Consider the following 144,179-nt stretch of genomic DNA (forward strand, 5'->3'; position numbering starts at 1 on the left):
CCTCTTTCATTGGTAAGTTGCTGAAGCAGTGTTTGCAAAATATTTGGGTTACATGTGGCGAAGCGCGAAATGTCACTCAGGGTGAAGCCCAGGCTGGCAATGGTTTGCTGCTTCAGAGATCTTTTTGGGTACAGTCCCTTGCCATGACATCTGCAAACGAAAACCAGAGTTGTCTGAGGTCACGTCACCAGAGGTGAACCTGAGCGTTACCTTATGAAAGGGGGCAGCTTCTTTTTATTTATTTTTTGAGGTTCTCCTTGGGACTAGTTCTGGTGGCATTGCGTTGAAGTCTTCTCAGAGGAGCGGTGCTGGATGTGGGAGCTGACTCGGGCAGCACTGGTGAAGCTGGGTGTGCAGAGCTGTGCTGACAGAGAATGGGAAAGGTTTTGAGAGTTTGCTTGAAAGTGTTTTTCACATTTGGCAGCTGAACAAACCAAACAGACACAAACGATCATTTTCTTGAACGCTATAGCTGGTCCATCTACCAGAGCCTGTTAGAAACGAGAACAAGCCCATTGTCCCGAATGTTTCTCCTGTCCTAAGCCTGGAGAACTGATACCATTTATTTCCCGTATCATTTCTTGACCAAACCATACTCTGCACAAGATCTTATCATTTCCTCATACAATAATAACCAAATCTTTTCAATTATATTACATTCCTCTATCAGCACAACCGACATCCTGTTTGCCTTCCGTGCTTTAGCTGCACATGGAGTTGAAAGCTTCGGGAATATTTTCTACAATCTCCTAAATCTCCAGTATAATTTGCTAGCCGCAGCCCCTGTCAGATTTTGCAGCACCTCCCATCTGGATCGGGGGATAAATTGCTTCAGGAAACGTTGCCCAACGCGGTTATACGTCATATAGTCAAACCTTGATTATTTGCATCCTGTTGCAGAAAGCAAAGCTTTTCCTATGCTGGGAGCTCGATATGTCCCCTGAGGTTTGCCTGGAGCTGCAGGAGCTCAGGTGTTGCAAGAATTTCACTTCTGCAAAGCACAGGCACAGCAGGGGACTAAAAATCAGCATTTTGGGGTGAGATCTGCGCCTTGTGCAAAGGACGTTTTGGAGGTTGTTGAGGTCACTAGTGGGGCTTCATGGCAGTTTCAGCTCTTGCCTCAGTGATGTATTTTGACTCAATTAAGTTAGCAAGGGTACAAATATCACCCTAATGTCACATTGCTTCTCAAGTGCATTAGCAGGACGTACTGTAGGGTAGTGTGTGAAGGAAAAGGCTGTGGCCACCATTTTTTGGGACAGCGACATGGCTCTTCCACCCGGCATTGCTACTCACTCTGTTCCCACCGGTGCCGCAGAGCTGTCACGCTGCCTTTTAGCATTTAAAAAAATAAATAACTCTTTCCATGCTGGATAGCACAACTACAGCTGAATCACAAAACCTGAAGTTTCTTCATGCATTAACAGGAAAGAAAACCACAAGTTTTTGCTTCTGACATTCTAACTCCAAGTTGCAGGGTAATGAGCGCTGTCTCCTCCCCCTTCTGATCCACTTTTCTTTTAATTTTCTTAAAGATGAATGTCTTATAATCCTAAAGACTATCAAAACCACATTTTAATAAAACTACATGAAGTATTGCCCATGCTTTGGGCTGCTTGATGCACTTGGACCATGTGTTCTGCGCGACACAAACCAGCCTTTCATGTTGATGACAGAAAACTCAACATGTAGCTCATTTCTCCTTCAGGTACTGATCCCAGGGGACAGGTATCATAGCGTTTATGGGCTCAGTGCAAAAACTGCACTGAAAATAAAAGGTGTCCTCATGGCAAAATGGAAATGGATCACGTTCTTCTTGGGGTTGGAGTGTCTTTGCATCTGTGCCAAGCTGAAGTTTTTGCAGCGTTCCTATGGGGCAGAGGACTAAGGTAGCATGTTGTTTATATATATATATATATATTTACTGCTGCCTTCAGGACGTTTGATGTAAAGGAGGAAAAAAATCCTAACAAAGTAACAATTACATAGAGTGCTTAAGCCTAGAGATGTGTTCAGGGTAGCTGTTGCAAATAAAACCAATTGCTCCATGTGCTCTTTGCAGCAGTCTTAGAGAGCTGTTGGTGCCTTCCTTGATAGTGATCTTTATGTGCTTAGCTGTGAACACTCATTTCCCATCTCTTGTTGCGGCTTTTCTGGCTTAGATCAATTATTCTTGTTCATACACTGTATTTTCCAAAGTCTTTTTCCCCCAGCTGTTCTCTTCTGTCTTCTTTTGAGTTTATTCTCATCACTTTTCCCATCCCCGAGCAGAGGCGATGGTTGAGTTTGAGAGCCAGCAGCACCGAGCGGGAGTAACCCTGGAGTACTCACATTACTGCATCCCTGCAAGAGGTTGGCTTGATCTCAAGCAACTTCATCCCACTGACTCATTCAGTCGGCTCCATCTTGCTCCTGGGTTCTTCACACCCAAGTACAGCCCCTGCTGCCAGTTCCCCTTTCACACTCAGTTTCTCCTTTCGAAGTGCAATCCTTTGCTCTTCATCGTGGAATTTGATGATTTCCATTTCAGCCCATTTCACTGGTTTTCCAAGAATATTTGGAATTTAATCTGGGCTGGTGAATCTCTTGCAAGCCTTCTAACTGTGATACAATCTCAGCCTTTGCAAGTTCGCTCTTTGTTTCTTTATTCAAACCCTGAGCACAAATACTACCTAAAATGGATTCATGGGTCTACCCCAAAGGCCTGACTCTGAACTGACAAAATTGAGCAGGATGTTTTAATTAGTTTCACATTCGTGTTAAAGGGGTCTTGTCTCCACCATATTTGCCCGTGTTAGCTTAGCCAAACGTCACGCAGAGTCGCAATAAGATTCCCAGGGAAATAAATCTACAAAACTTTGTTTCTGCTCCACGCTCGCTGGTGTCCTGCTATGAACATTATCTAGCTTAGGAATGCCATATTTTTCCACCTCTCTTGTTAAAAACAGTGGTCTTTTAACCCAGACCTTTTATTCGCAATGTTGATTTTGTACTTCTCAGTGTGCCCCTTTTTTGAGCAATAGCACTGTTTTTATTTTATTCAATGCAGGGCTATCGCCTCTGCTTCACATAGCAAACGAATCCCTTTGCTTTTGTTAGGGGAGAGAGAGATGAAAAGCTTCAGCAAAACAGGAAGCAATGACAAGATGTGGGTTTATTGGATTATTAGCCCTGGGGCATGAAGTTTGCATGATATGGTATTTTTAAAGTAGTAACATCCAAAGGTCACTGAAAATGTCAGGCCTGTGATGCATGTTAGACTGATTTCTTGAAGTTCAAGTGCTGGATCACATGGTTTATTGAAAGCTATATGTTAAATTTTCTACATTAATTATTTTGGCCTGAATTATAGGCATTTGGTGGAGAGTTTGTTCTTGTTATGCAAAATTTATTGTGCAATTTTCTTTGGTAATTGAGGACCCCACTGTCAACTTTGATGCAGAGAGATATGCTGCAGAGCTGGATGGTAAAGGCTTCAATTTCTATTTTCTGGGGTAGAAATCTCTACCTGAGCAAGAACTCCTAAAATATGAACTGCATCTGAGGTATTGTGCAACTTATACAGGATCAGAGCTTAGGCAAAGAGCAGTTCAGAGTCAGACTCTGAACGAAGGGATTTAATTGTCTGGTCCACAGATGTAGCAATTAGATGAGTTCTCCTCCTTATTCTACTTGTGCTTGTATTCCCCCCTAAAATAGGAATATACTCCCAGAAATACCTAACATATATGAATTCTACTCATTTTGGGCTAGGGATTTCTTGAATAAACCACAAAACCAAAGGACTCTCAATTTCTGTTTCCATTTCCTAATTACACTTTATTATATAAATATGATTAAAGTTGATAACAATGGAACACAATGTACCAAGCATTCAGGGAAAAAATGAGATTGGAAAAAAAACAAGCTTCAACCTTTAGTAGAATTTGGACTTTTTCTCTTTTAAATAAAACCATCTGTATTTATATTTTAAAAGTTTGCCAGGGCCAAATGTTGACAAACTGTACTATTTCCTAATCTGTAACCTGGATTGTGACCCCTTCATGTAGCCAGGCATGTCCTTAGCCTTCCTATACAAAATATGGTGTAAGAAGCCAGAGAAGGAAATTATTTGCCAAAAATATTTAAGAAAAAGAAATAGAAAGAAAAATGATGTATGCTATCGAGATTGGAGCTTTAGAATAAAAAAATTAGTCATTCATCCTTGTTGCAATCAGGTAGGCTCAGCTAAAATAAAAACCAGATAGACTAAGAAACTGTTCTCATCTGACTGTTTTTTTTTTTTTTTAATTACTTCAAGCACAAACTTTAGATTGGAGATTTCCTTAAGGCTACAGTGTGCTTGGATCCTTGGCTTGGTTCATATCTACATCCTGATTCTGTTTTGACTTAAGGTATGTTTATACACATACAGAAACCGAAAAATGTGTTCTTAATGCCAGTTAACTGATTCATATTAATTAAAGCTAATGAAACTAAGGTTGAATTAAAGGAAGGAAAAATAGCATAGGTTCTCACTCAATTCAGCTATTTAAATTCAACCCCAACCTAAAAACCAAATCACCTCTTGGTCGTTACTCATAACTGAGGAATCTGGGGTGCCCACGCAGGGGGTTTCAATCAACTGAGAAGCAGTAATTTGTCCCACAGTCCTGAGGAGCTCATTTCTGTGGGATCTTGTGAAGAATGAGCTGTCACAAGAAGCACGGGCCCGTGAGAGGCTCTTCAACATGTCCATCGGTTTGGACCTCTGACTTCAAACCTGTCTAAAGCTGTGGGTTTCCAAGGGCTGAATATAGTATGGGAATTATTCACTGCTTCCCATGCTTGTATGTTCCTCCCTTAGCATATAAGGACCTTTGATCTGAAGCAGTCCATATGTTCTTATGTTCTTGTAGCCTTTTCACCTCTGTTTTAACCTGTGCTGGCTCATTGGGGTTGACCAAACTGAAATAAAAACCGTCTTTTTCTTTTCTGAGTAGACATAACATCAGGAATCCTTGTTCAAACAAAATCCTTTTAAAGTGACTGCAATTAAACTGAGAAAGGACGTGGGATCTGGTCTTTATTTTTAAGTTCTTGCCTCTACAATGATTCAGATTGGCTCAGTTAAAAAAAAAAATGAAATCCCTCCTCCTCTTGCCATAAATCAGTGTGTTCTGGCTTTTGTCCCCGGGAAGAGACTGTCTGTTCTGTTGCCAGCGTTATTCCCAGTTTTTTGTCATAGTTAAAGGACTTGATTACCTTCAGGGACAGGCTGTTGCCTTGTGGCCCTTCTAACAATTTTCAGAAGTTTGAGATGACCTTCAGGTTGTGAACCGTCTCCTTCCCACCTCTTCTCTAACCCAACCATTCTCCAGCTTGGGCTGAGCTGCTGAAGGATTTGTGTTTTGAAAGTGTTTGGATTTTCTCTCTGCAGTTTACTTAAATGTAGGTTTGATGGGACATTTGGAGCAGAAGACGGGGCAATACCACGGCCTGTGCAGCATGTGCAGCTTCCCACCTTCCAGTCCTCTCTCCCTTTTTTAAGCCATATTCCTATCCATGTTCATCTTACCCTTCCCTCAGCCTCCATCCCTCCCCAGCATTTAATGTCTGGACTCAAGATTTTATTTTATTTTGTTTTGTTTTATTTTATTTTATTTATGGGCCTTCTTTTGCTAAGGATACAACAGGCGATATTTTCCCCCGGAAACTCACTGCGTTAGGACACCAGGGATGATTCGTTCAAAGTGCACCTCAGGCAGTGTAATTGCTATCAAGATAATGCATATTAGAATATGCAAATTGTGGGCTTGCTATTGCCAAAACCTGGAAGCCACATATATAAGGTTACAGGCTATTCTTCTTCTGTGAAAACGGTGTTCCTTTTCTTTGGCTTTTTGTTTTCCCGTTGAATGTCATATATCTGAAGGCTTTAGAAAGAATCCAGAGGAGTTACACGGTTTCAGAGGCCAGTGCAATAAAGTAAGTAAAGAAGAACTGTGGCTTTGATAGAGGGACAACAGGAGTATGGGCATAACAAAGCGGAATCAGTGCCTCTGTATAAATCACCATAGCTCCCATGAAATCCATATAGCCACTCTGGCAAACGTAGAAGTTGGGAAGCTCATGCAGAAAAATGCTGAAGCAACTAAATTCATCTCCAGACCAGGCTTGGAGTTCTATAAAATCTGGTTGTCAAAGTTTCTCAGTTTTAATCCGTGGCTTTATCAACAAGCTACCCACTAACGCTGTGTTTCAGGAATGCACGTAAATGCCTGTTTAAATGCAGTGATAGTCAAAACAACATGAAAAATTATTTTAAGTTCCACTAAAATCACACAGAATATTTGAGGTTGGACGGGATCTCTACTCAGAGTAAGGTCAGTGAGAGCAGATTGCTCAGGAGCAACTTTTGCTTAGGTGCCTATTTTATTTACATTTTTTTTTTCTGAATCAGGAAGTTGCATATTCTTGACTTCTGAATAGCCTGAGTCCACCGATAAAGGGCTCAATTAAAGTTTTAGTCTAACTCTGACCCCTAGGAATAGCGACCAGTGGTGATGCTTCTATATAATGTAACGTCTAGTTGGAGTAAGACTCAGCAGGAGCTGATGATGCTGTGTCTGTACAAAACTAAGCAATGAGAGGTGGCCACTCAGTGATCATTGTCAAATACTGGAACGCAGTCTCAGAAAGGCTGTGAAATCCCCATTTTTGAAGATTTTCAAAGCTTGGCTGGACAAGGCCATGGGCAATCTGATATAATTTAAATATAGCACTGTTTTTAGCAGGGTGTTGGTCCCTTTGAACACACATCGCTCCATGATGCTGCATTTCTTGCAGCCAGTGCTTGGAGGTGCTTACCAGCACATGGTTTCACACCTCCTCAGTCTAAGATCTGGATGGATGACAGAAGTTTGATTTTTTTTTTGTTTGTCTGGTTTTGTTTTGTTTTTTGCAAGGTCGTCTTTGCTTTTTAAAATATTCTTCTTGCATTTGCTCTGCCCTGCTCTCTCTGAAGGAAGGCAGCCTGGCTGGCAGCTGGCGGGTGGGGACGGAGAGGGTTGAAGAAGTGGAACAAAACCTCCAGATTATTGTCTGGACTGGCTCAAAGTGCCATCAGGTGTGAGCCTTGGATAGAGATTTGTGGAGTTTGACGCCTTGCCCAGACAGAGCTTGAGTTCAATCACTTAAAGGCATGTCCGGCTAGACACAGCCATTGTGTCGGATCTGGAACAGGAATATCCTGCGCGCTTTCAATAAGAGGCACAGAAGTGTTTGGTTTTACAGGTCACTACATTTATTTCTGGCCCCTGCCTATGACAAATAGCTCTGTCTACTGCACTCAGCTCTTGCAAAGCTGTTTGTCAATGACTGTAGGCATTCAGTTCTACCTGAGATGATTTTTGCCTTTTGGCCCGGGTGGTTCAACCCTCGGGTTGGAAAGACACTCTTTGTAAGCTTGGCATAAGCGGTATTTAATTGAGTCTGCCCTCTCCCTCCTTAGACAAAGCCTGCGGTGAAGACTGCATATCTTAGCAATGGCATCGAGAGGTTTTATTTGGAGACAGATTGAGATTTAGAGTGTTACTTTCGACTTTTATAAACGAAGCTGTTTTCTGTTTGCACCGTTATTTATGCTGTGATAATATTGCATCAGTAAAATATACTGCTTTGGCAGTATCAGCTCATGATCCCACCTGCGTAGGACTGTGACCAAAGCTCCTCCATCACAGATACTCTGTGACCTGAGCTGTCGCTGCAGTGTCTGTCCCGTCATTACAGCAACAGCCAACGTTGGGGCCACAGGGAGCAGACAGCCCAGGGAAACTCCCGGAATGGTGACCGCAAAAATATGCGTATTGTTTTAATTGTGCCAAATCACAGACTGGCCCATCAGTGCCATCCTGCCTTCTCCGGAGATCACGGCTATCACCCCAATATATATGTCCCCTCATATTGCATTTTCAGCAACCCATCTGGGGGGGTTTGTGGCCTCCTGCCTGCTGCAGCGCTGCCTTCAGCAGGAGGGTGGGTAGGTAGAAAAGTATGGCCGTTATTAAAGGCCTGGAGAGGCCAGAACGATCCTACCTCAGGCTTGGCAAGACTTGCCATTGCAGCACATTCCTTCGCCGTTGTAACTCCGGGTTGGGGCTGTACAGCCAGACGGTACTGGCAAGGCAACAGAAGTTGCGTTTGTGTTTTTTGGTGGGGTAATAAAGATTAATACCACTAACTGTAAACTCAGGATGGGGGAATTTCAGGAGAGCAAGAATGTCCTGAGTCTGAATTGTGCCAGAAATTAATATCTCAGTTCTTGCAAGAAATACAGTGTTGTCTTTCCAGTATAGCCAGGGTCTAATTGCTGCCTCTCATCTGAAAAGAATAATATCTCTCAGGTGGCATATCCGATCAGACTTGGATGGTTTTGCTTTTCGATACAGGTGTCTTGACTCTGTTGCTGAATTCACAGGGTGGAAGGAGTCCAAGGCTGAAGGGAGCATCATTCCTCAGCAACGCGTACCAGATGTTAGAGAAATCAAAAGAAATGAAAGTCGGTGTTCCCTGGGACAACGGTATCAAGGTATTTCCTGGGCTTTAGTTTCGTTGCTGGAAAGCTTACGTGTGTTCTGTGTTTTGGTTATTGATGGACTTTCACTGCAGCTTGAGGGGAACAGGTGGACGGTTTGCACAGTAGTTGGCTCTGATTAATTAAAATGAGGGGCTGACCGCATTAAAACCAGAAAGCATGAGTTCGGTCAGAAGGACGAGCAGTAGGAGAAGAAGGATGGTTAAAGCCGAGTCCTGTTTGCTGCGTGTCAATCACCAACCTGTCAATCACGGCCATGTCTGTGCAGGCTTCGACAGTCGACTGCAGTAGGACACTGCAGTAGCTCTGCCTCACAGCTCCTCTTCACCAGCTCCACAAGGGCTCACATAATGGCATCATTGCTTTAGTTTTCTAAAGCCGTCATGCTTTCCGCTATCCTTCTAAAAATCATGTTTCTGCTGATCTTCAACTGGTTGTCTTTTTTTTTTTTTTTGGTGGGCTCCTCGGAAAAGCTCAGAGTTGCAAGGTACTCCTCTTCCCAGCAGCCCTTCAAACTAACCAAAATTGTTTGGGAGAATCTATGTCAGAAATTGGTTTGGACTGGGCAAGTATGCTCTGACTACCCTTAGGTATAACTGTTTTAAGTGCATCTGAACCAGTATAGTCCTGAATACAGCATCCTACCCAGGATACAGAGGAGAAATGTATTCACTATGAGTTAAGAACATAAATATGTGCTATTGAATTCTCTATTGCGATTCAGTTACCATAAACAGTAATTAAAATAGTTACTGGGCTATCCACTGGCATGAGGAACGTTACATACTGTTATGTTTTCCACAGGCAAAGAGCCAAGCTCGGGCCGAAGTCAGTCTTTTATTTCATGCAAAGGGAATCACAAACATGAGACTTTCCTTCGAAGCCCTGCAATGAGCTCCCCTGAGGCATTTCTCACCCAGAATCGAGATGTCCCCTGCTCCCGGTGCTGTGCAGCCTGCAGACAAGTGACAGACCCTGCAGTCCTTGGGACACATCATTGCATTCCCAGCAAAGCCGTAACTTCTGTTTACTTAAACTTTTCTCCTCTGTGACCTGTGCAGAGCTCTTCTCCTGCAAATGTCCCCCTATCCAGCCTGACTTGGACTTGCTGAAGTGATCTCAGGTGATTTGCGTTGAGAAAGAAGGAGGAAAAAGGTAAGCAAGCTTTGCGAGACCCCTTTGGGAGAAGAGAGCTGAAGTCATTAGTTCTCCTGCCTCTACTCTGAATTTTCTGAGCCTGCCGTTTCCACCTTTAAGTATAACAAGAGCAGTACTATCTCCCAAATGAATGGTTTAAAAAGTAATGCATTGTAAAAAATCTAATCACTTTTATGTTCTTGCTAGCTGGTGTTTTCTCCCAGAGGAACTATTAGTTTCCCTTCTTTCATGCCTTTCTTTTAAAGCCAAGGAAGATCCTTTGCAAATTACAAAAACGCCACAAAACAAAACAAAATCAAACCAGCAAGTGTCAGCTAATTTGCTCCCAGAACCTGGAGCTACACCCATGTGCGAGAGGTCCCAAAGTACCTGAAAGGTCATGAGAAGTGATGCCAGTGGGAGCCTCTTGCTCCCCTTTTTCTCCAGCAGGTTTGCTCCCCTGTGTTCGCTGCAGATGAAGGGTCCACGGACAGTCCCTGTGCCTCAGCCATGGGGGTTATTTAGCTTTGAAGGGTGAAGATGAGCTGGACTGAAAAGACTTTACTCTCATTGGGGCACCTGAAAAATATTTTGGATCTCGAGCTGTTTCAAAATCTGGATGTGAAGCGCTGAAATACCTCACACCTTTTGGCTACGTTTCCTCCCCTGAGCAGATAAAATGCTTGTAGAAGTGATGGACAGTCCTGAAAGCAGCAAAATCCAGCCTTGAGAGGCTTCAGGGACCTTGTAGGGAAACGGAGAGGTATGGACAGTGGTGCCAGCAGAGCAAAGGGCTCAAGACCAAAATCCCTGTTCTAGCTTTTACTCTCTGCAGCTCCTAGCGATGTATCTGTTGGTAAACACATCTAAAAGATTTATATGTAAAGGTGCTGCAGTGAGTAGATCTCGTATAAATAGATTAGATAGAGGAGGTTTGCTTAAAATCAACTGTCAGGCTCTGAAGGTTAATATTTTCCATCCTGAACAACTGTCTGAACATTCAGCTTATATAAATCTCAGCTCTATATTCAACGCTGTTCCAGCTGATGCCACGGCAGTGTGGTTATTCATTTCATCGGATTTCTAGAGGGAAGCTTGATTAAAAAAAAATAGGCAAAAGTACAAAAGGAAAAAAAAAAAAAAGAAAAAAGTAGAAGATGCAGCCAACACATCAGTGATAAAGCGGAGCAGAAGAGACAGCCAGAGCCTTGGACTGCGGCGCGGGACATTGTGTGCTGGAATCAGGAGTTGCTCGAGAGATCAATATTTGTTGCCCTGCCGGTCCAAATGCCAAAGCACTGTGTCACCAAGGGGGAGAAAACCATCGTGTAAATCTGTGCAGAATGAGTGATACGGTGTGATGTGCAGACAGCAGGGGATAATGTAACACGTCTGTAAAAGAAGATATATAGACCCTATACTTGGCTGTTTGGTGGCTGGATTTTTTTTTTTCCCCCTGACTCTGCCTTCTATCTGTGCTCCTGTGTTTTTCTTCCATGTTTCACCCTCACTTTATTCTAGTATTTCCTGAGCCTTGCAAGCACAACTCGTTATCATTCTGGGTCATCACGCCGGCTTCTTTCTAGGGACTGGCTGAGGCAACCTTTTGCACCAAGCAAGGGATCACAGGACTGTTTTTCTCTACCCAGGTTTTTCCACTGCTGTGGGAAGAAGTCACTGGGAAACAGCTTTGCTTTCTGCCATGCGTAGCTGGAGGCAGATGAAAGCTGGGAAGTCTTCCTCTGTATCCAGACAGAGAAGCCCATCTGTGCAGCTGAACAAGGGATGAAGGTATAATAGCATCTGGTCCTCTTCCCCTTGTCCAGGGGAGACCTTGGTCACCAGTCTGTGGGTCTTGGCTTCACACACTTGAGCTGTCACACCTACACACAACCTGCTTACTCAGGGGTTGCAAAGGACTTACTACCCATTTACAAATTCCAAATTTCTGCTCTACTTATTGGATTGCTCATTAATCCTAAATGTCATCTGGACTGCCCAGTGTCCGGCTTAATCTGGAGATGCTCAGCAGAATTTATTTAACATTTCACATGTTCATAACAGGTCAGGCTTCAGCAGCATTTGGGTTGTCTAACTCAATCATGGGTATTTATTTTTGGCCACAGGATTAGCTTACTCACAAAGTTTTTATGCTGTCTGGTGGAGGCTTCTGTGTTACTCTTTGGCTTGTGAACTTGACTTTGGTGTGATGACTAGATGACAGAAAGGGTTTCTGTTTGCTTGGAAGATGCTACCAGATGATGGTAATGGGACCATAAACTCATTGCTGGGATAACATCGGGCTGCAGGCTACAAATTAGCTGTCAAAGTAAGGAAATGCTCATACTCAACCAAAACCAGACTTCACTCACAGTCTTCTGGGGAAAAGAGGCAAACAGAAGGTAACCGCTGCAAAGAAACACGCAGTGGGACAGTCCCAGGAAGAGCAGACGAAGGTGTCAGCAGTTTGCTTTGGTGCACTGAAATCTAGGGCACATCAGCTTTTCCTAGCCACGAATGCTGAGCCTTAGCAAAACCCTGAAATTAATTTTTAAAAGTGCATTTGGTGTCCAGCCAAGGAGCTTTTCCTTGCTAAAACTTTTCCACTATAACTGGCAGAACTGTAACTGCGCATGAAAGATTGCACAACGCTGTCTCCCAGGGCGCCAAACAACAGGGAAAAGGCGAAGAGCATCCCAGATAGATTACAACCAGCACTTAGATGAAACAGTTTCATAACTGTATATGTATATATACCTGCCATGAACCTCTCCATGCTCGGGGTGTAAGGACTGTGATTCACTTCTTAATCTTTCAAGAATTACCAGACAAATATCAAGAAGTCCAGCTACAAGAGATATCAGCAGAAAAAGGCGAGACTTTGGTTTGTTTTAAAAATTGCTCTTATATTGTATTCCTTCTGTGGGTAAGAGAATCTTTCCTGCATTTCTCACTGTAGCCTTTTCTTGACAAATCATTGCAGGCTAACAAAGCTCCTGTATATTTGTGCTGGTTGTGTGTAGTTGTCTGGTTTGTGGTGCAGAGAAATTTAGAGGAGATAAAGCTCTGGCCCCATGTAATTTGGAAGGATCATGACTCTCACTTCCTTGGCACAATATTAAAATCTAAATAAATATTTCTATTTGGTTTTAGAAAGTAATTTAATGATCTAATTTTGATAATGCTTTCCCATACTCACAAAATTCAGGTAGATAGCCCAATTCTTGGTATCTCTTCCATGTCCTCCCCATCTGGTTTTTATCTGTTCACAGAAAGACAATAGCAGTCTTTTGGGAGAGGAAGAGAGAGAAACGAATACCAACAGGATAATTATAGTGGGGGTATGGAGGTCAGAAGAACATCTTAAAGTAATAAGGAAAATGGAGAGATGCATTAGCTGAGTCAATGAAATCTTTGTGGGAGAGGATGAATTCTCTTTTATGTTGTTGAATGACATTTTCCCCCAAAGTTTAAACCAGTGTTGCTTTCTACTGTAACTCACTTTCTGTGGCAGGTTCGTATTGTCTTTCAGATTATGTAGTTTTCACTGTTGAATTTATAGAAAATAGAATGGGTTTTTTAATGCTTAGACTTTTTTCAAGTAAAGGGAAATAAGACAATGGAGTTTTATACAAAAGCTTGCAGAAATATACAGCTGAAGGGCATTTGATTTAAAGTTCAGCCATGTAGTGGTCTCCATAAGTTACCTATAATAAATTTTAAACTCATCCTTGATTATATACTTTTTATAATGCATTTCATGCCTCATTTCCAGGTAGGTTGTGTAAGGGTTATAAATCTGAAACTGGGTCCTTCTTTTACATATGTATGTTGTGTTGATCATGTTTTCACATGACTAAAGGGCAAGGCGAAGCCTATCTAACCTACAAGGTGTCCTTTCCAAAACAATCTTACCTACAGAAACAGAGAGGGGAGAGAACAATGTCGCTTTTTACCGGTTAATAGATGTGAAAATATCTACAGGGTAGCCAACAATAACCTAGCAGAAATCATGAGCTGTTGGAAAGAAAAATACCTTTATACTGGGCTTTGAATAAATGCTGTGGCTTGGAGACAAGTGCAGATATTGCCCAAAAGTTCTGGTTGATACTTTGCCTTTGATGGGTCCCATAGGATGGTGCCATCACCATCCCTGCATCTTGCTGTACCACCCAAAAGTCTTACACATGTCAAAGCCAGAAACAGCAAGCAAAACACTGTGTTTATTTACACGTATTTTTGAATAAGCACAACCTTATTTATATTTATTTCCAGAAGCCTCAAGAGCTTGCAAGGTCTGACTAAGGCTGCTAGGACAGGGTCACTTCTTGGCATGTTCATGACCACGGGACATGCAGAAGGAATCTGCCCAGGATATCACTTCACAGCTTGATGTAACCACAAGGCCACTGTACATTTCACATGCGCTATTGCACCTGACTCACACAGGATGTGGCTTTTTTTTGCCAGCTTGCCCTTGACTGTGGAAATTTGGGCTATTAATCTCTCAAAGGGAGTAAGCGTCTCCGTGGGGTGCTGCAAGGATGGTGGATGTACCCACAGCACAAGGAAATGAGTGGCTGAACCAGAGGGAGGAAGGGATGATGCCCTGATCATCTGAGAAGTGTTACAGCCTGGCAGCAGAATAATTTGTCTCCTGTCTTTCATGCAAAAGGAGAGACAGGCATATTGCTGAGACCTGCTGGGATAATTAATCCCCTGATGGGTCCATCAGTCCTTCAGAAGAGGGTGGCTGGGAGGGACACTGCCTAGACTGCAGCAAAATTTTACCTGATGTGGTCAGTGAGGCAGGAAATGTGCCCAGCATGGGAAAGTACCTAATTTAGCCCAGGGGCTGCTCTTGTTTTCCAAGCTGAGAGTGTGCTTGGAGGCAGAAGCAGTGGAGGGGCGTTGTAAATAAGTTGGCGGATGTATCAAATGCCCAACGCACCTTGAAGCCCGTATCCCTGGTCCATGGCAGTGATGCTCCCCGCTCCCGCCTTGCTGCAGAGCCCTGCGGGCAGGGGTAGGAACAGCCAGTTTTCAGGGAGCTGTTTCAGGGACAGAGATTTACACTGTGTTTGACAAGAGGAAAGTCCATTTCGGCAGCTCCTGTTGGCAGCCGGTGTGCTGCAGGGAGGCAGCGCCCGTTCCTCTGCTTGTTTCCCAGTCCCACATGCTCTGGTTTGGCCCTGGGGACCCGGTGTCCAGGAAAGCAGATAACAGCCCCTGTTCAAGGACAGAATATCTTGTTAAAATATTTTTTCTAATAAAACAGCAGGGACTTGTCTAAGGCTGTTGCCTGCCCGTTCATGAAGCAGAACTAAGAACAAATTCCTCGTGTGCAGCACATTTCTGTTTATGACCTGAAAAGCAGCACACAGATCATCTTAAGGAGCTTCTTTAGACAGAACTGATTTGTCTTGCACCCACCCTCCAACCCCAGAAACAGTCTGTTTTCTGTTTTTTATTTCTTTAAACCTGGCCTTTCTGAAGTGCTCTTTATAGCAGCCAAAATGCTGCCTGCCCGTCCTTTCACTACCTTGCATCGATCCCGTCAGACTCACTGCAATTAGGACCAGTTATTGTCTCCTACCATCCTCGTGTTGCTTTAGGGCTGCCAGCAAAAAAGAGAAATGTGGCTGGCTTCCCCCAAAGCCGGGTTTTAGACCTTCACATCTCCACGTTGCAAGGAACTAAGCACTTAGTTGTTCTCTTTCTGCTTTTTGTTTTCCTGTGGCATGTTGCATCTTTGTGCGTGAGAGTTTGGGCTGTTGCACCAAAGGGTTATTTGCTGTTGGAGTGCCTGGAAGAGATGCTGTGGGGACCCTTCTGCCACTCAGCTATCAAAAAGCAAAAAAAAGAGGGAATTTAAGATGATTTCTGAACTCCTAAGAAAACGAATCTTTAGGAAAACCAGGCTGTGGCTCACATTGATTATTGACCTCATTGCTGACTCCTCCTGGCGTCGTCTCTCTGCAGTTCCTCGCTGTTGTCCCCATCAATGGCTTCGTCAGACCCCAGCACCTCTGCTCTCCTTTGATCTCTTGTCTCTCTTCGTTAGCCTGAGCATGGGATTTGTCAAAACCTTTCCCTCTAAAGGTTGTCAAAACCGGTGAAAGTGCTTTTGACACAGCTTGAAAACGAAAGGTTCTTTGTTTTCATTTCTGTGTTTTTCAACAAAGGTCCAACCTTTTCCACAGCGGGAAGAAATGTTTCCAGTTCATTTCCTTAACAGCTGTAGTATCTTGTATGTTCTCCTTTCCTTCAAATCCTCTCTTAATACCATCTCTGGAAATCTTCTCATGTTCTCCCCAGGAAGTGTTACGTATCTTATCTGTCATGTTCATTTTCTTGTATTTTTTGCCTAATCTAGCTTAAGCTGTAAATACTTCAGGGTGAAGAAATGAGCTACATTTTGGCAGTTTTTCTTTGATATCATTGCCTTAATGTGGGTTAGATCACCAAGAATAAAAGCAGCAGGCTATACTTTCTGCTCAATGCAGGATCACATTTAAAGAAGCTGTGGCTTCTAATATTTTGCATTTTAAAGAAGAGGTGGCTTATGGACAGAAGAATCTGGTGTTCTTCAGCCCTCTGCTATGCAACTGCCCATCAATGTCAGACGTTTTCCTGGTGTTATTCCTTTGTAATAAATAATGGTCATCTCCCCAGTCAGCTAGAACCAACTAAATGCCCGAACGTATTGAGACTCCTGTGGTTTGTCCCTCATCCAAGAAGCCTCTCCAGAGCACCTGAGTGAGTTGAAAATGCAAGTGCGGTGTTGAATTGGCAGTATCTGGACAAGGATGAGATCTTCATAACAGATCTACGTCTTTTCCTGCCGATTTCACTGAACCTGTCACAGCTTGCTGGCCAAAAGCAGGGGCTCTACAATGCAGCTGTTATGACTGTAGCCTCTGAGGTGTGCAAAGGAAACGGTAAAAATATGCATGCAAAATGTATGCAAGTAGAAGCAAATCGAGGATTATGGAAATAGGCAGGTATTTATAAAATAATGGTATTTGCAGTGTCTATTTCCCTGCAGAGATGGAGTTTTTATTATAGTTTTGTCATGGTAACAGTTACTCTGGGCGTGTTTATCAAGGTCCAAGGGTTGACATGATCTGAAACATTTAGAATTTGTGAAACATTTTTAATCTGTTCCGTTAGCTATACTTACAGAAAAACCGTTACTCAAGTCCAGCAGTAAGGGAAGCAAAGGTGGTGTTGATGTCTAGTCCAGCTGAGATAAATTTGAATTTGTTTCTTTCATCGGTGTTCCAAGGAAAAGTGGCAGAAATGACAGACGTGAAGATGGTCTTGCCTATTATGTGATGAAAGTCCTATTTCTTTCTTAAAATGTCACTAATGTTTCAAGACTGCCTTTCCACGGGACGCCAGCAATATTTGGTTATTTCCAACTGGAGGAATATATAAAATAACAGAGAATTGTTACACTTGATAGTTCCTCATGGCTGGTGGTCTGGCAGCTGCCCAGATGATACATACGAACACTTAGAGGAAAGCATCTTGGAGAGTTTTAAAAGCCTTTCTTAGAAATGGATATATGTGTGATTCAGTTCACTTCTTTTCCTCAGCCATGACAAATAAATGTTACCAGTGTCAGGAAGAATAGTCCTGGTGCAGGGCAATGGCAGCTTGTTCAAAGAGGGATTGAAACCTGGAAGCAAAACACTGTCAGCCCTGCCCTTGGAAAAGGAGGAATGTTCTCAGGGAGGGATGTGACATAAAAAGAAAACCCAGAGTGTTTCCTGCCCTCATGCCAAGTTGGTTTTTTTCCTCTTTTCCTCTTCTGGAGGAAAATCAACCCCTTTCCTTGGGGAGAGCCCCATGAAGATGCAATAGACCCCTCGGTCATACCAGAGGAGATTCTGTAGCCTTTGCTTTGTATATGGGAGTCTTGCCCGGCATCGGGGTAATTAATGACTGATATAATTAATCTCATGTTTGAATTTTTTTTAAAAAGCCAATGCAGACTCTAAGTAGTGATTGCCTGAGTCACCGCAGAAGGAAAGAGGTACATTGTGGTGTCTGCTGCAAGACGTATTTCTCTGGAAACAGTGACTAATCCAGCTTTTTCAGCGGAGGATTTGATGTACATCCAGGCTGCATGCATGAATCAGTGCTGAGAATCAACAAACTGCAACTATTTATTTTTTTACTCCCAGAGCTCTCTGTTTTAGCTTCTGGACTGGAAGGACCTGATTTTTTACCTCTTGTGTCCTTTGCATAACTGCAACTGCTGAGAAAGGACCAGAGGGGATGACACCATCGGTCTTCTGCTGCCAGCACGGGGTTCTCCTTTACATATCACCACCTGAAGAGCTGGCAGGTGTCACCTGAACTCACTTTTCAGTCTGATGCAGCATTTGCTCATCTGATGCGATCGGTCTGTAAAACATCGTTAGCGCCAAATCGCAAGTGAGTATTGCAAGTGAGCATTCTGTAAGTATAGCTAACTGAGCACTGTACACATTGACCTTCAGATGACCTACAAGACCTACCGCTAATCACACCCCAATACTTTGCATATGGAAATGATGTTACAATTAAAAGAAATCACCCTTTATGTCAGTAATCCCAACAGTGGATTTGAAAGGAATCATAAGGCTGTAGCGACAAGGACAAAGTGTAAATCATGCAGTAGCAATCCCACCTTGTAAGCAACTACAGGGGCAGTTGTATTTAATAGACCTAACCTTGCTTCAACAGCCTACCCAGCTGGAAGAATATGAGTATTAGGCAGAAAGATAAAAATGTCAGGAGGAGAGTTGGGTCAGATCTGGTATCTGTCCTTTCAACACCAGATTTCCACAGGGGACAAATGGAGGAGACCGAAGCGATGGGCTGCAGGAGGATGGCCACAATTAGGAGTTGCTTTTGAAAGACACTTGCTAACAAAGCCAGAGGTTTTCACAGTTACTGATGTCAATTTAAGTTTCTTCATGTTTCCCTAAATTCTATTTTTCAGTGTGGTCCAAAAGACTATCAAGGACTGTGGCTTAATTTTCCAGTGGTTTGTCAGTATAAAAAAGACGCCATTTCCACACAGCCTGTTGTTCCCAGTGTAAATATGTTTTTAGGCACAGAGCAATATAATCCTACAGATTCGCAGAGAAGCTGCAAAGCCTTCTGGCAGTGTCTAAGGCAACATAAATGCTCCGTTTCCATCGCTTCTATTTATGGAAAACCAAAGCCCGTTTATCTCTCGGATTCCCATGAGATTTTTCTATAGCTTAGTCAAGAACCATGAATTACTGCTGGGTAGGAGTTATTTCAGGGAAGCTGCAGAGGATGGCAGAGGTGGTGCCTCAGCAAACAGCCATAGTGTCTCTAGCCTGGCTTCCAAAAGGGACCATAGTGATGCCCTCTTGTGTTCCCTAAGCAATTCTGACTTATCTAGTTGCAGAAATGAGACTTTCATTTAAAACTCCGTTGATTGAAAGTGATCTTAGATTTCATATCCCTGATCTCTGGCTCCTAAAGCATGGCACCCATAGACCCCTAAACCTGCTGCCTCTGGGAACTGACGGGCAGTTGCTAAAGGGAATTCCAGCCCAAGGCGGGGAAGAATTATGTGTGTCTCCCGTGTGGGGGGAGCAGACCCGAATGGGGATGTACAGGGACACAGGACAGTGAGAAGACACAAAAACCTTCACAACCACGGTAGGTCCTTGGGTCTCCCTCAGTCCCGGCAGGGACACGCACGGCTTTTTTTCCCACAGACATTCTGTCATTGCGAAGTTTTTATTGAGAAATTCCAGACCAAAAAAAATTTTTTTTTAAAAAAAGGAACATTTGAGTTCTCCTGGCTGGACCAAGAGAAATTCCTTGTGGTTTAAATGGGTAGACTTCAGCTATGTGCTGGCAGAAGGCCCAGTTCGAGAAGCGATGGGGGATGCATCGATTGCACCGAGACCTTTCGGAGCCTCCTGCAAGGGCTGCCTGGGTGTCCTCCCAAACGCTCGTGCCACGGCTCGAGGGTGCACCGTGCAACACCACAGTCACGACTTCAGACCCTCGTGTTATGCCACACACACCATGCTGAGGGCTTTACATCAGCCGGCTGATGCTGCTGCTGTTGTGAGATTTGCCCATCACGAATGACACCTTGGCAACCACCGAGGTGCTGTTTCGTTTATGTTTACAGTGTAATAAACACACTTCTCTTTATTTCTGCCGTTAGCACCTAATCTCGGTTTGCAGGAAGCCTCGCGTTTCTGAAGAACTTGGGCAAAAGTAGAGGGCGAAGTGCAGTTATTTCTGGTTTTCTTTAAAAAAAAAGCCCTGAGAGACAGATTATTTATTTATCTTTCTGGATTTCTAGAAGATGACATGAAAGAACATGTAAATCACTCTTGCAATATCATCCCAGGAAGACTAAAGGAAGTAAAGAAGCCAGAAAATAAGTATACAAAATTCTTCCCATAATATTATTTTAAAAATAATTATTTGGAGAAAAATAAGCTTCTAGATAAAATACTCTGGGTTTTGATGAGAATATCACACTTGAAAAATTAAGAATAGTAGGCAAATCTCTTCCTTGTAGAGTTCTAAAAAGCAGAGAATAAAATGAAGTTCCTGATCTATTTCTTATGGAAGATTTTAGCCCACTCAGTATCCGAACAGATGTTCTAAATTAAGTGATATGACTTTGAAAGTCTGGTAATTTTTGCTGGGAGTTTACTAGTTCCTAGGTTTTCAGTCAAGAGGAGCTGTCTTGTCTCCCTGGAGTCCCTCGAATTGGGCTGTAATTTTACAAGAAAGGGCTTTAGCTGCGGAATTTTTCTGCTCCATCAGATGATTTCACATTATACCAGGGTAACAGTGGCTGCATTGTGGAGGTCTTGGTTTTTCTTTCCTGTTGTTGTGCAGGCTGGCCTTACTGCAGATTTAACATCTTAAAGAAATCACACTGCCAGCCTCCTTTTTTTTTTTTCTAGATTTTATTTTTTAATTTTTAAAAGCTGATCTTTTCTCAATCCAGTAGTTCAGGGAGTTGTTACCATTTTAGGAAATCTGAAGTCCTTATGACGATTGTTTTGTTAAATGTGGCCTCAGTTAATAAAAAGAGTGAAATTATTTGAGCCAATTGATTCTTTCTGTAGCACCATGAAGCTCATAGGAGATTCTCTGAGAGCAAAGGTGTGCTGGTAATAGGTTGGCTGGTATTTGGCTGGCCAGATAATGTGTAGTTGCTTATGTAGAGATATGGATCATTCTCTAAGCAAATTATCTATGTAAATAGGATATCTATTGCATCCTTGAAGGCCTTGCCATTTTGCATACGTTTGTAACTGGAAGCAGATAAATCGAAGTCTACCTTTTGCATCTGTCATGAAGAGAAGTAGAAATCATCTCCCTAAGTAAAATTACTGATGTCATTATAGTAACAACCAATGTCATTCTAATGTCCCATTTGCTCGAGTTTTTCACTGGATCGGGGATTTTGTCTTCCAGCTTTCCCTTACACGGTATTTCTCAGATTCATTAAGCTGCTCCCATGTGTTACAGGAGAATAACTGAGGTTTGAAATCTTATCTCGGGCAGTTGGTTTGGACATGGTCCTTCTTTGGTGACCCTCGCTGTGACTGTCGTTGCTGGTGTCACCCCCTTATGAGGTGAAGAGCAACGAGTGCCAGATTAATCAGCCCTTACTGTAATGAAAACCAAAGCCAGTTTGTTTCAGGAAAAAAAAAAAAAAAAGAAAGAGTAGAAGTTGCTGGCCTGGTAAGGAAAGTACTGGAAGAGAGTCGTTTGTGCCAATGTTGGCTCCAGAAAGATGAAGTAGACAGAAAGAGAAGCGTGTTTGGGTTTGGATTCCCTGCACTGAGGCAGAAAACCAAGACTTGCATGCTGTGATAAAATCCCCATGCAAATCATAAATGTGCACAAATCCATTTTGACGTGAAGCGCTGCCAGTTTTGGTCTAAATAGCTGCGAGGAGGTTTTTGCTGTTGCTCTGAGCGGTGGTAACAGTCTGTTCTGGTGCCTCAACCCAAGAAATCCTGGCAGTAAAAATGCTTCCTCCAATAACACCTTCAAGCCTGGCATTGCTTAATGGGCTGTGAGATCACATGGAAGCAGCTGCTTCTCACCATTACAGGGGACACGTTACTCCTCTTAGTCAGTTTTAACACATGGAAACCACAAAATAAGAAGGCGGCCAATCAGGGCTGAAATACGACATTTCCACCTCCACATGCAGGAAACAATAACAGTTCCGTGGTGCTGGCACAAAAGGGACTGGACTCAGCTTTATCGTATTGGGAAAGTAATAAACACCCGTATTTAGGAGAGCTGTAGGTCACTTTGCTCTTCCTGCATACCCACCGTGGTCCTCCTGTTCCTGTCTCCTGCCATCCCACAGAGGAGGTTAAATAACATGAAGGTTTTACTGTGTTGCATGGTGGTAGTGGCTAGAAGATTGCTGAGACCTGGGTTTGTCCATAGTACACTAAGAAGAGGCAGTCTGTGCTCCAAAAAACTCCTTAACCCAAAGAAGCACCTGTAGTAAGTAGTGGTTCCTGGTAAAGAAATATCCAGGTTAGAAGATACCCCTGCTGGGAACTCCATCCCATGTCACAAGGTGGAGATACACCAGCCAGAGGACATGGACCAACCAAGGAGGGCACATCCCCTGTGCATCATGCAAGGCGTGAAGCTGCAGTGAGACCATCTCCAACTGTCCTCCCTGTCAGCTGGAGCAGAACAACCCTTAGACCTGCCCTAGGACATGCTCAACAGCCACACAGGACAAAATTCCAGAATAAGGGAAGGGTGGTGGTCTGCTAGGTAATCTTCAAGCACAGTTTAGACAATGGAAGGTTTTCAGGGAGTTGTTTTGGGTTTTTTTTCTGCACCTGAAGGAAGAAGTGCTACCTACAGAGCAAGGTCAGCTTTTTGGTTGCTATTTCAAATTTTCATTTTTCATATTCATATCTGAAAAAATAAAGGACAAGTACAGAGCTAAGTTTTTACTCTGGCATTCAAGCTAGCAGGGATGTAAGAGCTCAGATTTGAGCTTTCCATTTCATTGCTAAAAGGAAATATTCAATGCAAGCTATGCCACTGGCATAATACTGACGTGTTACGCTGGACCTTTTCAGAAGGGACCTCACCTAGTGGGAATGCTCACTCCTTTCCAACTCTCCTTCTTCTTTTTGTCATCCCTGGAAGAAACTCCTGAATAAATCCGATCATATGTTTTTATTCCTGGAAGACAGAATTCATGGAGAAACATCTTCCTTTGCTCCTGGAAGGACTGTGGCAGAGAACACGAATTATGGTGTATCCTGAGGCTGACAAGAGAATGTCAGAAGTGGGCACCCCTCTGGAGACAGAAATCACCAGTTTCCTTCTTCCTTCTGCTGAAGCCAGAGATATCATGTGTGATGTGACCCTGGTTTTGTTGTTCAACGGGGCCTGTTAACAGCGATTCAGATATCAGGAAAGGTAAGAAATTCCTTCTCCTTACTGTTTGTTTTTCAGGTTGCAAGTGAGTGTGTGAGTGTTCTGCCTAGCTTTATGGGCAACTTGTTTCCTAGAAGTGTTGAAATGGATGATCTAGAGCTTGGCTTTTGCCTCCTGCAGCTGGGAGGGACAGGAATTTTGATATTCCGTTCATATTTGCTGGAACTCACACCCCTCTTCTGAATCAGTGCCTCCAGGTCAGGAGGTCCAGGTCGTTTTACCAGTCATGGCTAAAGGAATAAAAACCCTTCACAAATGCAGAAATCTGACTTTGGAAGTGGAGGACTTTGGAGAGATTCAGCCTGCCCTAAAGATCTGACCTGCAACATACCATTGGATGAATATGTTCTTTTCATATTCTGTGCTTCAGCTCAAAATTGGTCATTCGTAATTTATGGGTCTTTGTAAATATCGGGAAAGAATGAGTGAGATTAAAGGGACTCAGATTGTTTTAAAGTAGCCTTTCAGTAAAACAGGTCAAGAAGCAGATGCAGCAATTCCATCAGCCGTGTTCATTGTCCACAATATGTTTGGAAATCTAACAAGAAAAAAAGAGAGTCCACAGTGTTTTTTGGGCGGGTCATTTCTCTGTTGTTGTTTCTAAACACAGTGTTCTGGAGCCGAACACTTCCAGCCGGTCTTTCTTGTTTGTATCATTACAGTAACAGTTAGTACAAACAGAAGACCACTGGTGTCTTTGCAACTGGGAGCATGAAAGTTGATTTTTAACTTCACAAAGTGTTAGTCATGATCTTCTAAGAGCTTAGACTGTCCGTTGCTTTTTCGTAGTAAAATGACTAGAGATTTGGTCTTGCAATTCACAGTGGTGTTCTCTCCCTCTTGCCTCTCTGCCAAATCCTTGTTACCTGAGTTTTGGAATGGCCAAAGACCTGATGGAACCTGCAGGAATAGTCTTGCCTGACATTCCTTTAATGAAAGGAGCAATGGCAATGTTGATCTCCCTTGGTTGCATCTAAGTACAGTTTAATTCTCTGCGCTTCAGGTCTTGTCTTCAGCCCAGCAAGTGTCATCTGCAGCATCCTCCTGCCCAAATCAGCTTCTGATCTTGCTGGAAAACTTCTTTGTTTCACAGCTTTTTGATGGCAGGTTTTACAACAGGATGTCTGTGTCAGTAGCAACCTTTTGGGAATGTTGCTTGAAGTACCCTGAAAAGTATCACTGAGTGGCAAGGTGCAGATAATAGTATTCTTCACTGCTCACTTGGATGAACTGGGTGAACTGGGAGTTGGCTTTGGCTAGGTGATTTACTCTCCTTTCCACCACTTCACCCATATTTGCCGTTCTTGGACTGTACCTGATGGCAGGCATGTCATAGATGGTTAAAACCAGCATATGTCATGTCTTGATTATGGTTTGATGTGGGATTATTTTATGTCTATCCATCCAAAACCCATTTCTTTGGGACACCAAAACCATAACATTGCTTAATTTTTATGGAATAATATGCTCTTGGCTTCTTGCCCATAATGCAGCAAGTAAAAGTAAAAAAAGGCATGCACTTAGCTTGCACTTTCTCTTCATGCTGACTCTCCCTTCTGCTTTATTTCAAGTTTAGAAGCTTTCTCTTTCTTCTGTCATTTGGAAGAAGACCCCATTTGAGTCTTTGCTCAAATGAGCACTCACATACTTTCTACGAAGCTTTTGTTGGCAGAGGGACAAACCCCACACCTCTGCCTTTCCCATGGTGGGTTTTATCATGATACCGCAAAGCCTGGCTGGTGGGACATGCAGGTTTCTTCAGGCAAAATGGCCTCAATTTCCTGATTTTATAGGAGAAGACCCTGATTATTCAGATACTGGGAATATCAGCAAATAGATTCATTAAAGATGTCAAGGATCAGAGGTGTAAGAATGACACAAATGGATTATGGCTACAAGGGTGATCAGGTACGAGATAATGATTTACAGCAGTTTTATGGCTGGATAGTATCTTTTACTATTACAAACCTACACTTTTCAATCAGTAGATTCCCATTCGCTTTTTCTGTGGTGATCTGTCCAAAAAGGCCCAGGGCAAGAGGTATTTTCTGAACCAGAACCGCTAAGGAGGTACCAACGCTTGACAATAATTTGGATGTGCTCCATGTTTTAACCAATCTAACAAACCCATAAATCTGTTACCACGTAGATGTATGGTTTCTCTCCTCTGTTTTGTTCTCCTGATTAGGAGCTCCATGCTGTGTTTTCGCAGGCTTAGAAGGGCGTAGGAGCAGGCAGTTGATATGGGGAGAGGATGCTAATTGCCAGCTTAAAGTCCTCCCTGATCCAAATCTGTTCCATTGGCACTGTATTTTGTCAAATTAGTGCAGTGGGAAAAGTAGAATCATAGAATGTCCTGGGTTGGAAGGGACTGACAAGGATCATCGAGTCCAACTCCTGTCCCTGAATATGACAACCCCAAAATTCATACCATGTGTCTGAAGGTGTTGTCTAGTCGCTTCTGGAATACTGTATAAGAAGTAACACCAAATGGAAAGCAGGTAAGACAGCCCCATTGGTTATCTGCCCAAATATTACAAACAAAAAAAAGGTACTTCAGCCATATGTTTCTTTTCAGAGAGGAGGAGGACATCAGGAAGTCTCTTAGTCCTTGCTAGGTTGCCAAATGATGGAAAGTTGAAAGACTGCCAGAGAGAACTGAGATGAAAAGCGTTAGCATTTGTTTTTTGGGGGAATAAAACTACCTATCCTGTGGAAAAAAGAAAAAAAGAAAAAAAAAGAAAAAAAAAAAGAAAAAAAAAAGAAAAAAGCCCTGTAGCTCAGTGATACATCTGTCTCTGAAACATATTTGAGTTCTTAAAATAGTCCCTTATTCAGTTTATGATGATTTTTTTCTGAGTTCTTTCAAGTGCTTTTTTTCTGAAGCTCCGTTAGATAGTATGAGACAATTCACACTGGTGTTAGAAACCACCAAAGGAGCCCAGACTGAGAAGCAAGAGGACAAAACTCAAAGGGGCTTTTCTAACCACTCTGAAGATCTTATTTTTTTTGAAAAGAAATACATTCTTAATCAATCTGGAAAATGACACAAAAAAATCACAACAACATGTACTTACAAGAATGCACTTCGAAGAACAGGTTGTTCTTTCAAGCTAAAGTATTTTCACTGCAAAATATTTTGAAGTGGAGCTTTCCTGCAGGATTATTTGTCCAGCCTGTGTACTTTAAGAGCACTGCAGAGGGTTTCAGGTGTTACCTCCCTGCCTCACAGGGTCTTGGGGTGATGAGCTGAATCCCATAAGCAGATGATTTGATTTAAGCACTTAGGGCTGAAGCTACAAAAGAAAATGGTTGCTTGATTGTGGCTTAGCTCAGCATTTCTCAGTCCAAAGTATAGATCCTTAATCTCCTCCTGTTTGGCTGCTGCCTACTCAGAAAGCCCCTGAAAGTCTACAGTGAGGATGCTGAGGCATCAGGATGTCCCCTTCTGAGACCCTGCCTGCTGGTGTCTCTTGAAAAACCAACTGCCACTGCCCTCAAGAAAGGTGGAAGCAGAAATACGAATGTCCATCTCTCCTCATCCCCATCCTTGGATGATGGGCACTCCTCCATGAAGCATTTAGGTCCTCCTCCATTTGGTGTCTCTTCTCCAGAGGTATCTGGTTGTGAGGAGAGGGTGTTCTCAAGGTTTTTTGTAGTCATCAAGCTCAGTCATAGAAAATTTACTGTGTGCTGACCCAGAAAACGACCATCTGCATGACTGCACTGCCTGGCCAATGTGGATACAAGGGCTATCACCCAGGATCCAGCACACAGCATCAGATGTTGAAGTAATTCTTGGCTCAGGGATGACAGAGATGTCTCATACCTCACAGGTGAGTCCTCCAACAACATAGCTCAGTGAATGTGCAGGCGAAGGCTGCGATAAGGCTGAGGAGCCTTCCTCGGGGCATTTATCCAACCATGGAGGTTGTCACAGTGAGACAGGGACCCAGCAACCGGAGCACCTAATTACCCTTGAGAGCTGTGTCTGAAGGAATACTTCTTTTGTCGGCATTTTGCCTTGGCCAGTAGCTCCCTGCTTCCCTGCCCAGCTGTTTTGGAGCCTGGGCCAGGGTGTATTGCTGTCTGCACAGACTGGAAAAGGAACCTTGGCAGCACTGGTCTGCTTTGCACCATAGGATGTCCCGGCTACCTCGGCCCGTCAGGGGATTTAACCTTGCCTGATTTGCCTGCAGTTATGTGCGAGGCACCTCTGGTCTTCAGCCTGGTTCTCAGCACACCAGAGGAGCTCAGCTCGCTATTAATTCATGAGTAAATTATTCTTGCCAACTTTTCATTGTCACAGAAATCCATAAAGAGAGGACTTGCTGTTTTTCTCCCTGTTCCTTTATCCTGCTAGTTTTTTAGGTGCAGTAAAAAGGGCTGCTGTAGTTACCTTCCTCTTGCTGACGAGCTGTGAAGGAACAAACCTCACAAAGCACAGTAGGCTTAACAAGAAAAACTATGTCAGGAGACTAGGTGACGAGCTCATAGCATCTAAGAGAACAACAACAATTCCAAGCAACTACATGACTAATTTGCCTTATGTCATTAAATATGTCTTATCTTGGCGGGGAGAACGGGATTCACATTACTCCAGTGTGTTTTCCTGTTAGCTTGCGCTAATGAAAACAGAAAGCAAAGCAAAGAGCAAGGCCAGTAAGAGAGGAGACACAAGGTGTCCCTTGCAAACCAGATCTCACTCAGTCAAGGCAATAAATCACAGTGGCGTGTTCAAGGGACACTGAGGAACATGGCAACTCACTGGGGCTCTCCACACTTTGTGGGAGCAGAGGTTGAGGTTATTTGTGCGTGATAAGAAGGAAAAGCATGACCTAAATACCAGTGGGCAGTCTTTACTGACAGGTAGGTGACATTCCTCTGCAAGCTTCACTGGGCTGGATGCCCATGAGCTGACTTTTCTTGAACATCTGCATTTATTTTTAAAGTCTTATTAATCCACTCTCTGTGGATCATGTTGAGCAATTTGCCCCCATGATGCCAAAGGAGAGAAGGAAAGAGGGTGGCGTTTAACCTTCTCCCTCTCTTATTCTCAGAGGGGAGATAAGAAGGTCTGGAGGCCTCAGTGCAGCAGGGCTGGATCCTGTCCTTGGAGCCAACAGAAGGATGTTGTCACCAGGTTTCTTAGTATTGCTGAAAGCTCTAAGGTTGGTGAGGACGTGATACTCGGAGAAGACTTACAGTAAGGGTGCTGGAGGCCAAACTGTGAGGTCTCTGCAGCAATGCTTGAAGAACTAACCTTCCATAGAGAAAAGAAAATGTGGATATTTCCTTAGTGGGCTGAAGTCCTCTGCATCAGTGAAAAGAGACACTTGTATTGCTATTTTTGTCTCACTGGCTTGAGCTTTTCTTCCCAGGCTTCCCTGAGGGACATCATTCACTGCTGTGAAGTCCTAAGATGCTAGCAGGATACGTGACCTTAACATTAATGTGGTTTATTGATGTCAGTACTCATGGAAGAGCTGTGGGAAGTCCTTAAACCTCTGGCAGGGTGTATTGGGGAAAGACATTTTGTATCTACCCTTCCTTACCCCACTGTTAGCGGGGTGGGAGCCTGGGCACCGAGCTGGGTGAACATCTGCTCCGATGCAGGAAGGCAGTTCCCATAAGCAGCAAACCAGCATCTGTCAGGCACTTCAGCTACAGCTCGTAATACTTTTTCTCCCTTTCTTCTCTGCCTTTTATCCTTTGATGACTTACCAGGCCGCTCAGACCAGAGGAGATCCCTGGGTCTTCAGAGCAGGCAGTTATCACCATCTTGCGCAGTAGCACAATATCGGAAGAGAGAAATACTTCCCTGAGTTCTGGGGAGAAGTGCAATAACAATTCTCAGAAGGTTTATTTAAACATGGCTGTTTATTTTTGCTGGAGATTGAGTTACCTTCCCTTATAGGAGTAGTGTTTTTGGAATCCTCCTCATTTTGCCTATAATAAATCAGTCGTCTGAAGAAAAGGAGTGGGGCTCTTGGTCATTTTTCTCTGCTTTTCCTCCATCAGCAAGTGAAGGAAATGTCCTAAAAAGAATCATTTATAACAAACTTGCTTTTGACATTGTTGGCAAGTCCTTGGCATGTCGGCTAGATAAATTACCGCCCTATCTCTGGGCAGTCAGAGCACAAAGTCGCAGCTCTTTTGCTTCTAATTGTAGGCTGGCAGGACATCTACTATCAGGCAACACAGAGAATAAAGAACACAAGAATAAAGGCTCACAGCTGGATCTTAGCGAGGGTGGCAGGGGTGGAGGGAGGGGACCCCAGGTCCTGTTATGACTTCAAGCCATACTTTGTCCCAGTGGTTGCCAACAACCACACGGACAACATTTTCTCACTGGCGTTGTGGCTTCTTGCAAATTGTGGGCTTCGTTTCTCAGTATGGGCAAACAACAATGCGAAGTTGCACCCAGAGCTCTTTAATTCTCTGCGAGGGGATGGCGTTTGGGCTGAAGCACAGCAAAGGGACCTCAGGGAAGAGCAGACTGATGGTGAAGGCTAAGACTTCAAAGAAGTTCTGAAATGGCTCTGACTCTTCTCATCCCCATTTTTGAGTGGCTTTTCATTGAGATTTGCTGCTGTGGGCTAAATTGCTTGGAAGCGTTCGGCTGATAGAACAGCTGGAACTAGTAATCTCCAGCATCTAACAGGCTCTATTACGATGATATTTTTCCCCATGAAGCTCTGAAAAGATGGATAACTATTTTTTACCTAATCTTGAATGTATACAGCCAGATAAACTGAGATACATAAGTAGGCCAGTATCAGATAGTGCATCAGCATGTGGGCAAAGGAAGACTGAAAAAACAGAGTGAAAACCTGGCTGCAACAAAGTCAATGGAACTATCATTTTAAGTGCAATTTCCTAGGAAAATTAGTTTTACAGTACCCATCTCTCAGCCCTGCTCACTTTTTTAAGGATTAAGACAGAATAGTGCTGGGAAATGAAATATAGCTACAAAAAAATATCTGCAAGACGGCAGAAATGGAGATGTTTTTCAGGGAAGAAAGACACCTTCCCAGCACTGACCACCATTAATGTGGTAGAAATACCTTTATCTGGGAACCTGGCAGGCCACTCTTTGATGTACTTCAGCTAAAAAATGGTGAGTGTTCAGTTCTTTCTGCTGAGTAGTTTTGTTTCAGCTGCCTCTGTTTGAGCCCTCAATATTATTAGACTTTTCTGTGTATCTTGGCATAAAGGCATTGAGCTTCAAGTAGCATTTACCCATGAGAGTAGTGCATATTGCCCTTTTTCTGTAGTATTTAGGTACATTTTGAAGGTAGCCATACTGCAAAGCTGACCAAATACTCAAGAAAATACAAAAAGTTATGGTTATGTTAGGGAAGGTTTTCGTTGTTTTCAGTTTCCATCTCTCCTTAGTGGGGTTTAGGATTTACAAGAATTTAGGGGTGCATGGTTCAGCTAAAGCATTTCCCCAGATTAGGTTATGTTCATTCTTCGGTCTCCTTTAAAAATATTATAAGAAATGCCATCAGACCATGAAACTCTGAATGTTAAATTAGAGTCTTACACAAATAATCCAGGTTTGGGAGATCTTGTAAAGCTAAGTGGATCCTTTGGCATCAACTAGTTTTATTATGGATGGAGCCACAGCAGAACCACATTAGAAATGGATATTGTTACAACACTTTCAGTATCAACAATGCTACTTGGAAAGGAATAATGTATTCCAGATGGCTATTAAGAATGTCTGTCCTTTTTAGAAGGGATTTTTCTTTTTATTTAGTTGATTTATTCTGATAAAATTTGGGATAATTTAGAATTCTGTCAAATAGTAAACATGAAGATAAGGTTATTCACAGAACAGGCAGGCTGAAAGGTTACTTCCATTTAATTCGATTAGATAGGTTTTCATACTGGTTTTATTTCTTTTATCTCAAGTATTGTAGCTAATTTTTCTTCATGAAAGAGAAGGTAGAGTGCAGTTATTACAGAAGTCAAAACTGCTGGGGTATGTCCAGGGCTTTTGCACATCACTGGCAAGTAATGGGACAGCAGTTACCTGTGTAAGTAGGTGGGTGCAATAACAGCCACTGATGTAAGAGATGAGATTTTGTGCTTGAATAAGACAAACATCTCAAATTGTGATATGTATCACAGTAACATTTCTCACCAGACCTGTATGTAAGTTGCGCACTGCACTGGACCTCAACTGTTTGAAATGAAACCAAACAGATACTCTAAATATGGCTTTGCTTTTCTGCTGAATGCATTTGAGGGAAGTCTGGGTGCTGTTAGGTCAAGCTAAAAGTACTGCAGGCTCACAGGGGCTTGGTTTCTACAGGCTCCAAATCACCTTGTCTCCGTAGGCTCCTTCTTGGTCCTGGTGCTCTGATAACAGCAGTGGTCTGTACAACACTGATGAGGACACAATCAGAATTTCCTTTCCATCACTGATGTCCTTCTGTACCAAGTTATCCTGCTCACAAGGAACAGTGGGCAACACAAGGCTGATGCCACCCCTGGATAGTGCAGGTAAAATATTACCTGAGCAGTCTTGCACAGGACGTTTTTTTAATCCCACTCTGGCTTTCTGGTTTGGCAAGGACTTCAACGCATGATTTCATGCCTGTCCCCAGGCATGACAGTGTGAACAAAGGCTCTTGTGATGTGCCTCAGCTTTTTATTGTCTCTTCTTCTCAAGACTTGCTCTATCTGGGCTCTCTCCCAGCTTCTCCTTAGGCCATAGCTTAGGTCTTTTGAATCAGGTATTCACAGGCCCCCAGGGGCACTGGGGAGCATGAGGATGGGGACAGCAGTGGGATGCAGGCAGGCTGAATCCGGATGGTGCTTCTGCTGAGCAAAGTCCGCGGTGACCTCCGTTGGCAGAGCCCAATGCTCACCGCTGCGCTCTGCAGATCCCTCTCCACCGTTCCCAGCAGCATCCACCCATCTCTTCAGCTGCCAGACTTCCCTCTCAAGACTTTATTTTGCTTTTGTGTGTTTGTCCAGCAGGCACTAGTTGAGCTGCTCGCTGAAAGGCTTTTGAAGATGTTCCCCAGAGCTGGAGGCTGCTGAGCATCAAGTGGTGGAAGTGCTTGAGGAGGTTTGTTAGTCCTGAATGACCAGATTTTTGTTCCGTGTTTGAAACAGATCTGCAGCTAACAAAATATTATGCCCAGGATAACTACCTGAGCCACCTCTCCAAGCCAAAGAGTCATAATAGGGTTCCAGAAATGCCAATATTAAATCCAGAGACATCAACATCAGTGAAGTAGGACTAAATTATCTCCAGCTGGCTCTTGTTCTTGCTTGAGGCACAGAAATAAGTAGCTCCCTTGAAAAGAAGAAAAGATGAAGGCTGTGTTAATGAGGACCATAACAAAGCTTGCACCTCAGGTCACGGTCTTTTTCCAGTCCTATCGAGTTCAGTCAATGACAATATCTCAGCTCCCATCACTTTTCAGCCGCTCCCATCACTTTTCAGCCACTCCCATCACTTTTCTGCCACTCCAGCAAAGCCAAGTTTCCTCTGCAGTGAGGAGGACAGCCGGTCCCACCGCTGGGCCATTGGAGACGTGAGCTGCTCCTGCTTCCAGGGGTGGCTTGGTGTAGGTGACAAACAGAGATCCCTTGAAGCCTACGTTGTTCTTGATTCAATTAGCTGGTTTGAACTCTTAATTATACATTAAGCACAATGAGAACTTGCTACGAAGTGCTTCTGTCCTCACTGATCAGCATCATTGAGTGCAAGTCTTGAAATGTGTAAAGAAAATAATGGGTAAACACTAGTCATTGGTCTATACTAAATGCATTTTAGAATAGCAAAACATGAGCAAATTAAAAATCAGCCTTAGCCTGGATATTCAGAAACATGCACCGTATCTTTCTGGTCAGCTCTTACAACAAAAGGGGTCTTATTAAAAACAAGGATTTCAGACATGAACTATTTACTGCTGTGCCATGTAAGTTCTGCTCTCATATATATCATCCTGATGCCACTATTATTTTTAATTAACATCTGTAGCTTCTCTAGAAAGCCCTACTTACCATATGAATCTATGCATTTAAGTAACCACATTGAAAATGCCTGTATTTACTGATACATCACGTATGGTTAGAGACCTTTTCCCTTGTTTTTGAAGGCTTCTTGAGCACAAAAGTCCACCAGGTGCAACGTTTCGGCAGAAGAGATGTGTGAGAAGCTTTACTTTTGAATGATGACATGAGGAAAGCTAGGAAAAGCTTCCTAGCTATACAGAGGGATGCAGAAAGTTGTAGCTGTTTATAAAAGTGTTGCATTTGTGCAGCACTTCAGCGTGTACTGTTGAGCAAAGTGGGGATGGGCATCATGAGGCATGGAAAACACAAATTCTGTTGGCTGGGATCATGGTGTGAGTAATTATCCCTATGAGAAGGAAGCAGGTGGATTAATTACTGGGCTGCATCTGCAATAAGCAATGAAAGGAAAACATCTGTTTCACATCACCCATTTCTTCTTTTCCAGGATACTCCTCCGGTTTCTTTCTCTGACATTGCAACCTGGAGAGAAGTCATTTCTGTAATGAGACTGTGCAAACATCATGTGTTCCTCTGGGGCCAGGAGTGGAGATGGCCAGGAGCAACAGGACACAGTAAGTAACATCTGGAAACATGTCCTGACTTTTTTGTTTTATTTTCTATTAGATTCTGCCTTGTTCCAATCCCAAGCGAATCTGTTTCCAGTAACTCAAGAATAGTCCTATTAGAGGTGCAGAAAATAAATACAAGAGCCAGCTCTGCTAAGTGACTCATAATATCTCTGCTGCCATCTTGAGTAAGAGGAAAGTCTGAGCATTGGATCAGCCTTTTCCTGTTTGATCAAGTTGCTTAAAGTGGATTTTGTTCAATTAGTCAAGCCAAACTGATATCTGGGGTGCGATGTGCTGCAAAGTGTCTGTTTGCACCAGCAAAGGTTACCGTGTTCAGCAGTGCTTCAGGGTATCCCTGCTGAAGATCCATTTGCTAGAGAAAACTAATAGCAAATGAAATGTAAGTGCTGTACTTAGGATGCTTTTTTGTGCCTGCCTCATGCATTATTACGAGCGCGATTTTCTTTATGCTCTGGATGGATTGAATCGGGTTGGATTCTATTCAAAATCATGTTAAATCCAGAATAACACTGCTTTAGGTGAGCTGGTTTCAACACTGCTGGTGCAGATCTATGTGCTGATAGTTAAGAGAATGGTTTTTCCCCCTAATTTCTCATTGGTGTAAGTCAGTCAGCAGTCTCAATCTAGTTGTCTATAGATCATCACAATGTGTAGGGATCTGACTGCTAACAGAACATAGACATAAAAACAATTTTTGAAGGTGTGGACTTCATTATTTAATATATCCAACTTGTGGTATTGGCTGAGTAAACATCGCTTTCTCTGAAATTCCTTTATGATTACTGCTGTTGTCTGGGATTATTTTTCAAGCAGGGGTCAGGCTAAATTTCTGTAGAAAAGAAGAAACACACTTGAGCAGAAGTGTGGGGTTTAGTAATGCATATCAGAGTGTCATCTATGGTGCATAAAGCAAATGCTGATTGGTTTCTTAACGTCTTGAATTAAACTCATCTATCAGTTATGCCAGTATACAGCTGGAATCACTCAGTTTGGTGAAGAAATATGTTCACTTCAGTATGACAAAAAATAATGAATTACACTTTTTCCTTAAATTAAAGTACAATTAAATTGTTGCTTGATATGAAGAGCTTAAGCAATATTAGAATGCTTTTTGCCTAATCTCTGTTTTACAGATTAAAATACAAATATTTCCCATGCAGTAAGAACTTATTAAAGCAGGTTGTTGCCTAGGGAAATATGTCTTTTGGATGTGATTCTATGAACTCCCCAGAGGGCAGAAGTAATTAGTGCTGTGTATTCTTCTAAGGAGAAAAATGGTTCCCAAAACTACTAGCATATACAGAGTATCGCAACTATGGAGTGTAAATTGCTTACTGATCTCAGGCTGGTTGTTCGTGGAGGGTAATGTAAGTTAGAAAGTCCTAACTGGAAGCAAGCAGGGGTGCTGGAGATGTCCTGGAGAAAGATGAGGTGACCTGTTTTATAAAATTGGGAAAACAGAGTCCTAGATCGATAGCTATTTCATAAGTACCTTCTATACGCATCGGTGAAATTCTGGCCAAAATGGACTGACTTCAGTTCATGGTGATGGTGTTTCACTTCGAGTTCACGGACAGTTTCTTGGCTTGTAAGATGTTGCTAAATAATTTTCAGTAATTGCCACAGTCTCTCTTCTTTTGCTTGAAGGAACTCAGTGTTGTGGAGCAGCTCTTTGGTGCCTTTTTAAATTAAACCAATCAGGTGCACGATTAAACTCTCTCCAGCAATGTGAGATCCAGATTCAGGTGCATCTCACGATGCAGCAGCGTGAGCCGGTGGGAATGATGAGCATCTGGGACTGAGCAGATCTGGCTACTGGTTTCACTCTTCAGTTTTCCCTCCCGCCTCTTGTTTACTTCATTTACTATAAGCAGGGACTGTTTATTGCTGCATTTCTGAGCAGCACCTGGTCTAGAAGCATCCATCCCCTAAGAGCTGCTGGAATATCAATAAGAGCAATAAGAAGCTTTTCTCCTGTGCTAATATTTCATTGGAGTTTTCATGCAGAATTTTGGCCTGGAGTAAAGTATAATTGGCAGGCAGGTTTTAACTGGGGAGGCCACACTGACCTATTTCAGCAAGGGACCACAGAATAACAAACCTGTGTTATGCTCTAAACGTAACTGAAATCAGAAATGAAGCTTGAGTTCGAGAGCTCCTCCAGGATTCAAGGCCGGTTTCTCCCTTCATCCCCTGAAATATCGAGGGAAAAAACAAACAAACAAACAGGAGGACAGAGATGAGGTTATTCCACATAGCGGGGGAAAAATAGTTGTAGTACTGGGAGTCTGAGTGCATTACCTGGTTTTGCACTTTAGCCGTGCCCCCCCAAATCATCCTGTTAGTACAGATGCTGCCCCTCCTTCTCCCTGTGCATGGGGCCCTGAAAGTTATAATATCATTATTAGAGCTAGTAAAGACATTCCATTTGTCTTTCATTACATTTTCCTCTGTTAAATTTTTCCTTCACTCTTATAGACATTATATACATTATATATGCAATACAGATACGCATAGTACACACACGCACATGTGTATAAGCTAGCAGCTAATTCTCAAAATGTCGCGAAACCTAATGCTCTAACATGGTATATGTTCTCTCCTTTCTCTTTCAAAATATGTCATAAATTCCACTGCATTTTTTTTTCTTTCCTTTTGCCCCCTGATTTACAACACGTAAACCAGCAATGCTGCTTCTGCGAGACTAGTGGGATCTTCCCCCCTGGGATGACTGCTGCACAAGCAGAACTGCCAATAACTGAAGTGTAACAATCGTGACTGGCATGGTAAGCAAACACCGAGCTTTCTAGGAGATTTTCATTAAAATAAGTGAATGCATGATCAAACCTGAGGAGTGGAGAAAGGAGAAAGCAGAAAAATTGTTTGGTTGGTTTTTTTTTTTCCTGCTCTTCAGTGTTAACAGCATGGAGCACAGCATTGACAGAGACATTTTCCAAAACGTTGGCGTGGAAAAAATTAAAGTTCATTTTGCTAAAATGAATAAAGGTCATTTTGATAAAATGAAGATTTTTGTGTCACTTTCCAGCTAGTGTATCCCTTTAGATTGGATTTAGCTTAGCTGCTAATACTTTTTGAATCCGTATAGTCTTACAGAACTAAGTGGATCAGATCGTGATCTGCAAAACCCTCACAATTTCAGTGGTATTCCCTAATAAAAGGATTTGTTCAGTGTGACCACTGGTCATGTAAATTGGTATATGGCATAAAAATGCATATCAGATTTGTCCCTGAAACTGTGCATTTGGGTTCAGAAAACTTGCTAAAAACTCCACTTTGAGGGCATTTTGTCACTGTGGCTACTCATGAATAAAAAAAAAAAAAAAAACGAAAAAAGAAAAAAGAGGACTCTGTCATTTGTTCATTAACTCTGATTTCTGAATGATTCATTTGCTGTCATGTACTCTTGAAGATATGAAGTCGGTCTAATTAAAGACAGATGTGCAAAATATAGCCTATATGATGGATATAAGGAAAACATACTTTTCCATGAGAGTGGCAAAGCCCGCAGCCACGAATACCTCTCCAGTTTGGTAACCTCAAAAATTCATCCTCAAATATTATTCATCTCAGTGGCCTGCAAGGATTTATCAGGGGTTAGAGCTTCCTGAGAACATCTGTGAAACTAGGAGGTTTGTATATATGTGTATTTTTCAGTCAGTAAACAGACGCTTTCTTTTACTATACCCACAGATTTAAGAGAGCAGCAATTATGAGTAAGGCAGTCCGGAAGAGACTGAAGTGTTCAAAAATGGATATTATGGGGAAAATATAGCTTGATGTTTACAATAACTTCTCCAATTTAAAGTCATAAAAAGCATCTTTCCAACATGTCAATATGTCTACTTACCGATCTTTTATTTTTAAAAATAGCTTCTCATTTTGGATGAGGAAGGAAGAATATACCCACCTATAGATGAATTCAGTAGACCCGAAACTCCAGGAGTTGAGTAAAAGGCATCTAAAATTTGCTGATTTTGATGAACAACCACTTCTTTGTTTATGGACATTGTTGAATCACTGTTATGTCAGATTCCTTCACGGTCACTAAGGTGTTTTTAAAAGATATGGCTATTAGAAATAAGAAAAAAGGAAAAGTCTCCATGGGATGCGGGACTGATACTGGAGTGTGCTAAAGACTAGAAGTGTACAAATGGGCATCCCAACCAACACCAGCTATTAACGTCACTCAGAGATTTGGTTTGTGAAGGAACTGCAGGATAAGCTACTGAACGACAGCGCTGGATTAAATAGTTGCTGATGACACTAATTTTCTATATTTCCATGACTAGCCGAGATGAATGACTTATAGAGACTACTTCTGGATGTGCAGCTGTGGAGCAGAGAGAGGCAGTGGTTCCTCAGAACTACTGGATTTCCTCATTACCTGTTTTAAAAACAGATACAGTAGGGGCTGCTCCTGTGCTTCAGTTCTGTAGACTAAACTGTATTTTCCTATTGATTTTCTGATTTTTCTTTTTAGCTTATCCCTTTGATATCATCTGTTAAGACTCATAGATATTGTCCCCAAAGCCTCATTAATTTTGATATAATAGCCATTTTAGATAATCCGTCATTAAAAAAAAAAAAAAATCAATATTTCTTTAGGGTTGTGCCTGTTTCAGCTTTCCAGTCCCTTGAACAAGTGGAAGGTTTTCTCCAGAGCACTCTACACATGTTGGTTGAAGTTCTTTCCTTCTCACCCTGACACTGAGCCTCAACAAGGTCTTTAAACGTGTGCAAGAGCTAAAAGATCAGATGTGCAAATATATAATGGATTATAGCAGCCAAAGTAGACTTGACCTGTGCTCTGTGGTGGTTGTTTTTATTATTATTATTTTATTTTATTTTATTTTTATTTTTAAAATTGAAGCGTTATGTCTTCTATCCTTTCTGAGCTTTTTATATTTGCACTTGGTTTGCTTAGCAGACAACACTAAAAAGAGTAATTTGGAGGAATTCTACATTTGTCCTGAGCTATTAAATTACCTGAAAAATGGCAAAGCTAAAAAATCTAGGGGACAAGAACAGAAACCAAAACTACCCAATGAAATGCTGCATGATTTCTTTGGTAGGAGCTTTGCTTTCAGCTCCTCTGTTTGCTATAACACAGAAGACAAGTCAGATGATCACAGTCAAAGGTCAGCTCATTTTTGGTACTTCCCTGGACCTGAGCCAAAATCTGTTGATATTTATCTCATGTACTGAAAATATAGTGTGAACATACAGAGGGGAACGGAATTCCATCACAGAAATTTTAGAATACAAAAAAAAAGTCAAGGAAAAAGGTAAGTGCTTTTAGACCCACAACTAAGAATTTGTAAGATACAAGCCAAAATCTAACTCCTGGGTTAGTTTTTGGAAATCTGGGAGATTATATTTTAAGATATATGAATATGACTTCGGTAGAAGAATAGCTTAAAAAGGGTGCTTTATGTGATAGAAAAGGGCTTATAAAATAATAAGGGCATCCTCTAAAATAGAAAGAACAACAGCAACATAGAACACTCATCGTGCTTTCAGTGCAAAGGGAGAATTTGCACTCCTAACCTCCCGCATTGGAGCTGGGTCCTGAATAGCGTTTCTGTTTTCTCTTCAGCTGAGCTAAAGACACATCTTCAGAAGTGTCAACGCTGCAACCGAAAAAGCTCGAAGCGGCAGGAACGTCGTTTGTGGGGGAGATTGGAGTCAGAGCAAATATTCTCTTCAAGGTTGGTTGCTCCTGACTAATGACGTGTCGTTTGCACTAAGAAAAGCCAAAAAGACTTGCCCACAGGCAGCGCAGCTCCAGATGAGTCCCATGCCTACTCCAAGGAGCAGCCGGTGAGGTAACGCTGCTCCTCTCTCCAGGCTGGACTATTTGCTTTAGTCAGAGGTCGACGTCACCCTCGGCCAAGGAATCCAACCTAATTCTTGATGGCTCTGTGTGTCATTTTCTCTGTTGGCAGGGAGAATTCATCCTATGTGACTTCACCTTTTAAAAAAACTGCACATTGAGTGTAAGTCACCTACACTCCCTATGTGCTTTGTTTAGAGAGATTGGCATCGCTATGCAACTCATCCCTGGTCCCTTGGAGACCTGGGATGAATCACCCTCTGGACATAGGATGAGGGGAAACAGCCACAAGTTGCGCCAGGGGAGGTTTAGATTGGATATTAGGAAAAATTTCTTCATGGAAAGGGTTGTCAGGCACTGGAACAGGCTGCCAGGGAAGTGGTTGAGTCACCATCCCTGGAGGTGTTTAAAAGACATGGAGATGTGGTGCTTAGGGACGTGGTTTAGTGGTGGACTTGGCAGTGCTGGGTGCATGGTTGAACTCAATTATCTTAAAGGTATTTTCCAACCTAAACTATTCCGTGATTCTACGACGTGCCAATTTTTCTTTAGTGGATGCAGAGATACCGACGTTTCCAATCCAGATATGAAGCCTAAGTCTGGATGGTGAAAATTAGGAGAACCGAGTTGCTCCATGCGGCAGACGATGATCTTGAGCAGCTGGTCTGTTGTAAACCCGTATTTCCCTGACTCGCGTAACTTTGGAGTAGTGTGTGGGGAACCTCTCATCCCAAGGGTAATGAAGCAGGTGAATGAGGGAAGGACTGGAAGGTCGGATACTTCTCCTTTGGCTTTTTGCATATATTTTGGTTCTCTGGATAGCAGGCTCTCATGTCTGTTATCTGCTTTCTGTTCAGTGTTGAATATGTCAACAGTTTGAAGGAGTTTGGGCTCGATTGGTCTAAGAGCAGAGCTCAGCCAAAACTTTTGCTATTATTTGAGTCTGGATTTTCCCATGTAAGCCCAGCCTAAGAAAGACTCATGTGGAAAGGCAGTGGATGTTGTCTTCGTAAGAATTAAGTGGGAACAGAGCACTCCCTGCCATCGCAAAAAGTCTCACCTGTGAGGCACTAAAATAAGTTCATCGAAAGAAGTTGCATGTTAATTTTGGTGAGCAAGCTGGAGTTTCACAAATGTGTTAATGCTTTCATGAGTTGATGGTGTCAGATATGATTTATTCTAAAACTCTTGTTTTTCAGTCAAAATGTTCTGTTCCTCCAAATTTGTTGGGTTTGCTACTTAGGACATGAATTTCCTCTTACTTATAGAAGGTAAAATAAAGCTGGTTCTGACTTTTGGAGTCTCAGCCATGTGTACTGAGCAGAAAGCAAGTTGCCAAGGATCTCAAATTTAAGTCAGAAGCTGGTACCATGACTGAGGTTTGCAAACAGAAATAAGAACAAAAATGTTTTGTTTCTGTCCTTTTGGTACTTTAAATTTTGTTTGTTATTAAATATTTTAATTTCCCTCCCTTCTTCCGTGAATATCAAAATTCAGTTACAAATGAGAAATCATTTTGAAGCCAATGAATATTCTTTTCCTCAAAAAGTATTTAGTGAAGTTTGTTCCCTCTTTATTCATCATTATTTCAAATGCTGATCAGCTGATTTCTTTCAAGAAAGGAAAGAAACAAGAAGTCCTCTGAAATATTCCCGAGGAATACCCACTGACAGAGGTATTTGTTGTTGTGAGGAAAAATGTGCCATTTCAAAAATATTGCAGGCATTTCCTCCTTATGAGAACCTGCTCCTGCTTATGGAAAACAGAGAAGAGAAATTCCAACTGGTGCATGCAGGCATCAGGTGTTTGCTACGAAGTGTTTGCCAGCAAAGGACAGGTTTGCAAAGGGCATCGGACTCCAGGAGATCCCATGTAGGCTGGGAAATGAGGTTTTGCTCAGATTTTACTCAGGTGTCCAAAAAATGGGATTTATTTCTGAAACACCAGTAGCCTGTGGCTACATGAAGTCCAGTTTTTATTCCCAGTGGGAGCTCCTGTTTCTCAACAGATCTGAAATTCAGGCTGTTTCATTTTTAGAAACCTAAATGAGCACTTAGCACTTCTGAAATTCTGTCCTTGGCCAAACGCATGGTAACAAAGAACTGAAGTTATATGGACTCAGAAAGAACAAGCCATGAGGTTAACCTTTGGTCATCAGAAGAGTGTAAAACACCTTAGATTTATTCCCCAAATCCAATTCAGGTTTCATCTGCGCTGAACAGTCAGTATATCAGTGAAATAACTGGGAATTTAATGAGTTAACCAACCTGAAGTAATTGCTGGCAGTTGGGTATTTGTGTGATTTGTGCTTGACAATTTGTAAGGACCACAATCTATCATTCAAACCTGGCAGAAAAAGTTTTCTGGTGGTGGTGTGTTTATTTTATTTTGTTTTCTTTTGTTTTCTTTTCTTTTATTTTGGTTTTGTTTTGTTTTATTTTATTTTATTTTTAACCATCCTGAAGAAATTTTCTCAGCATAGTGATTGGCACTTGCTTAACTTTCTCTTTTCCCTAAAGCACTGTCATGAAAGATTGAATCCGATTGATCTAAAAGCAAAATGAGTAAATCTTAAATGAATGTGTTTGGCAGCAGTAAAGCAAAATCAGTTTGGTGGAGGGAAACGTGGTGAAAGTCCTGATCTTTTGTTTTTCTCCTTTCCCTCCTCCATCATATAAATGCTGGGTGATGTTATCCCATGTCCATAACATCATGTCCATCATGGGGACCTGAGGAAGGCTGTATGGTTAATGCAATGTTTCCTGTAATGTCAAGAGAGATTTTTCAGGCTAACTGTATCACAGATAGCATTCAGTGATGTATACCACAAGAAATTGCACCCAGGAAAGGAGACGACTGATTTAATAGACATCTGGTCTAGATAAATTTGTCATGTCTGCTGTTGTAATTATATGCTAATGACGTGATTTCACACTACTTATAATCTCAGAAGCGTACTGTTTCTAATTATACATCACCCCCCAAAAAAGGCCTTAATGGCTTCTGTCGTTCAAATACTGGTTTTATTCAGATTGCCTCTCTCTAAGTAGGTAATTTTATGGCTACTGTTGCTGCTGGTACCCAAGAACCACCTGAACACTGGTGGATTTATGCTGAGTCCTGCAAGAGCAGGAAAGAATATAATTATTGCTGCATTTCAGATGGAGAAAATCTTCGAAACAGTGGTAGGACTTTTAAATATGCTCCTAAGAATAAAAGAAGAAAACTTCTGTGCCAAAAATACAGTTAGTGGCTTAAGTCTGCCTCGGCATTTTGCATAGCAGCAAGTCTTTTGTCAGGTTTTAGTGTCTCGGAGACCTCTCCTCATATGCAGCATATACTTACTTTCCTTTAAAAACCAGCCTCCAGAGATGGATGTGCAGCTGCCACAGCTGGAAACATCTCCCACCACTTACCTAGCCAAAGAAATGTTGTTTCTGATGGCTTGCTCATAGTACTTTGTGTTCTCTCTTAATTAATCAGAGTTCTTATCTTTTCTGCACTTCATCTTGTCTAACAGGCATTACCCAAAACATCTGAACTTTATTTCTAGGAATAAGTGTGTTGTCTTATTGGGACCATGTGTTCATCAGAGTTTGCCCTATGTCATCTCTGCAGTACATATGAGAAACTGTATCGATTCATTCCCAGAGGACTATCTTTGAGCATTCATTAATATTTATATTAAACATAAACTTTTTTTTTTCCTCCCTTCTCCCCTTCCCCCTGCACCAGCTATATCCAGCCTCGCTGAGTCAAAAAAAAGGAATAAATGGAAAACATATTAAAAATAAGCTTTTGTCCACTTGGAGGAGGATTGACATCAATTTGCAAACTAGGAAATCTGTGTTATACCCTCCAGTTTTACCTTTGGTTATCTGTGTATCTCATTTACCTGTGCGGGTGAGTCAATGCCTGAGCACCCAAGGAATGGATGCTCCCAGTCTTGTCCCCTCACTGGAAAACCAGCAAGGTGTTTTGCAAAAACCCCAGTTATCTCCATATGCAATGCATTGTGGTCAACTCACCTATGCAAGCATCAGTCCAGCAGCCCAGAGGGAATGTTCTTATGTAGAAGCTCTTCCCCCATTGTAAGACTGTTTGCTAAGAGTTGTGTGTGGGGGGTAGCAACCCCAAGGGGGAATATTTGCTGCTGTTGCCAGTGGGGTTTTTGTTCCCCCCTCACAGCCCCAGCAGCAGAGTGGGTGTCTGTGCTGAGCCCATGCTCCCCACACACATTCCTCCTCCTCGGGGTGTTTTTTTGCTTTTCCGATCCATTCTGGTGAAAGCTTTTCAAATCCACAGGTTTACCTAATGTGGTTAATATCTTTGAAGCATGCTGGATTTACCTTTACGTGTGGTCACCACTTGGACCAGAGCTGCCCCATCTTTTCTCTGCACTGAGAGAAGGTTAGAAATGGGTGGTGAAGAAAAATCAGAGCCTGGCTTGGGTCCCACCACGTCTCCTCTCACCCCAGCAGCTCAGAGTTTCTCCCAGAGCCTCGTCTATTCAATGTAGTAGCATTTGTTTGACCTTCTTATCACTGGCATGTTGCAGGAAGGGCCAGAGCACCTGTACACAGCCTGCGGACACACACAGATGTAGATAAAATAGCTCCTTGAGAGCTGCCATGCCTGTGCCCCATGAGAAGCTCAAGTCCTGGGAAGAGTGTCTCAGCAGAGAGCTATCGATCAGCCCCGTGAATCTCTGTGTTCAAATCTTTCTTTACTGATGCCCTGCTCTGTGAAGGTTTTGAGATTCCTCCTGTCTCCAAACTGCCCCTTGTGTGATCGTCGTGTGTTCCCAACAGAGACCAACCAAGACGGATGCATGTCCTGTGGATACCCTGGGAGATGCCAGCAAGATGAGCAAAGGGTCCGAAGGCTCATTGTTCTTCAGGGTGATGCCAAAGCACCGAGATCCAAACACTAGCCCTCTCCCACCTGCCACCAGCCTGTTTCCTACATCTGAGGTAGCTTTCCAAGTGCATGTTTGTGTGTCTAACACTTGCTTGAGGTCAAATGGAGAGAGATCTCTCCCTAGCCCCGCAACTGGCCCACTGTATCAGATTAAATCATTGTAAAATAATGAAGAAACCAGCTAGAGATTTTCTGGTTCTTGACTGGGAGAGGTGTCTGCTTCCTTGCACTAATGAACGGTGCTGAGTAGATGTGGGGGCACCTCAAAGTGAGATACATTTCTCCCGATGTTAATGAAACTCAGCCCCAGCCTTGAATAGATCACAGTCAAGTTGCAGCTATGACTCAGAAAGTGATGTAAGGAAGCAGGGAAAAAGAAGAAACTGTTCAGCCCTCAGCAAAGTTTTGGTAATCTTGAGGACTGCTTTTGTCCTGGAGAGGTTTGGAACAGGGCACTGACATCTGTTTGAAATAACTAGAAATGTCGTGTAGTATCACTCCAACACCACCTTCCATAACAAGTCAGTCCTGATTATCAATATGGATGTGATGTTGAAATCTGGCCCCAAACTATTAAATTTGCTCTATAACCTTTTCTCTTTCCCAATAACCTTTTCTCATTCCCAATAACCTTTTCTCTTTCCCAGAATGAAAATTGTCCAAGCGCATCCTCAGAGCCCTTCTTTCTTTGGAAATAAGCCTTAACCCTCACGTCAGATGGAAAAATCTAGAACACTGAGGGATCTCTAAACTCAACGATATCAGGGCAGGAGCCCAAATTTCTTCTCTTTGAACTACAACTACCCAAAAGCATGGTGAATACAAATATGACTATTTTGAAGGTAAGAAGCCATAAAACCCCCCCTGGAATTGTAGACGTATGAGAACTCTTAGCTGTGATAGTAGCAGAGTGCTGAGAATCAGGCAGATTTGTGCCCACAGCTCAGTTAAAAAAATGTGCCAGATTAATAGGCATAATCAAGACTGACACTGGGTAAGAGGCAAGCACAACTAATCAGGTGCTAACTTAGCTGATGCTGGCATTACCGAAAGCCTGGGGCCATAGTCCAAGGATAAAAACATAACATCTTATCTAACCAAGGAGTCATTTGTGCACCACTAGTTGCAACATGGTCTTAAAAAAGGAAAGAAGGGGGGGAAAAAAAGGTATCTATGGCACATGAAATTATTTTATACCCCAGAAATGATAAGAAAATAAAGCTAAGGGTTCCTGCACCCAATCTTTGTAGGGGAAAAGCCTGTCTAGAGTTAACCCATTGCAATGTCTGCTGGAAGTCCTCAGGACTTTAAAAAAAAAAAAAAAAGTAAAATGGGGATGAAATCAAAATGAATATATCTAAGACATTTCAAAACTCAGTTTTGGCGTATTTCTTGCTATTTGGAGTTTGCTCGGATACATGGGGCCACCCTGTTCTTCGGTTCAGTGAGAGTTCAGGCAGTCTGGCAGTCCTCTTCTTTTGGCCAAGGCTCCTCTTCTGGCAAAACATCTCCCTATTTCTCAAGACTCTTCTTTTCCTCCCAGATTCAACAGGATGTTGAACTGGGTCTCACAGAGCAGCTCATGGAAAGGAAAGGCCCTCTGACACAAACAAACGTCACTGGAGAGGGAACGGTAATGTCAGGGAAGCCGTCTGGAAGGTTAAACCAGGAATAAACCAAGCACTTTGAGCTGTATCACTTTGTATGGCTGTATTTTATTTCCATTCTTCTGCAGTACAGCTCATGAGTCTTACCAAGGAAAGAACTTCTGTGCGAAATTCAGTAAATTAAAAAACAAACCACAGTCCTGTGGGGAAAACTGGAATTGTGCTTCCATAGTATGGGCCTTTCCCAGAAAAGCCGGGCTTGGGTCAGCGTGAAATGCAACACCGCACATCTGCAAGGGAGTCTAACCGGTTCTTTTCACCCTTTTCCATTTTCATCACTTGCTGTTGCTTAAAACCTTCTGCCCTAACAACTCACAACCACAAATGAGCTCTTTCTCAATGGGGGCTTTGGGAGATTAGGGCTGTCTGGAGTCCCGAGGGAGAAGACACGGGTGACAGGGGTGGTGGATGCTGGGTGGGAGAAGTCACCTCCCCTCTGCTACAGGGCAAGGTGAAACCATGCGCACAGCTGTAATGAAGTCTCATGTTTCCCTTCCAGTAGTGTAATTGTTGTGCAGGACTGTTGATATCTCATGGCAATGCCTCAGGTTGTCAGCACCTGATGGTCTTCAGACAGTGGTGATACTGACTCATTGTCTTGACCATTTTTAAGCGACACCATTTGGCCTTTTCCCAAGGGCTGGTAGCTGAGCAAGGTGACATCAGCACGGGTGTTATTTGACGTGACCACCGCTTTGCCCTGGAAGAGCAGTGCATGTGTGTGAACACCCCTCCGCAGCCCTTTTCAAAACGTTTGTGCAGGAACGGCCATAAACCGGGCTATATTGACCCAAAGATGCAATCCAAGTCATTCGGGTCTAGGCCTTATCTACATCACATTATCAGGACCAAGAGAGCACAGATGCACCCCGGGAAGGGAGGGGACTGCGTGCGCGGGAGGGAACGGCCCCATCCCTCCTCTCCTGGCACAGGGAGGGGACTGCGGGCAGAGCTGGGTAATGATTTGTCATCGCGAGGGCTGGGGTGTCTCTCTTTGCAGAGGAAACCTTGGCCGTGATTGACAGCAGGGCTGTTCTTTGCCGCTTCCCTCGCTGTTGACAAGTAATAATGAAGCTTTGTCAGTCCATCATGGACATGGATATGCCAGATTACGTCGACTCCTTGGACTCCTCTTATACCATGCTGGAATTTGACAACCTTCGGGTGCTCCCCAACAACGCTGGTGAGATTTCTGTTTGCTTCCTCTTGAATAACGTCTGCTACCTTTGTTCTAAAGCTGAACACCTGGGAAAGGCAGGCAGGAGGTGTGGGGCAAAGGGTGGAAGGGGTAATATTTAAGCAGCTGACCTGTCAACTGGTGTTGAACCTGCAGTTGTGTTTGGGCTGAAATGGAACCCCTTCACTTGTCGGTCCTATTTTGAGTTGTTCCTTTCCTTGGTGGGCTGAGTGTCACGTCCTGAAGAGCCCATGAGGTATTGCAGATGTTGGTGGAGCTCTTGATGGAATACCATAGGTTTGTCCCCCTGTATGACTTATGTGAGGAGTTATTACTAAGATTTCTTCCTTATAATGTGTGTCTCATTCGCTTATATGACTTAAGTTCATATTTAATCCTTGGAAAAAAAATGCTATCTCAAACGACGTTTGTCTATTACTCAGAAAATACACCATGCGCTAAATTTCACTTGTTCCTAGGTACTTAAATTGAGAAGCAATATCCAAATTGTTACTAGCTCTCTATTTTTTTCGGGCTACCAAGATGGTCTAAAAGCCTTAACAGCACACAAAGAACTTGACTGCGAGGCGTGTGTTTTTATGTGCAGAGACTTCCGCTTTGTTCGCAGAATTAAAGCGTATTGCATGATATTTAGATTTTGAATAGTCAAAAGTACCCGGGCATAAAGCAAACAGTATTATGTGAAATTAACTGTTCACTCTGTGAAAAATAAAGGATATTTTTGTCATATAGCATGAAACCAATCACGTAACCGAATGAGATTCCAACGTTAGCAATGTTTTTGGAGAGTTTTGGCAGGATTTTGTTTAAATTGTTAAGAAGCTCAGTGAAATTAAGATGAGATTTTCAGGATCTCACATTTGTTCTTTGGCTGTCTCATCAAAAGAAACCAGAGTTTCAGCAGGGCTATCACCTACAATTTAAAATGATTAGAGTTATTATTGTGAGACATGGGAGGATGTCAGGAGACAATTAAAGTTAAAAGACCCAAAGAAATCTGAATTTCAAGTTGACTTCAATAAAAGCTCTGCTTGTTCCTAAATATAAGATTTTCAATATATTTTTTTTTGCCAGCTCTAGATAGACTAGATATTATTCTTGTGGAAGGGTTTCCATCTGCCATCCTACTCCAGAAATGTTATTTAACACAGATGTTTTTCTTTGTCACTTGCTGCTGAACAACAAGCTATTTTTTACTTTTTAGAGTGGTACAAATTTCCTCAAAATTCAAAATAATTTTGCAAATTAACTGCCAAAACCTGTTTGGGACTCTGTTGTATCATGTAGTAGAACTGACAGGTTGAGTTTTTTCTGAAGTTTATCTAGATCGGTATTGTGTTATTTATCTAGCCGTTAATAAGTAACCAGTTCTCGCAGGAACTAGCTGTTTTGAAATTAGCTTGTTTGTCTTGGGTAAGTGTCCTCTTCTACAGTCTGTAAAAATAACTTCAAAAAAGACCTGAAATGTCCATGTATGGAAATATATTGTTAACCAGCTGAGTTCAGTTCCCATAAGTAATGCAAAATAACAGTTCACGCAGGTACTCTGTAGTTTCAGAAATATTTTTAAAGTTGTTAGAGTTGAGAAAAAGTATAGTTTTAGGTATTTTTTAAAAGGGACTGAATTGTTTTAAGATGTATATTTCCCATTATGCAAGATTATTCCATATTATTTCCCCTACTAAATCTAATGGCAGTTTTGCCCTCTATATAAACACAAACAAGAAAAGGTGCAGTATTTATTTTAATGGACTCAGGACTGTTTCTTACATTCTAAACAATTTTAAAATTGAAAATGAGAATATTTTAAAAGAAGATGATGCTTACTTAAAACCATTTCCTTTTTTGTAATATTATTTAATCAACATTTCGAGTTGATTAATGATGTGAAGCACTTCCGGTGCTAAGCTTTCTGCTTCAGGAAGCTGCTATTGTTTTGAGGTTTGCCTAGGTATATATTTTGGATTTTCCACCTTTAAGTAGCCCATAGTTTGACAAATATTTCAAGACTAATTCAAAATAAAGAATAGAGTCCATTATGGGAGTGGAGGAGGAGTATAAAAAAAATGGTCTGTTTTAAATAGAAAGAATAGCAAAAGGAAATGAACAAAAATCAATGCTAATCCTGTATTTCCTTTATAAAATGTGTTGTAACTGCAGAAAATTTTCCATTTTGTACAAACTTGTTTCCTTTACTTTGGCTGGCATTACAAGCCATATTCTCACTTGGGTTTTATGTGCTGCTAATGCCCATTTCCTCACGCTCTTGTCTGAGTTGTCATTTTGCTTAAAATATGAAGCATTATTGAAATATTGCACTAATTCTTTAGTCGAGTGTCAGCAAACGCTTTCTCCCATGGTGGTGCTCGCTTTCCCATCTCAGCGCTCAAACACCACGCTGGTTCCTGGGACTTTGACACAACATTGATGAAAAAAATATTGCCAGCCCTGCTGCGGTTTGACCCAACTCAGATCATGAAAAAGCCGTCAAAGATATTTTGACAGACCTTGACCACCCCTCAAGCTGCACGCGTGCTTGCGAGGAGCTCTGGCCTCTCTGGTCGGCCTCTCCATCATTGCTTCTGCATGATTTGGAAGCACTAAATCAAAGTTATGTTTTATAGCTCAAAAACTCCCCCTCTATTTGCTGATGTAGAAAGCGGCTGACCTGCACGTGACCAGGGCTTCAGTGCCAGCCCCTCTCCAGCCCTAGGTTTGTGTGCACAGGTTTCGCAATGCTGGCTTTGGCCACCAAGTTTGACCGCGTGTGCGTGCCCTAAAGCCGTATTTATGATCTCTTTACCTTCCAGTCCAGCACACGTAATTCGGGGATTTGTTAGGTGCAAATTATGTGCGCTGAGACTGGCTTGGATTTCTGGGTAGACAAGAGCAAAAGCCATTCTAGAAAGTATTGGAAGGTAATTCTTCTATACGATGTGCATCCAGAAGAGATAGGAACTGCCTTGAAGAGTTTGGTAACCAGTAAAACAATGGAAAGGAAAATCAGCAGAGAAATCTACAGGGGTCAGGTATCATACCAAGCTTTAGCTCTTAGTGGAAGCCAGGTATCATTCCCCAACAGCATCCCCACTGAGAGCACCTTCAATGCCATTTCTTATCACCGTAAAACTTGTCATCTTCGTTTCACCCCTGATTAGGCAACAACTGACACAGAGAGGCAGTAGATAACACAAATTTGTATTTGTTTCAGTTGTGCGCTTGGTTGACTCCAAGGCTGGTGAAGCCACTGGGACACTCTCATCGGCATTTAGTAGGCTGCAGTTCCCGATCTGCATGCTGCTCATGCATAACTCACAAAAGATGGTTGAAACTGCAGATTTTTCTGCCAGTCAACATCTGGGACAGTCCTAGTGAGGAGTCTGGCCAAAACCACAGGTCTTCAGTTCAGCCTGGAACCCACACAAGGTGGGTTTCGGTCTCTTCTTGGAGAATGTCACCAGTTTCATCTCTCCAGGAGAAATTTCAGACACCGGGGCATGAATTAGGGACCATTCTGTTATACCACGGTGATAAGCGTCTGTACACAGATATGCATCTCTGAGCATCTCTCTCCAGGGTGGTGAGGACAGTTGCGAGCTTGTTTCAGTTGTTGTGAGCCAGCCGGACTCCGACCAGGTCCATCCCAGCAGCCTTCAAGCCCATCTTGGTGTGGCGCTGAGCTCCAGGTACCAAACCCTCCAGAGAGGTAAAAAATGATAAATGAAGCTCTGAGCAGATTATCGTCTTGTATCTGACAGGGCTGAATTACATGGTCTGCAGTTTTCAGCTGATTTCACAGGCAGGCAACAGTGCTGGCAGGGATCTTGGTTTCCTCTGCCTTTCCTAGCAGTGACCAGGCCAGGAAAAACCCAGACATTCCCCAAATACTGGCTAGGTTTGAAAGCCATGTCGAAACAGTCGTCTTCTGATGCACGCGATATCGCTTGTGCCTTTGCTCTTCTCTGAGCTAGTTCTCATTTGGAGCTCATCATTAGTTGGTGACAGGATTTTGTAAGTAAAATGTATCATTATGATCAACATGTGCATACAGACTCAGGGCTTTTCTTGATTTTTTTGAAATTTCTGTTCACTTTCAATAAGCTGAAAAGGACGTGTAACTGCCTCACAGGGACTGAAATTTTAGCTAAGTATCTGCCCTAACATAGAGCCACTCAGCTCAGCTGTAGCCCATGGGCTTGTCTGTGTTTTCATGGGCACAACTGAGGCCAAAATTTGGTTTTGTACCTTCCATGGGGACCTTACATGCTCAGTGCTGGTGGTCCTTCCTCCGGTTATCATTGGTTTAAGGCCAGATTATTAATTTCTTCCTTAAATCAGCAAGCAGCTCCTCACATGTCCTACTCACATAAGGGGGAAAAAAGTCTTCTCTGGTGAGTAAATGTTTTCGAGCATCAGGAATGGTTTGCAATCTGGACCCAGCTGAAGGACGAAGGCTCCATTGGAGACCCAAACCATATGACCTTTACTTTATTCTTCTGAAGTCAGTAGAGAAAGCATGAGAGAAGAGAAGAGAAGATTAGCCTTCTTATCTCTGTTTTTCTTGTGCAGTTTACAAATGAAATTCATGACACTCAGCACATTTGTTTATGGTAATATGTTCCTTCAAAAGAATAGATGGAGCAAGAGATGCATGAATGTTTAGCGGTACAGTTCCCCTTGAAAGTATTTTCTAGTACAGCTCATTTAATACGGAGTTATCAAGCAAAATAAAATCAAGAATCTATGTAAAAAAACCCTAAAGATCAATGCAAATTACCATTAAGCACGTCAAACGCAGACGATGTTCCCAAAGGCCCCAGGTGCCACTTACTGACAAATATCAGGGCTGGGAGCATCTTAAATGGATTTTGGGAACAGGTAAAACTCAGTTCCTGTCATTATGACCTAAGAATGATTTTGACACTGTCATTCTTATTTGTGACGTTGCTCCAATCTCACTACAACCTACTTATTTATTCATCCGTTTGTTAGAAGGTGAAATACAGATCAAAAGGGGCTTTCTTGAAGGAGTGAAAGGAAGTCTGACCTTTGCATTTGTGAAGTCTTAGCTAAAAATGTCTAAACCTTAGCTAAAAAACTTCCCATTTTTTAAAAAACTAAAGCTTTATTAGCTTTTTCTTTGGCTTTTGATTAAAATTTTCATTGCATAGCAAATATTTTCACTATAAATTTTCGATGTGTATTCATACACAAAAATAGCCCACTCTATATATACATGTTGTGCGTGGATTACCCAAAGCTATTTTTACACATTATGTGTTAGAAAACTTTCTCTGGACTATCCAGATCAGATGCCAATTCCTCCCCTTTGAGTAATTTTCTCTAAGATTTGTTGTTGCTCAATACAACAGCAGCTGAGCTTTTCTCATCACCGCCCGTCTCCTCTGCAAGGCGGGATGTGTCTTGTCCCAGAGACTTTGCCGAGGTCACTGTAGCACAAGATCAGCTGCTCTGGAGCAACAAACATGCTCCCAGAGGTGTGATAAATACATAAAATCATCCTGCAGCGAGTGCCCAGGTCAGGACAGACTCCACAAACATTCCTTCTCTCGTCAAGATGTAAACACTGTCATCTGCATCTTCTCAAATGTCTCTTTTTTTTTTTTTTTTTTTTTTTTGGCTTTTTTTTTTTCTTCCCCGAGTTGTGCCTCAAATTAGGAGGATTAAGAGGGAAGCGAGTCTGGTGGTTAAGGCCAAGGGAGGAGTTTAAAGAGAAGTTTTCAGCAGTGTATACATGGGCCAGGCAGGGGCAGAGCTATTCCTGCCCCAAATGAGTGGGTGCAAACAGAGGACATGACAGAGGGCATTCATATGACCTAACTTTAGGTCCCTAATTTAGAAGGTCCATCTTCCTGCACTCCTCTTGCTTTCCAGTGGGAAGCAATGACCCTCCTCAGAGGGCAATTCAGAGCAGAAACAGGACTTAGGAGAACTAAAGTGACCCTGGTGTGAGCTGCTGTCTCTGTCCTCCAGCTGCAGAGGAGCATCCAAGAACAGCCTTTCATCTCCAACACCTCTTCATGTACATTAAATAGTCCAACCTTCCTGCCTCTGCTGTCTCTTCATTGCTTTCTACTTTTTCAAGTTAATGATGTTTTTTCCACTGTCTTCTGTGGGCACCAGCTTTGCACCATGTTCTCCAGATGTCTAACGGGGAGGTGGTTCCCCATGCTTCAAAAGCATGTATCTCACATCCAGGTAAGGTTTCTCTGCATCTGCCAAGGAAAGTAGTGATAATAGTTAAATTCTTGTGAGCTCGTTGGGTTGTGCAGCTTGAAATCTCTCTGTTCACTGAAGCAAAGCAACAGAGTTAATCTCAGCTGAGGTTGGGAGGAACATGACCATCAATCTGGAAGCTTTACTAACAACACATGCTACATGCGCACACGTGTGTGTGGGGAGGGGGCCGGGTCAGTGTGTGCTTTGCTTAAAAAAAGCAACTTGCTGATTCTGCTTTTTATCACAGAGGGGTCTAATGGTCCCTGTTCTCTGCCCGCAGAGGCCATCGCAGCGGAATCAGCAAACACCAACCTGCTCAGCAGCGGCATCAGCTCCCTCTGCTCCATCTGCGGGGACCGGGCGACCGGCAAACACTACGGGGCATCCAGCTGCGATGGCTGCAAAGGCTTCTTCAGGAGGAGCGTCCGCAAGAACCATATCTATTCCTGCAGGTACCTGCCCCTTCTGCATTAAATAAATACAATTTATTGACACTGTAAATAATTTGGGCTGGGGGTCAGGTTGTAAAATGGGGCCCCCATCCCAAATGCTGAATTACCATGAGGTGAATGCGAAGGAGTAAGCTAAGTCCTATCTCATCTTGGACTCTGACACCTTTTGTGACACCGAGCAATCCATTTCGTGAGTTCACCATCACTGCTTTCCCCACAGTGTAAATCAAGGGGAATTTACAGACCAGAGGTTTGACTGGGGTGTATAATATATAAATACAGCTTCTGGGTGTGGAGCAACACCGTAACCTGATCACAGCCCAGCAAGGGAAAGCCAAGGAGGCAAAGGACCAAAACTCCAGAGATTTCATCTCAAATGCGGTGTTTCTAGATTTTCCCGGTAAAAAGCAATGAGCATCCAAGAACCTGCCACCTCCAAAGCATCCACCTCCCCCACAGTGTGTCCGTTTTTGTTTTGAAATCATTAAGCTATGTATGCTGACATATAAGTAATGATTTTACAATCATTCTGAGAATCCAGTGTGGACCAGTGATCATTCATGTCCACTTCGGCACACAGGTATACATTGAGAGAATTTTTTTTTTTTTACCAGGAGGAGGCTATAAATTATTCAGCAGCTATCTTGGTTGATCTTAGAAAAATGGTGTTTATTTTAGCACAGGAGGAAGGGGAAAAAAATTCTGAATATGCTCAAGCCCTTAATCTCTAATCAAAACCTGGAAGTTTTCTTTCTGTTCCAGAGCTCTTCCTCCTTTAAGAGCATTCTAAATTTTTGCAATGCGAGTCACCCTGTTTGTTCAAAATGATCCTGGAGTCCTTATCACTCCAGGACACACCAACCACGAAAGACACCCAGGGTGACAATAGTGTCCACCCACATGGTGCCCACCCCAGGAACTGTGGGATTCCTGCAGGAGCAGGGAACAGCTACTATTGTTTTGTCTGAAATTTTGGCTCTCAGTCTCCTGGGACTGGAATTGTTGCCCCTCCCCAGGAATCCATGAATCTCTGTGATATTTGGCAGCTCAGAGAAGATCCACAGAATTGAAGCCAAGCAAATGGCAAACGCTCGCTTGTCTGCAAATCCTTATTTGGTGAGCCGCACTGTATTTAGCCCAGCTCAGAGCTCTGTTGTTTATCACAGACGTGAATTCCTTGGAAAGTCTTCGGGTTCTTTGGACCTTTGGCTTTTTGCCAGCCTAGAAAAGTGCCTCAGCTTTTACCACTTGATGATGGCCTCAGAGTAACCTCCTCCATCTCCTCTCTGTGTGACAGATTCCTGTTCTATCACTTCACCCACAATGGCAAGAGCTGCCAAGTCTACATGGGCCACCCCTAGAACAGCACATAGGTTCCTAAATCCCCCTTTGAAATGAAGAGGAATTAGGAAGCCACGTGCCTCAGAACTAGGCTGCAGACACAAAAGGGCTTGTGGTCCATAGTGTCATTATTCTATGCAAAGCAGAGCCCCTGTTAACAAGCCGGATCAAACAAGCTCCAGTGACGAACACCCAACGAGTGTTTGAAAGTGGGAGATGGAGTTCCCACACTGCCAGGCACCAGCACAACTTGAGTCACAGTCATGGTTTCACAGCCAAAACCATCACAGTCCTCCCAGGGTGGGTGGTCTGAAATGCCTGCGCTCCCAGCTGGCAGGAACGGCGGTGGGGAAGAGGAGGAACTGGGCCAAGCCAACGTTGATTCAATCCATTTCTTGCAAACCTTTGGCTCTTCTCAGGGTTCAAATCAGTGAGGTCTGGGACTGCATTTGGGGCTGCTCAGGGTGAGTGGGATGCTGATGCCAGGCTGGTTGCTCCAAGTTTTGTTTCTTATCTCCTCCCAGGTTCAGCCGACAGTGTGTGATAGACAAAGACAAGAGGAACCAGTGCAGGTACTGCAGGCTGAAGAAGTGCTTCAGAGCTGGCATGAAGAAAGAAGGTAGGTGCAAAGAGACATTTCCAAACTGCCTGCTGCTGTCTCTGGCCCTACTCCCACCACAAAGTGTGGTAGAGAGCAGCAGCCCTGGTCCGGGGAGATGATGCTCATGTGTTGCAGTGAGAGATTTCTTGTTGTTGAAGCTGAAATCCCCGTTTCCTATCTTATCAGATGTGAACAACAATTAGAGCCTTGTGACAATATTCACCCATCCTGGGAGGCTGGTCTCATTAGAGTATTTTTATACTGGGAAATGGATGGACTTCTTCAGGGTTTATTCAGCTTCTGATTGTTTCACAACAGAAATTCTCTTGCTACCCACCTGCTAGTGTGACTCCTAATCCCAGCTGTGACAATCTCAGCGAGGACCTGCCACTGTCAATCCCATAAATGCCAACAGCTGACTACCGCACAGTAGCATTTGGTGATTGACCTGGCTGATGCTCGTGTAGCTTGGTGCAACCCTTAGGACAAGGTACAACCTGAACATGATATCTTACGGTGCAAGAGCTGCTCCTCCATGGCACATTCAATGTTGGCCGATGCCTTTTGTTGTCCTTCACATTGGCTGTGTTAAGAGGGAGGTGGAGCATTGTAGAGTTTTTCGGTACCAGTGACCATTGGGAAATACCCTTCCAATGCACTGAAGGAAAGTGCCTAATGCTAAGCAAGAGAAAAAACACTTCTGTTAACCTCAGCCTTAATGCCCTACAGCCAGCTTCCATGGGAAATTTTGGGACCTCTTGCAGCATTTCTGATCTCTGATCATTCAGTCTTTGTGTAGTGCGAGAGCTTGGATTATACTGTTTTACTTACTCCAAGCTTTCTGGGCAGAGACTTTGTACGTCAAGTGCTCAGCAAAGTGGGGGCTCCGCCCACACCAGATGGTACATCCCGCCGATGTGCAGGTGATGGTTTCAGCGCTCTTCACCCTTCATTGGTACTGGTTTCCAACTCACCGACAGCTAATGGGTGAGGGAGCTAGGAAGGAACTTGAGAGTTTCTTTCCATGCCACCGAGTTTAGCGTCCCTCACCCACAGGGTGAAATCACAGTCCTGCTGAAACCCAGGGGAAATTTGTCACTCCTTTCTGGTAATTCATCAGATTTCACTGGTGATGAAAAAATCTTTCCAACCTTCCGACCGCATGTTTTCCTGGAGAACAAGGGTGTCTTGCAATTTGGCATTGGTCAGGGATGTAGCAAAACTGCCCGTTGGTTTGACTTAGGAAAAATGGAGTAAATACAGCAGAAGGAAAAAAAATAGCCCTCCGAGTGATAAAGACCAAATCAAAGCATATCTGGTCAGCTCTAGATGGGGATGCAGCCAATTGCCGATGCAGCAAGCTCCACAGCTTGGAAAGGCTGAGATCTGGTTATCAGCTCCATTCTTTGAGCCGAAGCATGATTTTTATTGGATTTATGGTAGAAGTTATAAAACCGTGGCTCATGCCTTCATTATTGATTGCAGCTTAATGGAAGATGACTCATTTCAAGTTCCACATAGTCACATTCTTTGAAACTTTTTTATGAGTGCACAGTCAGGTTGCGTGCTCACAAACTGCTCATGTGTTTGGTAAGGAAGATTTTAAAGCACCTTGAGCAACCGCTCTGCAGAAATTAGCTTAACTGACCAGGGCTGTATCCAAAGCATGTGTGCAGAACTGCAAAATAAATTTTCTTGCACAATTGTGTGCACAAAAAGAACACAGTTATTTGCTTTAGGGTGGTTCTAGATTAATATTAAACAGTATTGCGAAGCATGAGGGAAAAAGAGAAACTGTGCCTTGGGACAGAGCAATATGAGGATGATACAAAGGCTTGTGTATAATTTTTTGGTGGTGTGCACCGACTCATGTTGGGAGACCACAGCTGGGACATCCACACTCAATGTGTCCCATTGTCCCAGCACTGGCACGCAAGAGTGTGACACTCTTTCTCTGGCACACCACTTTTCAGGCAGCCCATATAACAGCAATCAGACTTTCCAGGGTGTGGTGATAGCATTGTTTATTCACGGGAAGGGAAGAAGCTGGAAACGATCCTTTTCCCAGCCTGTCTGTGACAATACACCTGGGTAGGGGTTGGCAGGGTTGTGTCACCCTTGCACCCTCCCCAGTGACCATGTCCCACCAACCCACTGCTTGCTGAGTGTGTGCGCAATATGGGATACTTGCTGTTCCCCAGCAAAACTAACTGATAAACTGGAATTTTGGATCCACAGTGATTTTTTTTTTTTTTCTTCTCCCTTCCTCTGTTGTAAGACGTGACGTGACACATTTGGGTCTTTTTTCCTTTCCTTTTTCCCCTGTTGGGAACAATTCTAGTGCATAAAAGATTGAGTGTGGCTATATTATCTGGCCTGGTCGAAGTGAAATTTCTGCCTAAAAAAAAAGCCATCCGATGCAAACACCCGAGCTAGCTTTAAACTGGCTGTCTATAGGGGCAGTGGTGTAGGTGCAGGGCTGAGGGTCTCAGCACGGGCTGTTCCTGGGACCACAGCGCAGTCAGGCTATAGGTTCACTATAGGTGTGGGGCAGCTGGGCAGAAGATGTTGAGAAAAGCATCAGTAGCATCCTCTAGATTGCATAATCTGAATTTGATCCTGCTTTTGGAAAGGACCAGGACTGTCCCACACATGAGCCCTGCACCTCAAGGCTTGTACATTCAGACGGGATCCAGGTTCCATCGACACCAGCGAGAGCAAAAAGGGCCAAAACTTGAGTCTTGTGGGAAGTCCAGTCCCCAGATTTCCCAGAAATTAGCTCATTTAGAAACGCTCCTATCCAAATTACATTTTTTGTATTAATAATTCACTTTAATAACTACAGGTAAACAATCATCAAAGCTGGGACTAGAGGAGAGGGAAAGGCTTGCTTGAACACAAACCCCTTCTTGTCTCCTGACACGCCACTGTGATCAGGAGTTAAGATTTTGACAGGAGATTCACTCCTTTATTCTTGTTTTGTGGTTCAGGCTTGGACTGTACCACAGCGTTCTGGGAGTTTTCTGGCTGTTCCCTCTGATTTTCTCTCTTTGCACAGGACAAGGTTTGATTTCTACCATGTCGCGCAATGCTACCAGGCAGGTTTTTGGTCACTACAGCATCAGTGAATGAGGAGTGCACCAGATACTTAAACATCCAAAGAAAACAGCAGGATACTAATTTTAGCATCTGACTGAGATCATATTCAACCTTGGATAAAGTAGCAGGGTGTGATTTTTCAAGTGAGCCGGGTCATCTGCTCACATGGAGTTGAGTGTCTGAAAACTTGGAAGCCTTTTGAAATGCGGGCTCTGCAATATCAGGAATCAGTTTGCTGGTGGAAAAAAAAAAAAAAAAAAAAAAAAAAGAAGGGTTAATATTTAACCTCTCATCCCCTTTAGAGTAATTTATGAATGTACATGAACTCCTTTAGTTTTACACAGAAGTGAAAGGAATTATTGTATCACTTATGGCCACAACACAGTGGGAAGATTTGAGGCTATTTTTTTATTTATTTTTGTTAAAACTGCCCTACAAACCTGTCCAATTTATTGGTGTTTCACAGGACCTCTATCTTGTTTCATACCTTTTGTTTGCACATCTCTTCTGCCAGCTTTTAGAAGGCTGAGACTGAAGTTTATTGCAAAGATGGATGGAAAAGGTAAAGGATTTTCTCCACTTTGTGATAGTCATGAATCAAACCTGTGAAATGATTAAATGTTCATGTACCATTGGGATTTATTTGCGAATAAAAAAAAAATACCACACCTACAAAATCAGACGTAGCTTGGGGAAAAAAAATACTTGTGCATATAAATAAATCAGGCAGCAGAAGGGGAAAATCCCTTGGTGGAGACAGAAACTGTGAGCACTGGTGAATGCTGGTACCACGCTGGGGCACTCGCTTCTCCCTCCTCCTCCTCTCCCCTTATGCCATTTATTAATACATTTCCAACTCCGTATGCGTGAAATGAGGATTTTTTTCATGGAATAATAATGGAAACGGTAACTTTCATGTAGGCAGGGCTTTACCCTTTGCGCTTACTGTGGAAAGTTACTGGTTTGCTGCCGTCCCCTTCCAATCAATGCCTGTGCCTGTATTTATTGGACTCCCCGGAGGTTCCTCATCACGGGCCCTGTACCTACGTGGCAAGGCAGCAAGGACAAAATGTTTGGGAAACACAGGTTTGTTGCAATCCCACAAACACACCGCTGTTTGCTCAAGAGCCGCAGCGCGTGCTCCACGACCTGCCCGCCCGCCAGCATCCTCGATGCGCTTATGGCAAAAGGGTCCAGGCTTGCTCTGAATAACAAAACAAAATGGGCGAGCAAAGCTTTTGCGAGGCGTGTCCTGGAAACAGTAGCCCCTGGGAGGTGGTGGGATCCGGCACTGGGATTTTAGTCCTTCCTGCGAGTTTCATTGACTGCAAAGCCAAGATCACGCCTGAGCCCGAGCACTCCCGATGCCTCACCACGAGTGACCTATCCCTTCCCTTTTACAAGCACGATAAATACAGCAATATAATTACCACACAGTAATAGATTGATTTTTGTGGCAGGTAAAACATTAACTCCCTTTGGTACCTAATTCCATCACATCTTGGGTACTTTCAGCGATAACACCCAAATCACCTTGAGAAAGTCAGTCTGTACCATCCACTTACACTTGAAGATTGAGCTTATCAGAGCATGAGGGAAGCACTGAAATATGTGCCATAAAACGACCCAGGGGGAAAAACAAGCCGAGGCTTCTTAAAGGAGTCTGTCATTGATGAACAGGATCAGGTCTGCCTGGGTTTGTAGGACTTACATAAAAAAAGATGTGAAAATCAGTTGGAAAGGTAAAATTTGTACCTTTTCTTGTAAGTGGGCTAAAAGAGCCCTGTCACCCCCAGAGCTCTGATAAGAAACCAGGCATAGAAGGTCAGGGGGGCACTTTCCAAGAACGTCAGAGATGACATGGATGTGGGCAGGCTTGCTTCTGCTCAATGCTGTTGCTCATCTTCCTGGTGTACCAAAGAAAGCCGTGAAAGGTTATTCTGCTCTGAAGATCAATCATGGATTGTGGTTCCAGTGACCACCTGCACCTTCAGACTGGTGGGGATCCCCTGCTGACCAGCCTTTTCTATCACCTCTCCCATGCATAGGGTAATGTATGTTGCTAAGGTAGGTCAGCAGAGCTTCCCAAGGGCTGTAGTTATTTTTTCTCTAAATTGATGTCTAATTGCCTCTATGTAGTATCCATAGCCTGAAAAGTCCCCAGTAATATGTATATGTGTTGCATCTTTTACAAATTGTCGCATCCACCCAGCCCCTCGCAGCCGTTCAGGCGAGGTTGGCTCTGAGACGTAAAATGGCTTTGGGGGCTGGATCCCAGCAGATCCCCCCAAACACCCTCAGCTCAGCACTGAGTGGGTCCTGACCAACAGCAAGGCTGAGCCCCAAATCCTGGAAAATAAATACTGCGCTCCTGCCGATAACGAGAGTTATTGATTTTTATCACTGTTGCTTGTTTTCTGCCCTTTCACTTTGTTGGCCTCTCATCAGAGGCCAGTTAGGAAAACAGAGCAGTGGTTGGACCTGAGCAGGCAAAAAAAACCCGACAACCCACCTTCCCACCTGGTGTGAAGAATAGTGCCCACATCTCCTCCTTTGCATGAATTCAGGTAAACGGGTCCCATGCAAAGGGGGATGCTTGCTCTAAAGCAACGCCCAGCAGTGAGGCCAAGTCTCGAAAGAGTGATGGTGAAATTATTTTGCTGACTCTTCCAAAAGAAAGTTGCTGGAAAAGTCTTCTCCGGTGGCCACTTTTGAGACAAAACTTCACTGTTTCAAATCCGAGGGGTTAAAGCACAGAGCGAGTTGCTCTTTGACAGCTATGTCTGAGTCATTCCCCCCAAAATAAAACCAAAAGTAGCCTGGAATTGCCGTATGAAGGAGGAGGGATGTGTTGCATTATCACCACATGCTAAATCTTCCTGCTCCCTCTGCTTTAAGGCCCTGACAATTGTTCTTTCCGAGCTGGACGTAGCCAAGACGTATGAGCTGTCTGGAAAATGCTGAGTCTGCATTCAGGCTCCTTCCTCCAGCCCCATGCGGGTTGGTTTGCTGCTGGACAGAAGCGATAGGGCTTGGGGGAGAAACACTGAAAAAGAGGTTGGACTAAGTCTATATTCTTCTTTCTTTCTCTGCTGCTGCTTTACTTGATGGTTGCAGCGGAGGTGAGTCAGTTCTTGGAGCCTGTGTTGCAAAGATAAGCTGCCAAAATGCAATAAATCACTTATGTTCAACATGCAGAGTTGACGGAACATGGGGCTAGAAGTGGCTTGCGCCTTCGGGAAAAGCATGGTTTAAACGGTGGAATGGACCTCAAAAAATCAGCTTTTGGTTTGTTGTTTGTTGTTTGTTTGTTTGTTTGTTTCCTAATCCACCGTGGCATGGCCATACCTTTCTGTTTGCAAACAGCCCAGGGCTGGTCTTCACTCTGTTGCGGTTGCTGTAGTGTGTCCAAGGTGCGTCGTGTCACTGTTATTAACAGTTTGAGACGCTCTGAGCTGACTTGCTGCAGCGATTTGCACAAAGTGCCAGCAGAGCTGCAGACAAACCCCGGCTTGGTCTGTCCCCTCAGCTGTGCGCTGGCATTGCCACTGGGGTTACGGGCTCGTCGAAATCCGCAGTGTGATGGGCAAGGCTGAGACTAGGGTTTTAAGGTGAAATCAGTGAATTTAAGCTGCTTTTCTTTGGAGCTTGCTTAATGAGGTGGCTCTTGCTGCTCCCTGTGGGTGGTGGTGATGTCCCCTGGGGACCACCGGCTGCGACGTCTCAGGGGCCGGGGACACTTCAGAGTTGCTTTGAGGTGGGATCAGAGGATGGTTTTTCCAGCGCTGCCATAAGACGAGACGCAACCTGAAGAGCATCCTGCTGGACCAGGACCTCAGGAGTCCTCGGTGTGGACGTGGCAAAAAGGGTATTGGAGGCCAGGATTCCAGCAGTATGAAGTGAAAAGGAGTGACAACAAATCCCCAAACTTCCTTTGAGCTGCATCAAACCCAGTGGGACCAGCTAACATCGCACGGGGGTGGTTCTGACTGCTAAATGGTCTTATCTTGCTCTGTTGCTCTTGTCCTCGTTCTTCTCCCTCTCCGGTGGCCTTTTTCCCTCCCCAAGGGCCTGTTTAATCTTATTTCAGCATCCAACAGGAGTGGAGGGTCTTGCAGGCACTAAAGCCCCATCCGCTCCTGTTTGGGGACCACAAGTAACATCAGCCGTGGGCTGTGTGGGAAGTTTCTCGCTAACACAACCACCGCTCGCTCTCGTTTCAGCTGTGCAGAACGAGCGCGACAGGATCAGCATCCGCAGGAGCAGCTACGAGGACAACGGCTCGCTCTCCATCAACGTGCTCACCCAGGCCGAGGCCATGGCACAGCAGGTACGAAACGTGGGGACAGCCCTCCAGACGAGTACGTGGCCTTCAGGTCTTCCCTACGGGCTTGGGAACTTGGCTAAACCAACCAGGGCTGGATCTTTTTCTGCCCTTGGATGGCCCTTGCGCAAAGAAATAGGGAAGAAAATGCATTAGAGATATCCAAAAGCAGACCTGAAAGAAAAAAAAAATAAAATCTGAAATACCAAGGGCTGGGGGATGTTGCAGACCCTGGGTCCCCTCTGCCCCCAGCCAAAATTGTTGCTGCACCCCTAAAAACCCATTCCACTGAATACAGAAGTTTATCCCTCTTGGCTGCACACTCTGGCCTGCTCAGAGCATAATGTTCCTGTTATGGTCAATTCTATCTTTTCTTGCAACTTGTTTACCAGGGCAACAGTTTTAGGGGAGAAAAATACAGCAAACAAAATTGCTGGGCTTCAACTAACACTGACTGCTTTCTTATTTCATGTTCCACAATGAATTTCACCCTGCGCATCCTTTGAATTCTTATGCAAATATCCTTTCTCCACTGAAACGTACGGTCCAGATGTTGCATTTGACATGCAGCAATGCGTCCGCTTCCTTTTCAAAAATTATTATGCTTTAACCCTCTCCCCTCTGCTCAGCTCTCTAGGGATTGAAATGATATTTTGTGTGCCGGACAGCAACTGGAGGGAGAAAGGCCAGATGCATTTCATGCGTTTGGCGGGCTTAAATGATTGGTGGGAAGCAGAGACCCAGTGCTGCTGGCTGCTGCTAGGAATGGGAATATTAATCAGATTTTTTGTCCTGAGCCAGACTGGAGAGAGGGCAGGAGGCGGAGGAGGGAGGGGTGTGTGTTGGGACCGAGCACCACCTCGTGGAGGCTTCGCCGTGGGTCGGACAGTGGAGACACAACAGCAAACATCTCAGCGGCTTGTTGAGATCTCCCCATGTTATCAACAAATTGTTGTTATCAAGGGTGCCGAAACAGCACAGATCTGGTCCCAACACAACGCGGACTGTTTCTTTTTCAGTATTCATCACTGAGTCCGGTGCACAGCGCGGACATTGCTATGAAGAAGGTTGCAACCATCAACGATGTGTGTGAATCCATGAAGCAGCAGCTGCTGGTGCTGGTTGAATGGGCAAAATACATCCCGGCATTTTGTGAGCTCCCACTCGACGATCAGGTAAAATGCAAATGCCTCTTCCCTGAAAACCCGCCGCCTTCCATAGGAATTTCCAGCTGCACCTCCAGCAGGAGAATCTGATGTTAACATATAGGTCACTCTATGCAGAGCAATAAGCTATCAGGAGAGAAGGAATAATAAAGGACAAGGGATGAATTAAAAAGAAGTCAAGTAGCCAGAATCCCCCAGAATATAACAGAATTGGTTACTCCAGTCTGCACGAGGACCCACTCAAAAAAGTTTGGTTTTCCCTTTATTGATACCTGATAGTTGAATATAAAAGCCATTTATTTCCTAAGAACTCAAATTACTCAGGCTTCTCTTTGCTTTTTCAGTTGAAAACACCTTTTTACTTAGTTAGCCATGAATGTAGCACTTCTGAAAAGTGAAGATATATTAATAATTTATAGCTCTTAATAGTGCTTTATCTGTAGACTTGATATATCTAAGCAGATACCAAATTTGGCTTAATCTAACAGCAACAGCTCACCGTTCTGTTCTCTGCTTTTCAAACATGATATTATTTCTTTCCTCTGTGCCATCGCCAGGTTGCCTTGCTCAGAGCCCACGCAGGGGAACACCTGCTCCTCGGGGTAGCCAAGCGGTCGATACCATACACCGATTTTCTGTTATTAGGTAAAGCACTGAAATACACTCCTGCTTTTATCATTTGCAGGCTCGAGTCATTGCCAAGTATCCTGCCTGCCTGAAATCCTCTCTGCACTCCTGGGCAGGGTCTGTACGTGTGGCTTGAGACTAAGTGCTGCAAAAGTCTCTGGAGAAGCGTAAAAAAGGAGCAAGCAGATTCAGTGGGACTTTTACAACTGTTCCCTTATTGCTTTGAAATTGTGGATGAGAAACACCCAATATTCAAATGGCATCTCAAATGGCGTTGCTTTGTTTTAGTAACTGAAATTGCCAGGACACAAATCATGAGGTGTTTGGGTGTCGATGCCTAAAAATTTAGCGCAAAGATCTATTAAAAAGCATAGTGCCAATAGGTATTTCCTTTTCATGTAGCTCTTTGTGATCAAAATCACAGGTGGGATTATTCTTGGAAAAATGAGAATACTGACCTTGAAAGCCACACTTGACAGAAAAGAGGGAGGGAGAACTTTATTTTTGGTGGGTTTATTTTAAAACAAAGACGCAACACCACTTGCAAACAGACGCTAGGTACAACAGAGGGTAAACCAGAGCAGAACGTGGAGCAGGCTCTGTGCACAGTGTGGGTGCACTTCAGATAATTAAGGACCAAACAATGAGATCCATGGCTTGCATCTCAATTGTGAATCTGAGTATGAAGCTGCACACTGGAAATCTGCTGCACGTGGGCATGGGGACTATTTGGCAACGTGCCTTGGGGTGACTTCAGGACGAGACCCTGTCCACAGAGCTACAGCAAAAATCTGACAGTGAATTTCTCTTGTCTCCCCAGGGAACGACTTCATCATCCCCATGCACTGCCCGGAGCTGGAAATCGCTCGTGTGGCCACCAGAATCTTGGACGAGTTGGTGAAGCCCTTGCGGGACATCCAGATCGATGACAATGAGTACGCTTGCCTTAAAGCCATCATCTTCTTCGATCCAGGTAAGCTTCCTTCCTGATTGCCAAGCAAGGGGCTTGAAAAGGAGTTGAGGGCTCCCCAATAACCAGGAAAACCCCTCAGCAGCACCTCAGCATTTCACCCTGCCTCTGCTGTAGTGAGTAATGCAGCAGGGACATGTTAGAAGTGATCTGCTCCTGAATACTTTCCTATTTAGCAAGTGTTAATTCCAGCCAGACTGATATGCGAGACTCTGCAGACTCTAGAGGAGTTTTGCTGCTTCTGTAGCTTGGCCTCATCAAAAACCCATCAGTCTGAAATGAGGGAGATGACTATTAAGGACATATATACCTATAGTGAATTATGCATAAGCAAAATGAGTCAACTGAGCAGCAGTTTAGAGCATCCATCAGAGTTCGGAAAGCAGCATTAAAAACCGCAGAGAACTGGACCTTTCAGAGTACCCAGAAATATCAAGGATGTTTGTTAATGCATCGTGCTGGCAGCCAGTACTGACCGAGGGCAGGGCTGATCCGCATGGGATGGAGAACCGGGAAACACACAGAGGCAAACAAAAGCTTGTTTGGAACCTTGTATTATTGTATGCTTGTATTCTCATTCCACAAACATGGGTGTTTCTGTGTCAGCCCAGTTTTCCCCCAAACACTCCTGTTTCTACACACAAAAAACCTCCTCTTGGTATAAAACTCAAGTCCCTTTAGTGTGTGTTGCCCTGTAGCTTGCAGAAGAGATGGGAGAACAATCCCAAATCCAGAACAATGCCCTTTTGTCTTTGGCATCTATTAGCACGGAGAAGTTAGAGCATCTTCTGTCACTTATTTTTTGCTGTGTTCACTGATTTGAAACCGAGATACAGGAGTTTTACAAACATCACGAACTTTGGCTCATAAGGAGCCTGCTGTAAACCAGAGCAAGGGTGTTGTTACCAAATTGAGTTTGACAAATTACCTTCCTGGCTGATCAGTATCTCAGTGAAGCTTTAAATCATCGAGACAGTGAGGTGCTGTGATTTCATCTAAAATGAAAAACTGTGAAGCTCTACAGAAGTGAAACTCATTAATGCTAACAAGTAGTCATGTCCATAGAGTTACATGCTGACGTACAATAATTTCCTTTAAATACAATAATTTACTTCAAAATATCTAATCTTTTGGTATGATAATATCTAAAATGTGGTGCTCGTGGATTCTTTGTAGACAGTGGAGGAAATGGTCCAGTGAGCCAGAAATCTCAGTTTTAGATAGCAGGAGAGGCAGGAGCAGAAAGCTTTAGATCCCGGCACTTCACCCTGCCCAGAACGCACATTTACTTGCTTAAGCAAAACCGGACCAGGGGTCTGTGAAAAACGGGTCGAACACAGGTCAGGGGCAGGTAATCAAGACAAGAATTCGATGCTGCAGCGGGTGTAATTACAACGTATAGACACTAAACCTGCATGGATTTAGAGGCAGTAGTTGGGACTCAAAGTTTTCAGGGGAAAATTCCAGGCCATTCCCTTGGAAGGACAAATACGCTTCAACTTCTAAATCCTTCCTCTTTACTAATGATAATAGCCAGACATATCCATCTGAAGCAAGTTGTTATTTTCTTACTTTTTCCCCTCAAATTCCCCTTTCCCATATGAGATATAACATAGTGGCAACCCAGTGCTAAGCTGTCAGATAAACTTGGAGACTCTGAGAGATAATTGCCAGAGGATCTCTAGCATCTTTTTCCCTCTACAGAGGGTAACACTTTGTGGTTACACGGGCCAGGAATTAACTTCATTTTTCCCCTCCCAGACTGCAAAGGCCTGAGCGAGCCCGGGAAGGTGAAGAACATGCGTTTCCAGGTCCAGGTCAACCTGGAGGACTACATCAACGATCGGCAGTACGACTCCCGAGGCCGGTTCAGCGACATCCTCCTCCTGCTGCCCCCGCTGCAGAGCATCACCTGGCAGATGATAGAGCAGGTCCAGTTCGTGAAGCTCTTCGGTGTGGCCAGGATCGACAGCTTGCTGCAGGAGATGCTGCTGGGAGGTAGGAACCCTGCTGAGAAAAGACAGCAAAGTTATTTTACTTCAAAGCCGTTACATGGTTTTATGTCTGGGTTTGTGTTCTTCTCTGGAGGATGTATGGTAGAGAGAACTTGGTCTTGGGAGGAGGGGTGTGAAGGTTGAGGTTGAACTGCAGCTTGAACATGGGTCCTTCTCACTCCAGTCCAATGCCGAAGACATTTATTTCCAGACTATCTCTGAAAATTGGCTATTAGGAAAAAATTATTCGTTGAAAGGGTTGTCAGGCATTGGAACAGGCTGCCCAGGGCAGTGGTGGAGTCACCATCCCCGAAGGTGTTTAAAAGGCATTTAGATGAGGTTCTTAGGGACATGGTTTAGTGCTAGAGTTAGGTTAGGTTATGGTTGGACTCGATGATCCTGAGGGTCTCTTCCAACTGAAATGATTCTTATGATTCTATGATTCTAAAATCTGATCCAGGGACAGATTTATAGAAAGGGGTACACGCTATGGTGCTTCACACCAGTGGATCACTCGAATTTTATGCAACCTACCAAACTGATGCAGTTTTCAAGAAGCCAACACGTTTTTTTGTTAGCAACATGCAAAAGTTATAACAATATGAGAAACCCTGATAAGAGCACTGATTGGGACACACACAGATGAAGAGTGCAGTTAGTGATTAGCTGAAAGCCCAGCCATCCCAGGAGGTTGTCCCTAAGTGGTGAGAAGGCTGAGAGCAAAGAGGACTCCTGGAGCAGGAGGGAAGAAAAGATGAGCAAGACATTAACCCCCCACCCACAGGGGTCTCCCACATTCTCTGAAAAAAAGAGACTTGTCCCAGAGCATCTGGCTTCTCGGTAACTATGTAAAGAATGGTGTCTTTTCCCCTTTCACTGCAGGAACCACCATTGATCTCCAGTACCAGTCAGGACCTCCCAACCTCAACCTGGAACCGCTGCCAGGACACGTCCTCCCAGGCAACATGAGCTCTGTGATTCACACTGCTCCAGACCGTATGTGTCCATTTCTTATGCTATTAGTGTCAGCATCATGAAGGGACTGGACAGGGGAAGCAGTTAAGGAAAAGACCTTTACATTTATTGATAAATACATTTATTTATAAACTTTACATTTATTTATAAACTTTACATTTATTTATAAATATTTATATTACACTTGAATCAGAGTTCACAGCCCCTTGCCATGCTGACTTCCTTTACTATGCTGTCTAGAAACGTGCTTCCAAAAAAGCAGCTGCGATTTTCATACAATAGCATGATCCAGAGGGATTTAGAGATGCTACTAAACATCACAAGATCCAAAAAAAGAGAAAGGAAATCAAGATTGGTGACGGTGTGTTTCTATGAACACAGGCAGCGCTGGGAAATACCACAAAGCAGCACACACAGTTATTAGTGGCAAGAGTTTCCCTATGTAAAGCATCTCGGTTGCTGTCAACCAGAACACAATACGAGCTGAAAAAAGTAGAACGTGAGTTGCAATTTAACAGCCACTGCCATGTAATTGCCATGTCTTGTACAAAGTGTTGCTTTGCCAGTTACAGTCATCTACCTCTTGTAGCACATTTTGCTATTTCTCAGCCATATAAATGTTGGCATCATGTATTTTTTTTTTTTAACCACCTTGCACTAAGGGATATTAGAGAGATGCTGTGTTCCCTAAATGCAGAGCAGTGGGCAGCGGGTTGATCTCTTCCCTGGTGAGGAGAGAAAAGATTGAAAAACAGTTCGGGGCATTTCCCAAGTGCAAAATCTTGAGAAAAGTTTGTATGTACCTATCAGCCCACCTTGAGCCCTATCAGGAGGAAAAATATGCCTGAACATGCCTGAATTTGGGATGGATCCGCCTGCCCCATCCCCTAAGCTCCTGCTCCTTGGTTCAAAGGATGGTTTGCTGCTTTTATTTGGGCACTGCTGCACTGAGCAGTGCCCAAGTCCATTTTAATTCAGTTACTTTTCTCTCCCACAGCATCTCCTGAAACATCCCTCCCGTCTCCTTCGACAAGCACGGGCAGCGACGACTATAAACTCGGCTCTAGCGCAGGGCCCAGCGCTGTCACGCAGCTCTTGCCTCCCACAGTGATAACCAAGCAGGAGATTTTATAGGGCGAGGTGGGAGGAGAAGCTGGGAGCAACGCAGGAGCCGCGCTGGGAGTGAAACGGGCAAAACACAACAACCCCCTGCCCGTAAACACGTCCGTCGGTCACACTCTGTCCCGTCCATGAGTCCAGCACCAGGTACCCGCCTGCAGCAGGACCTTCAGCACGCGTCTTCCCACCACTCGTTTCACAAGCGATTGGGGTCGATGCTCTTTTCAGTAGGACCAAGACTGTAAGTTACGTGGAGCAGGGTGTCCGATTGCATTTGTCATCACCTAACTCGGTGTGGTCATGACCCTTTCAAAGCGTTCAGCCACTGTCTTCATAAATCCAAATGCCTTAAGCAGCTCCTGGTAATCGCTAATGAGTACAACGTGTCTCGAGTTGTCAGTATGAAAAGGTCTAGTCCTATTAAAAGTTTAATTACACTCCCGTGTTAAGCTTTAGGAAGAATATCTTCATAACCCTTAGCAGCCCAGCGCTTTCTTATTCCACACAGATCGCCCAGCTAACATTTAATGCTGGTCAGCTTTTATTTGTGATCAGGAATGCAAACATTTGGTTATTTTATATAATTTCCAGTATGTCTAGAGTCCAGCTGTGAGTCATTTGATGCATCCCCTACTTTGTGCGCACGTCTAACGCAGCTCCAAGACGGCAGTGAGGATTTCTGCATCAGACGGGGGCTGCTGGGTCTGGCAAAATGCACGATTGGAGGGTGCTTGAAAGGCGGGTGATTTACCAAATCACCACTTTGTATCACCTGCAAACATATTTGGAAGAAGAAAGAGTCATAACCGAAATGCCAAAAAAAACCCCAACCCTTCTCCCAGCACACAGATATACATTAAACTACAGCAAAATTCTCTTTGTAATGTTTGCAACCTAAACTTCAAAGCTTTAAAGTATAAAAACAGGGAGAGGCAGGTCACCTGTGAGGTACGTATTTTAAAAATGTTTATATTTAAAACAGAAGGTGCTTCTGCACTTAACGTAAAACTTAATCAGCAGTAGTTGACCAACTATTAACCGTGTTGCAGCTATTTAAAATGATGCCAATAGATGACTATACAGCCTCAAACTTCCTTAAAGCACGGTCACTGCGTTTCTTGTGGATAAATTGCACCTCGTTAGAAAGCAGACTGCTGGAATTCTACAGAACAAGTCCAACAATCTCCAGCAAAAGCTCTTGAGGGGTTACAGGGTCTCCGGACAATGACGGACAATTCTTAGTTGTACCACACTGCACAAATCTCTCAACTCACGTGCATCCCCGGTCACGGCAAAAATAAGAAGATGCTCCCAGCTCTGGCTTTGTGAGGGCGAATTCACGAATGCTCGTGAGGCACTTGGAGATCCTCAGATGCAGGAGGCTACAGGAACACAATTTTACTGATTGAAAGAGAAGTTGAGAGCATCCAAACCTTCATCAAAAAGGGAACACTTCGTACTCAGGTTACCTTTCACTCGTCCGGGAGGTATTTTTAGAGTTGCTGCTCCAAACCACAAAAGAGATGTGAAAAACTACTGTAGACAGGGTTGAATTTCACCCAGGATTGCAAGGTTTTATTTTTCTACTCTCTGTGATGAATTTGATCTGACATTATATGCTGATAACTGAGATTTCCAACAGCTCTATCTGGAAACCAGGCTCCACTGCGAGCATTCCTGCTGCACGCCAGACGCCGCTGTACTTACCTGACATTGCTTCCAGTTCCTCCAGCACATAGGTTACATTGCTTTTCTAGAAATTAAATGTACATTTCTACTCATTAATGGTAAGAAAATAAAACTAAGGAGGGAAATAAATTCCATATTCTCATATTTCATATGGATAGTTTGCCTTTTTTTTAATTCAAACCCAAGTTTTCAAGTTTCTCTATTGATTTCTCCAAATACCTTAGGGATTTATTTTTCATAAAAAAGAATCACCCATGGCTGCAAATCCCAGCTTTCAGTTGAGACTGATGTAACCTAAGGTATTAACTGATAGAATAAAACAAAATTGCACAGGAACAAGTAGATACCAGACTTGGCCTTCAGTGAGTCTGGTGAAGGTTACAGCAACAATAATGTGTCTGTATTTAGGGCCAGAACAGAGTCACAGCAAAAATCTCTTTCTTATTCCCTCTGGAAAATCAAACCAATATTCTTATGCAAACATGCCTTGGAAGTGACTATTTTATTAGATTTTTGCTTTATTGGAATCACGATTTTGTTAACAAAAGAGGTTCAAAGACATAACATAAAAACATTTTAGGTGCCTAGCAAGATGCCACCTGCCTTGTCAGAAAAACACGAATCGTGCATCTCAGGTAACAGAATCTTACCTGTTTCTCTGTAAGTTATCCATTTTCTTGCCAATTATAACATTTGGCTTAATTAACATTGAGTCTAGGTCTTATTTTAACTTTATCCTGCAATACAGCACTAGGAGAAACTGCAGAAATATTTCAGAGGTGCAGAATTATCAGAGCAGGTAGCAGAGCTTAAAACCCTTAGTAAGCAGAGAAGCATCTTTAATTTGGAGCAGTATCAGTTGTTACCTGATACACATGTACATATAAAATTAGAAGGCAAAGGATGCAAAACCATTACCCTGAAGTTGCTGCAACCTAAATATATGCAAATACACATGTATATGTGCAAAATATGTGACATACAGAGCAGAAGTTAATCAACTAAGACTTCAATTCATTACTTTATTATTATTATTTTTTTTACATTAAAAAAAATTACAATGTAACAAGGGTTTGAAAAGCCAAGTAAACCTGATTTCACACACGGGCACACTTGCTAAGTCACAGGGTTCAACCGCTTGAAGTGATATTTTCTGATTTTCACCAGGATATTTTATTAAACGATATACACACTAAGAGCCTCATGACAAAGCCAGACGCATTTTTTTTCCCAATCTTTAAGATGTGCAACCGAATACGCAAAGATTCTTGCGGAACTTCCACCTTTCCCCTCAGTTACATGAGATGTAGTTTTGTTCATTTTACTTCAATTTCACTGGACGTGTCTGCCTAGAAATTGTCCAGTGTTACACATCATCTCCCCCAAGCAAAGTGAACAGTTTTTGCACAGTTTTGTTCGCAGGGCCACAGATAATAAACAGATCCCTTAGTAATTTCACCCACCCAATGGTACAAAACCTGATGAAGCTGGAATCAAGATGCCACAAATGGTTACAAAGAAATGGAGAAGCAGCTCACCGAAAAAAGAAAATTTAGCTTCTCTAGTATGTAAACTTTATAATGTGGGATTCTTCAGCGGGTTGAACTGCTTGAGGTGGGACAGAGCATCAGTGCTACTGGCAAAGCAAAAGCAAGAACAGCACAATTTTAAGGCAAGTCCCAAACCAGGGAGCTATTGACTTTCTAGGCACGATTTCAAGCTATGCATCAAGGCTCCTGCTTTATCCTGTATATTGTCGGTAATTTATAGAACAGATTAACAATATAAAAAATAGTCTGAATGTAATTTTTAAAGAATCCACTTTTAGCTGAATTTCATTACTTGCAACTTGTATTTCATTATCTGCAGGTTTATAAACACTTCTTAGCACTACTGTTGTTTGTTAGGCCCACATAAAGCAGTTCTAGATCTATATTGCTCTCATTTCCTGTAAGCGGTTTTGGTTGGAAAATGGTTAAATTCAAAATAACTCCTTCTGTTGCAGATCCTTCTGCATGTAAGATCTGTTGTACTTGAGGAAAAGGCAACCTCCCCCCTTCCTCCGATGTCTTTGTTTGCTAAGTTAACAGCTTTCCTTCTACAAAAAGTCTGTACAATAAAAAAGGGGCAGAGCAAGACCTTACAGAGACAACTGTTTTCAGTCAATAACTCCAACCTGCAGTACATTCATTTATTCTCACACAAGAGGATAGTCACTGGTTCCACTTACCCTGCACAGAAGATTAGATACAATCCTCCAACAGCTACACTTCGGTTCCTCCAGAATCAATGCATTAAAAACTGGAGATGAAGAAATTTGCCACATCTGGTAGTTAAAAAGAGTTGTTCACCAAAGATTTAGAACTTACCTAAATGCCATATAAGATTAATACCGCCAAACATGAGACATGCTTCTGTGAGCCTGGGAAGACATTAGGCAGGGGTGTACCAGTGCCTGTGGTGTGTGATGCTGCTGTGTGCACCAGTCCTTTGAATCACTTGCATATGAGGAATGTGTGCCTGGAGCGGGACACAAGAGTACAGCTCTGTTTATTAGGACAAGCTGAAATAGAAATTAAACCTGACCAAACCACTATTCCCTGAAAACCGGATTTCGAAAGTCAGGTCTCATTTGAGATCGACTTTCACCATAATGCTCCTCCTTATGATTGACAACTGCACCTAAGTATATATTTTTTATAAAAACACACAGGTAATTCCCCAAACATTTATCAAATAAAAAGGGTTTAACAAAAATGGATAATTCATCTTGTAAAATAAATTACAGTAGCATGACATTTGGCTTCTTTAGTGTGACCACGTGCTTCTCCTTTGTTATCTTGCTGTTAAGACCATTACAGATCCAGTTCGGGTCTCAAAGTTAATGAGATGTCTGTGACGATAAATGTATAAAACTCTGCTTGCTACAAGCAAATGTCTGATATCAGTTTCACCTGGTCACAGATTATACGTAGACAGGCTTCTCTGGCCCCAAATAAATATTATATAGTATTCTTGCAAGTTCCAGCATAATTAAGACTCAAACAGAAAACTCAGGCCCTCCTTTCTTTGCTCTCAGTAGAAGCTGCCTGATTCGGAATCCCGCAAAAGGATTGATCCACAGGAGCGAAGGCTGACCCCCAAAAACAGATTTCATTCCTTCCCAGCGGAGTCTTCGCTCCCACGTTGGCTTTTCACTCTTCAGTCTTTCAATCTCCTGTATATAAACAGACACGCAGTGCCGCACTGTTAAGTCCAAAGTTCAGTAAATTCTAATAGCAGCTATCAGAACTGGTGAGTATTTTACATTCTTTTAATGTATAGCTAGTGAGCTGATTAGTTTCTTACTGTTATTTATTTAGTACAGAAGCAATAAGAATGGCTGATTTAGCCCTGTGGGTACAGGGCACAAGCCTTAGAACATAAAATGCGTACAAGAAGGCTGGTCACCTCTACCTCTTCCCCCCTCAAACCAAAAGACAAAATAACCAGAAAAGCTCATGTTAAGGCAATAAACCTACACTAGAAGTTGTTTACTCAGTTAATGAAATGAGAGAATAAGGCTTCCGCGAAGTCGCTGGTACTGTAATTACTGAGGGAAGGCTTGTTCTCCCAGATGCATTATTTTGACGATTATTTTTTGTACTTCCCGCTCATGAAGGCTGGATATTTACCAACTGTTTTTCACAGTTTCTCTTCAGTACAGAAGTACACTTTTAAATAGCCTCACGTGAAAAAATTCTGAGCAGCCACAAGACTCAAATTCCTTGTTTCCAGTCAATTGTTCAACACAACACATGCGCTCAAGGCTTAACGTGACAGATCTAAGGGTAAGGGAGCCAAACGTCCAAACTATGGGTATATTCTTATGTAGGGTATCAAAGTAAAGTACGAACAGGTGACACAAAATAGCTAGTTTAAGTGTAAATCTGAGAAAAGCAGCAACTTCTCAGGAAACATATCAGTTTGTGGGAGTTGAGAAGTGCAAGTCCAAACTGAAGTCAGAAGCTGAGCAAACTCTGTAATTGAACACCTAATTATAAAATTTATACCAGAAAAGCAAATAATGCAAAAACTTGTGTTAGAAAGCAAAACTCAAGCAAGTATTTCAGTCCTTACAACTGTAGAAAAGAAGAACAATGAGCTATTATTTCAGATTTGGGGTTTTCTCCAAAATAAAAGCCTCCCCTCATGTAACTAAAACAACATCTAATCACATCTTCCTAGAATAATTGTTACAGCATAGAAAAGTAGAGGTCCTTACCGTTTCATCATTGCATATTGAGTGGATTTGGGTGCCAAACATGACTGCAGTGAAAGTGAGAAACAGAAAACCCTCAAGGCACAAGAAGATCATCAGGATCACAGTTACAGGTGGGGAGAAGTCACTGCATTCTGTAAAAATAACATGTTTGGTTATTAAAAAAAGAAAATCTATAGAGCATGTTCATACTGAGACATCTCTTCAACAAACATCAATAAAAACTAAAAAATATCTGACACTTGAAACAACATTTCACAATTATAACCAACTTCTAATTTCTAGCACCGCAGTAGCTTTACTTGCTGCCCAAGGAAATAAAGAATTTTAAGGAGGTAACACTTTTGGCTTCCTGTAAAGCACATGGTACTGCATCACTGCAATCCTGCCTCAGTATTTCAAGGATATCAAATAAATGTTTGCTCATAAGCTGATTTAAGTACTTGGAACTGCTCATATATAAAGATGAGCGCAGCTTGAAGTTTCATGCACGGCAAACACTGTAAAAACCACCACCATTGTCAGCTCTGACTTGCTAGTTGATCTTGATCCAGATGTTCCATTTCGCTGCGATTGCTTTTTTTTTTTTTTTAATTCACCACACAAAGCAATCAGGTTCTGACTTACAGTCCCATCTCTGGAGATCCTCTGATCAACTGACTAACTCAATTATAGTTAAACAAAGAAGAAATGGGATACTATATGGGAAGAAGAATGTGTCAAGCAAAAAAAAAGAAAAAAAGGAATAAGATTCCATCCATTTGACAGAATATTCAGCAAAAAACAGTCCCATGGATTCCCCTGTTGCTTCAAGTACCAGGAAGAACATCTGATCAACCATCTTCTGTCAAAAGCACAAGATCAGAATGAGTTCTGACAGACTGGAACATCAAGAAATGCCAAGTCAGAGCCCTAAACAAACAACTGGAACAGTTTGGGAAATTCCTTTTCGACAGGAGCCCCACAGCTTCAAGTAATATAGTGCTGAGGTGGCTGAGGACCAGCTGTTTCCTCCCTATTTACAGAGGTGGTCAATTTTTCCTATTTGGAAAAGGAGTGAGAATGCCCCGGAGAGCCACAGCTCTTACAGTGAAAGGCTAAAGGAAAGAGGGGAATAAAAAAAAAAAAAAAAAGAGGTGGCTAAACAGGTGGGAATCATTTTCAGGACCTCACTTTAAAAAGATCAAAGTCCTGTAATATTTCTTACACGGGACTGAAATAGGTGCAACACAACGACTTTCCCTTAGTATCTACTAGATTGTGAGAGTATTTGCTTACCAGTCCACTGCCCTCGGACACAGGAGAAGAACTGGAACCCACACAATATGAGCGCATGAGCTGAGATTAGGGCTATATACATCTGGAAATAAAAGAGCGTGTTTACTTTTGACTGCTGCCAGGTAGTACACCAGGCATTCCTTTCAGCCAACCTCCACCACTGCACAGCAAACATACTTTCTTATTGCAATTTTTAATTCAATACAATGATACAAAAACAAATTCTACTTAAGTTCGAATCTAAAAATGTGGGCACCAATGAAAGTTTAAGGATTAGATCCCTAAATCACAGTACTATTTCACTAATTGTTACTACGTAAACCACAGCAAAATTAAGACAGTTTAAATAACAGCACTTTACAAGATTAAAATGATAAGGAATATCTTCCTGCTTGGAGAATATCTTGCATAGAAGGAAAAAAAACCACCCAAACAATGCAAACCAATTTTTCCCTTAAGCCATTACTCACTACTAGGCACAACTAAAATTGTTATAATTAAGGTAGATTCACACTGAGATGAAGCTGCTGTTGATTTTCACTTACCGTAAACAGAACAAAAAATCTCTGATTTTTCTCCCCCACACAATTATTCACCCAGGGGCAGTGGTGATCCATCTTTCGAATACATCGTTTGCAAATACTGAAGGAGAGGAAAAGAGACTTTTGTTGAGCAACACTTTGCATTTGAATGTACAAACAAATGTATCCAGCGGTCACAAGATGATGTGCTGAAATCTTTCTTGACAAACTGCAAAGAGTGATTTTATTTGCATTTCTTTAAAGAAACTATTTGCTCACTTACAATTCAGCTTTTGGTTGTTACAAAACTGTCTAGATAAGATATTCTTCACATCAGAAAACCAGTATTAATATGATTATCACTCCATATCCAAACACACAATCAAGAAAATCCAGTAACTTGTTTTACACATTTGTGGTACTGAATGAGCAAAGCTTCAGTTCTTTCTAGATTTGGTATTAAAAAAACCCCTTCCCTTCTGAAGAAGTTTTTTTAGACAAAGTAATTATTCAAAGTTTACAGACTTTCATGTTGTAAATTTATTTTGTGAATCAGAAAAAAAAATTCATATATTTAAGAGAGAAATTGTCCCACTTGAGGTTTCAACTGGCCACACAATTATAACATACGCAATCAAAATCTCAACTAAAGAACAGCCAATGTCACACCTCACATCTTCAACATAAAACAAAAATACTGAAACTATGAGCAGCACACATTCTGTGCATACTCGTTAATGAGTACTTAACACCACTGCTCTTTGTTAGTTCTGCAACTAATTGCTTAGTTTCTGCCCAGCTTTGAGTCAAGGTTTTTCCAGAAAAGTCAAATATTTCAATAACTCCATTTTACATCTGCTGGGCTATACAGCACCAAAAGGCTCATTTCTCTTATATCCAGGTTCATCTGCAGCCAAACAAACAGTTATGCAAGAGAAACCTAACAGTTGCAACATGTGGTGAAGTTCTTCCGTAAATCAATTGCTTAAGTAATGCCATACGTCATTTTCCAAGCTTTGTACTTAACACAGCCATGCAGTGTTCCTCATTTTCCTGCAGAACATTCAAAATATTAAGCATTTTCATTTCAGCAGCTAGAAAGCCAAATAAGCCTAAAAAACCCAGGCACTATTATTCAAAATCCTTTATTTTTAAGGCATGCTTATATCTGTATGGTCTCTCTGAGTGCTGCAGTGACAAGCCATAAGCAAAGCCAGATGACTGTCACGAGAGTGAAGAAAGGGGGGTGTGTGTAGGAGGAAAAAAATCAATGCTCCACGGCATTAAATATTTTTAAGTCATTGCACATGCACAATTACACAGTAATTCAGCAAGAGGCAGCACATACTCTTGTGCAGGTTATGTGAAAGAATCCCAAATCCCTCACTGCTCCTCTGAAGCTCCCTTTGCCCTGAGCTATCACATCCCAGCCCTGACACTCCCACTGCTTCTTGTTTTACGGACATTAAAGACGATTCATCCTCTGCTGCAAATTATTTTTTTACATAGTGCCAATTGCACATGAAAATCCCAAAACCATAACTAAACACCACAATCATCCTCTAGTGCAGAAGAGACAAGTATCATTCAAGAGGAGATATTCTAAAGGCTCCCCAAAAGATTTTCATTTCACAGCCCACTGCCTGTAAGTTCAGCCTCTTATTTATTTCCCCGAGCTCTGTGGGAGTCTCTTATTTATTTTCCGAGCTCTTACTTATTTCACGAGCTCCAGTCACCATAACCACGCAAGCTTCCTAATGTAACGCAGGATATACACTGTCACTCCAAAATGAATATTAATGTAAAGTACTGAGTAAAATCCTATCCAGACTCCATCAAGGCAAACACTGGAGGATGTGAGGTGGGCAGGACACACTTTTGCTCATTCAGTATTTCTCACGAGCCCACGCAGAGCTCTCAAAGACATCAGATGTCTGGAACCCTGCCTCCATTCCTAATCTCACACCACGATTCAGCAAACGCTTCCAGCCAACAAACTCACAGCAATGCTGGAAACAGTGGGTTTGCCTTTTTCCTACCCCCGTCGCTTGTGTTTTTATTCCTTCCCCTGTCCAAGCACAGATGTTCATGCAGCAAAAGTCTGGGATGTCACCCCATGAGCTGCAACCTGGGTCATTTCACCGTGCACGAACACTCACGCCTACACAAAAGGAACAATATAGTACTGAGAACAAGCAGCTGTGGATACGGGAAGGTCTTCTCCAGCTTGGCACTGCTGCTGAATGCACTCAGGCAACCGCAGGTGCAATGCCAAGTTTTGAATGCCGAAGACAAAATCCAGAGAGATACAGCTCATGGCTTAAGAGAAAATGGTCTGGATAACAGGAATTCACGGGAAGACTGATGCAAATATCTCAGTGACTTGATTCTGAAGAACGGTTCCCAACGCACAGACATAGGCACCCAGAAAAGGCTACAAACTGATAGCTGTGCTCCTTCAATGAAAATGAAATAGCATCCACTCAGGATAAACCTCTTCCTTATGCTGAAAATGTTAACTGCTTAGTAAAACTCAATATATTTCACTGAGGCTAGATATTTAGCTGTAAATAAAGGTTTCTTGTTCTTTCTCCCACCACTAATGTGTACTATGAAACTATTTTTCTTCCTCAAAAGAACTTCTGCTGCAGTGTTGCACAACAATTTTCATAACTACATCATAAGAGCCTCTTCTGTTAATAATTTACTACTCAAAACATGCACTGTGGCTTTGAGTATAACTATTTCCCAACAGGAACCCACTTCAATTTCCATTTTCAAGTCTCTTCTATCAGCAAATTGCCATTTTGCCTACTTGGGACCAGACCATCCCTTTTAATGTCCTTGGAATGGGTTTGCAAGCCAATAAAATGTTGGCAGTGTAATCAAACCAACCCTTTTTCTATTCAGTACACTCCTGCCCTGCTAAATCTATAGCAAGGCATCAGATTCTGGTAGCTAGTCTATACGGTGTGCATTCAACATTCAAAAAAAATGCAGTAAATCCTTTGTTTTACTTAAGAAAAGACAATAGCAACTACTAGTAGCGTGTATTATATGAGTAACAGAAACAAAGGCAATTAAACTAGACATCCAACTACTGAGAAAAACCTGACAGCAGGCTTACAAAAGGACAGCACATACCTTTTCAGGCTCTGGCTTTCTCTTTCAGATGTTCTATGAAGCCAGCTACGCCCTGTGCAAGCACTAAAACACATCCTTTGTCCTTACATGGAACATCTCACAGTGTATTTTACCACAGCATAGTAAAGTAAAACGATTCACAGGATATGCAAAGCTGGGTCCCTGAACCAGTGGTCAGTGAAAACAAACCGTCTGAAAGTATTGCAGATTTCCTTTGTTGTAGACACTACCTGTTCTTGCTCTGCTTTAACAATCAATGCCACTCAAATTTTTGCTACGAACAACGTATTCTAAGTCCCTACTTAGCTTATTTTTATTCTTCTACAAAGAAATAATAATTTTTCAATCGACACTGCCTTATCTGGGATCACAGGCTACTGGAACATCCAAGATAATACGGTGGCTGCTGAGGACGAGGGCCCAAGGGACTCCGCAGGGCACAGCACTCCAGCTTCGTTACTCATCTGCAGAGTTCAACATAAGACGTCTTCATTTAGAGGTACTTCCAAATTAGTAAATCCTATTGGGACCAAAGATGCAGGAAACACTTTACAAAGATACCTGCAAAGTCTCCACAGGGCCCAGCCTGAACTCAAGATGAGAAAATTAGCAAGATCCAGCCTATGCTCAGCAGAGGCTCTCGGATGTCCCTTTAGCACATCCCATGAACACAGCGCGAGGATGTCTCAACAGACCACACAGAATTGGTTTGAATCCCCAGAGATTAACACCTTATGTTCTGTGCTCCTTCCACATGAGCTGTGCTCATGTAACACTCGATTAGAGCTAATAAAGCCAGCCAGAACCAAACTCATCGCACATGAAAGCAGGCCTGGTATCTGCATTCCTGCAAAAGCCGACCTGCAACACAGATGGTCTGAAGACAATTCTATATTCGACTATTTATACATGAAACCTTTTCTTTTCACACTCCAGATACAAAAACCCACTCGCATCTGAGAGATGAACAAGATTTCAGTGCCAAGGCAGAGGATTTATAATGGAAACAGCTTCTCAGCCATAACTTTCACACACATAAGTGACATACACTGAGACATTTAATTTAGAAACCACAAATTTACAGAATAATTTGAGAGGCCTGACAAGACTTCATTCTGTTCTTTTGACGGGCACCAACTCCAAGACTTAAATTTAATACTCCACGCAATCTAATACACATCACTGCTCACACCTAGAGACAGCCACCAGGAACATTTACATATTTATGTAAGCCTTACTTACGCAGGCATATCTATTTTCAACTCACACAATAAACATTACAAATGCATATCCAGAGTGCCTGAAAACTCAAAAGACTGAGAATTAATGAAAAATGGATAAATTTACTGTCTCTTCCATAGCATGTTAAAGTTCAAATCATCATCACTTCTGTCCTTATTGAAATGAATCTTCCATGAGCATTTAACCGACTATGCATCCAACTTTGGGAAAATAATCTGTCAATTCACATATAACTTCAAATGATGCACTATGAAGACAAGACGACACAAATTAAAGTGTTTGTTTAAAACTAATCTGTATTTTCTTAATTTAAGATTGTGGGAGTCATTTCCTAAACCAGCTTCTATCAGAAATTTCCTTGCGATTCTTCTCTTCGCCTGCATTATCGACAGTACGGCACAATAATTAGAACGATACAGAGGAAAAAAAAATTCATGGATCAGTAAGTATTTAAGACACCACAGTATGAATATTTTTAAAAACTCTCGTGCCTCTTGCTTCTTCCCCATCATCCACATACATTTTTGGCCACAATATATTATATTTATAAAATACTCTGCAATGTATGAATTTAAGAGCTTACTGGATACCAAAAGAAATTTGGGGGAAAAAAAAAACCCAACACACATAAATATCAGACTTAATATATGCATAACTGCTTTAAAGAAAACTACAGCGTACCTGCAATGGTGTGCACGTTCAGGTTTGATACTACAGCACTTTGGACATTTGTAGATCACCTCTCCTGGTTTCAGTTGCAAATTATCCATGTATTCTTTAGTGGCATTTCCTTTGGGTACAGCCCCCTGAAATCATTTCAGTTAAAGAAGAAAAAGCTTCTTAAATGGTATGAGAGCATTTAAAAATACATTTTACAGACTTCATTCCAGTAATCTCAGGATAATTGCTGAAATAAGTTCACTTACTCCAAGCTAGTCTACCATAAACCAGAATCACTTCCAAACGAATAAATTACCTCTGCTCGACCTCAAATTCAGTTTCATTTCAGCAAGACTCATCTATGGCCAAGTATTAGCATAACTCTGATAGAATACGCTGTCACCAGCATACAAAAAATGAAGAGAAAGACACGTCTTTACACCTGCACCATGTACACAAGTTTTTGAAGCAACAGTCATTCTTTTTTCCTTTATACTTAACCTTTTAGCTTGGATACTGTCACCATGAACCATTGCTGGCTTCTTTATTCTACATCTAGTAACCTCTGCTGCCTTCTGCTACTGTCAAAGTTTGTGTAGCTACATGGTAAACAGCTGAAGGAACTGATCCAGATGAAAAATAACCCATCGGGAAAATAAATTATTTTATAGCGACTAGTTCTTGGAGCTGTTCACCATAGTCGCACTAGCAGCTGTTTCACCACAATTGAGGAAGATGATGAACAGACAGGAACAGCAGGCAGGATCCTCACGAGATCGGAATCCAACTTTGGAATAGTCAGAAGAAAATAATGGGAAGTACCACTGTCACTTTGCTTATTTTTAGAGCTAAAGGCTTAACCATGACAAGAAGTGATGGTGAAATAAACCAGGATGTGAAATTAAAGTGGCCTTTCTGTACCAGCTCACCAGGCCAGCACTCCCTTCACCCAGGGACAGCCTTCTCCAGGCTGGTTTAATTCATCCGCAACTTTCTATCATTATTTCTCATTCAAAAAAAGCCCACTGGCAACATCGTCACTTTACACAGACACCTTAAGGAAGATTTTAGGACAGAATTAGAAACCAGCAGGCACTTCAGATTCATTTGCAAAACACCTCTGTACTGAGGCAGAAAGTTTTTGTTGCCTATGGCCTGGAATAAGAACCTGGTGTTTGTCTTGCCCGAGACACAGCCCAAGTTCTGCCCCAGATGAACTCATTGGCCAAGTGGTGCTTCACCCTTGGGCCAGCCTGTCTTTAGCATTTTACTGATAAAAACGTGCTCTATTGCAAAAACATCCTTCACAGTCTCAGATAGTCACCAATTCCTTTCAATGACAAATCTATTTTTATAGTTATAAGAGTAAATACAATTCACATATGTTTTGAGGCAGTTTAGTCCTTTTTCCCTTCAGTCTTAGTTTCCATCACACACAAAAGACACACAGTTTTACCAGGACATATTTTTAAGCAATCTAGCCTTAAAGGACTAACTTTCTTAGTTGTCACAGTCTGTCGAAGTCATAACATTTCACCACTGGGTGGGGCTCAGAAGTAAATCAAACACTCAGACAACCATTAACTACAACACTCTGCTGGTTTTTTTGAACACACCCAGAACTTCTACATACACTGTTACTGTCTCAAAAATCTGGAGAAAAATAAATGTTTTTCCCCTCAGCCCTCTCTCCCCAGATTTATTCCCTAACACGAGTAATAGATTTTAGTACAAAATAAACAATTTCATCTCCTGAACTCTTGAAGATTCCTAAGAAATGAGTACTTTCAAGACCTCATAGACCTACACTGTTCCAACGTGGGTTCAGCTTAAATCTCCCTTCCCACTGACTCTAAATACCTAAACACGGTAACGCAAGAATCATGCAGGACAGTAGTTGTTGCTTTAGGTCAATACGTGAATAAGGTTTTTCAGCATGTCTACCTCTAAAAGTTCTTTCATGTGCAACAAATGGAATATATATTTCAAATGATACAACAGGATGAAGCTACGATTTCTTAAGAAGTTCTGAAAATACATGTGACAAAAAAATGTAAGAAAAATTAGGACAGAAAAGATTAAAGCTTTACCAACTTCTTCAGAACCTAGGTTAATATTTTACAAATAAATTGTATTTCTCGTGAGCCTAAGCCTCCCTTATAAATTAATTTTATACTGTCTGCTCCTCAAGTCAAAAATTATTTATGGATTCATTAACAGAACACCAGGAAAAGTACAGATACCATCCCGCCACCTTGAGGTTTTGAATCTAACACTACTTTTTCTAGCAGGAGAAGACCAATATCACTTCTCCGCTGCAGACGATGAGCTATAGGAGAGAACAACCCACTGTCAAGGAACCATTGCATACTTACTGGATCAGTCAGCATAGTTCTCAGATGCGACGACAAAGCCAGTACCGCCAAGCAGTTGAAGAGAACACCGTTGATCACAGAGTACCAAAAGTCTTTGGAAGGCAGCAACATGACAAAAGTCACTACGAAGTCTGCATAGACAACCAGAAGCCACGTCATTATAGCACAGACCATCCCGCAGCCGTCGCGGATGAACCAAACCCTCTCTGCCATGTCGGCCTCTGAGGAAGAGGAATCGTAGGTGTCATTGTCAGCGAGAAGTGGGTGGTGCTCAACATCACGGAACCTGTGCCCTGATGACTGCATGGTTTTCTGGCCTTGCCCTGCAGGAAGCAAAGATACCATTATTATGCATGAGGAAATTGGAAATACAGTCATCTCTGATTATTTATTTTGGTAAGATTAAATATATCCAAGTTGAAAACAGATTATTGACATTTTTTAAAATCAAAACCTGAACAATTCTGTGACTACATACAGATGGAACATTTCTGTAATCAAAAGACACTCATTTACAAAGTTCCATCAACAATTTTATAAGCCATTTACTGACTTTTATAACCACATAATTTTTTTTTATTAAGCAACTTCAATGCTTGACAAAGGAATTTTAGAATGGTTTCATTTCCATCTTGCTGTGCCCATAAACCACTCCTCCCCTTTTGTTAAAAATGCAACCTTTTTCTTTTATGTCAAACTAAAATTTCAAAGTCTCCATTAAATTACAGCTCATGTCTCTCAGACAACAGCAAATTATGGCACCAGACTGTTGACTTTTCACACTACTCCAGCAACCCAGGGAAGAGCAGAAAGAAAAAAATCAGAATGGAGATAAAGCTCTTCTAGTACATTGCTCACAAAAAACCCAGAGCAAGTTAGAAAGCAGCTAAATTTGTTGACAAAAGTGCTATTGTGTTGGAAAACAAACAAACAAACAAACAAAAATACCCAAACAAACCTGTTACAAAGATGTATTGGATAAGTTACAAAATGGTCTCGGATCAGCCCAAACTTAAAGGCAACAAATAGTAGTGGTTAAATTAGAGTGGCAATGGATTACATGAATCAGATTTTCAAAGAACACATCAATTAACTTAATTTCAGGAAAACTCTTTTAGGGCTTTGTTGTTGTTCCAATGTAGAAGGAAAACAACACTTGAAACCTTAATAATTTTCATGAAAACAGAATTATTTTCCAGACATCTCTAACAAGCAAAGATATGAAATGGCAAAACCAAAGTGCTATAAACAAACAGGAGACAAATTAAAGCTTAAACATTACGCATTAAGAACAGCCTGGTACTTTAGAAGTATACTGTGTTCTAAAAATCATATTGATTTGTGCTATTAAAGGTCATGTCTGAGATGAACTTGAAAGCATTCTATTGATTGATGACAGTCACGCAGAAGTCTCAGTTTTCTTCCCCTTTATTAATGGTAGCCTATATGTGACTGGTATATGAATTACGACATTCAGTTTACATTCTGAGACCTTTAATATATAATCACTTTGTTAGTCTAAAACCGTCAAAGCAACTATTAACTAGGTAAAGAGACTCACACTGGGATAGTTTTCAGGTGAAGCTATGTATTTTTAAATCCTTTAAAAAACTCTCAGTCTTATTGAGCAGGAATCATTTCAGATAAACATATTCTGCCCAGTAAATCTTTCTGATCCTTACATATTAATGTTAATGGGACATCAACCACTTCTTGTGGTCAAAACTTGTAAAAGCAAAGTCAGGTTTCATGGAGGCTACATAATTTGCAGCTGGAATATGAAGATAACTAGGCAAACAAGCTATTATTTCCCCTAAAATGGGCATGTAGAGCTTTTAAGAAATGTTCTTGTCTAACTTTTTTCTCTCAAAAAAAGGACTCACAAAAATACATACAATAAACTTTCAACTAAGCTTTTCAACATATGAAGAACTGACAGCCAAGTGAAGTATTTGTGTTTGTCATGACAAACGTGAATTTTACATCAATTCTGCAAGCAACCCCTTTAGCATACAAATGAAATGGCATAAAATCCCTGTAATTATTTTGTTTATCTGTATTAAAGACAACCAAGAAATTTTTTAGCACAAGAGAAAAAACCCCCACATACCTCACAAATGTTTTGTATGTTATTCTGACATCATGTCCTTCCTTTGGGCTATCCTAGGCTATTCACATAGTCATACCTGATGTAATCTGAAGAAACATCAACAACAAACTGATTAGCAAAGCACTCTTGCTTCATCAGGAAAATAGCGTTAGGCACAAGTAATCTATACATAGAGTAGTACTTTGAAATACACTGCATGTACTTACAGCAAACAAGCTCCTGACCACGAGGAAAAAAACCTTTAGATTAAGCTATCAAAGAACAAACTAAAAAACTCTAAACAGTGTTTCAAGTAACACTGTGTATATATATCTGTCTTCTTGTGTTTGAAGATGAGTTGGATAGCCAGATTTTAGCATTGCAAACTAATGTATCCAAAGACCTTTTTTCTTGTTTGCCACTCCTGTATGACTAAGAGATGGAGCATGCAAAAAATAATCATCTTACTTGATTGTCTTCAGAGCTTACAGCAAGGTTTTTGGTAGCAGGTTATTAACAAGTATGCATGCCCTCCACTATTTTTATAATTGTAAGATAGGAAAAAAATTGTTTCAACTCCAAGTATTAGGCCAAGCTATGGCAAATTTAAAATAAAGAAGCTACTCATTCCAGAATCTGCACGTAAAAGAAAATGGCCCACAACTATGATGAAGGGAAAGTTCCCCTTGCTAGAATTCCGCCATAGAAGCAATTACCATACGACTTACGATATATGAAGCAGTATAAGGACTGGAACGCTAGCATAAGCTGTTCTAACCATGCTTAATTTTACAAGACAAATGTTTCATGATCTTGAATCACGTTCCTTCCTTTTCACAAGGACATAACATACAACATAAGACTATGTAAAGTAAGTGAGCCTAAAAGGTAACGCAAATACTTAATAAGCACATATAACTGCATGAAGCTACGGATTACCCTCTGTTTTGCTTTATAAGTAAGCTTTTATACTTTTGTTTTCACAATATTGTGAAATCCACGATCATTAAGTTGTCATTGGTACAGCACTGCGTAGAAGTAGCAACACGCACAAAGACAGGTTGAGTGTATCACGTTAATTTGCAATGTCACCCACCCATTCTCCAAGTTGAGGATGACAAGCAACAGAATAGACGTGCTGAGCCTCTGCAGGCGAAATGTTGAAGTTGGAGTAATCATTTGAAATTGTTTAACAAAGAGTTCATTGATGAGACAGAGATACGATTTGTTGAGTCAGTTCCCTAATCCTAAACACAATTCTATGCAAAATGTCAAGTGTTTGTTGTACCAGTTACTGGTTTCAGTGGAAGTGCCACCACAGTTCGGCTTTTGCAAAAATAATAGATTCAGTCATTTTGATGTGGTTGCTCCCTTCCTTGCTCCTGTAAGTTGTTCTCTCCAGCTGCCCACACCATTACCCCCCGCCTTGGTCCCGTTCAACGGAAAGAGGATCATGTTTGAAAAGCACTTGGACTTTATGAAGAGCCAGGCATCCCTACTGAGATGCTCACAGATTTCCTCTAGACTATTAATTTATTTGCTTCAGTGCCTGTCCTAACCAAATTTACATTGAGTGTTGTACACTTAAAGCACAAACCTCCAGGACAAAGCATTCATTACCTTTCAGCCTCTAATATGCCAAGCAACAGTTTTCCATTTGACCTTTGAAAAAATCTTTATCTAGCATCAGAAGATAACACTAAATTATTCAATGCTTCATGCAAAACGTCATCTGTTTGCACTGCTGATTATGTTAAACCAATGCAGCTCCACTCTTAGCTGTTATTTGAAATTCTCAGGTTAAGAATGTCTCATCTGACCTTCACCTCCTTGTTAATGAAACATAGGCCCAAAATGCAGCTATATTATTGGAATAAAAAAAAAAACCAAACAACTTTTGAAGAAGTTACATTACAAACTCGTGATCACTGGAAAGATGGTCTTGTAAAATCATCATGCCTAAGACGTTTTTAGCTTTCCAATGGGGATAAAGAAGACCCACTGCAACAGCAAAATCTCCCTTCTCCAAGTTTACTACTGGAAGAAGCTCACCAAGAGCATTAGGAAGACGAATGATACAATACAACTATTGTATCTTGAGGCCCCTGCACTGTCAATTAAACTGAAAAAAAAAAAAAAAAAAAGGGGGACTTCAGGGTTAAGCACAGTTCTTTTCACTGCTATTTGTTGAGGAGAAAGTAAAAACATCGTAGGAAAAAAAAAAAAACCATTTTATTTTTTAAAAAACAGATATACAGATAAAAAATTATATGCAGGCTAAAAATGCATCAGCTGTCAAACCTAAATCTTTTTTAGTCACTTTTTCCTTCAAGCTATACAACAGCAAGTTCATAAGATTCCTTATATTTCACTTAAAATGCAATAAAGAGAATATCTTTATTTCACCGTTTATGATTTCCTACTGATAAGTCAGTAGTTGTAGGGACACTAACAGATATTACACACTAGAATAATAATCCTGCAGCACTCACACACAATGGATTTAAATCCTACCTAGAAAGCACAGCATTGGTGGCAAATCAAAATCACGCAACTGTAGTCTTATTAAAAGGTTACAGTGTAAACATTAACCTCAATAACTGCAAAAAATTTAAGCAAAACAAATGGACACACCTACTACTGCATCAAATTCCATGGACAATTTAAACCATTCACTGCTGACAGATAAATATCCATCAGATAACGTCGAGACATAATCACACCTAATTTAGGTGAATAACCTGCTTTTTATTACAGATACATGCAATTCAAACTTCAAAGCCATTTAATAGAAAAACTGTGGCTTTTTTCAACTTCTTCTCAACAACCGGTCTAGTAAATAAAAAAAACTACTCCAAGAACCACATGAACCAGTAGGTGCACTGAAAACCCTTTAGCTCAGTGCCAGCAACAGCCGAGCTCTGTACCAGAAACCCTCCGCCAGGGCTTCAAGGTCGAGTTTTCTCAGGAACCATAGCTTGTGTAAGAACGGCTGGAGTAACAACTATTCAGAACAACCATCAACTACAATCCAAATTTAGCTCTGACAGACACAACTTTTGCTATCTGTAATTGCAAAGAGACATGCCCAGTTTCAAGAATCTGGGACACAGGTAACACAGCGGACATAACTCTGGAAAAGAGCAGCTGAAATAGCTTGTGATGGCAACCCGGGATACAACCCCAAAGTGTTATTATCAGCTTATCCCCAAATCTATCCCACACTCGCAGCAGAAAAGCTCATCATCCCTCAAAATCCTTGTTGCTTTTGCTCTAACTCTATGTATTTTGTACCACTTCTATCTCATGAATGTCCTGTTCATGCCTGGTAGCCCTTCTTTGTACTGACCCACCTTTGCTCTACTGCAGGCATGCGGTGACACTTTACAGTGGAAACACAAAACTAATGTGATAATGTTTACATACAAACACCTGGCAACAAATTCAAGAGACAATCTTCAGTAAATACATATTTAACACAGTCAAGTTGTAAGCTATTGTAATGATTCTCCTTGCTAAACAGCAAGTGCCAGGCCATAGAAAGACACTGGAATTGTTTCTTTTCAGCTCCGAAAAGAGGATATGCTGCTTCTAAATAATCTCAGAAAAACAATATAAAGAAGTACTTAAGCACAAGTATAGGTGTCTTACCAGGAAGCTGGTCCTCTAATTGCTTATCTATTTATAAACATCCTCAACATCCAGCAATGAGAATTCTGGGTAAATCAAGTTATGAAAAATGAAAGAAAAAAACCCTAAGCATGTCTTCAGAACACATAGTGATGAAAGTATTAAAGAGTTTCGCTATAAGCAACAAACCTGATATATTTGTGATACCAAGTCACTTTTGCATAGGTCCCAAAGAACATCCGAAACGTTCAGCAAGATTATCTTTCTGATTACAGATTTTTTCCCCCACAGATGTGTACGTCAAAGAAAATTTATTTCACGAGACTTTGGTGCCCAGTAAAGTTATACACTATCCGATAAGCGAAGACTTCACCGAGCTATAACAGCAAGGACAGAACCTGGATTTAAGAACAACCTTCACCTGAGAGAAGGACACGAACACAATGTATGTGCTGGGCTTGATATCTTACCTATTTTGGATCAGGGCCACGAACTCAAATTCAGGCTAGACTCCAGCAAGTTAAACGCTTAAACCAATATCAGTATTGTTATGCGGAAACTGAAACTTTTACTCCTTTGCCGACAGCAATTGCATGCATCACATTCTACTTCAAAGTATAATTTTTTAATTACAATTTTTCCATTTATCAATATACGTTATATTCTCACAATTAAAAGTAGGTTGGGTATCATATTTATTGATTGCACTGTGATATCAGGCTGGCAAGTACATTTTTCTGTCAGTTATTATATACATATCCACACATAAGTCTTCCTTCCAGCTTCCAAAAAGTAGTGTCATAGATCAAAGCTGAACTATTTTCACTAGCAATTTTCAGTACTATTTAAAGGAATGTTAAAGCCTTCGTTTCAATGGTTCCTCATATCAGACACACATAAAGCCTCACATCTCCTCTACATTCTTCATCTTCGGCCTTTCGACTGCTATAGAATCATATCAGTTTACTTCCCTTAAAAGTTCTGATTTCATAAAAGGCATAAAAAATAAATCCATCAGATATACACAATTCAAAATACACTGCTTTAGAGCAAAACCAAGAAGTTTTAAAGGGATGAAAAATATTAACAATTTCTTTTAGCCGCAAAGAGCTTTCAGCTATTTAACTCAAATCTAAAACCTCTAAAATTTTACATCAGTTTGATCTCCTAATGAATCACTACAGCTGTATTTTATCTGTAATTTTTCAAAGTTGGAGAGCACCCACTTCAAAAGATCTAATTTAAGTTGGCTAATGTGAACAGTCACGGTGACTTCAACCTAATTATGTCTTCGGCAAAGCAAACAGTTACATCATTGTAATTCAGCATCCTGATACCATTATACAACTGTATATGTAGCATAGAAAACAGCCAATGATTCCCCAACACTCTTTTGACAGCACCGATCACACACGTGCTGTATGAACCAACCCTCCCCTTTTCCAGAGCATAAATTATTTGCATTCCCACATCCTGCAATCCCTGTTCTTCCCTCCTGGAAATAAGGAAAACTGGCACCACACAAACCAGCAAAACTCCCTAGAGCAAGTGCTGGGACGTGCCTGAAATCCCGGTGTGTCAAATGTTCGCTGTTCCCTCCTCCTCCAGCTTCCCAGGGCGGCAGCTGAGCCTCTGGAATCACAGAACCACAGAATGTCCTCAGCTGGAAGGGACCCACAAGGATCATCGAGTCCAACTCCTGTCCCTGCATATCTACAACACAAGTGTCCTGGGGCTCAGGGACACTTCCATACACTCCCCTCTACGGCTGCTATCAGATTTTTTTTTTTTTTTTAAATAACCCGAAAAGAGGCAGGAGCGCAGCCAAGACCAAGAGCCCATTCGGAACTGACACGGGACGGGGCGCCCGGCCCGACCTGCCCCAGGAGCGGACCCTGATCTCCCCCAGCCTTTCACGCTCGGCTTCCCGGAGCCACCGCACTCCTTCCCCGCAGGGCCGGACCCCCGCGAGGCCCAAGGGAAAGCCGAGGGCGGCCGGGCCTGGGGGAGCAGCGGCGGGCGCGCTGAGGGGACCCGGCTCCGTGAGGGGAAAGGTGGCCCAGGGAGGGAACGGGAGTGGATTTACCTCAGCGGCGGCGGCCCCGCTGCCCTCAGAGCTGCGGCTGGCGCCGTGCCGGTGGGGCGGGGCGGGGCCGAGCCCCCGCCGCTCAACCGCCGTCCCCGCCACCGTGCCCGCCGCCGGGCGCTCCGCGGAGCCGAGGACTCCCGGAAGCGGGAAGGGCAGAGCCGCAGGAGGCGGAAACCGCGCGGCCCGCACTGCGCAGGCGCCGCAGCGGGAGGGGCTGGCCCCGCGCAGGCGCGCAGGAGCCGGGGGGGGGCGCTGCCCGCTGTGCGCATGCGCGCGGCTCCGGCGGCGGGCGGGGGCGCTTCGGAAAAGAACGTAAAAGATCATCAACTCCAACGATTAACTGCCGTTACCCCACGTCCCTGAGAACCACATCTCCGCGTCTGTTCACCCCCTCCGGGGGTGGTGACTCCAGTGCCCTGGGCAGCCTGTTCCAATGCCCGGCAGCCCTTTTTGTGAATCAGTTTTTCCCAATATCCAATTTCCAATCTAATCCTCCCCTTGGTACCCAAGCTGGGAGCCCTTTACTAAATTTGGGAAATCTGGGCTTCAACATCAGTGGCTAAATCAGACAACTTTTTTTTTTTCTTTTTTTTAATATGGAAATACTAGTTCATTATAATAATTCAGTATTTTCTGCTGCGAATTAGGAAAAAATAGATACCCAGTAGCTTTAAAAACGAGATGCAAAATAGAAAACCTTGCAGTCTGTGAGCTGATGATACATTTAAAACACATAAAGATTAAAACAAACAAACAAACAAACAACAACAACAAATAAATGAAAAACCCCAACGAACTAAACAAAAAAAAAAAAAACCAAAAACCCCCCAAAAAACCAAAACCCCAAACCAAAACAACAAAAAAAATCCCGAAAACGGAAGGATGACGAACAAATAATGACAGCTCGGCCACGCTTCTGCATCCTATTTGTTTTTCTTGTAGCATGACCACCATCTAGTGGGACGTGGGCAGCAAGTGCGTAAGGGGCTGTGTGTGCTGAAAATGACAATAAAATACAGCGGCCCGCATGTCTGTGTGTGTTTCTCCTTTTTGTTTTTATTTTTATTTGCATTTCCTTCTGCTTCTGTGCTGCAATATTAGGAACTTGGGAACATCTTGGGTTTGCGTGTAGTCTTCTATTTCCCAACAGCCGGGTTTCACACGCCGAAAGAAATTAGTCGATGCCAATCTCTCTGCTGTTCAAATGAAAGAATGTAAATACATATAGACACAAAATCATAGGAGCCGATCTTTTTGTAAAACATCCTTCCCCCTCCCTGCTTTCACTTAATGTAATTAGTATGTCATTTATCCAGGAATAAAAACAAAAGTAAGAAAAGCACCTTTGGGGGTACATACTAATGGGGGTGCAGTGCTGATTATAGTGAGCTTAACCCTTGAGAAAAGCAAAATACTTTGCCTTCCTCATGCTTTTATCTCAGGATGGCTGAGATATGACGGTTACCCAGAAATTACAAAAAAAATTAGGTGTTGGGTTTTTTTAAGTAATATTGACTAGACAGGGCTCTGCACGTTGTCACACCCAGGGGTTGTGTATTTCAGCAGTTCCCACACATGTTTCGTCCCTGAGAGCTTCTAATTCAGTGGAAGTTTTGCAACCGATTTCAGTGGAACTGAGGTTTAATAACTTGTCACCGTGGTGTAATTAGTGCGTTTGTCCACTGGATGGTGCATCACTCATTTCTACAGCCCCGGGGCACGCAAAATTACATTAATTATACTGATCATATGACATTGGCAAACAGTGTATCTCCAGATGCAAATACAGGGAGACAAGATGTATAGATAAAACAGTTATTTGACAAGTTTTGTAAAGAAACATTACATACAATGACATATGTCTTAAATATAGGCTGAAAACAGGAAATTCTCTCTGCGATTTGAGCTTTCTTGAAGGACAGGAATGTCTGGGTCCCACACTGCAGATGTGAGCATGGCCATTACTTCTGGATGTAGTTCTGAAAACCCAGTTTCATTTGCAGTGCTCAGAGGAGAGATCATGACGCGCTTTTTTTTCTTCTTGGCTTTAATTTCTGCTCAAACACTGGATAGATTTTCATAGCAAATACCACTCGCTACAGTGCAAATATCTTGAGAACCACATTGGACGTCAGAGCTACACTTAATCTGATTTTTCAGGCCCTTGATTTCTGAAGGTGCAGAATAATTTTTTCTGATGGGATATAGTCCTGACATACCAATTTCCTTTGCCAGATAGCTGGATTTCAAAGAGGCACTGCTGTTTAAAATGTTCAATGTGAAGTCTGATGGCCAATATTGCAGATGCTTAAGAGCAAGTTAGCAAATTTATACTAACGAGAAATTCTTACATTCAGCTTGCTTTGTTCTTTGTATTTTTAGCACCATGCAGCAGTCAGAGGTTTCTCATGTCCTTCTGAACTTCAAATCCGTTGAATATTATTTTCCTCCTCGCATTTTTGCCAAGTGTGTGGAGCAGATCTTAGACTTGTTTAAATATGCACAGGACTGGTTCTGCTATGTTAAAAACATTACCAGACATGTCAGGACTTTGGTTCCTCGGTGAGTCCTGCTGGTTTGGAACCCACTTCCACAGCCAGCAATATTGCCAAGATAAATTTTTTGCCAGAGATAACTTCAAGTCTTCAAACAAATTACCTAAGAAACATTGAAACATAATGTTGCATGAAGCAAATTGTTTCCGTGTTTCCTGCCCTCGTAGGAAGGAATGGAGCTTATCTCTGCTGCAGATTCCATAGAGGCAGCCACAAAACCTTAATCGATGCGTTGTTTAGACTGTGAGAGTTTTTGAATACTTCACATATCAGAGGAACATATGAAATATTCACGCCTCATTTATCCTCCCCTCAGAAACGCAAATACTGAAATTCAAATGATTCGTATGAGGACTCCAACCGTTCTGCAAAGTGCAGTAAAGCTGCTCGTGGACTGCATTAGGAAACAAAAAGAGTTTACAAGAATATGGCGTTTGCCATAGGCCGTTACATCTCAAGGAGACTAGTGCTGCTGAGGGTTTAATTATGTGCATGTTTGTAAAGCCCCAAAGATTTGTCATTTGTGCGGATCTTTCCCCATTGAGTATTGCTTTCTGCCAATACTGTGTTTAAATTTTAACTAAAAATAAAAGCTGTTTTTCATAACCCATTCCCTTTGCAGCCTTTTAGTGTGCTGAGCCCTATCTGCTGTGCTGCAGGGTGATAACATTGTGACACATTTCCTATTTTTAGATCATTTTCAGTCCCTCCACAACACAATCTGAAGTAAGAAAATAACCTTATTATCTCTGGCTCTCAGCCTACTCTATGTGGTTAACTTTAAGATGTACCCCTTGAGTATTAACTGAGGCAATGGCGATTTGCAGAAATAAATTTCCGAACCTCATTGTCTCAATTGTGGTGTCTTCTGCATTTTAGTTCCCTTTTGATTTGGTCTATGGATACTAATAAAGCAATGCAGAACAGCTATGCCTGGTCTCAGAAAACAGGAACTATGTAAAAATAAGGAAGCTTTTTAAGAAGAAGGTAAAAGGAACATCTAAGGCACTAAAGGCTTTTGAAATATAGATAGAAACATGATCATAGAGGCAGAGCGAGTGCACATCAGTATCACAAAAGACTAGATAAAGGGCAAAAAGAAGCAGCAGAGCCAAGGAGGTTATTAAAAACAAGTTGCACTCAAAGACAGAAATCAAAAGAACCATAAGCACTAATCCATTAAAAACAAATCACAGCACAGGTGGTTTTATTACCAAATGGAGGGACAATTGAGACAAGGCATAAAAATGTACAAGAAATGCTTTTTCAAGGAACTTGAAGTCCGCTGAACAGTCTGTAGAGGTAACAAGGAGCCAGAACACTCAGAAAACAAACGCAAACCCGGGTTTCGAGAGCCCCGTCTTTCTCCAAAGGGAGATCAGATACATCCCAACCACTCCTGAGAGAATGGGCTTCGTTTAGTGTAGGGAAATGAGACAAAATGCTTGCTAATTGCAAAGGGAATAAAAAGATCTACTGTGCAGCCAGCAAAAAGCCATGGAAAATACAGCTTCTAGAAACAGTACCTACAAGAGATGCTGCAGGGATGGTCATGGTGATTTTTTTTTTTTTGGTGGCTTGGGTGAGATGGGCTGCCAAGCCTTGTCCCTGCCCGTTGGCCAGAGCTGGCTGTGACAGTCGAGGACCCATTTATGCTGAGAGCCCAATAAGACAGGGTCAGAAATCTAAAAAGTGAACTGCGGTCCTCATCAAAGAGATGAAAACAGCCACAACCTTCAGTCTGGGCAAGAGCAGCTGATATTGCCCAAATACCCCGTGATAGCCTCAGGGGGGAGACCCCAAAACCCACCTCTCTGGCACCACAACCCTTAACCTGAAGGATTTCATAGAATCATCGAATCATTTTGGTTGGAAGAGACCCTCAGGATGATCGAGTCCAACCATAACCTAACTCTAGCACTAACCCATCTCCCTAAGAACCTCATCCAAACGCCTTTTAAACCCCTCCAGGGATGGTGACTCCACCACTGCCCTGAGCAGCCTGTCCCAATGCCCAACAGCCCTTTCTGGGAAGAATTTTTTCCTAATATCCAATCTAAACCTCCCCTGGCGCAACTTGAGGCCGTTTCCTCTTGTCCCGTCAGTCGTTACTTGGGAGAAGAGCCCAACACCCCCTCTGGCTCCAACCTCCTTTCAGACAGTTGCAGACAGCGATAAGGTCTCCTCTCAGCCTCGTGTTCTCCCGGCTGAACAGCCCCAAATCCCCGAACCGCTCCCCATCACACTTGTGCTCCAGAAACCAGAAACACATTTCCTAGAAATTTGGCTGTGCCTCTGCAGTGGAGCTGCCTGACTTCCCTTTAAGCGCTTCCATACGGCTGGGCGAAATGTGCCGGGACCGAGATTCTCCAAAAAAAAAAAAAAAAAAAAAATAAAAAAAGGAAAAAGGAGAAAAAAAAAAAAGACGAAGCAAATGCAACTTCCCAGCTGACAGCCGGGACATGCCCCTCGCGGAAATGACCGCGACCGGCCCCGGGACACCGCGCTGCGCGGCGCCGAGGCGGGGTTTGGCGGAGACCGCAGCCCACGCCCAGCACCGCGCAGCGCTCCGCCAGCGCGCTCCGCCCCGCTCCGCACCCCGCGCTCCGCACCCCGCGCTGCGCCAGCGCGCACCGCCCCGCGCCCGGCTCCGCACCCCGCGCTGCGCTCCGCGCCCCGCTCCGCGATGCCGGCGCTGCTGGCGCTGCTGGCGGCGGCGCTGCTGGCGCTGCTCGGGGCTCGGCGGGCGGCCGCCCCTGGCGCTTGGGTCCCGGTGAAGCGCTGGGCCCTGGGCTGCCTCCTGCTCTTCCACGGCGCCTGGAGGCAGCGGGCGGCCGGCGGAGGTTCCGCGGAGTCACGGCGGCCGCGCCCGCTCCGCCCCGACCCCCACGTGAGTGTCCCGCCGCGCCCCTGGTACCCCCAATCCTGGGAGCCCCTTCCCCGGCAGCACCTTTCCCGGGACCCCCTTCCGTGACACTGTCTTCCCTGGCACCCCCATCTCCCTGGACCCCTGGTACCCCCAGTCCTGGGAGCCCCTTCCCCGGTAGCCCCTTTCCCGTGACCCTCTTCCATGACACTCCCATCCCTGGCACCTCTGTCCGCCCCATCCCTGGCATGCCTATCTCCCAGCACTCCCATTCCCCTGAGATCCCAGCACCCCCAGTCCCTGGAACCCCTATCCCCTGCAACCCATGTTGCCCCACAACACCCATTCCCCTTGGCCCCACACCACCTCCTTCTGCAGAACCCACATCCCGCAGGGACCTGCACCTCTCTGCATCCCCTGCACCCCAGCACCCTGCATCCCCCTGGGACCTGCATCCATCAGGAACCCCCATCCCCTGCATCCTGGTGCCCAGTACCCACACTGCTTGACCCATAAAGCTTCGGGACCCACATCCTTTCCCCTCCCTTCAACCATCACAGGATGGGGATGTTGCCTTGACTGTTCTTGCAGGGAAAAGGATTGCCTCAAGTCACACCAGATGATATCAGTTGGAAAAAGCAGACACAGAAGCCTTTTATTTTCACACACTTGGTGAACTAAATCTTGTTTTCCAGGCGTACTTGTCCGCTTAATAAATAGCAAACCCTCTGTCTACAGCCTGTACCTTGCCTATGTTCATGGATCATCCTTTCAAAATACTCACTGTGCCTAACGGGGAGCTTTGGGTGGGCTTTGCTGTAATATTTAGTGGGAGGGGAAAGCGGAAAGGCTGATGAGACAGGATTTCCCTTGGTTTTCCTTGTCTCATCAAGATTCGATTTGCAGATGCCAGCTGAGGTTTTGAATTCTAAGTCATTCTTGTGAGAAATCAACTTCTTGCCGACATTTCCTGGAGCCTCCTGGGAATCCTGGAGTCATATTAATTAAGAAATGCATTGAGGCTTCTGCTTAGCCTTTAAAAAAAGAAGCTGTTTTCTCTAGCTTTTCCTTTCTACTAATTCAGCTGGTGCTCGGAGCATTTTGAAGTGTTTTGCCAATCTCGACCAAATTTGATAGGGCAGGAGTGACACCATCTTCCAAACTCTTCTGGAAAATACTTCCAGAAATGATGTCTCTGAATTTTTGCTTTGGCATCTAATAGGCTCACTCTGTGTGTATCTCCTCAAAATCCTCCCTTATCTGTATGCTGAAGGGCAATAATAATCTGATTTTTTTTTTTTTCATTTTACAATGAATTTTTTTTTTCAGAAGCAGAACCTCATCCATACCCCAAAATGCATACGTAAAACTTAACTTCAATATTCCAGCTTTTAAAACTTCACTTTGAGTGGGTTCTGCACAAATATGTGAAAATACACATCTAGATTCGAAGTTGTGGACTTCTGTGCGTAACGGTTTTTGAGATTTAGGATGGTAACTGGCCCTACACCAGTCCAGCTGCTGATCATGTTAGTAAAGTGCTGGGTTTCCTATGGCTTTCTCTTCCTTTTCCCTTTTTGGTTCTATGTTTCCCCTAAGTATAAATTGTCCTTCACACAAGCTAGGTCTAGATGTGGCTCAGTTTCTTGCTTGCAGACACTTTTTGAGGATGCTTTTCATAAGGATTTTGGTTAAGGGAACTTCTCATTGCAAAATAATCATCTTAGTTAAGGATAGTATTTTACCTTGTCCGTGTCTATCAGGCAATAATTACATTCCCTCTCTAAAACTGCTTCTCAGCTGTTCCCTCCCTGCTTTCTGTGTCTGCCCTGATAAGGAAATGGGCAAAAAAGAAAGGAAAAATGCTTTTTTGTGTCAATGACTGATGTGAGTGTTGCGCGCCAGATTAACTAAATGTTTTCTGGGCACATGAACTGTCTTGTTTTATGAACGAGGCTTCACCGCTGCTGGCAAAACTCTGGCTGCTCCCTGGGGTGCCTGGTATTAAATATAAAAAGTGAAAGCAAACTTTGATTCCTAAGAAGCAACCCATGGAAAACAAAGAATTACTCACCCTCTCCCCTCCCTTCATGCCTGCAGCTGGAGCTGAAATCCCTCTCCCTTTCCCCAGGCGCTGGATTCAATTTATTTCACCGGCTTTGCAGAGACCAACAAGACTTTTGTGATCGCTCGTCTTGCCAAACGCCCGAACGGGATCTGCGAGATGTGGCTCTTCCTGCGGGTGGAGGGAACAGGAGAGTTTGAAGTACGTGGTGGATGTGGGATGAGATTCCAGAGCAGTGCTTGACTCCTGTCTTGAACCTGTGGTGGGATCCCAAGCAAAAATTAACGTTCTCTGCATCTTCACCACATTAACATCCTAAAGACAGTGGTAGCACTGGCCAGATTACTGGTTATGTCTGATTTTTTGAGTAGGTATCTGAATTTAATTCCCTTTTTCCCATAATGTGCATGAAACGGTGTATTTTCTAAAAAATGCCCTGTTAAGTATCTTAGGAAGAATCTGAGCATGCAGTGCATGGTTAATAAGTTACGTTGTATGGTTATGGTTGGTTTTTTTTCCTCCTTTCCTAAAGAGTAAATGCTATTAAAATTATTGTAGAATTGCCTCTTTCAAAGAGAAAGGAATGTTTTTAGGGACTTATATGTACATCTGCTTTATTCTTGATAAAATGAAAACAGTATTAATCACACATTTTGCCTGTGGATTTTCTCTTTTGCTAATAACTGGCTACATAGTAAAGAAGGACAGAAGATCTGGCACAAATCTCTTTGCACTCAGCTATTTTTGTGCTCACAACTTTGTTTTGGTAAGTAGCCATGACCAGGAGGAGACCAAAAAAAGAGAAGGTTGATGTGCATTATTTGGCTTTCTAGTAATATTTAGTATAACAATACTACTTTGTGGCTTTGTCATTTCAAACTGTCGGCCACGGTCAGGACCTTCTTACATCCTTCCTGACAGCAACAGGCATGAGCTCTCTTTTAGAAAGGTGGCAGCTTTAGAAAACGAGACTTGTTTTTCAAAGAGCAGCTGGAGAATTTTGGGAGCTTTCATGCACTAGAAATTTCCGAATTAGAGTTTCATCAAATTCGGTCTCGAACCGAATTACTCCCACAGCCCTGCCCCAGCTTGGCTGTCAGCTTCACAGAGGCACTAGCGTAAGGAGCTGAGTAATTCAGTTATATGATCTGAAACAATGATGTGCTCTCTAATAACTCAGGTGGTTTAGATGCAATTTTCCCTCTCTAATATCTGATTACTAGAAATCAGGAAGAACTGAAAAAAAGCCATTTCAGTCAACTGTTCCTCCTGCAGAGGACGTTCAGAGCAGGAATTCACCCGCGTTGCAACCCCACAACTGAACTAAGAAAATGTTTTCCCGAAATGTCTTTTTAGCACCCACAACATCCAAACATGCTGGTGAGTGATGAATCCGAAGAGATTTGGAGTGGAGGAGGGCTCGCTATTGAATACGCAGAGCCCCAAATGCGCTGGAAAATAAGCTTCGATGGGTTACTCAGGTACTGCAGCACTTTACAGTATTTGGTAACAATAGCGCACATTGATTTTTATGGAATGAAAATACAGCTAATAACAACTCCATCCAGTGTAGGGTTGTAATGTAGCATTACTGTTCTCTCTTAGCACACAATAGCATTTCTCTTTTGCAATGTCTCCTATTGCATCCATTTCTAAGCATGTAAGAAATGTTTTGCTGTTTGTTTAAGAGTGATACAAAATTGTAGTGCTTTGCCTTACAGAAAAGGACCCTACCGACAGCAGTGGAGTGAAGAGGAAGGTGAACTTGTACCAGTTAAATTCTCTTTCCAGTAAGAGCATTTCACTTTTGCTTTGGGATGTATCGTGACTTTGTGGTTAGAGATTCGGTTGCTGTTTTCAAAGGGTCATGTGCACAAAGTAACGCATGAAGCCCTTGCCTCTGCTTTCTGTTTCTGGACTTGATTTGTCTGATAAAAAATGATTTATTGTCAAAGTAGCACAGCATTTCTGGAGTGATGCTGCATTTGTACCTCCAGACAGACTACATGAGAGCAAGCATGCCCTGCTCAGCATCCCTTCCTAGGTAATCTGTTGATTCTTGCACTTCTCAGTTTCCTTTTGTTTGCTTCCTTGAAAAGTAGTAACATATTAAAAATTACAAAAATCAGATTTATCGAATAATGATAAAATATAAAGATTGCCATTGTCAGAGTAGCAAGTGCACAGCTTGGCCTTGTATCACATGGCGGCTAATAATGTATTTTATTTTTTCCCTCTTCTCCTAGCTGGGAGAACTTCACAGAAGTCTTTGACTTTAGTGCCGACAGTCACCGCAGTGCATTTGCACGTGCTTTTGCCCAGGAACCGTGGACCTTCGAGTTCTTCCAAAGGGTCAAAAAGTGAGAGGCAAGATTAATTTCTTCTGTGGTTAACAGGAATTTTGCTATAGACCTCTTCAGGGTCTGTCATGTATCGTTACAGGTAATTTTAGAAGCTGGGTTTAATTTGAAGTGAGCCAATAAAGGACGTGGCTCCTGTCAGGTGTCTCCTGGTTTCATAACCACACCAGAGGTGTCACCCTCAGATGTGTCCCCTGGGGAGGATCCTGCACATGGACGGGGTCTTCCCAACATGTGGGCGGAGGGACCTGCCCAGAGTTTTGGTCTGTAAAACCTCGAGCATTAGGAATATTTCTTATTCTCTCTTTTTTCATTGCTAACAACCTGATTCAAACCACTTCCAAAGTCAATGGTGCAGATATATCTAAGCAAAGGATCGCATATAATCCTGTGAAAGAAGGGCTAAAGTTATTTTTTTTTTCATTAGTATACAAGCTTCAGAGAGCTGAAAATACATGAAGAAAACATGAATATTAATATTGTGTTGTCTAAATGCAAGCAGAAAATATGTAAACCAATAGTGTGTTGTCTTTGGTGATACCTGCTGACTTCTAAGCAGCAATTGTTTGGTAATACAACATTTTTTCAAACAAAGGGCATTTTTCTAGTTTGTCAGGGTGGGAATAGTCATTACATAGCAATAACTGGGAAATGTAAAAGTGGGTTTTAATGTGTAAAATCTGGCATAGACATGGTCCAGACATTTTGGGATGTAAGTCTATCAGATTGGCATTGAGGCCGCCTTGATTTTGCCTTGTCGATTTTGCCTGTCGATTCACTCTTTTCTTTCCTCCAGACAAAGAGAACAACATTTCCGACATGAGCAGTGGGGCCAGTCTGTTGGAGAAATTGAAATAGAAAATCAGGAGAAAACAGAACTTTCCCTCAAAGGCGTTCGGAGCCACTCTTACGGTAACAGCACCAGAAAAAAGTCACTCTACTTGGCTGTCTTCACTATAGCTCGTACTGGCAGGACATTGGGACTGAGGATTATCTTTAAAGACAACAACGTCGTGACTGGGCATGAATTTAAGACATTTCAGAGGAAATACCATTACTGTTTCGGGAACATGCATATGCTTACCATGTTATCAATTACTGGATATCTCTTTATCCAGAGTTAATGTCAAATCGGGTACTATTTGTTCACATTTTCCAGCAATGGTGAACTTAAGGTTGGGGGGTTTTGTTCTTTTTTGCAGGTATCCGGGACTGGTCTGAGATTTACCGTTATGTCATGATTTTGGCACGCTTTGAAGTAGGTATTAACACAGCATTGTGCTCCGTAACCATGAAACTGGAGGTGTTTCTGAACTTGTCAGTCATTATCCAGAAATAAGGCATTGGGAGCATCCACAGTGTGCAATCAGAAGTGCTAATTGGTGCCATCGTTAGCACATATCCATGTTGGGAGCAGCTCTCAAAAGCTGGGTGTGTAAAAACTGAGATTTTGCTACACCGATTGAACCAAAAGTTGTCTTGGTAAATTGAAACTGTTTGTTTTGGCTTTTTAAAGAAAAATTAGGTAGCTTTACAGGACAGATTCTCAGGCGCCGCACATACCCAGCGCTCCATGGAGCTGATGCAGTGCTGATTCACACTAATTGAGAGCCCGAGGCGTTAGCAGAGATCCTAAGCCTGCGTGACAGCAGTCAGCAAATATTTCTGCCGGTGCTGAGCTATAATTCTCTGTCTTGCCATTTTGCCTGTACTGCGGCTGCTGGGAGCACACAGCCCAGGGAGACACTGAACGCTGGCGGTACAAGCTGCCGCGCAACCCCAACAGATGCTCCTGAAAGAGCATTTCCTTTGCCAACACAGGCGTGAAGAAATCTAAACTCTGCATTATAGGCAGAATTACAGGAGTTGAGGCTGAATTCAGAATAAAAGTTTCTTTTCCCAGCCGGCACAGGAACACACCTTGGAAAATCCCAGCTATGTGCAGATCCAGTAGCTGCTGTGATTTAACATATGCCTGTGTATCTTTTAATAAGGCTGCGCTTTTGCGCTGTAATGTGCGTAATCAGGTAGTGACCTCTCCCTTTTCTTCATCATTATTCAGGACTCAAAATGGCTACTGCTCTCCCTTTCCTAATTAAAAGCCATCTGACTGCTAAGAAGGAATTAAAGTTTATTGCCGATTGAAGTTTGGAGTCCTCATACCCCGAGTGTCTGTGCATATGTAACATCACGGCGTAGTTGTATTTGCCTCAGAGCAGCCCAAGTAGAGCATGAAGGGATTCAGATTCAAGGATGGAAGAGAAAGGAATAAAAACATGAGATTCTAGTTCAATCTTACTTAACATTTTTCCTCCCAGGCATAGAATAATATAGGTTAGAAAAGGTGTCTGGTCAAAGCAGGGCCAAATTTGGTAGATTGCCCATCAGTTTTGACTATGTCTAGCTGACATCTCTGTATGTATTTCCCTCCTTCTCATATGTCTGCTTGCTATGGGGTTTCTGTGGTCCTTAATGTCCTTACATTCTCCTGGTTTATGTTCCTGGACTCTCATTTGCAGACAGATTTTCAGAGAAGATGCACTGGGAAGATTTAAACATGTAAAGTCGCAGCACACTGCATAACCTCAGTTGTATCCACAGAAATTATTCTGCACAAATTAGACCGCTTTTTCTTTCTCGCTTTCTTACAGGACGGGACTGCAGCACATTTAACAGTTATTAACATGCCAGCAACCACAACTCAGTAAGTAACCAGGGAAGTTTATGCTGCTAAAAACATACATCTTAAAGGTGGCAGAGGACACCTGTATGTGCATTCTTGCTTTGAACCTGCGCAGGCTGATTTCCATCCACACCCTCTTGCTCCCCAGTCCCTCCACCCTATTTTCCATTTGCAATTAGTCACAAGGACAGTTTTTACCTTCCATTATTTCCTTCCCATTCAATTACTGTTTGGCTTATGCAGCTGCCTGTCTGGCTGTCTAGGTGATTTAGAGGTACAAGCTGAGCACTTCCAGCTATTTAAGAAGGTGTGTCCGTCTGTAATGGGTCATTATGCGGGGAGTCCTGCCTTGCTGACTGGTGCTCTCTGCATCCAGAAGCTCCAAGACCAGCGTTCATGGCCCTCTGGCCAAGTGGGACCAAGTGACCCACCTGTCCCACCTGCCCGCCACAATCCATCCTGCAAGCCTCATCTTTCCTTCATGTGTGGCTTCCCCCCTTAGCATTTGCAACATCCCGCAATATTTTTTTACATTTTCAATTATTTTTAATATTTTAATGATAATATTTTTAATATTTTTCATTCATTCCTGCTGCTTTCCAGGGATGAAGACGACGCTCAGCGTTGAGCTCCCCTGGAAAGCCAATGTGCTGCTCCATTTGAATTTTAGTTCAATTCTACTCCATTTCTTTCCCTTTCAGCCTCACTGTAGGTTATGTTTTTTTCCCCGATGGGAGGAAGGCTGGCATTGAGTGGTCCAACGCCTCGCTGGCCGAGATGGCTGCTGATGGTGTTATCGGGGATAAATACGGAGTCACTTTTACTGCTGGTGAGCCAAATGCAGCCTGCGTATCTATGTCTGCTTTCAGCTTTTTGGCACACAGTTAATTTAATTTCACTGTTCAGTGAAATTCCATGCGATCCTTGGAGCAAATAAATGGTGTGGTTTTCACTTTCAGGGTGTTAAAATGTATGTTAGGAGGTGGATTCAGCTGCTCTGGAAATATGGCTTCATCAAAGATTTTGCTTAATTTACAAAGCAGACGGGAAAACTATTGCTCTTTAGAAAAGCCTGAGAATAAACCATATGGGAAATTATTAGTTCTTGGGAATTTTTCAGATGAAATACTACTGAAGATTGGTGACATTCAACCCTTTTTACTTTTATCAAAGGTGGCGAGTACTTTGATGTTTCTGCAACGCTGGATAAGCAGGCTTGCCCTGTGGTGTATAATGGCCTGACTGGACGCGGCGTTTTCCACGAGTGCATTGCGGATTTCCAGCTGAACGGGTTAACGCAAGGCTGGGGCTTGGTTGAATTTTATTACAGGTAAATTAATCATAGGCAAGAAGAGGTAAAGAATTCCCATCCTCCTATATTGACCTGTGTGGCTACAGCTCCCTAGATTATTTGAAGCACAAATGCACAGATTTTTTATCTGATGTAAAGAAATGTTGTTCATTTAATGCTTAATGTGTTTATTAAATTGAGAAACATGTATTAGTTGAAAAAGAATAATTGTGCAAGTACTTCATACATGCAGACAAACCATGGACACTTGTTCAGTTGTTTGTTTTATAGATTTATGTAGGGTTTTTTTATAGGTCTCCATATAGGTTTATGAGCTGATGGATGGTCCATTCTGAAGACTATCCTACTTAGGCAATCTGTCAGATTATAAAAATAATGAGTCCTGTACCCCAAACAGCAGACTAACCGTTTACAGAGTGAAATTTGCTCACACAAGTATTTGTCAGACTAGTGCACAGAACAGAGAAATAATCAGAAAATCAATACAGGAATGGCTCTTCTGGAGGAAAGGATTATATCAACAAATATGGGCTTCTGAGTGAATTGCTGTTTCCCTTGCCACGTGATTATCACAGTCTTTTACTGGAGCCTTTTCCCTATTGAGTTGTTTCTCATTTAAAAAAAGCAAGTTTAGTTGTTTACATTGAGTTTCCTTTTTAAAATCAACACTAATTCTTGGCTTCAGAGGAGATGCCAGAGATGACTTTCAGGAGATTGAGCACTCAGCTTCTTCTGAAAACCAGATACATTTAAGCAAGTAAAATAGGCCACTAATTTGCCAAACGCCCACTGGATGAACTTGAAAACCATGGTCTGTAGCAGTTGCCAGGTACCTGCTCCACTCCCTTCACTGCTGTCAAAACCTGCGAGGTGGAGGAAATAAATAACGCAGCGTGGAAATCCCCACTAAAACCCAAACCCTCTGCAAGTCCAGACAGTCCTGGACATTCCTAAATCCGTCCCAGGAAGGCTTAATTTGGCAATGCTGACAACATTCCTGTAGGCTACCATCTCCTATCTGCTTCCGAATCCAAACCATGTTAGAAATTAAAGGGTGGGTGTCTGGTTCATCCCCCTCCCCGCAGAACAGCAACTCAGCATCGCTGCTTTTCTTGCAGGGATGAAGCCGCCCAGCTGGTTCCGAATTTGCGGCTTGGATCAAAAGCTGAAGGACCTGACCTTTCCTCCTGGCACCCTGCGACCGACAGCTCTCCCCCGTGAGCATTTGCAAGCTTGTCCCAGTGACGTTAGCAAGCAGCAGCTTTCAAAAAATTAAAAAAAAAAAAAAAAAGTTATTCCCTGCAAAATGCAGAGTTTTGAGTGCGGAACTCCTTAGGATGGAGGTCAAGGGTATAAAAGGATTTGGAGGGAAATGAGATAGATGATACATTTTTAGTTGCGGAGCTCTTAGCGGTTGCTCACTGTGACGGTCTGGAGGCAATTTAACGGCAAGTTCTGAACAGCTGATTGCAGGAGGAGTGCGCTCTGCTCTGTCTTTTGGTATTTTTCCTCAACTGCCAGCTGCTCCCCACCGTGAGGACCAGGACACTGGGCTACGTGGGTCTCTGAGCCAATTTAGCCGTTCCTCTGTTCTTTCACATTTGTTTTTGTAATAAAAGCTCTATCTTTCTGAACTCTCTGGATGTTATAGTCATTAAAACACGGGAAAAAAGCTATTACAGGAAACTACACTGATTTGATAGTCTTGTCTATAACTGTGTGAGAGCTGAAGTGGAAGAAGTAGGAGAAAGTACATCCAGAATGAGGTGTCCTGTAGGAATAGCATTAATGGCCAATGAAATAAGTGATACAAACAGAGTTTTCCCTTGTCTGCAGGAAAGTCAGGGTCTGGTAGGCTGATTTAGAAGACGTCCTGAATTTCTCATCATTCACTTGAACTTAGCTGCCTTATTAATCACAACATCCATGTCAGTCACTGATAGCTGCTGGCCCAAGGTAACCTACAGTGTATTCCCTACCTAGATGCATCTTGCCATTAAGTATTGGAAATGAAACATACGATGTGTCAGGAAAAAATAGTTACGTGATAGATCTGGACAAAAGGAATTAAGAAAAGATGCCTCATTCTCTGTACCAGGCAGCAATGCTGTGAAACTGCTAGGAGCATCATAGGGATAGGCCATAATAATACCTCCACTCCATTTAAGTAGTGAAATCTGGGTGTATATATGTCTATATAATCTCTGCTAGGTTGACACTGGAGGAGACTCACAGACTTTAAAGAAGACTTTATCCTTTCTGAGATAGCTCTTAGACTTACTACTATAACAGCGTTATATGCAGAATAGGTTCCAGAATATAAAATTATCCAACCTATAAATATCACAGGAATGCATGTTCAAATTTGGGATGTGTTACTGAACCGTGATCATGGAGGCAACAGCCTGATACCATGCGACAAGCTGGTGCTATCCACAGTCTCTTCTGCAGCTGTGCAGAGAGATTCCTGCTCCCTAATTAATAACATTGTCCCTGTTCTGCATTTGCACAGATGTGTGGTGCAAGTGCCGTGCCCCTCCTTGCACCCCGAACCATCAGCTGTGTGTGCAAGGCAGCCTTACGATCGCATTTCTTTTGGGATAGTCATTGATTCAGAGCTTTGGGTTTTAGCTGAGCATCTCCTATAAATACTTCTCTAGTTACAGTGGTATTAAGAAACACGTTCTTGTGAGACTTGTGCAGATTTAAAGATGTCTTAAATCTGTCTGTGTGCTGCAAGTCTCAGTGCACAGAAACAGGGAGCTTCTAAATTACTCCAGACAATGGTACTTTGACAGAAGGAAAGGCCTTATGCCTCTTTTTACACATAAGAAATCAGTCAAATAGGTAATTTTAGAAAGGTTAGAAAAATAACTGTGTTATACATCGCAATTTGTTCCTATGAAGTGTGTGGCTCATTTTGTTACGATCTCAGGAACATCTGTTATTTTTTTTCTGTAGAGTTTTTGTCATCTCTTTCCTTATTTTTTTTTTTTTCTTGAAGACTAAAACATTAACATTTAGAAGAAGGAATACAGGCACTTAATCAAGCAAGGTCTTTGGAGGGTTCAGGGAATGTAGATAATGGGAAAAATTCTTAATTATTGCTCTGGAATGACAGTTAGAGAAGTTGCTCTAAAAAATTTCTCTATCCAGGTCAAAAATTAAAAATCTATCCCATCGAGGAAGGTGTTGATCTGGCTGTTTCTGACTTGCAGAAACTGGGCTACAACTGGGGATGCTGGGGGACAAATGGCAAGTATCCGTCCCACTCACGGTCTCTGAAATTCATGTTCCTGCAGTGGAGGAGGCAGAGGAGGGCGACGTAGCCTTTATCCCTCTCCTTTTGTGCTCTTTACTTGTTTCTTTTGGTACCAGTGGATGGAGAATTAGAGCACTCCGGAGTTCAGTTTGGAAAAGTTCAAGCAGGGTACAGAAAATGATTAATAAAGGTTCGAGCTGGCAGGTTTATTTGCCAGGTGATGAACTACTGGTATTTCAGCTTGCAGGACTGAAAAATTGACTGTTGGGGGTTTTCTCCCTGGATTTCAAATTAGTTTATAGTGAGCTTCTGTCCAGGACACATGGAATAACTTATTTAATTTAAAATAAATCTACCAAGACCCATGCTTTGACCATATGAAGTGGTCCTCTCTTGCGGCTCCTTTCTCGGTGGAAAAATCCATCTTGCGAAATGCTGCTGCTGCCCAAATGCATTAATTTTGAGGGGGGAAAAAAAAAAAAAGGCAGCAAATGGAGGTAAGTCCTGGCCAGGAGTGAAATGTAGCAAATGATCTGCTCTCGTCCGGCATGAAGGGAGGCAGCTGGAGCCTTGTCGGGATGAGCTGCTTTCCAGCATCTGCGTTTTGCACGTCTGGGAGGAACTGAACACCTGTAATTCCTGCTGCTGTCAATGGGCCAGCGCCTGACACGGCAAAATGCTAGCACAAAATACTTGCGTGTCCCACTGGAGCTCACATGCATGTCGAATTTCAAGATTCAGGCACTTGCAAAGGGGGCATTTAAAGGCTGTCAGCCCCAAACTAAGTCTCATCAATCTGGCCTTGGCTACTGATGTCTAGAATGGTAAATATTTTACTAGGCTTATTTATTCTCCTTCCTTTTTGCAGTCTTTCTTGTATTCATAGTATAGATATAAAAGCCATTTTCAGTGACATTGTATTTCACTGGCAGAAAGAAAGGAAGAAAAATCTTTTTTCTCTTTGGATTTATGTCCTAACTTTGCAGTTGGTGAAGCAAAGTGTAGCCCAGGGAGTTCTGTAATTCATCAAAAAAAAGGCACTATATGGCTGAATTATCTCTGTAAAGCAACCAATTATTTCAAAAGTAGACTTTTCCCTCCATAAGAACAAGCTCAGCAGCCAAATGACTTAAGGACATTCCAGACAAAATGACTGATAACCACCCACTCCCTTCTCCCATTTACTGGAACCCTGACTGCCTCGCTCTCCCTCTCCCACATCAGTCTTTCTCTGTCCAAAATTGCTCTTCCCTAAACTGTGGCTTTTTTGCTATTACTGCTCTCCTAACATACTTAGAGCTCAGGTGACTGAAGCAAGACCTCCAAAGGGATCCATTCTGGAGGCGTTTTTGGGTCCTCCCCCCCATTTTGAGGCATTTTCCTTTCCCGGTTGAGGCTGTAATTAGTTGCAGCATTGATTTTTTGCTTTTATTCAGCACAGAAAAAAGCTTAATAAAAAACACAGTGCAAGTGAAGTTCATTCTAATCTGGCCATAAAATTTTACGAGGGATGTAAATCAAAGGGAGGAGTGGCAGCTAATGCTCTGGAACAGTTGAGCCCTGTTCAAGCTTTCTCAATAGAGTGAAATCCCTCCAGGAGCAATTAGCCTAACAAGCTGTTTGGGCCACTTATAAATAACGTCACTGATGGAGACGTCTGGAGGTGTGTGCTCTGTGCACCAGAGACTTTCCAAATATGCTGAGTGGTGCATGACTTCTTTTCTTAATCCACAGCAGGGGGGTGGAGATGCATATCTGACATGTCTCAGCAGCTTCGCTCACATTTTCATCATGTTTTCCAGGAAAGAGATAGAGGGGAAAGTAGGAGTGCCATGTTTTTTGGAGTGTCCTCCTCCATTGCTTGGTAGCTGTGCGTGGGACACCATGTGTTAAGTGCTGATCCCAAATGCCGTGGTCAAAGTAACTTAGAAATGGCCCCGTGCACGATAATCCTGGAGTGGTGCATGGCTGAAGTCCTTGTCACAGCACCTTGTGACATCTGAGGCTGACAAGGGACCTCTGGTTGCCGTAGGTGTTCGAAATGTGTTTTGTAGAAGGAAGATCCATCAGATGCCATTTGAGCAAGAAGATGGTGACAGGAGAGAGGGTCTGGGTGCAACCCATGGCCTGGAGGGCTGGGGCAGCGGGGAGGGAAGCTTTGCCTCTACAAAGCGTTTTTTCTGACAGGATTTGCTGGAGCGACTCGACAAGGTGGAGATTCCATTTACGTGTGACCAAGTGACTTTGGGTTCTGCATTCAGAGGCATCTTCGGCACATCTGGGCCCCAAAACCTCTACTAATACTATGGCCTCATTTTTTTTGGTCTCATTTTTTCCTTCTGCTTGAGAGTTGACCTTAGTTTTCCCACCCACCCAATTGGTTTGAAATATCTTCTTTTTCTTTTTTTTTTCTTTCTTTTTTCCTTCTTTTTTCTTTCTTTTTTTTTTTTTTTTTAAGTTGTTATCTGTGTTTTTTATTTTTCTAAATTAGATTGTGACTTTCTAGCCTTTATGCTCTTACGATTACGGAGGAACCTTCTGCAGCATATAGGGAGCTCCATGCCCCATAATACTGGCTCTATAAAACACTAATTAGAACTTCTCAATTGCAAGGATAAAGAACTCTCTATATCCCTTTGAAGTCTGACTTTTCAAAATAGGGCTCAAAGGGTCTCTCAGCCAATCTTTGCCAAAGCATGAACTCCACCATTGGTGAAAAAAATACACACACAAGGAGAAAACAGCACTGGATAATTACAGTAGCCTTAAGATAGTGCCTTTAACCATCAAAACCTGCGACTTTCATAAGCAAATAAACCTCAGCACAGACGCTGCCTTGGTTTAAACCCTCATATGAGTCTGTCATTTGAGTTTGTTCACCAAACCCAGCAAATTTCCCTCTGTCAGGGACGTGAATGCTTTCAGATGAGAGGCTGAAAAGGATGCAAGGCCTTTGGTCTCATCGTGTTTGCACCTCGAAGGGACGGATCTGCATTCTGCATATTGCATCCAGTGCCAAAAAAGTGCCGTTGTGGGCAACTGAATATGCTGATATCTGGGTGCAAGTGAAAATTCTGATTATCTCTTTAAGGAGTTCCACCATAATGTTTAAGCTGATTGAGGCCAGGTTAGGTCAGGTCCCATGGCCAGAGGGGTAGGATACAACATATGCAGACAGGACTATGCAGCTCAGCACCAGTAGGATAAAAATTGGTCTAAAAAATAGTGGCTGTTCAGACAAGGCAACAATGATGGTTTTTACTTCCGTCACCCCTTTTCCCTGGAAACTGCAATTTTTTCCTCTGCAAAACAACCCAAATTATGCACACTTGATACATTTTGATTAACTTTTAAAATCTTCCTTTTGGATGAAGCACGGGAAATTCCACTGTTTGTTGCTTTTGATGTCAGTCCTAAATGTCCTTTAAGTAAGGACTGGATAATCAGTTGATAAGGAATTGAAAAAAAAAAAAAATTACAGGACCCCAAAGTTTCTAGGAATATTTAATAGCGTTTTGCAGAGATGAGGAGTGGGAAAAGCTCTGAGGTTACACAATGTGCTGTGCTGCTGGTTGTCTTTATTAAAGCATCCAGATCCCAAAGTTTCCTTTCCCAGTCTTGTTTCTACTGTTATTCTAAGGCATGCGGGCTTCTACCACATGTTTATAAGCTGATAAAACCATAATGCCAGGAATGTTTTCCTTCCTCCATTAGCTTAACAAAATAAGTGACATTTCTGATACAGCCCTGTTTACCGTACTCTCCACACCAAAACAATAGTTGTGAATAAGTGTCATAACTCAGAGAAAGGCGAGAAAATAGGAGTATCTCAGTGTAAATGCAGATGTAAGCTGTACCTGTGCACCTCAGTGCTGATGAGGGATGTTCTGCTCTCCTTGGGGGAGCCGTGGTGTCCCACCACTGCTTTGCTGGGCTGGCAGCCCTCAGCTGTGACAGGAGGGGGGACACAATGTTCAGTCCCAATATCTAAGGATAAATCCCATCAAACATAACTGAGTTGTTCTGCAGGAGCCGTTGAGCAATTCATAATTGGGCATGTCACGCGGCTTTCTGAGGACATGGGCTTTGACTCCCATTGAGACGAAACACTTTTCATAATGAAGAAGGAGTATTTTAAATAATCCATAATGAGCTTTTCCCAAAGCCGTAAATATGCTCTTCTTGATCTATCATGCACTTAGTACAGCCATGTGTTGTGTGAGGCTTTCAGAACAAACACCGACATAGAGAAGCTGTGGGGATGGGGAAGAGCCTTGAGATATCGGAGCCGATTACACTAAAATTCAAAAATACATAAAGCATTTCATCAAGGGAGATCAAAGGGCCTTTCATGAAGGAAGACCTATGGTCTGGTTTTACCCATGGGAAAACTCTGGGGAAGAAATTGTCTGGCCAATTCTATAGCAACATTCTTTAAATGTTAACCCGGGAGTTTATTTTACATTCATCGCAGCTTCCCATACGCCCTCGCAGCCTCTTGAGAGCTCTGCCCAGACTTGCAGCAGCCTTTACCCATCATGAGGTGAGACACGGAGCAGGCAAGATGAAGAAAGGAGGGAAGGTCTCCAAAAGAAACAAAACGCAATCAAACCCATGAAAAAAACAAGGTAGCACCCGCTGTAGGTACCTGATGTGTGTTACATCACGTAAATAAGGTGCAATCACCCCCACTGAAATAGTTAAAACTGTGACTGCAAAGAATGACAAAACACTTTTGCAGAAGTTGTCTTGCATATTATGGGTTGGAAACTGTTGGTTTGGACTGTGCAGAGCCCAATGGCTATGAAGAGTCCTCAGTTTTAATGTACATTATGAATATTCCATGAAAATAATAACAAGATTTTTCCTCCTGGATCAGCTCAAGCAACACAACGATAATTATCTGGGTATTTAGTGGAACACCTTGTTCCTGGATAATTTGAAATTCTGGAAGTGATGGAGAAGCACTCAAATGAGTAATGATTAGCTCAGTTATCCCTAACCTTAATGAACTGTGGATGAAATGTTCCTTAAGCATTATTTCCACGTTTTTACATCTGTCTCAGAGAGAAAAGGCCATAGTGGCAAAGCACACAAATGCAGTCCAGCTCTACACGTGGACAAACTAGCATGGAGTGATGCTCGCAAGGAGATTCAGGATCTGCATTCACACTTATCATCTCCAAAACACAGGAGCTTCCCATGGACAAGCCAGTCTTGAGATGACCAGAATACTAAATGTTTCTGCTGTGGGAAATGCTTATAGAGTTGGGTTCAGCTCTTGGATCCTGATTTTGGCCAACACTAAGCCCTTCAAAGAGCTTTGAGACTCTTCTGTACCTGGTATAAGCTGGATGATGAGGACCCAATTCTAATAATATCTTTCTCCCTCTCCCTCCCTCAAGCTTAATTGATGAGCTGTGATTCTGCATCCTCTTTTATGTGGACTTGACTCTGTCTCAAGCAAAAAATGTTGAATCATTACCTGGAGATTCTTTTCTGCATTTATTTTATTTAAATCCTTCCTCATACCAGACATCTGATTCAAATGCTATTTGTTAGCATTATCTAGCAATATTTTGTAGAAAATGGTATACTTTATGGCACTTTATTAGTTCCCACTGACTGAGGACCAAGGACTCTGGACAATTTTGCACAAGTGCATGGATGGGTGCTGGAAGCAGGAAAACACCCAGATGTGTCCATTGCCTCTGACATTAGCTGGTGGAAAAACTGGTGGAAAACTCCTCTGCATCAATTGGCGATGCAGCCCCAGAGGAAAACGTCACTCCGGCCACCTCTGATCGCTTCGCGTTGCTGCTTTCTCCTTTCATGAGCTCGGGATGGTTTTGCTGTCTCTCCCCCTTCACTCTACCGGGACTTGCACTTCCAATTTGTCTTCTCAGATGATTCTGGAGGGTGTTTCCGGAAGGACCTTGTCTCTTGAATTTGTTTCCCCTGTCTGATTCACAGAGCCTGAGCTTGTTTGATCTCCCAGGGCTGGCGTCTCCAGCAGCTCCCTGGGGCTCCAGGAAAGGGGAGTAAGGAAGGAGAGTTGACATGTGCTACACAGAAATCACCATATTTTAAAGGGTATCCTGTATCCCCGCTGGAACAGTTTTAATGGCCCACAAATCAGGAAAAAAAAAAACAAAAAACAAAAAAACCCCAACAAATGTTGAAAACCACACTTAAGGCATTAATTGTTGAAAGCCCAGATCTTCTGGGGCCACCGTCTTCATGGAGGCTCCACAGGGCCATGATGTGAGGAAGCTTGCGCCGAGATCCAACTCCAAGACCCAACTCGTCCGGGGCTGGGTGGGAGCACTGAGCTCTCAGGCACACAGTGTTTATCTTTTAGCGAAATGTTTCCATTTTTGGTAAAGGAAGCAAGAGAAAATATTTCCAAGGATGAATATGCAAAGGTATTATCTATGGGGATTTATGCCCTGCTTATAACAGCCAATGGGGATTTGGTGAAGTGTATGTTAGAGGAGGTAAAGACTTATTTTATTCCTCTTCAAAAATCCTAGAGCAGAATTCTACTCTCCTCGTGACATCCTCTGGTGAGACGTAACAGTTACCAAGGCTGGCCAAGCCAAAAATGGTTGCTGGGATTTTCAGAAGCACTTGGTAAAATCGGCGTTAATTCAGAGCGTTGCAGCTTCTGTCTCCCCTTCATTCCCTGTCATCCCTTCTCCATTCGTACCCTCTGCAAATCCCAGTCACTGCAATTAACACAGAAAAATTAAGAGCTCCAAAAAGAAATTCTGCTGTGTTTAAGTAAGCTGTTTAATATGTATCTTCTGTTTTAGTCGTTGGTCACAGGGTGTTAAGAGCAATTGCCAGATGCTGAGAATGCTCCAGCTCTTCAGCAAAGAGATATATCTTATGGAAATTATACATATAGACTGGATTTAATCTTACCTCTACTCAGAAGGGCAGTTACTGAGACTGAAGAAACAAGTACCCACAGGAAGCAAATGATGGGACTGGCCAACGGTTTGCAACTTATTGTTTAAACGGACAGAAAGAAACATAATCTTTTCTTGTGAGATTGTGAGAACAGATTCTCCAAACGTGTCCACTATCATTTATAAGCACTTTCAGAATACGTTTGCTCTGCAAAGTCTTCTTGGAATGGGATTTGCATATAAAAGTGTTTGCACTGTATAAACACTTGGTAATTCTTCTGCTCTCTGGTCAGTCACTGGCTAAAGCAGAAATAGTTGGTAACTATACAGCCAAAAGGTAATTTCATTTGGTCTCTGAATGTTCTGTATCAAAATGTGCTTTCTACAACTATTCTGCAAGAATAGGGCAAATATTTGTGAGGAAGTCAAAATCCATATTAATGTTTCAATAATAAAGTTCTGCAAACTCCTACAAATGTTGACAATCTAGAAACGTCAACGGCTTGTAGGGAATTCCCATTATTTCAGCAGAGAAACTGCTAAAGTAACCATTCATTTGCTAGGACAGCATCTTTTACAAATATCCTCCAACATGTTAGAGTTCTCTAGTTAAAACCATTAAAAAAGGACTTGACACTTTTCCCCCTCTCTCCCCAGCCTGCAGTGCCAGCGGTGCCACCATTGACTGACCAGTTTGGTGTTAGACAAGATATTTTCACAAGGAAGAAATACCTTTCTCCCTCTTTATCTATGGGATAAGCAAGCAACACTTGCTCTTTTCCTTAGCTGCTCTCATAAGCCATGGGCTTATGTATATTTTTTTCTGCCCAGGGAAATTGTAGATGCAACCCCTTGCTGCCACAAATTACTTCTTTCTCCCCTTTGGAGATATTTTTCCACCTCTCCTGCAGGTGCCCCATCCATTTTCCTCCTCCTCCTCCTCCTGACTGAGGAAGGCCAAAATGTGCCAGATCCAGAGGGGACACACACGGGGGTCCCCAGGAGCTGATCAAGAGACACGAGCATCCAAACCTCTCATTTCAGAGCAGGAGAAGAGGAATATATGGAAATATCCTATGATTGTACAGAGCTCTAGAGACCTCTCGTGGACAAACACATTTGTTTCCTTCATGTTTGCATTAGAGACAGGTTGCATTATTTCCCAAGCCTTCACCCAGGGTGGTATTATTATTATTATTATTATTATTATTGTTGTTGTTGTTGTTGTTGTAGTTGTTGCTGTTATTATTATTAGTGGTCCATGGTGATGCAAAGGCTGATTCTGGTCCTACAGTGATGATCAAGCAAATAACATTTTGCATATTTTTTAATCTACTTTCTCACTTTGCCTTGTTCTGCACTTCATTTTTATGTTAGTATCTGTATTCTCAGGTGACATGTGACAGTAAATATCATTCAAATTCACATAGCTGCCTTACTGGTCTTGGCCAAAATGGGCTTGTTTTTTTCTTAATATTTTCACTTGTTAGACAATATAGATGCTGCAGGAGGAAGAATTCATACAGCAACACTAAATTTTATTCCTGTGTATTTATTATTGACCATAAAATATTTGCAATGTGGTATTTTTTCTCATCCTAAAAACCTATTTTTATTGATTTTGTTGACTCTTTTCCCTTCCACTTTTTATTGATATTTTATTTCTTCTGTCACAAGCAGAAGATTTCCCTTGATCAGAAAGAAATCTTGGGGTTACTGAGCATTTCTCAGGCTGGCAGGAGATGTCCAAAGCTTGAAAACTACCACTCTTAAACAGGAAAAAAAATCAGTGATTAAATTTTTATTTACTAATGAAAAAAATCCAAAATTTTTCCCTGAGAAATGTGTTAACCTACTTGGGTCCAGGCCCTGGGAGGTACCTCCTATAAGATGAGTGTTATACCAAAATCCACATCTGTACCCACCTGCCAGTGCAGGGATAAATTGCTTTTTCCCCAGAGATTATCCAATTTTTTCCACCATCCGCCTCATTTCCCAGTTCCATCCTTTCCTCACTTAGGTGATTTATTGATGACCCTTGATGTTTTCGCTTAACAAAAAGCATAAGGAGAAACGACTGTTTCCTTCACTGTCCTGGTTTTGCATGAAAGTGCTGTAAAATTAAAGCCAGACAAAAAGTTTTATATTAAGGAGATATAATTAAAGAGTGCACCCAGTTCTCAGGGCTTATCTCTGTGAGCAGCCCACTGTGTGGAAGTCAAAGCCAAGGTAATTTTTCTTTTTAATACTGCAATAACTCTAAGCGATTTTAAGATAAAATCTGCTGACAATTTTGGACAGAAAGCTACATTTCGAAAATAAATTAAAATCTTGGCAGGAAGCTCCTGATTTCACAGGAAAATTTCGATGTACCAGAGAGCTGAAAACTCAATAAGCGGGACATATTTCAGCTGAATGTGCTTTGATTTTTGCCAGGCGAAAAACACAGATTGGATGCTTTCTTTTTTATTTTTTTCCGTCATTTTTCCGCAGGGGAAAGGACCCAACGCTAATGGGGCAATTGGGAAGAAGAGGATAAAGCTGTTGAGGTTCAGAGCTACACCATGCTAGAAAGGCTTTAAATATTGTGCTCTAAGCAGACTTCAAGTAGACGTTTAGGTGGGTTTTAGAAGAAATTTCTCGCTTCAGCAGGTTGCTCGACTCAGCTCGTGCACCTGTGTAATTTTGACACCACATTTTAATGTATTCTTGTCCCTGTGCTGACTGTAATCCAGCATATTCTCATGATAAAATTCTGCGTATTTTTCAGACATCAGGGAAAAACTAGAGCAATGTGGTAGCAGGCTGGTTTTTTTTTCTTTCCTGATTTTCTCCCTTTCGTTGCAATCCTGGATATCAGCTGTACCCAGGACAAACTTGGATCCAGAATCCCAAATTCTTGCCCCATTTTCCTCTCTATCTTTGCCTAAAGCTTTCTCATTTCAGTTTGACAAACCACCAAGAAGTTTGAGCCTGGATATTATTTTTTGTGGTACATCTTATCGGCCAATTACTGTTCTAATTTAAATGTACAAGTGCCTATCTCTCCGTTCACGGTTATTCAGCCTGATATAAAACAATTGTTTGGTTACAGACTTTATGAATCAATGTTATCACGTCTCGTGAAGTATCTTATTTGCTTTGTGATATGAATGTTTAGCGTATTTTTAAATTTTATTTTCTTAGTTTTTACTTTTATGTGCCATGAAAACCAGGGTGATCTCAGCGGGCTATTTTCCTGTTGTTAAGCCCTGAACCCTAATCTGAAGGAAACAAACCCAGCTCCTCTTATTTTCAAACAGATAAGATTTGCGAGGTTATTAATCACCGGTTCAAATGGCTACACTGGGAATTGAAAATGATATACGGTTTTATATAAAACTTGTCAACATTTATTACAGAGACGGACCATCCGTCCAGTGGGAGCCTTAGAAAGTCATTATGTGTCTGGTGTATGATAAAGAGCTATTTAACTGCATAAACAGCCATGACATCATGCTGAACTTACATGTTCTTTCATCTGCCCCTAAATGATACCGTTTCTTTTTTGCTGTTGCCCTCAGCTTTGATTTTGGATGAGGGAGTTCTTTCTCCTCCCATGGATAATTTTATCTATTTATCTTTGTTATTTATTTATTTTTAGTAGCGCAAATAGCCATTGTTGGTTTTACTCTTCTGAAAGACCTGAAAAAGCTTTCTGGCTGGATTCGGAGGATTAGCTCCTGGGCAGGTGTAAATCAACATTATCCCACAGAAGCTGGCTTCCGCCAGACAAGGGTTTAGCTCGTGTTGTTTAATCTTTGAATTTGTGCACTGGAAAACATGAAATTATATCCTTCTCCAAGGAAACCGATCCTGGTAGGTGCTGAACACACTGAAAAAAGACAATTTTCACATCCCTTTTTTTCCTTTCTCAGCGTTGCTTCTCAGACATTAAACCTATTTCATGGGTGACCGATATGTTAGGGCTGCCCAACCCACTGGCTATGCCGACAATTAATGACACAGATAACTTCAAAACCAGATTAATTTCTTTTTGCTGTAGCTGCCATAAGCACTATGAGCGCCCGAGAGCCTTTAGCTGGAAGGGCTTTCAGCATGTGGTGTAACATCACCGTTACTATGTCGAAGTAGTTTCAAGCCCTTATAAATATCCCATCAAAATCTTCTGGTGACCATTTGGCACTGAAATAAACTGGCAACACTGCTCGAAAAGGGTGAGATATATACATATATATATATATATATAGGTGTAGACATACTTTGCAGAAGCTCGTGGTGGGAAGGGTCCTCTTGCATGGATGCCGCAGTGCAATCGTAGTCACCGTGGGAGCCCCCGAACACCCTCCCCACTTATTGCCAAGGACTGGAGTAACCGGTGATAAGATCACAGTGTGCAATAAACTTCCCAACTCCCTCCCAAGGGATAAAAGATGGGAAGCGAAGCGTTTTAAGTGCGGCCAGATTGCTGTCCTAGGCTGGGGAGAAAAAAAAAGAAAAAGCAATGAAAGTGGAATTTGGAAAAGCAGTCTCTGAACCGTGTAAAATGGTGTTTGGCATTGAGAAATTAAATTAAATTATGTGGAGATTAATAAACACAGCTTTTTGCAACTGGGTGTGCCGCAGCCTTGAACTGGCATCGCTGGGGCTGCAGATATTGAAGGGCAAAGATGTGTCAGAAGTGAAATGGAGAAACGGAGATAAGAGTCTTGGAGAATGACAAAGATTTCTCTTGTTCCTTTCCGTGACTCCTCACTCCAAGAGGACAAAGTGCAGGGAGGTTGCTAGAAAATTGATGAATTTTCCCTCATGCACACAAAAAGGTGATTGTTAGAGCAGAGAGTAAGATCAATGTGTCTTACAATAAAGGTGTCAGGGGTTTTTTTGCAAACTCACAAAGGAAAAATAATAACAGTGGTTTTTTTATATCCCTTTTAGAAAAATAGTCTCCTCTGACCACCAGCCATTCTTTCCTTATGTGTATGCTTATTAAACACCATTTAAATTCCCGCTTGGAGCTCCTGAACTCCGTTCCGATCCCTAACAGGGCTTGTGTCACTTCTAAGTAGAAACATCTTCAGAGATCATCGTGGATCATCCTTCAGAGTAAAGGATAGTTTCTGTTTTCCCTTTTTTCTGGAGAAAAAAAAAGTATTTTCCATTGCTCTATGAACCTGATGAGTATCTAGTCCCCCTTCCCTGCATATCTGCTGCAACAGCAGAATGCTGTTAAAGGGTTGACTATAAACTGGATGAAAGTATCCCCAGTCTTTAAAAATTGCAAAATATCAACAAAAACACTGCAAGAAGAGAGAAGATCTTATCGGGAATGGGATTTCCACAGGGCATTTCTCTGTTTTCCAAGGGATGGATGCTGTCGTCCTCTGAGGTCACAGTCACAGAAGAAGTCCTTGAGATGTGACCGTGGTGTAGCTGGCAGTAACTGTGTCAGCTTTGTACTGGTCACTGTCTAAACTCCAAAATAAGTACCCCACATCTCAGAGGAGTTTTAAAGCCTGTCCTGAGCTTTACTTTGCCTTAGCTAAGTATAGATGAACTCCAGGTGTAAAACACTAGTGAAAAACACTGACAGCAGAGTAGCTCTTCCCTGTAGGGTGGATGTTCAGTGTAGATAATCCTCCCTGCAGCCAGCAACTGAGTTTTTTGTGTTGCCACTGTTGAAAGTATTATGCTTGCTGTTACTTGGAAGAAGATGTTTGCACGAGCTGGCAGCTTGTGAAGTCCCTGGTGGTCATAAGCAGCTGAGATGGCTGTATCTGAGGATAACATTTTTTGGGAACAGGAGTCATTTGCATGAGTAAAGCGTCTACAAATGGGTTTTATCAAAATCCACACACTGTGTTTAAAGGGAAAAGCATGTACGTGGGAAGAGACGTTTTGTTAAGGCTTTCTCTTTTAGTGTTTCAGTCTTACTGTAGGTATTTTCCCCTAAAACGGGCACATAATTTTGAATATCAAGATTTTTTTAATGCAAAAGATGACTTGATTATTGGCTAAAGCTGATGCTGTAAAATGCTCTGCTCTTTGGTAAAAAAAAGGTTCACTGTTTATGCAATTCTAAATTCTTCCTTTTAAAATAAAATTTACAGCCTCCTGAAATGGCTTGCACAGACCTCCCAGGCTTTGATTTCTTGCAGAGTTTTTGAAATGCATATTAACCCTGAGACTGGTAACAGACTGAAATTATTACACTCAATGGTAGGTGTTAATGCCTTTGACGTTGCCTGCCAGTTGTCTTCATACTTGTGAGAAATTTATGTACCAACTGCCCAGCATTTTACTGCCAAACTGTATCCTTTCCTCTTAAGGATTACCCTCCATGCCGTGAATCTCCTTGTTCATTTATCATTGCGATTCTTCAAGTCAGATCTATTTCGAAGAAGAAAACAAGGCGTGGGCTACAGATTGCTCAAATTGTGGTGAGGTTTTTGGAGAAGGGCACCCTGCACAGGCATGGCATTGCTTTGTGCATTTGCTACATGTTGATTGCAGGACAGGGGAAAAGCTGAGGAAGATAGCTGGGGTGTGCTGCAACTTCAGGCAATGTGCTGAAAAACAGCCTACAGATCTGCTGAGACATGAATTTGAGAGGACATCTAACAACAACAGCTTGGTAAATCTCCACCTCTCCGTCTTTGTCTTGGCTAAGGAAGGTGGGGTTGTTGGTTTTCTAATCCCGTGGGTTAAATATTGGCTGTCCCACTGCAAAACCATAATGGAGATGAGAAAATTCAGTGTTTCTGCGGAGTAAACTCAGCTCTGGTGGCACTTGGTCCATCTTCCAGATGGAGGTCACGGTCAGCACACCTGGAGCCTCACCTCTCCTTGCTTGGTCTCCATTTATTCTCTCCACAAACCCCACCTCCTCCACCTTCTTTTCAGACTTTACAGCATGATAATGCGTGTGTTATGCCAGTGTTTAATAATAAAACAGACCAAGAGGAGGCTTAAGTCATTGTGCCAACACATGATGGTCTAGATGTGTCTCTGCCTTGTGGAATCCTCTGCCTCCAGATCCCCACAGTAAGAACTGGGGAATGTGCAGCTGAAGACAACCCGGAAATTGGCTTTTGCCAGCTTTTCAAATGCTGGAGCCTAAACCTGCCTCTCGGAGGTCTTCTGTGGCCTTTGGAGAGAGGATGGGGAAGGTCAGCCTGAAGGGAGGTAGGAGGGGGACAGGTAACAGGGGACTGAAACCTTCACCACAACCAGGCTGTGCATTCACAGGCAGCATTGACTTCTTCTCCTCTCAGCTGGGTGCCAGGTCTGCGGTAGCTTTGTAAAGACAAAATGATGAGGATGTACTCACTAAGGTGCAGGTTGTGCCCATTGCCTGTGCTTTATTGGGTTTTCATCCAGGCTTCAGGAGGTGGATCTGAAGTGTCACTGCTCTGTGTCTTCTAGCCACTGCTCCCAGTAATGCACGGCGACGGGTTCACCAACCACATCACCACCCAGGCACAGATAAAGCTGTGGTTTTACAGCCAGGTGGGACCACACGTCCTCTCTGATGTCTAGGAGTGCTAAGCCAAAAAGTCATGACATTAAAGTGTATGATTTCACCGCCCTTTTGTTTCCTGGCACACAAGTGTGTGCAGCATGGGGCAGGAGCACGTTTCAACCTGCACATGTTGGATGAGTTGATTCTCTGCTTGGTGCTCTCACAGTGGCTTTGCTTCCAAAGGCAAATATGCAACTGCATGGAATCATAGAATAGTTTGGGTTGGAAAGGACCTTCAAAGCTTCTCCAGTGCCCCCCCTGCCACGAGCAGGGACATCTGCACCAGCTCCGGTTGCTCAGAGCCCCGTCCAGCCTGGCCTGGGATGTCTCCGGGGATTGGGCATCCGCCACCTCTCTGGGCAACCTGTTGGAGAAGTCAGAGCTTGACGAGGTTTTTGCTTTGCATCCTGATTCCAGAAGAGTTGAAAAAGCTGCTTTCTAGTCCATGAAAACCAGTATTGAGGTGTGGCGGCATCTGCCATCCCATATGGCAGAGTCGCAGTGTGCGGCATGAGGCGCTAATATCTCTGCAGGAAACGCTGATTTGTGCTGGGTGGATTGGATCTGAGCTTTATTTTTCCAGGTGGTTGTGGAAGAGGCTGGTTCTGGACATTGTGGTGATGAATGAGGCAATTTTCCTATCAGGTTCTGACATGTTAAACTCTCCTGGGTGATGCTGAGAAGACTATGAGAGGATTTAAACACCTAAACAATTACAACTATCTGCAGCCAACACACTGGTCTGTCAATACTGTTGCTCAAAGTGAAAGCGTTGAGTGAGAACTGAGCGACGAGTAGCAAAGAAGAGGCATGGAGAAGGAGGAGCAACCTCTCCAAACTTTCTGTACTTATCAGAAGGGATTTGTTGGGCATATGGAAGTGTCCTGTAAAGCAGCATCTGCAGCCCATGTTTATTGCTCTGATGTGTTTGAGAACGTGCTCACCAGGAGCATCAGGACAGCTGTGTGCAGCGTACACAAACCAGCTGGAAAATAAATACAGCAGGATGGAGCATTTGTCACCTTCCACAAGCGTTTCACCAACTGCCTAACGCCTTGGTGACATCGTTTTGACCATTAGCTGGAAGAAACCTGTTGCCTCGTGAACACCTCCAAGGGGATGTTCTACTCTCCAGGGGTGCACTGGTTGTCTTTTCTCTTTTTGCCCTGTATGGGGACATTTCTAGTCACACCAGGATTTATTTATTTCAGTGTCTGTGGTTCATGTACCATAGGTAACCCAAACAATCTTTTTTTTGTAGACTATTTCCACAACTTTAGACTAATTTCGAAGTCCAAATAAATTGATAACAAGTATTTCATAGCTCTTTTGAATTCATCAGAAGTGAGGAAAGGGAAGATTGGTGGAAAGCTATTTTCCTCTTGTTCCAGGGAACTTTGAAGGGTTTTGCTAAAACAGTAGAGTTCTTTAATAATGTTTTCAGCCACACTCCATCAAATAGTGTGGCTGAACAGTGAAATGGCCAGACCTTTGAACTATTTTTGTGGCTCCTCATCACTCACTTCTGTGCAGAACTCTCTCATAACAATGATCTCAAATAGAAAGGCAGAAGTATTTAATACACGAGCAGTATATTATATATCAGCTGATCTCAAAGAAACTGTAAATGATCCTACATCTAGGCAGACCCATGGGTTGCATCGCAGTAATTTTATTTTCTTTAATACCTTAGTTGGGTGTAAACTCTGAGGAGGTCCTTTGGCTCAGTCCAGTGCAGAGAATATGATACAGATGAAACCTCCCTATGGGTTAAAAGAGACCCTGTGAACCAAAAGCTATAGGTTTTACATTAAAAAAAAAGAAAATTACCCTCAGACTCATTTTTCTCCCCCTGCAGCGAAAGTGTCACAGGGATTTGGTTCCTTTGAAGTCTGAGTTAAGAGAGGAGCGGGGAGGTCGATATCTGGGGGAAGGCGTTGATCCAAAGAGCCGTCTCTCCTGGGTTAAGAACAAAATAACGACGGGTGAGCTGGTGAGAAGCAGCTCTTTTTGGACAGGGCGTCCACAGGGTGGTCACACACATCTGAGACGTCTCCAGACCTCCCATCTTACGGTGCAGGAATCTCGTGTAGAAAACCACAGCATCTCATCCCCCTCCCACCTCCTCTTGCAACGTAGCATCGAACTGCCTGTAAGCCTTCCCGGATGAAAGAGACCTAAAATATTACAAAATGAGGCACTCTTTAAGCTGAGTTTACAATCCTCATCCTGAGGTCGGGAGATGTGAGGCCCCTTTTGGGCAGGTGGGGCAAACCAGGCTGTGGATGGGTGTTTCCTGCCCCGTTGTTGGCTGGGGGGGGTGGGAGAATGTGTCTTTTTGTTTAATAGGAGATAATCAGCTCTTGTGGGATGCAGGCAAGCAGGGCTGAGCCGAGAGCAGCAGTCAGCACTGCTGTAGCATATTTCCTCTCGCAGATTAAAAGCCCTTTCTATAACCTCAGCAACACCCGCTGCCAAAAGCATTGTTTTACAGAGGGCTGGGGATGCTGCCTGTTAAACAGCAATTAGTCTGTGTTGGATGCATGGCCGGCTCTCTCTCCCAGATGGCTAGTTATTAAGATATTTATGGTTAATATGAATTTCCCCCGCCATAAATCACCAGCCTTTATACCTGCAGGGAAGTCACGGCAATCAGCGACCCCGCTCAGTCGGCCCGGGCAATGAGCGCTGTCTTGTAAAATAAAGATTGAAACAACTTATCGTCATCGTAAAAACAACAGGAGAGGGAAAAATCCCAGTGCTGGTATCTGATAACGTGCTGTAATCAAGCGCTTGCATATCCTCTTCGAGGAGGCTGGTAAATGGAAAGTTACACGGATTCATTTGTCACTCGGGGACTTCTGGACAAGGAGCCAAAGCCTGTTGCAATTAGCTGGGTGGGAGGATGAAGGAGCAGTGATGTGGAGGACCATGTGCCGGCAGACAGGGGGTGCAGCTCTGGGAAATGCCAGATTTAAGGAAATCTGCTGGGAACCGGGACACCATCCACTGGGACAGGCTACCACAGGTGCTGCAAGCTTAAGTTATTCCCAAACCAAGGCTGTCCCGAGATGTGTACATGTTTTCTATACAGTTTATACGCTCCTCAGCAGTATTAGGTATGCATGTGGCACATTGTTTTTTTTCTCATGATTGGCATTGGAGTGTAGAGTGATTATGGGCAATGTGAAAGTATGCAAAGTATTTCTAACTTTAGAGCTGATCTCATTTTTACTCTGCAACTTTGGTGTTATCACAAACTGATGTTCATATCAGCTCTGACCACTTCCAACCACAGACCTCCAAACTGGGGAAATCACTCTCCCTTTCCTCCTTTTTCCTTTTTTTTTTTTTTTTTAAACCCGTCTGGGAAACATTAACTCTGTGAAGCAACTTTCTCTAAAGTGCCTTAACTGGCAGTGGACGGCAGGAGATGACACGACCTCCTCCACAGGTGTGCACCTCCCAAGCTCGCTTTATTTCCCCTATACATAATATACCAGCGGCCTCGCTCATGTTACTGCCTCAAGCCACATCACTTTATCTCTAGTCCTTCCTTTCAGGTGTTTCCTCTTGTCTTAAATAACACGACAAGGGGTTTCATGTGCACCTCACACCACAACATGCCTTTTGAGCACTGCTGCAGACAGCCAACCGTCTTTGCATTCCCCATTACTCTTTGCCCCATCTTCCTGCATTTTGCAGAGGAAAATCCAGACCTGCCCGATATCTTTCCCTTATTACTAGGGTCTCTGGATTCACACCGATAGGTTTAAAACCTTGCAACAGCCTTGCTAGCACTAGTATGTTTTCTTCCAGTATCAGTTTACAGCTGCCTTAGTACCACCCGCGCAGTGTGCCCCAGTTAGAGAGTTAATACAATGATGAAGGGATAGAAAAATCACTTTATAAAGTCTTGTGCTGAGTACACAGGAGCTGCTTCAGCCGTCTGGCGAGAGTATTAAAATGCAAGGTCAGTAGATGGCACTCTTTTATACTTTATGAGGATGCAGTCCAGGTAGGGAGGGAGCCCTAAAGTTCAGGAGATGTTGCAAACACAGATTTTCTCTTCCTCACTCAATGCAAAAATGGTCCACCAAGATCAGTGCAGAAGAGGTGAGGGGTTTGCTCTGCGTGATTTCCTCTCCTTCCTTTGCCTGCGCTGAGCCTTTTGCAAAGGTTCAAGTTTAGGGATGATCTCTGTCATTTGTCGTTCTTGGGATGATGTGGCTCCCATTGCCACATGAAGTCAGAGATGCATTCGTGTGTTTATTCAACACTTTTAGCTACCTCTGCTTGGAAAATATTCAGATTGCTGCAAATGGCTATGGATGGTCTCGTTTGCTCCCAGAAACTTGCTAAAATTGAGCTAAAAGGGGTGACATTTTTATCCCTCTGAAGCTTATGGGGTGATTGAAAACAGCCTTTTTTTTCGGCTGGGCTGGATTTAAAGGTCTCTCTGATACAAAATGGCTCTGGGTGTTTTAGACCTTGGCATAAATTATTCCATGATTAATACTGTGTTGTAGCCTCACTCGGGCAACCTGGAGGAGGGAGGAAAGGTGCAAACTCGGGCAAAACGTGACTTTTCTGGTACCCATTGTAAAGCAGTGATAATAACAGACTGTGTCCCCAGCCTAATTCCTTCACTCATTGCCATGATACCAGCGTAATCCTGGAAAACTCCACCGCGTGCCTCTGGTCGGAGGCTGTGGCCCAGGAGCAGGGTTTGGCCACTGTCTGTCTGTCTGTCTGTCCGCAGGAGCTGCTGCCACCGCGGCGACACTGGACGCGGCCAAACGGTGTCGCGGGTGTGCGGCCGAAGCCACCCGAGGGACCCGCTCTGCTGTTTGTTGTCATTTCTCCGGAGCCGGCTGGGGTTTATTTTGGAGGCTTTAAAGGTCAGAGAGTTCAAAGTTCACAAATGGTTGTCGGAGTTAACATACATTTTGCCTTTAAGTTAAAAAGAAAAAGAAATGTGTCCTTCACTGCTAAATCCCTTATATTAGGAATTCCTGTCATCCTCTGACAGTGACATTTTAATTCCCTTTAGTAGCTGATTTTTTTTCCTTTCCCCAGAGCCTCCCTTGTTTTGATTCTTGCCATTTATTACTTTCCTTTTTACTTGGCATCTCGGAGAACTGTCACTGTTCCACTAGTGTGTGACTCTATCCCTTTGTACATATATTGTCTCTTTTTCTGTACAAAAACCAAACAAAAGACGTGCCCGAAGAGCAGTAAAACCTGCTGGCCTTTGCTAATGCTAGTCAGCAGAAAGACTAAACCGTGCCCATTTACACCCAAATAATTTCCCCCTCTCTGCCCTCCCGCCTGTTTCCTTTCTGTTGCTGATGCGATGCGAGATTTCAAAAAAATCCTGACTACTATACCATTTTTATCTTGAGGAACATCTAAATCACTTTGAAGCCTGTTGGCTGAACTCAATAAATAAATAGCAGAAAGCTCGCTGGTAGCAGTGAGTTATGGCTTTTCTGTCGCTGCGACGCGGGGTTGTGTACAGCAGCTGCACTAACAGCAACCCCTCTATTAGCATTTGGTTCTTTTAACCCAGTTCCAAAGAATTAAAGCATTGGGGAGCATGTCGTTTTATAAACTAGCCAGATTGAGCTCTGCACAGGAGGCATTTTGCTGCTGGTGAGTAGTCAGAAGGGTCTGTCCCTTGTCCCCTTTTGCTGCGTGCAGAGGAGATGCTCAGACCTTGTCCCATGTGCAGCCCCACTTCGATTTGATGGGAAAAACCCCTCTGTTAGCGTGAAAAGGAGATGGCAAATCCCAAAGTGAACCAGAAAGTAAGCAGTGCCCTCTCCTGTAAAGAAGTAAGCCCAGCTTTCATGAGAAAAGGGACATAAAGTCATGCCTGATGCTCTGAATTTCTTTCCATGTCTCCGTACGTGTTTGTGTACAGCCATATAGATGAAAACATTGGCACATATGTCATTAAGCATAAAATGAGTGCAACATATATTTATTTCCACTATGACTGTACACACAATTGTATAAAAATAGGTATGATCTCTATCTTAGCACATCCAGTATATCATATCTTTACAAGTGATTTTATACATCTCTATACATGACAGAGATCTAGTATAATGTTTGTTTGTATTGTATATGTTGTGTCAAAAGTACACATGACATCTGTGATTTAAGGAAACAAATAACTCATTATTCACTTGTCTTCTCTACGCTGGTTACAAAAAATTACATTTTGAATATGTTTTCTGTGCCAGTGAACAGTAATGCCTTGTTTTTCTTAAATATTCTGGATTTTTGTCATGCAAAACTCATACTAAGATATCTATATATCTATATATCTATATATATTTTTTTCAATCCAGGCTAGCAGCATGGCTCAATCCTGTTCTCAAATTTTGATAAAGCTTACAGTTTTAGGTTCATTTACAGGGGTTTTGTACTACAACCTCATAAAAGTATTTACAATATTTCACTCTGTTTTAAACCAAAAGCACTGAGAGAAAACGTTTTAAATAAAAGTGCTCATAATTTTTTGGTTCCCTTGTCACTGTCTGAAAACCTTATCAGAGTTCCTCGTTACTTTAATGGTATAGGATTAAGGGTAATGAAGAAACATTTAGGGGTCTGCAAATCACTTTGATTTCATTGTATAATGTAACGACACTTCTCTTTGATTTACTACTCAGTTGTTTGAAATAGTCTATGGTATTTATCAGTCTTGGAGGAAACTCTGTTTCCTTGAACAATTAGCCACTCAGACTGAAGTTGTGTAACTCTTTTCTTTTATTCTTTTTTTTTCAGAGCATTTGTGGATGCGAAATAACGAACCCCCCACCAGATCCTACCCTGTTGTTTATTGGAGTAGAGATAAGTATTTTTTTTGCGAATTTTCTTGCAAACATTTTGGTTGTCTGGACGGTTTTTCCCCTTTGAAGGGTAAAGCAAAGGTCATTGGTCATTATTAAATTTGGTTTACTTCTATATTTTTGTAATTTTCATTTACTCATTTTGATTCTCATTTTTCATTTAGTTTTCAGTTCAGTTCTGTTTTCCTCATTGCCCGCACAAATTTCTCAGTTTCCTCACTAAGGGGGGCGTTTCCCAAGTTTTAGAAATAAAACACTTACATTCAAATAGAACAATAACATTTTTGACTATTACAATACTCATAAAATAAAATAAAAAATCCAAAGGACTCCAAAATCACCCCTATAAAAAACCTTTAAAAAATGTTGCCATTTTTATGGCAATTAATTCTGATCTTTCGGCTTTTCCTGTTCATTAGCTACTGAAGAAAGAGTCCTTTCTCCATCGAATCCACCAGCTTCTGCCCTGCTCTGAGGTGAGTATGGTGCTACAAAACCAAAAAGATGTGTCTTCTTGGCTTATATTTCTGTCGGCTCAACCCTTGGCACTCAGTTTCGGATCCGTGCTTGCTCCTGGGCTTTCTGCAAAGCGATTTCTCCTTGGGATTCAGGCTCCTCTGTGTTCCGAACCGATGCTGCTGCATGACCTGGGGCTCAGGAACGCCGAAGCCGCGCCGAGTTCACGGGTGGTTCACTGCGTGCGGCGGCACGCAGGGCTTCAAACCATCGCCGGCGTCGTGTCTCAAACATTTCAGAGTTCCCCCGTGCAGTAAACTCCTTTAAGCGATTTAATAATTGAGGATTAAAATAATGTATCTGTGGTTTTTGATTCTACTACGATGAGATGAATGCGTAGCTGGATCAGTTCTTTAATTTCCTTTGATGAATATTTCCTGTGGTATGCGCTAGCCAGGTAAAATTCATTGTCAGTTTGGAAAGCCTTTATATAAGCACAGACCCACTTGAGGTCCAGCTCTTCCCAGCAGGATGATCGGAATTGGGCCCTGACAGAGTTGTGGTTGCACAAAGTGAACGCTGTGGGATATCCCCACCCATGAAGTGTTGATCAACGCAACATCTCTGGAGCTGGAGATAACCAAGTGGGGCAAGAGTACCAAGAGGTCTAGGAATGCCCCTGAAGCCTGGAAGGTGGTGGATATTGTTAATTCCTGATTAGGTGTGTCCTAACAGGCACAGAAATTTGATATGGAGGAGAGAGTGCTGGGCACGACTCTCTTCCCCGTCCATTTTCTTAGGGCACGAGCTCATGGTGCAATTCCCCCATTTCGGAATTGCGCAGGGAAAGCACCCATCATGTAGTTGTGCTTCGAGTCCTGTAAACTACCGGATGGATATACACTGTGAAACAACTCGAGATGCCAGTGTGATTAAAACACAACTGATAATACTGATTCGATAGTATGTCACCTGGCAAAACCACTGTGATAAACAGCCACACAAAGCTTTTGAAGCAGCTATCTACAAAAGGCATCATAAGCATCTCATGAATCCTTTTTTCCCTTGGAAAATAAGGACTATAGAACATAATCTTAAATCCAGCAAGGCCCCTGTCGAAAGCATATAAACAATGTCAGAGTTTACAACCTACACCAAGTCTAGCTTTGTAAAACTTGGAGAAGTTTAATCCCACGTCTATTGTTTGGAAATCACTGAATTCACTGATCTCAGATTAGTGTCTGTTAGTTTCTAGCTACTCGCTTTACAAATCTGCAATGGTTTCTTTTTAATATCTCTGGTCTTGTAAGCAGAGAAGTAGCATAGGAACCATAACATACCATGTGCTATATTATACCTGCAGTATAATCCTATATTGCTATTGGGAGATAGCAATATACTTAAGAACTTCAGGAATCACAGAGCGTTTTGCAGTGTATTCAGTGCTGCCTAAACCCCTCTCCCAACGTTTTTGGGTGGGGGCAGGAGGAGGGAGAGATTTCAAGCTAATTCTTTCCATCTGGGCTTCATTTACGGATTATGTGGGAAAAGGCGAGATTAATACATCGGAGGAATGAGGATGCATTAATTTGCCATCTGTGGAGGTAAACAGGAAGCCCAATGAGTTGTGCCTTAATGCGTGCTTATTGGTTTAGTGAGGAAAGACGAGTTGACACCATGGGTCTTATGCTGAAAATATTTTAGTAAATTCTAATAAGACATTATAAATAAACGTCAGTCCAAAGATTTTCCAAAAAGGGGAAAAGAACATTGCCCTTGGATACAAAAGCAGCTGATAGGAGGAGGAAAATCCTTTGAATTAATTTGGCAAGAAATCTGACTTGTTTGAGATTATTTTTCTTGAAGTTTGATTTAAAAAAAAAATTTCTTCGAATTGAACATGTAAATGAACCCCCATGTTCAACTTTTGAGCTTCTGCTGTTCCTTTTAAAATACAGTAATTGACCTCAAGGACTGACAATGCTTTTAAAGCATAAGTTCAAGAATAAGCCTTTTGTACTGTCATGGCTGAGTGAAAGAGGGTTGATTTTCTCCCCTGGTTTTTTTGCTTCCCGTGTATTGATTAAGACTGGTCTGGACCACCCACGTGAGGTGTAACCCAGAGGTCTCCCTGCTTTGCTCCCAGGTGATGGGATCCCATCTCTTTCCACGGTTTCACTCCCTGAAATACATCTCCCTGTCTTTCCTGAGCGTGTTTCTCTGGAGAGGTGGAAGCTGAGTAGTTAAACGGAGATGACACCGATGATACCGGCAAGGCAGAGATGGACGCTCGGCAAGATCCCCCTGCAGCATCGCACCCATGCAATTTTGTGGAGGGGTCCCATGAGGTCGGCAGAGTTTCGCTTCCCTTGGGCTAAAAAAGCCTCCATCAGCCTGTGTTCGCTCCCACATCATCCCAAGGATGATGGAATCTGCCTGTCCAGGCAGCAGTTGTCACACTGAGTTTCATAGAGAAATACTGAGTTTCAGGGAGAAATACTGAGGTCTCTGCAGACAACTGATTCTTTCAAGCAGGAGCATTTATTTGCTGTCCCTGATTTGAGACAGTGATTGGGACTCTGGACAATAAACGTCAAGCCCTGACATTCATAGCTTTATACAAAGTTTATTTGAGAAATTAGGGCAGGTTGCTTTTATGGCTGGCTACAGAAATGGCACAGTCCCTTCTAGTTTTAACCTGTCTATCCAGCTCTCGCGATCCTCTGTGGACACAGGCATTCCCATCCAGCAAGCTTTGCAGGGTGGGATGCGCCCCAGTGCCCTTCTTTCATCCCCATACACCCCACACATCTCCCTGCCCAGGAATCTGCTGCAGAGATGTGCTTGCTGGCAGTACAGCATGCATTTCATTTTTAAGGAATGTATGAGGCTCCTCAAGACTGCTAGAATCCCACAGACCTAGAGGATAACTCATTTAAACCTCAAAGCAGTCTCCTTTCCTGTCCACATCCCATAATTATCCTCTATATTGATATTTTTATATTTTTTCAAGTACACACACGTGTGTGTATGTACTCATCTACCATTAATTGTGGGGTTTTATAAATTTCCATTCCTGTCTAATGACTTTTTACAGGGAATGTAATTACTAGTTATTTTTATTGCTATTATAATGATTCAAACATGCATATGAAAAAAAAAAAGCATAGTCCAGCTAAATAAATGTCTGCTGTAAAATTCTATATATATTTTCTCCGCATAGCTTTAAATTAATCCTCTTTTATTAGGGTGCTTGGCAAAAAAATTAATCAGAAACTGAGTCCAAACAGATTAGGATTTATTGCAGCTCCATAACTCTGAAGAATGGCTTGATGGATTTAAAAGATTTCTTACAATTAAAAAAAAAAAATAAAAAGCAAACGAATTGTCCCGGCTTAAAAGATGGAAAACCATTCTCCCTTCTTGTGCTCTGCCATTTGAACCAGCTGAGATGATAAACTCCAACTTTGAGTCTTTCAGTGAGCAAGACTGATGAACTCGGGCCGAATGGCATGTGGGGACTCGGCTCTCAGCAGCTGCAGGGCTCCCGATGTCCCCGCAGATGCCGTTTGGTGTCACAGCGCGGCTCCCTGCGGACCCGCGGTGGAGAAGTCGGCGGGCAGAGCTGGATGTTCTTTGGGCAGCACCTCAGTCCAGGAGGAGATCCGTTGATTTCAATTTTTGAAGGCGGTTGTTAATCAAATGTGCAGCAGGGTATCAAACGTTCGGCAATAAGCACCCTGAGCTTAAGGATTCTAAACTATTCCTTCTTCATCTCTTTAAATATGACACAATCTTGTGCCCCTTTATTTTATTTTGAGTTCTCTGTGCAGAAAAGCAAACACAGTCAAAGCAAGGAGATGCCCTTAGGTCCGTGATGCCCTGTAAGGTCTGGTGCCTGTCTGTACCTAATGCTGGTGATAGGTCAGGGGGCGCTGGGGGCTTCCAGGACCACCTGTGGCCGCAATGGGCTGGGTAAGTGTTAATTAATCCTCCACTCCTTTGGAGGAATGTTTTCCAAGACTCATTTTACATGTTTTAAATCAAAGCACAGAGAGTTTCCTTTGTATGCTTTGATAAATGCTGTCTTATTATTTACATTACTGTGGTGTTCAGAGGCCTTAGAAGAGATTGGGGTCCTGTTGCAAAAGGTGCCATACAAAACCTCTCTGAAGAGCTGACAATTTAAACAGCTAAAGTAAAAATCAGAGGTACGGAAATACAGGAAAGTGATTTGCCAAAAATAAAAGGAGGCTGGGAGTAGCTCTCCTTCCCCATTGCTTTGGTCACGCAATGGTCCAGCTAAAGACAAGACCCAGCTGTCACAGGTGTAGCTGTGGCCAAAATCATTCCTTTTTCTTAGATGTTGACTTTAATACTGCCTTGGGATCCTCTTTGGGGAAAACAAGGTCTTGCACTGTTGTTCAGCAGGAGTCGAAATTCAGGAGCTGCAGGGACGGAGCATATTGGCATATAGCAGAAATAGAAATGACTTGCAGCAAGCGGGGAGCCACTCTGCTCATCACATTCCTCTGAATGTCTCATTTTGGAAAATGAACTTCAAGATTACAATACTTTTCGTTCATTTTGTGGATTTTTCAACTCTGGGAGAAGTAGGAAATATTTTCTATACACCCTGAGCAGTTCTTCACCCAATAAACAGTCACTAAGCCTTGTCTTGCCTGTCACAACATGCCTTGGACAGCCACATGCTGTGGCTACTTTCACACAAACGAGCAAATCGAGTCACTCAGCCCTCACTGGAGACTTGGTCTTCATGACGGAGCACAAGGCCGTTTATAATAACAAATAGGGGCTGACCCACATGCAAAATGTGAGATCCCAGTGCAAATGTACATCTGGCCATCCTGGTTTTTAAATGATGTATTTTCTTCCTTGCCCCCGCAGTGTTGTCCATTATCCTGAGCAGTGTGGACAAGACAAATAGCACCACACACCAATGTGTCTCTGTCAGAGGATGGAAGCGACAACGAAGGCTGCAAATGCCTTCTCAGAAGTCACTGTTGACCTTACTACTAACACAGACGTTTCTGATTCAAGAGGCAACTCCCTCTGTGCTCGTATGTGTTCCCAATTCCTGTATTTGCTTGGTTATTTTTCTTTATCTCCTTGCTTTTGTCTGTTAACTTCTTCCACCAGCAATGACCATCACTCACTGGGTCACCCCAAGTTGTCCTGAATCGGAGCATTGGCAGAACTTCACTTATTAGTCAGCCAACTCAGGGGATCCTGGCAACGTTTTTCCCTCTATAAGGACAGGATCCAAGCTGCTCTTTGATGTTGTCAAACCATGACTTCCACTGGTCTCCCTGCTGATTTCTTTGCTCTTTCTCCCTGGGAGTAGAAAGCCACGGGGAAGCACTTAGTGTTGTATCAGGCACCACGCCAATATGGTTTCAGTCTTTGTTACTGTGTGGAGCAGACAGCCCGTCCGGTCCTGGATCTATATGAAGGATGCTTTCATCTTATAAGAATGTTGTGCATTTCTGTCGTTCAGGTTGTTCCACCTATAGAGCCCATCCAGGCAACGGCTATAATAGTCAGCTTTCCTGAAATTTGAAGGAATAACAAAAATAACAGAGTTCAAAGTTTGCCCAGAATTTATGTTTTATGGATTCAGGAACACAGAGAACAAGGTGAAATCTGCATTTCTGGTGGGATATTGATTTATTTCTGTTCCATTTGCCTCCTAAGGCTTGAAATATGTGGACAAAAAGGAGTCATTCTCCATATCTGAGGCAACACAGGCAAAATTCTGGCCCCCATTAAAGTCAATGGCAAAACTCCCATTGACTACGGTGGGGCCAGCATTTCACCCCATGATTTCTCATCTTGCTTTATTTTATTGACCTTTCTCTTGAATACTAGCGAAATGCAAATATTTTTTTCCAGCACAAGCCTTTGTACTCTATGAACTCTGCTGGATCCAAAGTACTTCATATGTATATAAGAAAAACAGTTAAAAATGAAAGAGCAAGCAGTTAACTGTACAAATAATGATCTCCACAATCTATAAAAAATGGCCATGTTCAAAAAGAGACAGTGGTTTAAATGATCAGAATAAATAAAACAGGCTTAAGTCTAACATTTGTACCACAAAGAGCATTTTTAAGCCTGCGTGGTACAGACGACATGTCTTGGGAATGCAGATCACCTCTGAGACCACCTCGGCATGGCTGAATAGTGGCCATGAAGTCACAGACACCTTAATATCATTTTAACATCATGCTGAAGTACAAAGCCTAAGGAATCCTACAGTTCTCATGGGAGAGGGTGAGAGAAGCTCTCATTGTTTTGGCATTATTCTGTCTAACTGTTCACAGTGGAAAAAAATGGATGTTCCTATGTGGGTGCAGTCTCAATGTGGATTGAACAAAAATAGTTGATTCCAGAGACAAAGAATTGCCCTCTTTGCTTTCACCCAAAACCTTGTCTCAGCCTTAAAATACTGAAGGATAGTCACCTCTGTATTGTGATTGTGAGTCCAGCTTCATAATTCATGAAATTATTATTTCATCTTTTTGTGGAAAAGTACACTGGCAATGCCAGGTATCAAATCTTCTTTTCACAACAATCTCACTTGTCATACTACCCATCCCTTGCCCACCATATCCAGAGTTTCATCACAAACCTCCCAGCCAACATTGTTCATAATATTACAGGGCTGTGATGGACCAGAGATCCAGGTAGCACAACTGGAAGAGACCTTCCGACAGCATCTCGGGCATTTGCAGATTGTTTGCACCATTTAGACAGTCCTCAAAATGGCAGAAGGGTATGACCCTCACTAAAATGATCCTGATTTTACTACAAGCAAACAGAGGCACAAGAAGCCGTGTAAATGACAAGCCAAGAAAAAGCAGCTGTGGTGAAAAGACAGCAGAACTCTTGACTCCCAAAGCAGACATCGTATCATACCCAGCACCTTGGTATGAGACAAATGAGAAATGGTACAAGCTGAATAATTTGGAAAGCTTGATATCGTTATCAATGCCCCAGTGCAGAACAAGAGCAGAAGGCTTCTCTCATTCCAGCCTTCATCTGCTGCCTCAGTGCTTTTCAGCATGCCTAAATCCACGGACAGCCTCACTTTTGCAGGACGTAAAATCCAAGGACCATCTTGTGTGGTGCTTCTGTGAGGGCTTTCCTTTACAACCAAATAAAAACGAGGCTGTTTTAAGTGCTTTGGGCTTACATTTCCCTCCACTTTCATTTATTTTTGTTTCAGAATGTGCCTTTCTATTAAAAAGAAAAACACAACAAAGAAATTGCTATCATCTCTTGGGCCATGTTCTGATGCCTCATGGACCACCAGTGGTTCGCAGACCACAGGGTGAGTAATGGTGCCTGAGAGCACAATCCATGTTGAGTGCTCCGCTCCGGCTCCTTCTGCCAAAGCAACTGTGTTCACACTAGCGCGTTTGCCCATGCTTTGTCAGACCCAATTCTGCGTGATTTGAGTTATGAAGCTTCCACCGTGTCTTTGGGGAAAATTATTTCACTGTCTACCAGGTCTCTGGGGCCAGAATGTGGATTCGTGAAGCCTGCAGTGTGTATTTAGTAGAAGAGCACTTTGAAATTAATAAGGTTGAGGAAATGAGGCCAAAATTCTGTCCTCAGCCTCACCGGTGTGGTGCTTGTTAGAGCGCAGAGGAGCCGGCTGAACGACAAGGGGTGGAGGATGAGGGGCTTCTATGAGGGCTGGTGCATCACCGAATTTTGTGACCTTTGGCAAATCCTTTGATTTTAATCACCCTAGCTGGGAAACCGAATAAACCATCAAACCCTTGCTAAAAAGCCAACTTCTGCACTTAAAGCAGTGTTATCACTTACATAAATAACAAACAAATCTTATGGTTCGGGCTCTACTTCCTGACTAGAAGGAGCGTGAAGAAGGATCACTCACATAAAGCAAATTTTATACTAGTTTTGCTTTATAACAAGCGCTATATTACACTTGTGAACATGGGTTAACAATATTGTTCTTTCTGAAAATATTAGCGCTCACTGAAATGTTTCAGACAAACATCCTATGAAGACTTAGTGGCTTCAGCTTGTTTGACTTGGAGTCAGACTTGATTTCTAATTAGCCGATCTTCAGCAGTCTGTCAGAAAATGCAACGAGCTGCCAATTTTCACACCTTAGCCCCCAAAAAAGATCCCAATAAAAATCTTAAGGAAAATGGCCTATCACTTCTGCTGCTCAGAAATTCCCAATATGTTCAAGGTTCTTCTCCATTCACATACACACAGAAATACATGCGTACATTCACATATATGTGTATGTGCCTACACACTCATACATGACCACCACCCAAATCTTTATATATGTAAGCTTAGAGAGTCCAAAGTAAGAACATTTTCTTAATTTCCTACAATTTTCCATAGAAAATGTATTCCATGTATTTAAACAAGCCTCAATCATTTTAAATAACCAACGTTAACCAGCATTTCAGCTGTTTAAATCAAAACACATGCACTGATGTTTTTATAACAAAAATCTATGGGGAAATGAAAAAGAAATAGAAATTGGATAAAACACACTGAAATATAAGCTATAAAACAGCTGTTTAGGTCAAGCATAAAAGTGGTATAAGTAGCATAACTCAATGGAGTTGAAACTGCGCCCATCATTATTTTAAAGGTCTTTAAAAAATCTATCACAAGTCCCAAATGTATCCATAGCATTTTCCTTCCAAATTTTGTTAATTTGGATTCATTGTTGATCATTTTCCATGGCCCTCAAATCTCAGATGTAAGTGGCTTCTGCGGGGACACCAAATTGCAGTTGATTCTGGTGAGGAAAGAAGAAAAGTTTGATAATTTTCATTCAATCTTTTCTGTGGGTTTTGTCAAGATTTCTCTTTGGTAGACATTTCATGACTAGTTTTCTTCACTTTTGGATCGCTATTTATCCTCACACTTTGCTTTCAGAGCCTTTGTTCACAAATGTATAACAGTCTTCACTTCAGCATCTTGCTTAGAGAAATGGCTGAGGAGTTTTGCCTCCATCCTAAATGTATAGAATCTTGAATCAGATCCAGCTCAGAGGGGATCCTTGAAGGGACTGAGTATATCATGGACCTCATGTGCCTAAGAAGCAGCAATCTGTACCCCATCTGCAGACAAGCTGCCTTCGGTACACGAACGATCATGGGTACAACTTAGTCCCCCTGTGCTTTCTGACCCTTCCCCTTTGGAGAAGTAACTTTTTCATCCAAGAGATTAAAAATCTGAAAGCCCATTAAAAACCAGACAAATAAACAAACAAGAAAATGAGTATTATTGTCCTTGCTCCTCCAGTGGTTAATTTTTGTGGAGGTTATTTCTCTACCTTCAGCCCTGAAGATCAGAATAAGGTAATGTGTTGGTTTATGGAAAATGGTAGAAATGGAGATGAAACAGCAAAATATGTGTTCTTAATGGTATTGGCAGATCCAGAGATGTCTCTGTCTCACTTTTTGCTTCTGTTTCACATTCTCAAGTGTGGTTCCGTCTTCTTTTCTCTCTCTATTTAATAGTGTTCAGATGTGAGGGAAAATATTGTTCACTGTCAGCCACAGTAGTTCTACAGCTTCAAGCCCATGTACTTGGCCTATAGACTGCTTCATGGGGACTACTTGACACTTAATCAGAGCATCTGGTACAAGAAAGGGCAGTGGATTTTAGTCCTGAAGACGTTTTTCAGCTGTTGCAGAGCCCCTAACTGCGGCAAATTCCAACTGACTTCAAGAGAAATTTTGGCCAATTAAAGTCTAGGTGAGAACTCCCAGATTTGGCCAATACTAATAAAATTAGAGAAATGTGACTTGTTTCCTCAGCTAATAGTTTCCTTAAAGACACTACCACATGCCGTCACATTTCTCTAATCTCTCTCGGCAGCCCAAACCCAGCTCCCCTTGTTGCAGTGCCTGCTCCCATGGATGTCAATGGCAGTCATGTCTGCTAGGGATTATTTGCATTCCTTAAGCAAGCATTCAGCCCATAAATTATGACAAGAAAGGCTCTTCTTTGAGCCCTCAGTTTTAAATTCCCCTTTAGGAAGGTTTTCACTCATATCACGATCCATTAACTAAGCCATATGTAGGATCCTCCATCCAGAACCATTCCACTCCCAAAAACACAACTGCTAGGGAGAAACGAATATTTGGATCCATTCTTGTTTTCCTTTCTGGCTGTTTATTTAACACCGGAAAGGTTATTGGAGATGTTATCTCAGAGAGAGTTCACCGGGGCATTTTTGTGTGACGGTATTATTGCAAGCGCGGTCGGCCGGCTCTTATCTGCAGCTAATAAAGGTGCATCAAGCAGGAAAAACTGATCAAATGTGCATTGACCGTAATTTCATTTGAGCTTTTTTTCCTGCAAGGTAAATATTCTATTTCTCACATCTTTTGTTCAATTTTGAATGGTTCTGTTTGCTTTCCCTCCCTATAAACTAGAGGGGTTTCATTTGGTAAAGGACTAGTCGGGCGTCTGTCTCAGTTGTTCACATCCTCTAGCACCAATGTAATAGTGTAAAATAGTGTAAAAAAAGGTCCATATGTTCCCTGTGAAAAAGCTCTCCAGCACACCACAGCAAGAGTGAAGTCCTTGCTAGGAAAAGAGCAAAGTATTTATAAATTGATGGGAATGCCCAGGTGGAAAGAAACCATGATTTACAGTCAAGGATTCTGCAGAAAATGGACTTTCTGCACTTCCAGTCTCCATGGAAACCCCTGCCTGTTTGAGGAGAGGGAAAAGATGTTTCCAGTTGCAGATCTGGTCGTTTGTAGTCACTCAAATCTGCCAGGGCTGCTACGGATCTGTAGGTGTTTTTGATGCCCTGCAGAACTCCATCACAGCCTGGTCTAGCTTTTCTGATGCTTCAGCAAGGGATTCATCCATGCAGTAAGGAAACATGGGATTATTCCTACTAATACCACATAAATGATGTGCAACAAGTATCATGCAGACTTTAAGAAAGGCCTCGACATCACCTTTTGGGCAAATTAAGCTTAACTGTACTCTTTTTTGGTCTGCATTTCCAGCATTTTTAACAGACTGAGGCTGAATTTCGCGGTCTCTCGGTAATTCGGACGCATTGTTACCACTCAATGATCATATTCTTTCTGCTGACCTCACTTGAACTTGCTTCCCTCGAGTCCATGGCAAGTCCAGGAGGCAAGGGCTTGGTTTACTGCAATGAGCCCTCGGTGGGACAACACCTTTGGACCACCCAGGAACGGCAGCGAGTCGTAGCACTGCTCGTATCTGGAGCACACCTGCGCTCCTTGACCCGTGTTGGCTTCCCCTTCATTCCTGCTCTCATTCAGACCCCCGCAACGGTTCAGCTTGCAGGTACCTCAGAGACCTCATCTCTTTCTTCCTCCCTCTCTCTCCTTGCGAAATCGACTACAGCGCTGGAGCTGACTTTATTTAACTTAACCGAGAGCAACTGAGAGCAGCTGGTGCGAATGCAGCAGGCTTTGCTGGAAGCCATGGAAATCCCATGCCAATTTGCATCCTCTAAGAGCCTGGCCCAGGATGTTTTCTATTTTAATTTTTATGTCTGCACCTAGCGTTCCAGTTGGATGTATTTTAAAGTAAACAGAGTTGATAAATAAAAACTTGTGCATTTCCCAGTCATCCCAGAATATTTCTGTTCCACCCTCCTTGCCTCCCCCTCCCAGTCTTTTACTGCATGCACAGATATAACAATTAAATATTCAGCCAGCATGCCAGTTTCCTCTTACTCTGTTGATTCATCCTGAAATCTGGTTTTTGAATGGACTTCTTCTAAAAGAAGTAGTGCCAGAGTGGAGAACTTAGGTTCTGGGGTGGAAAACTCCTTATGCAGGACTTTTCACCCCAAATTAGTCATCAATCATCAGCAACCAAGTACGTTTTACTCTGACCTTGGACTTTGCTGTAGCCAAAATGCAGAGGCTTAATG

General features: G+C 42.6%; 3 protein-coding genes across 7 annotated transcripts; 2 read left to right on the top strand and 1 right to left on the bottom strand.

The window, feature by feature from the left end:
- The first annotated feature begins 9,462 nt into the window (after positions 1-9,462).
- Positions 9,463-73,057, top strand: LOC135992239 (hepatocyte nuclear factor 4-beta-like). Of its 5 annotated transcripts, none has more exons than XM_065641259.1 (19): positions 9,463-11,503; positions 22,959-23,191; positions 32,201-32,294; positions 33,696-33,822; positions 36,526-36,626; positions 39,458-39,569; positions 44,506-44,667; positions 45,262-45,456; positions 47,282-47,464; positions 53,624-53,698; positions 54,000-54,171; positions 56,037-56,131; positions 63,436-63,542; positions 64,556-64,711; positions 65,260-65,347; positions 66,150-66,302; positions 68,061-68,297; positions 69,176-69,289; positions 70,266-73,057. In XM_065641259.1, the coding sequence occupies exons 9-19, from the start codon at positions 47,350-47,352 to the stop codon at positions 70,400-70,402; spliced, it is 1,449 nt and encodes a 482-aa protein (XP_065497331.1). In that variant the 5' UTR covers positions 9,463-11,503; positions 22,959-23,191; positions 32,201-32,294; positions 33,696-33,822; positions 36,526-36,626; positions 39,458-39,569; positions 44,506-44,667; positions 45,262-45,456; positions 47,282-47,349; the 3' UTR covers positions 70,403-73,057. The 5 variants fall into 5 exon arrangements, with proteins under 5 accessions (XP_065497331.1, XP_065497330.1, XP_065497332.1 ...); XM_065641258.1 differs by lacking the exon at positions 32,201-32,294 and having other exon boundaries at positions 9,463-9,730; positions 11,362-11,503; XM_065641260.1 differs by lacking the exon at positions 32,201-32,294 and having other exon boundaries at positions 9,463-9,730.
- Positions 73,058-73,146: 89 nt separating this feature from the next.
- Positions 73,147-93,454, bottom strand: ZDHHC7 (zinc finger DHHC-type palmitoyltransferase 7). Its single transcript, XM_065641263.1, has 8 exons — positions 93,363-93,454; positions 87,668-87,753; positions 85,558-85,880; positions 83,204-83,328; positions 78,161-78,257; positions 77,616-77,697; positions 76,341-76,471; positions 73,147-75,293 (listed from the first exon to the last, which is right to left on the bottom strand). The coding sequence occupies exons 3-8, from the start codon at positions 85,861-85,863 to the stop codon at positions 75,117-75,119; spliced, it is 918 nt and encodes a 305-aa protein (XP_065497335.1). The 5' UTR covers positions 85,864-85,880; positions 87,668-87,753; positions 93,363-93,454; the 3' UTR covers positions 73,147-75,116.
- A 5,152-nt stretch (positions 93,455-98,606) lies between these two features.
- Positions 98,607-108,821, top strand: LOC135992168 (uncharacterized). The gene is made up of 11 exons (XM_065641157.1): positions 98,607-98,810; positions 100,918-101,052; positions 102,208-102,332; positions 102,573-102,641; positions 103,098-103,211; positions 104,008-104,123; positions 104,414-104,469; positions 105,863-105,915; positions 106,596-106,723; positions 107,068-107,224; positions 108,325-108,821. The coding sequence occupies exons 1-11, from the start codon at positions 98,607-98,609 to the stop codon at positions 108,425-108,427; spliced, it is 1,260 nt and encodes a 419-aa protein (XP_065497229.1). The 3' UTR covers positions 108,428-108,821.
- Positions 108,822-144,179: the final 35,358 nt, after the last annotated feature.

This window comes from Caloenas nicobarica, chromosome 9, assembly GCF_036013445.1.
Source record: "Caloenas nicobarica isolate bCalNic1 chromosome 9, bCalNic1.hap1, whole genome shotgun sequence".
In the NCBI taxonomy this organism is placed as follows: Eukaryota; Metazoa; Chordata; class Aves; order Columbiformes; family Columbidae; genus Caloenas; species Caloenas nicobarica.

Bases quoted from the DNA above. Each gene is read 5' to 3' on its own strand.
- LOC135992239 (XM_065641259.1), top strand. From the start codon at position 47,350: ATGAAGCTTTGTCAGTCCATCATGGACATGGATATGCCAGATTACGTC. The intron at 54,172-56,036 runs GTACCTGCCCCT...ATCTCCTCCCAG, and splicing joins AACCATATCTATTCCTGCAG to GTTCAGCCGACAGTGTGTGA. The intron at 64,712-65,259 runs GTAAAATGCAAA...TGCCATCGCCAG, and splicing joins AGCTCCCACTCGACGATCAG to GTTGCCTTGCTCAGAGCCCA.
- ZDHHC7 (XM_065641263.1), bottom strand. From the start codon at position 85,863: ATGCAGTCATCAGGGCACAGGTTCCGTGATGTTGAGCACCACCCACTT. The intron at 78,258-83,203 runs GTACGCTGTAGT...CCTCTCCTTCAG, and splicing joins GAACGTGCACACCATTGCAG to TATTTGCAAACGATGTATTC. The intron at 77,698-78,160 runs GTAAGTGAAAAT...TTTTATTTCCAG, and splicing joins GATTTTTTGTTCTGTTTACG to ATGTATATAGCCCTAATCTC.
- LOC135992168 (XM_065641157.1), top strand. From the start codon at position 98,607: ATGCCGGCGCTGCTGGCGCTGCTGGCGGCGGCGCTGCTGGCGCTGCTC. The intron at 104,124-104,413 runs GTAACAGCACCA...TCTTTTTTGCAG, and splicing joins CGTTCGGAGCCACTCTTACG to GTATCCGGGACTGGTCTGAG. The intron at 104,470-105,862 runs GTAGGTATTAAC...GCTTTCTTACAG, and splicing joins TGATTTTGGCACGCTTTGAA to GACGGGACTGCAGCACATTT.